Raw genomic sequence first — 144,179 nt, 5'->3', positions numbered from 1 at the left:
TGGTGAAGTTTTAGAATGCATTATACAGTATACAACATTACGGTCATATATTGTTATAACTAGTAAAGATATATTATTATGTTTAATTTTAAGAATTAAATTTTAGGATATTATTACATAAAAATAATGTGTTTCATTATAATATATATTATTGTGGTTTATATATTTATTTTTGTGAAAAGTAGTTATTATATTTATATATACATATATAAATATATAACTCTCAAACTTATTATAAGACAATATCAGGTAATTCACCAAGCATGCTCTCCCCTTTTTTAATTTTTAATTTTTGAAAATGTTGATGTACCTAATTTAAAATGCGAACGAGTAGTTTTTTATTTATTAAAATGTTTATAGGTACTAAGGATAATGAAAATAGTCCTTAAAAAAAGATTTTATAAAAATATTCATCAAACAGTTTACAGTAGATAAAAGACTTGAGACTTCTCATTTTTGCATTGCAATAATATCATTATTTTAAATACCTAAATACCTGTATATACATGTACACAACGAAATGTTCAAAGTATTTTGATTAATTTTTAACTTTTTATACTACGATCTTACTCACAATTCACACTATTTTATAATATTATGCTGTATTTACTGTAAACTAATATCAGAATATCAGATAGTAATATTGTACAAAATTATCTATTCTAATAAAAGGTAATATTTCTCTACGTTTAAGCGATCTACAACTAATTCTGTACTATCCAAATATATTATGTATCTCAAAGTTATTTTTTTTAATTTTGTATTATTATGAGATTTTTCATGCAGAGATTTTTTAAGTTCATGAAAAATAAATTTTTTTTATTTATTGCCGTTGGTTATATAAAATAAAATCGTTATTAAATAACTGTATAATATGTACTGCAGTTTTTAAGCCTGTACTTTAAATTTAGTCAAAACCACTTAAATTAATGTGTTAAAACATTTAAATTTAAGGTTAAACTAAATTAAAGAAGTGAATCCATGGACATTTAATTTATTTTAAGAAACGTTATGTAGGCTAATATAAAACATATTTATGTAATTATTTTGTCAAAAATTAGTCCAACTTATCATATATTACCAATAAAAAATTTAATAAGTGTCTAAAAACAATATAACAATATATTGTAAAATATCTTTTGAAGTATAGAATGATGGAACCAACTGTTTATAATTAAAATTAAATTTAGTGAATATCTATTGATGATCAATTCAATAAACATGTACCTACATTCGAAACCTGTTAACAATATAATACAGAGCGACTTACATGATTTTTATTTTTATTATTATTTATTTTTGAACTATTATTAATTTAACATAAAATTGTATTAGGTACTTTAACTTTTGATTTTTTTGGCTTTTGCTTTGGTTTCTTTTAGATCGCTGATACAATGATTGTTTCGACTGTCGAATAGCATAGCATTTAAATTGTATGACCGGTAGAATTATATTATATTTATTTTAATTTATTCTTACAAACAAATATTATTATCACGATGACGCTTTATGTGTATAAAGAAGTAAAAGAATAATCTGAAACACAATTTAAATAAATTATCACCGTTATATAATTAAAATGTAATAGATAACACAAAAACTTGAAAAATATAATGTGTATTAGATAAAAATTAATAATATGTACTTATAAGTATAACATATTATTTTTTGGTCAAAAATTGTATTGATTATTAGTTATACTTAACAAATAATAATCAATTAAAAAAAAAAAGTTTATTCAAAATTCTATACAGCAAAATGAACTTTATAAACATATTTCTATTACATAATATTTATTTTTATACCTGTGGTTATAATAGGGTACAGAAATATTTTTTGTTGAATATTATACGTTTATACAGTTCTACCTAGTACTTAGGTAAAGCTATTACTAGTATAATGATTTATCTTTTTTTTAAACTATGGGCACTAATCATAATTTCAGTGAACGATTTAGTATGAATTAAGTATTGACTGAAGTCATCGATTATAATAAGTTATAACTTATAATTAATGTAAGTACTTATTAGTATTTACTAATACATAGTATAAAAATATCCACTTCGAGTTAATTATTACCTGTAGTATTTTTCGTTTGGTATTTTTTATTTTTAAAACGTATAACTATTATAATATAACTAACGTATTAATATTTTATTGCGGTTTTAATTGGATACAGTAAAATTGTCTCTAGGGATATAACTATGGACCACATAAAACATTTTAATTTTACAGTGAACACTTTTAAAAAGGTGTTCTAATAAAATATAAATTCTAAATTCTAATTAATTATAGACACACAACAATTAAAATTCTAAGAAGTATCGGGATGTACATTGTTTTTTTTTTTTTTTTTTTTTTATAGAATTAAATGAAATGGTGAATTTAAATTTCAATATTAAATATTTCTTTAATAACTAGAGTGTACTAATTAATAATAGAGAAGTATGTAAATTAATTGTCTAAATACCTTAAGTCTGTAATAAATAAATTTTATTTCACAATCTCCCATTTCGAGGTTTTAATATTTTAATAAGTCATAATTTAATTTGATAGGTACTATTTAATAATATAAAATAATTTAAATTTATAATATATCATTTTAAAAATAGATTTGGAAATAAAATTAAAATAAAGAAATTTTTCTAATAAATTTGTATTGGAAAAATAATATTATAAAATCATAATATATTTGTTTGTTTTTTGTGCTATTCACACTATTATTAAACAATAAATAATGAGATTGTCATTGTATTTTTTAAATAATTTAAAACTACCTATCAAGTACCATAATTTTATAATATTAATACTAATTAATAGTTTAACTTTTATTATTTTTGATAAAAATCAGACTAAATATTTTAATTAACTCAAATAGCATAAAAAGGTAAGTTGATATCTGTTATGAATTTCAAGAGATATTATTAAAGCTTCTATTATATAATTTAACAGTTCAATCTATACAATATTATAAAAAAAGAACAATATCTGATTCCAATCCAAGCTTTTTAATATATTATTTATTTCTGAGATTTATTCTTGTCTCAAAAGAAATAATAATATACGTTTTCAATTACTATGTGATGAATTTTAATGCAGCACATAAAGGATACTGTGTACGTGGTTTAATAATTAAATAACTCGAGGATATAAAAAATGAACGTAATATTTTCAATTTCGTTTTAAATAATTCATGAAATCATACCCACTAATTTTTAAGCTATCAGTTGTAAAAAAATATTATAAAGGCAATTGGTTGGTATTTTAATATGAAAGCATATCCATTGATATACTATTGTAATAATAGATTATCATAATTCATTAGTTTAAAATGTTTAAATAAAGAAATGATGGAAATAATATTAATAAAAATAATAAAAATTAGCAAAATATACTATATTATACTAATTACAAGTTTATATTTATGAATTACTTTTACTACTAATATTTTAAGATAAAAATTCTAAATTTATATTTTTAATAAAATAATTATACTTTAAAACTCCAGCGTAGTGAACTTAATGCAATATATATAATAACAGGCTATGCTGTATTAATAAACATAGTTTTTATTTTCATAATATCCACCAAGGTCAACATTTTGTTTAGTAAAGTAATAAGTATTTACTACATTTTCAGTACCTATTTATTTATAAATCTATTGACTATTGATAATTGATATGGTTCGTAGCATAATTTATACATATAGAACTGATACAGTGCTATAACCTCAACGGGCGTTTATTAACTTTAATGTACTAGAAGTAGAAACTATGTTTACAAAGTTTCCAAAATCATAACTATATATTTCTTTCGTGTTGAATATTTATATATTATACATATAGATATAGATAATCCCCCGTAAAAAAATATTCATTATAGTTTATAATATTACTTATTATGGTGCAGACTTAGCTGGTTAGGTCTTATACACACCATCCGACTCATCTACAAAAATACTGATATTTTATAATATTTTTAACCATTTTTACGAATCATTTTCTCCAGTGAATATTAAATTAAATAATCGAAGTTGTATATTATTAAATTCAGCAGTAAGTATACCCTATTATCTTAATCGTATCGTACCTCACAACAGTCTACAATCTACATATTATAAAACATACGGCTATTCTGTATTGCTGTACTTAAATTACCTATAAAATTATAGACATGAATGCACATTTACTAATAATATAAGTAAGAACGTTAGATTAATTATTTGCGTCTCGTTTGCCTTAAGCTAAAAAGACAAAACAATAGCAATGACTGCCGTAATAGTGGCGTGATAAGGCGTACTTCACGTTGACGAGCGCATCGCCTCTCGAATAATTGTATGGTGTTACAAGGAATTATGTTAACGGGCCTTGTTCCAGGTTTTCATCAAAAAAAAGTTCTGAGAATAATTATATTATATAATAATAAAAATAAGTATAATAATAAGAGTACACTATATAATATACTCGAGATACAACCATACGAATAGTTTAGATCCATAAAGTTTGAAGAAGCATGAGAAGCACTTATTTCCGTTATATGTACTTTTGAATTTTAGTATTTTCAAAATAGTATACAAAAATAAAATTAGTACTCAGCATCCTATATACCTTTGATTATTCATTACAGCATTAAAAACCTACCACTAACTTAACACAATAGTAGCATAGATATCACAAATCACTGCAACACGTCAGTATAATCAATAAGTGTTTCCAGGACATACAAAAATATAAATTAATATTTTCCTAAATCCAATTTATCCCTTCCGCTAATTTTCAACTTAGCGAGAGTATGTGGAAAGCACTAATTCCCACTATACCCATGCAAGATTTTAGTGTTTTCAGATTTTCAGAATGCACTAAAACAAAAAGAGTCTTTCGCTGATATCTGTAGCTGTGACAAAATTAAACTCATTGTATTTAAAAACGAAAATGCATTGTATACCTGTGACTAGTGATTTGAAAACGTCTGCGCCACTCACTGGCGACGAGCCACCATCACAATAAATTCATAACGATAGTAGTGGGAAGGACCTACCCTCTGACCCCTCTTATTACTATATATAGCCTATGGAGCATGTGTAATCTACGACGTATAGAGCGTAATATATTTTCTTCAGATACACGCACTTTCTTTTGAATAACTAAAGCTCTATACATTATACAGGTAATAAAATAATATATATTGGACTATAGCCAACGTGGACGACGAGAAGTATAAATTTCAAGCATATATTATACAGAGTGCGAGTTGAGAAAATCTAAAAACGCATTTTATATTTTTATATGTACTTTATAAACATAATACACGATCAGGAAAAAAAATGTATGTATATATGAGTACGCCCTATATACATTTTCACTCATCTTTAATACTATACTGTTAACATACAGCCATTGTAAAGTATATACCTAAAATATGATTCAAACGCTCTGAAAATATTATAATATTGTATTCCCATTTGAAGTATATTTTAAATAATATTATGCAAGGATCGTTATAAATCTCTGTGATAATGTGATAATGCAACGAGGTGCCGTCGACGAAATTTAAGCGCCAACTCTCGACAAAACATGTAGTTGGTAATAACCTGGTTACATTTTGGACTCCTTAGTCCTTTTCTACGGAGAAGGACGAGAAGGGGCTGAAATCGGTCGTAGGAAAATAGCCGACCATCAATTCCATGAATAGCCAGCGTGTAACAAACCGTAGTTATATGCTTGTGCAGATTAGCGTGTTTGAAGCTGGTTAAGACACCACCCAATAAAAACAATACAACAGTAATGATTATAGTAAATAATGATAATAATAATATTATTATTACTTGTATATTGTACTGTGAAAGAAGATATGAACTGAAGAGGTTTACACTATTATTTTATATTTGTATTACTTATATACAAAACATGATATGATCACACGCATTGTGTATGAGAGTGTCTGTGTATCTATGTATATTTAGTAATTTTTTTCTCTCGTGTCCCGAACAAAACCTACAGAGTTTTTAATTAGATTTCATGAATTGCAATATTCACGTGTTTTATAAAACAACCACATTCGTTGCATCGGAAGTAATGAAAGAAGATTATTTGTCACGGCAAGCTAAAAATAATACTATATTTTATGAAAAAATATTTTTCAATGTCAATCAACTGATATCTGAATATCTCTCTTAAATTCAGTAAAGGTATCAACTCACAATTTTCCAACGGAAGTCTGTATTTTATTAATAATTAGTTATTAATAAAATATCCGATTTTATAAATCTTTCACTAATACAGGTAAATAACAAACTATTTAATTAAAAAAACTTTAAGCTTAAAATATTTTTATTTATTGTTAGGTATATATATGCTTATCATCTCCTTCATTTGAAATTTGATTTTGATTTTTGAAATTTAATTTTGGAACATCAATAGAATTTTTTCAAAGTTTTATCTAGACTATAAAAGCTTCATAATGTCGTGGTGTACAAAATGTTTAGTTTAAACTTTAAATTAAAAAATGAAGACTAAAGAGTGAAAATGAAAGATTTCGCATAAACTTTAAGTTTCCCGACCAATAATTTTCGCATTGAGAGTTATTTTTATTTTAACAAATTCGTATTAAGCCTACTATAATAGCTGAGTTATTACAATTTAATCTAAAATCTAAATAATTAGTGGTATCAAACAACTTGGTTTTACTTATATTCTCTAGAATCTTCTAATCTAGTTGTACAATTGTTGACTTTTAACTTTGAAACATAGTTGTTTGGTGGTTTACTAGTTTTATAAAATAAGTTCTCCCAGTTTAACGATCTAAAAACTAAAAGTGATTCAATAGTACACTGTAATATCATGAATATATTTTAATAATACAAATAAAAATAATACATATGCTTGTAGGTATAAAAATAAAAGATATGATTCAACCGATATACGATTTTACAGATGATGGAACAACAAATCCATACATGTACGACTGTGAAGTAATAACTTTAGCTCCAACGCATACACGTACAAGCATTAAGTTCCACGAAAACTCGTTAGCTAACTTTCTCCATTAATCATATCTATAGATTAATTGTTTGTAATACTGTACTATTTATTAATTGTATTAAATAAATATAGGTAAGTATTTTTAAAAATAAAAAAATGTACAAAAAAAAATAAATATAAGTTGAGCAAACTTATCCATAGTTTCGGAAATTAAATTAATAAAATCGTCTTTAATTTTAACAATAATAATAACCAATGTTGTTAAAAACGTGTATACGCTCACCTATTTAGTAATTGTTATTATATAATCAAAATATGTAGTCAATTCATTTAATTTCATAATTTTGATTTTTCAAAAATCTCAAATTCTAAAATATAATTGGGTACTTAAATAATATTTTAGCATAAAAAAGCAATTTTCTATATTATAAATTAAAATTCGCTCGCAGATAATAAAAATCAAGAACTTAATATTTAAAAGAAAAAAAAAATGATTGTATAAAGTAATCTTTATACAAAAAAAAAGTTTAACGATGCAATTTTAACGTGACCCAGCCAAACTTTTAATGAAATAATGATCAAAACCTATTAAACTAAAATTATATTTGAGTGCGTTTGACTTAGTAATTATTTTAAAATAACTTGTACACAACTTATATTAGTCTACAAACAAAATAATTTATTCGATGTAACAATTGAAAAAATATTTAAAAAGCCAATGTAAGTTTCGTTTAAATTGAAGATGAAAATTTTCTCCAAAGATATATTAGATCACACATTTAAATGAAATATTTATTAAATATTAAAAAAATAAATATCACGAGATTATTTAATTTATTTATAAATAAACATTGAAATTTAGTGAGTGTGGCTATTTATAAATTTTTAAATTAGTATTTAACTATAAAAGTCTATTTTAATCACAATCTCTGTTACAATAATATGTATCAATGATCTTATTTTTTAACTGAGTTTTATTTTAACAAAATAATATATTTGATTAACTAATAATATTATAATACGTGGCATTAAAAAAAATCTTAAATGTTATAATAAGATATAAAACAAACATCAAATTAAGCCAAAAAAAGTGAGTTACCCCTAAAGTATTGTATTTAATATTTATCAATCAGTATAATTCCAACATATAATAAGAAAAAAAAATCTTTCATAATTTATTTTGTATATTATCTAATTTTTTTTTTTATTGATTAATAATTTTTTTATTATTGTTATTTATTGTAAAGTATTATTGTTATTATAATTCCTTTGAAGTAATCTAAGGGTATTTATAACTTTATTAATTACTTCGTATTATACAATTATAATTTTTTTTTTTCGGATATTTAAATAAAATTATAATTATTAAGATATTTAGATATCCTCATTTAAGAAATAAACATTACAATATAGGTTATAGAAAATAAATAGTAATAATAATATATTCTTTTTTAAAATCAAAGTGATGATTATTCCACAATTAAAATTTATTAATATTTAATATTGTGTTTCTTAATTAAACTTGATAGGCAGCTTAAGTTGAATAATAAATAATTTTTATAAAAACTACAAAAATCTATACAAAATGAATAATAGTTTATTTTCAATTGATTTATCACCTAATCCGGTCGGGCTACTGTCTCACGATGTTAGGATTTATGATTGAAGATCTCTTTTAAACAATCACGCTTGTTGCGGTTCAAACACTTCAGATTGTATTTATTTTTTTTTATTTTAACATATTGATGTTAGTTAACGCTGATAGTTTTGACTAGTTAATTTAAACACATTGAAATGAATTAACATACAAATTATTGGTTACCTACACAATTAGTTTTATTATCATAAATTATGTGTTAAAAACAGGAAATTATGATACCTATGTTGTTTTATAACTTTATTATTGTACCTATGTATTTTGTTATTTTTGCTCAAATAATATTTTTTTCTTTTTTAGACTTAATGACTTAATGTGTTCATAAACAGCCCTCACCAGTAATACAACCTTGACGATTTTTATTAGTTACTTATATAAATATTATATTACGATTTGATCTTGATTTAGCGTGCTTTGTTATTACTTGTTAGTTATTACACATTTTTAAACAAGGAAATATTATGTTTATAATTTTACGTATTTCGAATATGCTTATGAATATTTTCGTACTAACAAAAAATTACAATACACTTTAGATATACACATTCCCAAGTAAGTACTTTTATTAAATTTATAACATTTTCATTTTAACTTCGTACATTTTATTGTACAAATAAAATAATTTTATTGTTATAACATGTTTTATAGTTTTAAATGATATGAGTAGAGAATATTATATGTAGATAATGTACGTTTTGTCATTTAATGGGATTAAAGTTTTTCATTCGAAATTTTTTACACATTGATAATATTATTTTAAACAGATTTTTCATCGAATAAAAAGTTGTATAATATTAATAATGTTTTATTTCATTATTTGTCTACTAACTGTCAAAATACTAACAAATTACAATGTAAAATAATATATTGCAAATAAAAAAAAATTATACTTATTTTTAATATTATATTAGATAAGTAAAATTTAAATTGTCGACATTTCTGACAATAACATTTTAAATAAAATTAATTTGAAATGTATATTATATATATATACTATACATATACACCACTTGACGATAAGTTTAAAGAGTAGTAGCAGTTTTTTTTACTATAATTTAATTCTGGTTTAGAGTTATCAAATGATCATGATTCGTGATATATATGCAGAACATAATTTGGTTCCACATTTCATCCTGTCCTGATTATTTTACAATTTACTTTAGTTAACAAGATAACACATCCCAAGAGATTTTTAAAAATCCCCGATGCTTTTGAGCATTATTTTTACTCATATTATATTATCATATGACTGATTTAAAATTAAAGTTTAACTTAAATTTAATGTATAGCTTACTTAAGATATAGTGTAGTAGGTACCTACTATATGAACTAACTATAAATTGTAAATTTCTTAGTTTTATTGCGAATAAATTTGATAACTGTTTTTTTTTATTTTCATTATTTATAATACGCATTTATAAACATACCTATCTCGTATATAGTCGTATATAGTATACTAGAAAACATACATATTATAAATAGTCATTATCATAGGACATAGATAACACTGCATATTTATTGATATGGATCGACCCAGTTTTTCTTTCAGAATAGAATATATACAATTGTGATTAATACAATTAATAGTCAAGGTTCTTTTCACGGTTTTTTGACAAAAAATTATGTAAGGTAATGAAATAAATTTCGTTTTTGGCATTCAGACATTGTTTTGAGTATTTATTGTGCTAGAATACAATAAAGACGCATAATCAACTGAACGCGACCATTATACTCGTATGTTATATTTAGGTAAAATGTGCTAATATAATATATCATTTCAAATGGAAACATATTGTTTTCACTGATGATAAATTGATTAACTTAAACGAAAACTACTGGATCAATTAATTAATTTGGTACACTATAATTTTCAAACAAATATACATAGGTACATATTATTATTTGAATTATTATTGTTAACAAATGCTACACAGAATCTAATCCATAACAATTCTACACTTATCACAACGTCATGATACCTTGGTATGCGATATGATCACCATACCTAACATAAACAAAATAGTTCGATCAAAAATCCACCCGTGTATCAAATTGATGACGTCGAGACAAATTGTAATGGTATAGGGTAACAGACTAAAACTTATATAGCCAAAAATACTGCGTCCAGACGTGTGAAAAACTTCAATGAAAATAATTTAGTTGTAAAATTGTATAGCCTGCAGCAGACAATGCACTTATATGTGTCGGTAGATACGTCTTCGTATTCGGACAAATAACAGCCATGAATTTTATTGTTTGCGTGTACCTAAACCATATCTGCGTTTACGTATAATATGTCATCAAAATGTATACTAAACATTAGCATGAGAAAAAAAATGCTGATATAAACGCATAATTATACTTTTCCAGCCCCCAATGGTACGTTTTTGATTTTGGATAAATCTAAAAGCCTACAAATTACAAAAATAGTCGTGCTAAAAAACTAAACACTTATTCTTACATTAATCACATAAAAAATAATTACAATATTTAGAGGGCCACAGAAATGTACGTTAACTCGGAACAATGTTGTAATAAGAATTTTTTCTATTCCGAACGTCGCGGACACAAACAATTTGTTGTTTACCAACCAAATGTCCAAAACCTTCTGTTGCCAGTGTACATCGACGACTGTTGTACGCATATCATATCATTATTATTGAATACAATATCATAATTGTCTATATTGACTGTTATCGTGTACAATAATGTTATAACGACGGCGACATATAAATGAAGACGCACATAATACGATATTTCGATCAGAAACGGTACCTATACACATAGTTTTTTCGTTCAGACCAATATCATATGGCGACGGACGTTCTACACAATAGTGTCCCGTGGAATAATTAATAGGTAAATACGGTCATTGTCTGTTACCGATTCGGCGGTGTAGGTACGCATATTATTATACAGCAGCTACAACATTATGTAATATTATTATAAAGAGGCAAGACAATGGACGCGAATCGGTCGCGATAGCTTTGACCGAGTCGGGTCACATTTGGAGCAATAATAATCGTAATAATAAAAAAAAAAAAAATCTCTACGACGCCCGTAATACAGAGCGGTGCGCGGTGTCGCGTCTGGCCATTTTTACCGAGTCGACGGTGCGCGTTGACGCGAAGATCGGGACAGTGCGCCCCGTACAACGCGTTTAATGTTATATTAAAATATATTACAATGATTTACAGCGCGTGGCTACTTGTGTCCGTTATATTACGTGAAAAATAACACATTGCAAACGTACCATATTATCGTCGTACAATGATAATACGGCGACAACGGCGTTTTTAATATTAAAACATATCGCCCAAGGCCTGTCACACGTCAGTCGACAACTGTTAGTTACGCCGCCTATGCGATACCTCCGCGCTGCCACGTCTAAATTTATATATTATCATTAAAATTTAATAAAATCGCCGCAATAATAAAATCGCAACAGTATTTCGCATACGCGGTCGTCCGGTGCATCAAAATGCATTCATTATTATTGTTATTGTTATAAAGTTCCGGTGCTGATGATTGTTTTTTTTTTTTTTCAAAATCCATCTTATTGTTGTACGACCGCACCAACTACTCGCCTGCGCACGCCGACGATCCTCGCACATATTATATAGGAAAACGCACGATATACATTAGGTACGTACGTATCCATTGTACTTACGAATATAGTATTTTATATCATCTTGTAATGCAGCAAGTTATATTATTGCATAAATCCGCCAAACAAAATAATATTTACTGTAACTGCTCGATTTGGCAAAGGCCAAATATATACTAATCTATATATACATTATACACACGTATATATATATATATATATATATAATTTAACCGTTCTTATAATGTAATAAAAATAGATAATTACGTGCATGGGTTGTGGACGTTGTGGTTGCACACGTGACGTTAACGGGTGGTTGTGGTGCATCTAAGGGTTTTAAACAATTTTCAATTTCCTAAAGGTATACGAGTATGATTAGTTTATAGTGTGTATTTTATAATTATATTGAAACAATTTACTAATATTTTTAAATTATTTATTCTTACACTACCATAATATTATATTTGAAAATTAGAATCTATTTTGTCATTTTGATCTATTTTTTGAGTTTCTAATATTTGACTCTTGGCCGTCCCGCCGTAACGCGGAAATAAAAACATATTATAATTATTATTATTAAATAATAAATTTATTCTTATCCGATTCAAATTTTAAAGTTAACACAATTTTAATTTTCTGCTGTCTAAATATTTTGTTGTATTATGAAGTATAATATAATGTATTTTTTGTTTATCGCACAATAAGTAATATATTGATAATTGATAAATTTGAATACATTTACAAAAGAATAATTCTATAATTTTATACTTTTAAAGTTAGCATAAAATTAATCAATAAAGTAATTTATGTGATTTAAGTTTTTTCTTTTCTACAACCATTGATATTTAGATTTCTTGTTTATTCGTTTAAACTACCCAGGTTAAGTTCATTCGATTTCATCGATTATCTATTTACTAAAAAATATCGTTTTTTTTTTTTGTTATTCAAAATAACTCCACCCTTACTATTTTTAGCTAGGTTATATATTTTATAAGTGTATCTCTATGTGTATGTATATTATGTTGTACACTAATACCTTTAACTTTAGAAAGTATATGTGTAATTTCATAAAATAAATATAACGAAGAAAATACAATTATTTAAAACATTCTGTATAGTTATACGAATTTATAATCCTATTTAAATTATATAAACTTAAATAAAACTAAATCTCCGCCTTTAGGTACGGCTACTATGAGTTATGACCCCTAGGCCATAAAAACAATTCATACAACGCAAACTGCAAACAATAAGATCATATAGTATAATAATAATATAGTATAACAATTTTCGTTTGGTATTCTTATATACTTACCTAACAATTTACAAAGAGCAAAAAACACAGTAATCGTTGTCAGAAAATTCTGCGTCAAGTTTTAAAATATTTTATAATAAAGAATATTAATTATATTTTAATTTTATATTTCCTCCTTCATAAGACTTGATATAAAATTGAATTTTCAAAACGCAATATTTCAAATAAATTCAATAAAAACATAATTTGTTTTTCTATTAATAATCTGTCAAAAAAATCGTTTTTTCGTCTTCAATAATCTTCTGTTAAAAACGTTTATAATCGTTTACACATTTTAAATAAAATCCACTTAATTATATTTATTATCCATTTATTGTCATTGTAGTCCAATAAAATGTGATTTTAGTTTATATAATAATATAATCACAGAAGCATGAAATTTTCAAATCGGCAAGTGACGTATGACAATCATATTTTTGTTATTTGTTCGAATATTCTGCAAAATTTACATCATATTAATTAATATTTCATCAAAACTAAATATTTGTATGTATAGCCAATTCTATTATTTTATTCTATTATTTCAATTCTTTTACATCATTTTATTATTTATTTTTGGGACATAACCCTTCAATAATTTCATGATCATAATATTATATTATTATTTATTCCATATTTCCATTTGATCAATGCAGCAGTGGTGGTTTTAAGGAAGTGATGAGCGAGAGGAGCCTAGGACTTGACTATCTTGTAATATATAAATATTAAAAAGTAATCATTTTTTACAATTATTAGCAGTACATAAATATTACAAGAATCTTGAAATATAACAAAAATAATGTATAGGTCCTGACAGTCCTCAGCAGAAGGAAACTATTTTTTTTTGTCACTCGACCCCTTGAAAATGTTTGATTAAAATCATAATTCGATTGATACCATAATATAAAATTGTGGACAAAATTCTACTTATCTTCTTAAAAAGTGTACAATCTTCTATATAATTTATTAAATAGACAGGTGATTAATATTAATAACATGCATTTTTCAGTTTTGTTAAAAAACAATCTTTTTTGTTAATTCTTACAAGTTTAAATAATTCTAGACCGATAATTTAGAGCCATGTTTACTATGTTTATTATTCTACGAATATACAGATTACTATTGCGTATTATTACAATTTTAATAATAATAAATTGCAATCAAAGTGTATATCATAATTCTATTAATTATTAATTTGTTTATTTTGATTATGTATTGCAAATATATTTTACAAGACATCAATTTATTTATTTACATAAATAATGAGTAATGATTGGTGGCGTTGGCAAGACTTTACATACATTTAAAATACAGAAATTTTAAATGTACACTTAATGAAGTATCTAAGTTATAAGTATTAAGAATTAGTACAACTTACATCTTAAAATAAGAATATTATATCGGTTTTTATGATAGTTTTGATAAAAACTTCAAATTGTATTAAAAAAATGGACGAGCATGATTAAACCATATTATGACATACGCACTGCGTAGATATTAATTTTTTTCAATACTATACAATAAATAGTACTGTAATGATAGAAGCTCACAGAAAACATTTATAACTTATTAGCTTAATTTTCCGACTTCGCTCAAGAGATATTTGACTATTAAAAAAAAAAAAAATCGTGGATAGAAAAACCAAAAATGCACCATACAGCGTCTGACTATCTATAATATAGCTTCCATTTTAGAAATTTTGAATTTAGTCTTGTGATTCTATGGAAAATATTTGTTAATCAAAACTTTTATTGATGTAACTACAAATATATTGGATAGCTTTTATTTAACTACAGAGAATAAAAACAGATAGATAACGTTTACATGTCAACACTCAACATCATGTATTTTATCGTTAAAAAAAAAATAAATATGTATACAATTTACACGTTTATTTTAATTATTTACTGACTATATTGGACTAAATATATTCCTAAAACCTACTCTATGATGTTCTCTTTAACTTAAAACATTGTATGGCGATTGAATAAGTAGTTTTGAAGCCAGCCCGTAACAAAGATTTCCACTTTGACTTTTATAATGTATAAAAGGATATAATTTTTAAACCAGACTGATCAATAAAATTGAAAATGGATTTTAATATAAAGACATTTTTAGAAGAAAGAGCATTCATTAATGTATTAAATGTTTAAATCTTAAGGTAAAAAAAGGTTCTTTAAATTAAATGTATTTAATAACACGTGATTCTAAATTTAAATAATAATTATTCAATTAGTATAGTTATTTAATTTTAATTCAATACATAATATGTATATTCTTAATTATATTATTATTCATTGATATAACATATTTTTTATAAAAAAAACTAGCATTCTAATTTCTAGTCGTTTTTAAATCTACTCTATTCTTATTTCTATTACAAATGTCAAATAATACCAGTTGTAGTAATACTAAATAAACACTAAAAAGCTACGGATGATACTAGAATACATAAGTAGTTATGTTTAGATATCTCATCTCTTAAAATTAGTTGGTTTGAATTTTTTCGGTTGTCACTTGTCGAGTATACTAGGTAGGTGTTTTCTGGTGACATATATTAGAATTAAAAATAAATATCTAATGTAAAATACACCTCATATTTAAGTATATTTTTGTAAAATTTACAAAGCACGAAATTCTTATTTAACGAATTTATGAAAAATAGTTTAGAAGCACAGTCTAATATTAAATTAATATTATTAATATTTTCAATATTTAATAAACAACGTAATTTCACTTATTATTTAAAAGTAAAAAATTAAACGTAAACAAAATATGCGAAAATGATGCATTAAGTATTTATAGAGCATTCATTTGTTTTCAATATTTAAGAATAATATGACTATTAAAAATATAATATTGTTCAATGAAGAAAGGAAATTCTTAAAATATGTTTAAACTCTGCATTTTAAAGTAATTCATTAGATTACGATTCAATTCATACAAATCCTTTTGTAATTAATAATTCATAATATTTTTAATTTTAATATTTAAAGGTTAAAAATGTAATAAAAGATTTGTCTTTATTGAATAAAAAAAGACTTTTTCTTTTTTTTATAAAAAAATTTTGTCAATTTTTTTTAGTTTTTCTATAAATGTTGATAACATTGTTTTTCAATCTAAAAACTTAAAAGTGTAGTACAACTTTTCTAATTAGTTGTTTGATAGCAAGAATATCATAATGATGTATTAAGTATTCAAGTACAACACAATTTTTTTTATGGAAGAGTTTAAATTATGGAAATAATACAGTTTTTAATTTTTATAACTTAAGCTTCAAAACTGAAAACAAGATTCTTCAACAGATTTTATTCAAGCAATTGAAATATATTAATAATACATAGGTATACATTTAATCTTTTTATAGATATTTGAAGCTAAAATTTTGTGAAAATATATACATACAAAAAATTACAATTACTTATTTAACAATATTAGATATTTTGTAATAACTTGAAAATTGTCAAGCCGAGTTCATATACTCGAAACTTTTCACTATTACGCAAATCATTAATTTTTTTACACGGTAAAATGTTTAGTATAGATACCGTTTAAATTATTTATAATGAAGTTTAATGGACCAGGACTTATAAGTCATAATAACCAATTATTATTAAAACTGAAATTTAAAAAAGAAGTTATATTTTACATTGTATATGTATTTTAATTACAAATTGTTAATTCCAATTATGTAAATTATTAAAAAGAAAAATGTATTTTACTATTTTCAATATGTCATGTTATTATTATTATGTATTATATAGTTGATCTACTATATAATAGGTTCGACACATACCACATACATGTACATTTTCATTGAGTAGGTCACTGCAGATAATTGATGTGTTAAATTTGAATTCAAATATACATAGATTATAAATTATACTATCGGATTAATTCTAAGCTATTCATACAACAAACCTATTCACGCCGTCTTATGGTACGTCAGTATTTACTTACAAGAATGACAATCAGCTAATATTATGCAATACTATAATAATAATGCTAAATATTAAATATAGTACCTAGAACATAATAATTATAACAGAAAAATTAATTTAAGAAGAAGTAGTATATTATAAAATTATTCTATTCTTTAGAAATAAATGTTACTTTCTAACCATCATTTTTCGTAACTACCAAATATGCAATGATTCATAATTGAATTCAAATTTAATACATATTATAACACAATGTATTATCATAATACCTAATCAATAACAAATAATAAAGTACACTCAAAATATATAGGTACTGTAAATAAAGAAGTTTCAAAGAATATGAATTAACTTTCAATATTCTATACAAATCAATAACATATTTTTTAAATTTTAAATTTAAACTTACCTTTTTATACTTGTAGTACCTAATAATATATGTATAGGTGACAGGTGTATAGTTTTATTATTTTAGATAAGTATTTAAATTTATTGACATAGTTTTTTGTGTTTTTTTTTTTTTTTAACTTGGTATGTTTTATAGCTTAAATGTTGGTTCTGTTTTCTGTATGTTCTATACTTTAGTATAAGTTAGTAGGTAGTAATAGTATCTAGGAAGATATTTAAGATATTATCAAAATATGCAGCACTATGTGCTATGAAAGCTTTTCTAAGAAAGGTGTATTTCGTACATAATAAAGACTTAAGAAATATTTATAAACTCAAGCATGTCAGTATAAATCTCACCAAGTACTAAACGGCTTTACACGTCAACATGCGTTCGTTCACGACTTCAAGTAGTTGAAGAACTTAAATGATTTACCTTTGAACACTAACAAATGTATAAGAAATATTTAACTACATTCTGATGTCTGAAGATTATAATTAATTAAATACTATCAAATTAACATCAAATTTTAATTTCATGAAAAAAAATAATAATCATTTGTGGCTACGCCTACTCTACGACCAAGTAATTTCAAAATATTTACGTTTGAAAAGTTTAATAGTACAAAGCGTCAAAGCATAATAGCTTATACAAATAATATATATTATACACACGCAATCATTTTAACAATAAAACATCATTTTTATCAAACCCTTTTCGAACAATACGTTTAACTTTCAGACGAAGTCCCATCAATAAATCTACATTTTATAATAAAACTACAACGATATGTGTAAACATTTTTAATAATTTTTGTGATAAACTGATACCCATTCAATAAAGTTGAAGCGAAATAAAAATTCCAATAATAATAAAACGTATTTATATAACGCTACTTTGAAAGTCAAAAAGCAATATTAGTTATTATTATTATTATTATTTGTTTTATTAATAATAAAAAAAGAATTATATCACCAGACGGCTGTCTGTCTGTACACCAATAAATTTAAAAATAATACTACGTAATTAATTATATAATTTTTGCTAATAGGTACGTTTTAATCAATGCATTTCAAAAAAAACCTTAAACTTAACCAACTAAAAATGTATTATATTTTAATGAACTTTTTGAGTAAAATAGCGATAATATTGTAGCTTGCCCACTAATAGTGCGTGTACGGAGAAGAGCTTAATGGTTTTTAAGTTCAAATCTAACCTCGTCACCGTTGATTTCTTCTCGTGTAAAGATGCTTGTAATGTTTATTAGTTACGTAATAACTTATTAGGTAATTTTGTATATGATACCGTAAAAAAACTTGTATTTATTGTTTTTACCTTCTATTGTTATAATAATATTAGATAGGTATACAATATAGATTAATTCAGGAACATTGACGATTTTGTGTAAGAACTACTGCTACAAGAAGATTACTTGGAAATATTCAATGCAAGTGCACACTACTGCACTAGTAATGAAATTTAGTAATAAATGTTTTTCCAAGTTTCCAACACAAAAATAAAAATGCGGACAGCGATCTCAAATGCCATGCAACATCCCATGTGGTTACCAGTCTCACTTCGATCACCACGGCAGTCGGCGTAGAATATATGTATTATAGTATAGGTAACCTATATTATTTATTTAAATTTGAACGTGACAACATAACCGCATTCCAACCACTTCGATTCTCAATGGATCTCGTTGAAGTATAAGTTATAACTTCGGGTTAAATATAAAAACAAACATTCACAAAATATTTAAGTTTAAAAAAATGATTCATGAATTGCTTATATTTTTACTGTATTAACAATTTATGTTCACGTTTAAAATATCAATATGAAGACTTTTCAAAAACAAATTAATAAGCGAAATACATTTAAATTTATTAAAATGTCAAATAAAAACACATATTAACATTTAGTACAACTTTTTAAAATTAATGAATACATTTTAATTTTAATGTAGTTTATTTGTGTTTTTCGTATACATTGTTTCATAAATTATTTACTGCATTTCTCTTAATTACAAAAATAATTATATTAAATGTGATCTATTGATTTTTTTCAAGTTTAAGTTCTTTTATGCGTATCATATAGTTTTTATCTATATTCAAATTAGCACTCAATGGGTTAGCAGATCCTCAAAATTGTTCATCAAATAACTGTGGTACAATAATAGCCCCAAGACTTTTGATCTTTTACTATATCATATTATCATCTATTGGTAGTGAATCGCAAATATTATTAAAATAACTGCTAATAGATAATTTTTAAAATATTCTAACTACAAAAAAATCGACAAATATCTAAATCTTATTTAAATCGTGTATTCATGGTTTTAACTATTGCATTTTCTAGGCAATTAAAATATACTTATACGAGTTATACCTATTTATTAATATAAATATTATACGATGATCTTCAAACAAAATATCAATCTCATACATGACAAAAACAGTTAAACACGAAATGTTTATAAAATCAGTGTAGGTATAACTACCTCTTTTGTTTATTATTGGAGGTGTTCCTGCATAAACTTCAAACCACAACTTGATATTATAACAACACACTTTGATCTTTATACACTACAGATATTTATACAGGTTATTATATTGTATAATAGGTATTACGAAATAACTATACTAACATTTTACGATTTTACGATTTTAAGTGCTACTGGATATAATAGCCCCAAGAAAGGTTTAGAATTTTGATGAATCCAGATTCTAATTCTCAGTCGTTCACCCTAAGTGTTATTAAGACAAATATTTTAATTATTGAAGCATAACTTAATAACTATACTAACGATTTTATAAACATTACAACTATTCATAAAGTCACGTTGGAGTGATAGCGATGAAATGAGCCGAGTTTAATACACTCGGTATTTGTTATCAAACATTTTTAATTTGTAATATTTTTAACAGTAGGTAATACAATTTTGACTGTTTCTGATTTTACAATAATTATCTACTTTTTTATTATTATTATTACCTATTAATAATATAAATAATTATGTTATATTAAAAAATAATAATAATAATATGTGCTATAAAAAATAGCAAGAATGCAGAAAATCAAAATAAATGTTTAATATTGTTGATTTTAATTAATAAATAATAATATTAAAATATATACAATATGGACATCATGGCACTCATTAATTAAGATTTAAATGTTAAGAACAATAAATAATTTAACTTCGTGAGTTCAAATAATGTATAAAATATACAAATAAAAATTATATATACCAAACTAATTTTAATTTTGTATTCATACACTATGTATAATAATTATCCAATATACAAATATCCAATGCAAAAACTAACCTTCATAATATAATGTTAATGGGAAATGAGTCGAAAAATCATGTCTCACTCCATATAGTTTGTTTGATCAGTTATTTTGATTAATTAATAGGTTGAACTATTACATACGTACATACCAAATGTTCACCAATAATTATTATTACCATGATGTGAGACAAATTGATATTTTCAAATATCCAGGAAACATTAAGCCACTCAACATACAAGTAATTTATTTATTTTTTTATAATTGTACAATTCCCGTAATCAAATTTTATTCTTGTGTTGTGTTTCTGAGTACTGTGATTTTTTTTTTGTTGTTATTTTTTGATTTATTGATTCATTAATTTCAAACTATGAATTAGGTATATAAGAAAAAAACACGAAACATTTTTACAAAAATAATAGTATTTTAGACAGAGATAGAATTTTTAAAATCAAAAAAACTGAAATTTTAAGCTCATAATTGTATAAGAAATGTATTGAACATTTTAAAAGAATATGCTAAAACATTAGAATGTAAAAATATGTTAATAAAATACAGTAAAGTTAAAATAAAATGCATTTTATACTGTTATCGTAAAATTTAACCATAAAAAAATCCCAGGGATTTAAAAATATGTTGACATATAATTATTTAATAAATATTTTTAGAAGATATTTTATGTGTAAAATAAATTATCTAATTATAAAATAAGATCCAATAAGTAATAAGTGAATTTTCTTGTCATAGTTTTATTGTTATTTAAATGTTTTCAAAACTACATTCACTTTATGACTTTTGATAATTTTTTTTCTTTCCATTTGCTATGAATGAAATCATATAAAATAAATTCAAAACATTGGGTTTAATTCCAAATTGTAAATTGTCTAATATATTATTATAGATAACAGATTATATATAGGTTACCTCGATATTTCATAAAATTTTTCACATTAATATTTTACTCGTATTAGTATTTTCACGTGTGTCTTTTTAACATAATTACTGTATATTTATCTGTAGACTCATATATACAAAACCAATTTTTATTCAACTTATAATATATATTATTCCATTTTAAAATATATGTTGATTGACTAAAATAATCATATCTTAATATTCTCAATGTTAAAATAAAATATTTATATTTATATTGTTTTATCTGAAAATAATAATAATCGATCTGTCAGTTATCTAAAATCCAAATCAAATAATAAATTCATATAATTTTAAATATTTGTCGTAGTTACATTCAAACATTTTGTGTATTTGAGTAAAATTATTGATTTAAAAAAAATCTAACATATAAATATATAATATGTTAAACTACTTATATTCAAAGAGTGGTAATAAAAATGATATGGTTCAGAATTCATTGAAGTTAAAAAATGCCTATTTCAGATTTAAAAAAAAAACAAAATGGTAATATTAAATTCCAAAAAAAAAACTAATTTTACAGCTAATTTTTATTAGGTGTTTAAAAATGTATGTATATAATTTTTACAATAAAAATATGTAATGTAGGCCGTTTTTATATAATGTAGGACACTATAGTCTTGATTTTCATTAGAAGTATTGACGGTGACAAGGTCGATTTTAATGACGATAAGACGATACATGGCGAATACGTTGGCGGTCCAAATATACAATAATGAAATATAAATTGAGCGTAACAGAAATAAATATTAAATATCGTTCAAATTTTGTATGTGAATAAAAAAAATAGTATACCATTTATTCAATAAGAGATACATAGAAAACACATTTAACATATCATACTACTTAATCATAGAATAATATAAAAATTTTGTTTTGTTTTGTTTTGTTTTATTCGTGGTTTTTAATTCTTAACTCATAAGATATAGTAAAATATATCTTTAAATCGATCAGAATCGATTTTATTCGTATATGTGTCTGAAACTGTTGAGGAACATCTTTTTTACTTAACATAATATGTTAGTATATTATATTAATTTCTCCGAGTGAATCACAAAAGGAAAATAATTTGTTAATATCAACATTTTTTATATAAATATTTATTTTAATTCAATTTATTCTTGTATGCAAAATAACTCTATAACTGTGTAACTATATATTACGTTGTTACAACTATCTCAAACAAAATAAATCGTATCTGATAAATTAAAACAATAACAATATTTTTGAACATATTTTATTACCAAAATAAATATACTCGTATAATATTTCAATATTGGCATATTGGTTGAAACACTAAAAGCCGTATCGAATTACATCATCTGTATACGTAAATATTTTGTGAAAACTTAAAGGCTAACCGGTGTATTATTAAGTTTTACTGTCTTAATTTCTTACTTTTGAAACGTAATACGTAACCGTGTTTATTTTATGACCAAACTTTGGTTATTATCTGCCTCAATTTCTAAAACAATACGAGTATACTGCTGAACCAAATCTACTTAATCTAAGTTAACAGGTATAGCTTTAATCCAACATATATTCAAATATTATTATGATTATGTTTTTCCTTGTTAATTAAGTTCTTGATTAACCTCCGTGTTAGTTATTGCTTCAGCAGAAATAATAATTTGTCATCTCTAAGTTTCATTAAAATATTATGCGTAAGTACTTGATTGGGATAAAGAAGTTCACAAATCTACCATACACCGCGTGTAAATAAATAGAATTATTAATAAAACCATAATTGGTACAACTATAGTAAATTAAGTGTGAATTTTATATATTTAACAAAATTTTAATAAAATAGTACGTATGTATATTGTATAAGTATTTAATGTTTAGATAAGTAGAGTGATGAACCACATATTTCGAAATGGGACACTTTACACTTATTATCTAACCATACTTGTTATATATTGCCTATTGGTAAAGAACGATTCGTTTGATTCAATATTATTTATCAAAATGTGTACGAAAGTATTTTTCTCAGACGATAAAATTTAATATATAAGAGAAAAAATTTAAAGTGTGTAAATATCGAAAAAAGTTAATACTTTTCAAAGTAGGGTATCATAGAATATACATGCTACTAAAATAATAATTAGATTTAAAATACTAGTAAATTAAGAAAATAAAATAAAACAATTTGATGAATCACAAGCACTAAATTAATATGTTTAAAAAAAAGAAACAAACTGCTACGTGTTGTAGGTATTGCAGTTTTCTGTAAAAATAAGTATTCAAAACCGATGATTGCATTAAAAAATTTGGATCAATTATTCGAAGATAAAGTTCTTTTTTTCAAATTCAACCATATTATTCAGTCGACACAACTTATTTATCTACCTATTGATATAATTGTGGTTGTCGTTCAATTTAATATAATGCTATCTACCGCTAATTTGTTGATGTAGTATGCTTCCTATCATCACCCAACTGGCAACTATGCTATATACAATATATTTTTAAAGTGATAAAAGTTTTAAAAGTCGTATTAGGTAATTGTTGTTATTAATCAACCTCATTTATAAATGAATTGCAATTGTGTAATAAATTATTTGCATTTTGAGTTTTTGTTTCATAAAATTTGCTGCTAATGAGCTCTTTACATAAGAATTATTTTGAATTTATGATTGCCAATGTTGAACCATTTCTCTATTCTTCATAATAGGTACTATACGTCATAATACCCTATAAATTGTCTTAAATATATTTTCTAATATTTTCTAACTTAAATATCAACATTAGGCTATCAGCCCGTATTTTTAATAAATAAATAACATTGATTTGCCGTTTGAAAAAGCCAGATTCTTATAAAAGTTAATGTATGTAAATGGGTTATAGTATGACAAAATATTATTAAGTTATTGCATGGTTTTTTGAGTAATAACTCATTTTTCTATGATGGGGAATCCCTTCTCCACAACCATTAATTTATTAATTTGGTTAGATGCTGTTTTATCGCGTTTAGGTATAAAACAAAATTATTTTTCTAAAATGCAATCAAGGCAATTTCAACATATTACATAATCCAAAAACTCGAGAACCCTGAATTCGTTTTCCATAATTTCCTACAATCATTTCTTTCATCTGCTCTGAAGCTAGAACTGGAGATTTGTGGCTTATCATTTCCATGACAACGAGGCCTTTGTAGTGTTTTTTTATTTTATTGAAATAAGGATTCGTTAATTAGAATAAACTCCCCATCTCTCCTATCATTCTTTTCAATTTATAGAATTCTGGTATATACCTTCATTTTGCATTAATCAATTTTCAACCATTTGAAGACTTTGGCTAGTAAATAATACAGTTTGCGTTACTAGAAAAATAAAAAAGGCCAAAAATACATCGACTCAACTATTTCATAACTTAAGAAAACTTTTATTTTTATTATTTTTATTTGGATACCAAAAAAAAAATCATTTTTTTTTCTCATTCAACCATAAGTTGGGCTTTTTTTTACTTTCAAGATATAGGTATATTTTCTTTCAATTCGCCATTATAGTCACGTTTCCTAGATACTTTTTTTAACTTATTTTCTGAGTTCACAGTTACATATTACTTCTTCGTATCTTATTTTTGCACGACTTATTTGAACCGGAAAAATAGCACAGTATTTTAAAAATTCCACACAAGTATGTTCGTTATAAATAATATTACAATACAGTTCATTATAGTTTACTCATTCTAATAAAATCAATTACCACAATAATAAAATAAATTAAAATCATTAAAACATTGTTCAAGTTACACACTTATTTTAATCACAAGTATATGAATATTCACAGACATTTTGTAGGTATGAGACATAATTTTATAATAGGGCTAAATTTATTATAAAATGTCCATCATTTTAAAACTAATAATATAAAAAGTAGAAAAGACACACCACTCTAAACCAAGGTACGCATTCCCAGCAGATATTACTGCAACAAAAGCGCCTAAAATATCTGGGGTTACCAGCTAATTTCGATTTTTAAAATCTGGGTCGAAAAAAAAATGAACGATATCTAATATATTATAATATATAGACTATATCAAACGTCGAGACGCGAAAAAAAATTTATGAAAGTACCTCGAGTTATATGGCTGTATAAAACGGTCTTTATTTTGTCGCGAGGCGTTGAGTTGTTTTAAACATTAGGTTTCTAAAATATAATCGCAGTCATATACATAAAAGTCCTATAATAAAAAATATCCATACGAGTCGATAGCGCATCAAAGTCTATTTTTACTATGTATACGCCGTATTTAATGGCCGCAAAATTGAGGCTGCAGTAATCGTTGACTCAATCGGGTATTATCGAATAATGTCAAAACAAAAAACGGGACGTTTTTTTTATTTTTATTATTATTTTCTACATCCCGAACCGTATACCGCGATGATAATAACCGTCGATCGATTGTCGATCGATTAGTTCGACATACGGTGACGGCAGATCGATAATAATAATATGATATTGCTCAAGCGCTCGCTCGTTGCGATCGTACGGTATGCAGTCATTGTTATTTACATAATATTGGCCGAAATACAGGCGGCGCGGGCGGACCGGCAGAGGGGATAATCGCAACGACGCCGCCGCCGCCGAGGCGGTCTACCTTGAGAAAATCGGTCGGGCCCGGTGAGACGAGGCCGCCGGTGCGTTGGTCGGCACCGGTGCCGTTCAATCGCGTCGACGTGTTGCGCGCGGCCGGATGGACATGCAGCCGGCGACGCGACGTTCATCGGGCGTGTTGAAACTGGGCCGGTACATCGTCCGGTGCCTGACGGCCCAGCCGGACATCTGGCTGCTGTTCTTGTACAAGTGCGGTCAACTGGTGGCCGTCAACCTGCACGAACCGGTGGCCCGGAGCGTGGGCATCCTGGACGAACTGTTCCAAGCGCAACAGGGACTGTCGCCGGAACCGGTGGGACGCAGTCGCGACCGAGAACGCGCCGGGCGACCGATCGCCGCCATAGGGTCGTCGCCGTCGTCGCCTCCGCGATCCACGGCCGACGGTCGGCTGTCGCACCGGGCGCCGTCGTCCGTCGCGTCGTCGCCCGACTCGGTGTCGTCCGCGTCGTCGCCGGACAACGACCAGTACCGCGGCATGGACGAGGACGACACGGACGACGGGTACACCGACTCGGACGACGAACCGTTCGCTTACATGACCGGCCGCCGGTTCTCGAGCACACCGTCGTGCACCGGAGGTTCGCGGACCCGTCGCAGCAGTTCCGGTTGCGGTAGCAGTTACATCAGCGACACCAACAGCCGCCGGAGCAGCGTGGCCGCCGGCCGCCGGCACAACAGCTGCACCGACATCGCCGAGGTGGCCGACGACACTTCGGTCGGCGGCAGTTGCAGAGGTACGTTATTGCGATCGTATAGTCACCACACCGTATTGTACGCTTAGCTCGTCGCCGTTTTCCGCGATCCGAGCTGCACAGTTTTCTTCCTCCGACACTCCTCCCAACGACTTTCTAACGCGAACGATCGATCGTTTATTTTATTTAAATGACAAAAGTGTTTTGTATATATTTCTAAATTTCAACACTCTGCTTATCTATATACCGTGGTATATATTATTATTTATTACAAGTCGTTACGGATAGATACTTGAGTATCGATTCTTTTGAATTGTCTAATGCATTTCCAACTGCTAAACAGTTTTTAATTAAAATGCATATTAATGCGTTGAGTACGTACCTACATTTTTTTTTCATTTGTATTGAAGAAAAAACAATTACATATTTTATCGTTTCAACGATATTATTATGTCGTTTAAATCAAGTAACACTGATTATTGCGTTAGCTATAGTCATAAATAATCTTGCACAAAAACGATAACACTAAATCGATTATGATGGTGTTTTCGGTTCGATGGTGGGCTAAATGTAGATCGTAAAATAGAAAAATCGTTTTGAAGCGTTCCATAGGATTCAATGGTCATCAGATACTCTTTATAGGTAGGTCGTAGTACCACAGAAATTCTCTTCTTACTTGGGCTGGGAATGTAATGTCTTATAAAAAAAAATCAGAAAATTAAAAAAAAAAATGCACCTTTATAATTATAAAGGTGTTTGTCTTTTATTTTAAACAAGTTTCGAATCTAAAATTATACTGTTAATAAATTTAAAAAAAAACTTTTGCGAAATTGCGCAATTTCAAGCCTTCTATACGTGAATAACAGAAAAAATTCGTTCTTATTTAATTTATCATCTCCACTCGTGAACTTGATTTTTTATGTTGTACTGATTCGTTTGAAAAACTACAATTAAAAAATAATAATATTCATCAGATAAAAACCTTATAATATTAACATGTCATAATAATATAGTTACATTTTTAAAGAAAAAATGCAATGTAATAAAAATCTGGAATTTAGAATTATTTGGCCTAAAAATGAAAAAAAAATGACCTTTGAAACGAAAATTATTGTCAAAACGCAAAATAAAAACTCCATATTTTCCTTCAAAAATATGCGTAACAGACATGTAAAACGAGCTTCGGAAAACAACGCAAAGTGTATCGAAATCTCAAACCTACTTATTAATATTATAATATAGGTAGGTAACAATAATATTTTTGGTGAAAGTCCGATGTCATTGCTATTCTTCCTATCAAGAACTTACTCTAGGTACTAAACTATATAGGCATATAGCTTGACGCTGCAAGTCGGCTATGAATATTATATTATGCATTTGCACATCGTATTTATTCCTCTCGTCGCATAATATATTATTATAGTATTATAGTAGTTGTTGTCGATAAGACATCGCACTGATCACTTTATAAAAACGGAAAAATTCTTTCATATCATCGACCCTATTATTATATAGTTGGTCCGTTAGTATTATTGTTATGTTATTATTCTCGACACACACAATATTCGTATATAACGCGTATGTGACTGTCGATAAACAACAATCGATGAACGACAATTTTCAAAGACCCGAAAACAGACCAGTAGGTCACGCGCGAATACGCGATACATTATATTGTATTAAAACGCGGTAGTTTTATCTGCCTATCTATTGTTAAATATAATATTATATGACGAATTTTAAATCATTGTCCGAATAGACTTCACCATTTAATTGTTCGTTTATGACGCTTAGTGCAAGTGTGCAACGGTAACGGTAATCGTATCGTATGTGTACACTTTCATTGAGCTTGATCAACCACATTTTATCATTTAATAATTTATTTATTCAAATTCTTTTTTTTTTTATTAATTCCTAAATATACTGAATTGAATAGGTATCATCTTTTCAAAATCTTGAGATTATTTTGTATTACTGAAGGAGTGTCACGTGGCGATACAGACTTCTGTTTACCAAATAAAAATCCCTTTTTTTACTGCAAATTACAAAATAGAAAATTATTTATCTCTAAAAATGTACCAAATTAAAAATGCAAACGAGTAAATCTTAATTAATTAAATGTTCACAATAAGAATAATAGTCATTATAAATGTGTTTTATAAAAATATAAAATAGATGCACCTAATATTAGATCTATTATTTATTATATATTTTGTGTCATTTTTAAAAATTATAAATATTGATACATTAATATTTATTACCAAAATCGATAGCTCACCTCTGTCGATAACCCATTCAAATTTTCCAACACTATGCCTCACACACCTCAATACCTCATTAATACCTAACGTAGGAGCGCAACCTTGTATTAATTCAGTTTTAAAAGTATTTTTACGCAATATAAAACTTTATGTTATTAAAGTATATATTATCTCAGAAAATCTTTATTAATTATTAATTTATTCAAAAAATTGAGTATTTTGTTTAATAATATATAATAACCTTTATTATTATGTCATAGTACAAACCGATTTTGGTGACAAACCAACCAATAATAATACCATAATATTTCGTTATAAAAATAAAGGATTAGGATATATTATATTATTAGTATTCATTGACAACTATTTTAATGTTAATAAACTTCGTTACATCTGTACATTAATTTATTTCTTGAAAAATCTTGATCAAGGAGTACAATAATTTAAAAATAATTGTCTTTGAGTGATGACAGTGATGTTTTAAATAGAAAAAAAAATACTTTAACAATTGTGTACAAACATTGTTAAATACATTTTTCCAATGCACTACAAAATAAGCATTTAAATTATTTTATTTAAATCGAATCAAACAATATGTTATTTGACCTGTACAAAATAAAGATTAAATACATTGATTATTATTTAAAAGATTATAAGTGACTGCAATCAATATAAATGAAAAATTTACAAAGTACAGCTTTCTGGGTTTTTTTAATATAATAATATTGTTATCATAAAAAGTGGTTGAGAAAAAATCAGAATACTTTTAAGTCGTATTAATGTATTATAGTATGATGAATAATAGTACTAACGTAGCACAGAATATAAAACAAAAATTATTAGAATAAATATTTTTATTTAGTATACAAAGAAATACTTGAAACATATTTCATATTAATAGTTTTTATACGATAAATTATAAAACAAAATTATTTGCATGATGTAAAAAAAGAGCACAAAATAGTAGAATATTTATAGTTTATTCACATCGAAACCCAATTTTGGTGATGTATTATTATAAATTTGAATATACAAACCATTGAATTAAAAAAATGATTCTAATTTGAGTTTAATTGAAAATGTAAACCACAATCGCTTTAATTTCTTCAACATTTATCACAATTTTCACCTTTTTATAGTTTTCCTATTGTGCTTAAGGAAACTACCAAGAACTTTTAAAATAACTTATTTAAAGGTACAATTCAAGTAAATTGTTTATTTATAATAAAATTGCTACATGAAACCTTTTGGTGCTTAGAATTAAAAAAAAAAAAATGTTAACAAAATCATTTTTTAACTTAAACTTAAAGCGCTGGAATTTTGAAAATTTAAAAAAACCAATAACAGAATAAATAAATATACCTTATACCGTATATTATTTAAACACATAATATGTATAAATTTAGTAAGGATAAAAGTCAATATAACTCATACCATTAAAACTCATATTTAGATATACAATATATTTTATGACTAAAAATCATATTTGCAACCAGTCTATAAAATAAATCATAAATTCATAAACATATTACAAAATGTAATTTAAATTTAATTTTATTTTAATAAAAACAATATTTACAAAAGCAGATACCAAGAATAAATTAATAATTAGAGTTGTCTAACGGTGAACTAAATTTCAAACAGATTAAGCGTACATTTTAAACTAATTTAATAATTAAGCTATCATGTTTATTTTTCAATTTAATATTAATTACAAAAAACAATTCTAAGAAACTAGTAACCTAATTCGAATGTATATTAGATATTTAGTTTATCTCGTTACATTGAGTATGTCACTGTAATATAAACTAGTTAAAATTGAATTCAATAATAAATAATTATATACAAAAATGATTTTACGTAAAAACTGACTATTCGGTGTTTATTAATTTATAAACAATTTATATATTTGTATTTATATTATATCATATCTACCTTCAATTTATATTTTTATTTTTTTTGAGTTTTGATTAAACAATAAAATCAGTTTATACGAAAATTAATGTTCCATTAATAAAAATAAAAAAAAAATAAATAAAAACCGCAAATAAATAGAAATATTTTTCTATTTATTTGCGGTTTTTATTTATTTTCACAATTATGTATTTAGAAAACTAATCTTAATTTTGAACACCACACTGTAACAAAATAATAGATTAAATTTTAAATTCATTTTGAGTTGAATAATTTCAAAATGTGTGTTTTTTACTTCTTAGTATAAATACAACCTGGTGGTTAGAATTAATCATTCTGCTTTTTCATTAGTTTTGAACAGTTATATTAAGTAAAAGACCAATAATTTATTTGTATTAATAATTTTATAATTTTTCATGCAATCCCTAAATATATTTTGAAAAAATTATAAATTCTAATGTTTTGTAAATTTTTGTTATAATATAAAAACCGTTATTTTTTTAAGAGAATATGTTAACCGAATATTTTTAATCAAATAATGAGAAAATGATACTCTCTATACGTAAACAAAATAATAACTAGGTACTTAAACTGAATAATTTTAAAAAATTAAAATACTTTAATTTTATTAATTATTTGTATACATTCATTTCTTCGGCCTGTTTAGTGTCTTTTTTGTTAGACATCTGTTAACTTGCACTCTCTCAGCGCACTCAGTATATATGTCATGTCATAAATGTGATAGTTTGATAATCAAAACTCAAAAGTATTTTAATACACTTACCGTTAAGTCTAAAAACAATTAATTTATTTATTTTTAAAAAAATTTTATTATATAACACTTAATAATTAACTACTAATTAAACTAAACATCTTGAAATTATTTAATAACTGTTAGTAGTACCTATTATTTAGTATCTAATTAATATTAGGTACAAATATCTACCAATAATACGAGTAAGTATATCATAAATGTATAAGTGACGGATCTCAATTTTTCAATAATTCAAAAAAAATCTAAAGTTTTTAAGTGACACAAATTTAATATAAAGTATGATTAAGATGTTTACCTTGTTTAATACACAAAACAAAACTGGAAAATCAATTTGAGTTTTAAATGTCCTTACCCCACAAAATATTACGAAAGTAGGTAACACAATCCATATTGGTAATTAGTTAAGTATGCTAAATTTGAATAAAAACTCACGACATTATTTTACATAAATTAATATTAATCATATAAATCATTATCACCATCGAAAAATCTTTATATATTATTAAAACGTGAGTCGATTTCTTGTAACAGTTATATCTGAAGTTCTAGCGGGCCGATTTTCACAATTTTTTTTTTTAAACGAAAGTACTCGGTGTGTAGATGAGCTATCAGAAGAGAAAAGTCCAAAAAAATAATTATTTAAATACATATTATAAGCATAAAGTTTGCCTGTTACGTAGACTATTATTATTATTTTTTTTTTCGGTAACCATAGTAACAACTTTTTATTATCTTTATCTTTATATATTATATTATTAAAACGTGAGGCGATTTCTCATTATCATAATCATTATCACCATCGAAAAATATATTATAATGTTATGATAATAGTATTCAAAATGATGCACTTTTTTACAAATATATACTTTTATGAGCAATAATTAACTGATTTACAGAGAAGGTATAGCATTTTTTCTAGAGTAAAGAATCCGCTAGAAATCTTGAATTTACACCATTATTCTTACTATTTATTCATTAAATTTAAATATACATAAAAAATAAATACTATGTTATAATTTTTATCCAGAAATAAAATCAAAATGTATTATATTGAAAAATTGAATTTTGGTAACACAAACTCATATCTTTAATTTTTGAATTTCAATTTGTATGCATGGCCTATACGAAGATTATATTTATTTCAGTTTAGTGAACAGCACAAAATCTTTAGTTAAATATAATAGACTTTCTTGCAAAATCCCAGTTGCTTGGATAATGTGCAGGGTTATTCTATATTTAAATATCTCAACATCGTTGAAAATAAATGCTCGATTCGTATTCGGGAGATGTCTCGGCAATCTCGGTTGTCCAAGTACAAATCATATATTTAAATAGATATATTTCGATAACTAGTGAATCCCTTGTTTAATAAGACATAAAAAAAACTCTTTTAATGAATCTAGAGTATTCTGTATTATAGTTTTGCGTGATTGAACAATTCCTAAATATGGATAGAATATTATATTGTAATATCAATCAAGACGCGTATTTACCAAAGGCAAATAATGGATTACCTCGCTAAGTCAAATACTAATCGTCATTCAAATATCAGAGGTAAAATTGTGTTATACGTTAAATTTAAATTGTGTGTATTATTATTATAATATCATCATTGACGTTGAAATCATTCTGTATACCATAAATAACACATAATAATATAGGTAGGTATACTCCTTATATAATTTAGCTCGTCTGTTGGTTGCAATAGAACGAATGACGTATAATTTCAATATACGTACAATAAATTATTATTACCTACATATTGAGTCATTTGTTGATGTGATAATGGAAGTATGTACTTGAAAATAAGTTCAAAAATAAGATCCAACATTTTCGTGTTTGTAGCGTTCGTACTCGTATAGTATAACTATATCCGGTATTTGATCACAGAATTGTTAGGTATTGATAGTATTACAGTTGTTCAATATAAAATCACAAAATTAAATTCTCATTTTTACGCATATTATAATGTATTGTGTGATTATTATTGTAAACTTGGTTGGTTATGAACTTAATATTTTATGATTTATGAATAAAAACACTGAAAATATACACAGATCATATTATATTGCTTTGACTGATACGTGTATTACAGTAGAAACTAAAATATATACAACCACTGACCCACTTGGATATTTGTACAGGTTATTCTCCAATCACTAAGTATAATAATATTCAGTTCATTGTCACCAGGGACACCAGCTATCATATTCCAAGTAAACATCATTAAAGCAACCCACAATCATCTAAGCACCTCTATCGCCTGAACAACTTAACTATAATAAACAAAGAAATAAAGACAACAATAAAAATAGAGCTTTGACAAACTTAAAAACTGAATTAATATTAACTCTTCAAAAGAACGATGCAACTTTAAATTAAGTTTTTACTTATTTTAAATAAGTTTGATTTTTAATAAATAGGTAGCTCTAAAAGAAAAAAATCGCCTTGTTAATCATCCAGTGCTGATTGAAGAAATCCTAGGATCGATAAATTTTCTTCTTCGCTACATGGTTCTGATATTTTAAATAAATTTATAATATTATGACTACTATTACAAACTATATTATATCCCTTTGTGACATAGGGTTTTCAAACATAAATATAGATTGGTTACTTCTTACCTAACGTTTATTTGTTGGTCAATTAGGTATTACATTTTAAATTTTAGCTTTAATTATAGAAGTAAATAAAAATTGAAAAGTAACTTTGAACTTTAAATTAATTTCAGTTAGTTAAAATAAATAGTTTCTCTTTTCAGACTTGAACAACTACAAATCCGCAAATAACACCACTCGCTATAGTGATGAGTAAAACGTCTAAACTATTTTACTATAATAAACATTTAAAAGTAGCTACCTAGGTAATAGGTTTATATAGATATTCTCGCATACATAATGTTATTTATTTTCTTTGAATAGTCCATACATACTCGACATATCAAACTCAATGTGAATAAATATGAATAATCATTTAACATTATAATAAATTAGCGCAATTTTCAAAAATGTATCAAAGTTTAAAAAATAATTATTCTATAGAATCTATAGAATAATTATAGTACTCTACTGTATAGAGTATATGCATTAAATATTTAACTGTCATTTTTAATTATAATTCATTCAATAAATTAGTTATTTAAAAATAAATATGTGGTATCTAATAATTTGAAATTCAACAAAATAAAACTATACAACAAATCATTGTATAGTTAAAGTTGAGATGATGTAAAAGATATGAATTTCGAACTTCATACAATTAATTACACATTACACAACAAATGGAATGCATATGTCTACCTTGAGCCATAATAAATATCTACATTTGGTGTCAATAATCTTTTACGGAGAAATTCAAATTGTTTAAGTAGAGTTAAATTATAAAATTATAAATCAATAAAAATATTTATATTATTTATATAAATTTTGTTTATTACATTTTGTAAATGGGAGATTTTAACTGTAAAATAAGATAAATTGTTTGAGCTAGTATATTTTGATTTTGACATTATATTCATTTTTAGAATTATAAAGGAGTAAAGCCTAATCTATTGGTATTCTTGTTTTTTTTATGGTTTCTTCTGTAGGCACTTTTCTGTTTATAAAATATATTATAGTGCAACTCTTGTCTATAATACACTCTAAGTATTATCTCAAGAATTTTTCAAAATATAGTATTAAAATATATTTAAAAATTCAAAAAATTAGATTTTTAATAAGTACGTGATCGATTAAATAAGAAAAGAGAAGTCTATCTTGCTTGGCGAATCATACTGTAAATTGTAAATGTACTCTGAACTAACCTTTCCTAGTGAACCTATAGAAACTAAGTGAAAATATTAATCAAGAACGTGTCATGTTAATCATAAGCACGCAGTAGGTGTTGGAAAATATATTCATCGATTTTTCGATGACAATTATAGTATAGTATAGAATATGTATAGTAATAAATATACTTAACGCATTAACGTGTTAAGCCGTATTTAGCCAAATTGTTGTTTTTTTATTATTGTTCATAATATAAAGATTGTTATTTATGAATTGAATATCCATATTATTTTATTATAATTTGAGTTGACTAATTAAAACTAATTTGTGATCATTATGACTGATTTTTAAACATTATAGTTTATAATATAATTCTTAATTATAGTGTTTTAACATAATATAAGTATATACGTAAATCATAATACGCATTTTTTTTAACAATCAAATTTGTTTTTTAGTGCAACATTTTTCCCGAATTCACTATGATTTCTTGAAAAGCGAAACTTATATAACCCTAAACACTATATTAGAATATTATATGAATAGGTAGGTACCTACCTACCTAATTATTAAATCAATTATTGTTAAGACAACTATCGTGAACTCACAGAATGAGAGCAAAAGTAGGTGTTACCGCTATTATCATTGATATACGAAGGTCATGCAATGGATGCATTTTGATCAATTCATTCAATAAATCTTGTTTGTTTAATTTTATAGTATAAATTATTAATTAGTTGACAATATTCGCAATACGGTATACAAGTTATACAAATAAATAACATACTTCAATCAATTTATTGATTTCATAATAACCAGTTTTAACTTGTAGACGATGTTTCATATTCATTCATGATTATTATTGTAACATTGCTAACATTATTTTTATTTTTTATTTGTTTAAATTTTACTATATATGAACATGAATAATTATAATCGTAAAAACATTTAAAAATTAAATCAATAAAAAATAATGAATACTTTTCAAAATTAAAATATAAGACATCTATCCACAATCCACAACCATATTATACATATGTTTTAATCATATAAAAACGTATATGTATCAATTTATATATTAGGGAAAAACATATAATTCACATTCAAAATACAAATTCAAGTATACCTAAGTATCAAACAAATACCAATCACCGGTTTTTTAGACTTAAGAAAATACCCGTTTTATCTGTACAATGTAAATATAAGTACAGAATTTATGTTGTGGGCGTTATTAAATTTAAAATAAATTGACTATAATTAAATTTAAAGGTAAGAATATTATCGAAGACATCTCATATGCTTTTATTTATAATTATATTTTAAAGTGAGACTTAACTCGCTTTAAAAATAAAAAGCTATGAAGTGCTCTATAGATAATATTCTTAACTCTAACTCTGATAATAGGTAAATTCACCGAAGACTAAAGTAGGTAAATAAAAGCCAATAGCACAAGGTTAGTTCTCCTGAACTCAAATAGTCTACGCTGTACATTTGTGTAAAACGGATAACCCACTTGTAGGTTCTACATCCACTTAATATAAAATTCCACTAAAAAAATCCACTCGTCGCCATTAGTTTAGGTACCTATTTGCAAGGACAAAGTATAATAAAAATGGACGCCAAGCGTATTGGTCAATAACTGACCGGTGATGAAAACATGAGTTTAATGTATTCACTTAAAAACATCCAAGAGTCTCGTCTGGTATTATATATTATGTGTCTATACCGTCCACAGTCTAGAAATTCGATGATTTCGATTTCATTTTTTTTTTCAACGCGGTATGACGTTATAACACATAAGTACCACAGACACGATAATATACTTATTATACCAATATTATTAGCTCATATATTGCAAACTTTTAGCGCGTATTAACTCTTCAATACGTCATAATAACTGATATTGCCGTGAAATATAAATAAATTCACTGAAAATCGTTGGGAAATTTCGCAATTTTTTCAAACAACAAATGTATAACGTACATGTTTACTAATTTTTTTGTTTAGCTGAAATCGCAGAGACTTCAACCTCTCACACTCCTTGCCTGTTACTTATCGTATAATATTATTATACTGATATTAAATATACCCGCAGACCACGTAAAATACGCGTAGACGTGCAAAACTGACACCATAGAGTCGCGGTTGTCAGAGGAGAAAAACGCTGATCGGTGGCCATACGCTTGTCTAATCGATGCCGTAATTAGGTTATGCCGTTTATCCGTGCACGATACATAATATAATACTATAATATTATTATATATAAAACCTGTTCCTACGTTTTCGTGGTCGAATCGGCCAACGCGCGCGAGCGCATTATACCGTTTTGCAGAGGATAACTCCTTTCTTTCAGAACAAATGTCTAAAAAAAAAAAAAATAATACATTGTAGCTACATTACAAGTGTATATACAGAGATATTAAATGTGAAGCAATAATTTTATGGGTAATATACCAATAATGTATTATGTATACAATATATTATTTATATACATATAATATATGTATTGTACCCAAATTGAATGCTGCAATTGCAAACATTACGTAATTTACGTACTCGTACCTAATACTTACCCACTCATTGCCGGTAAGTAGTAGTAATACGCGTTCGCAAACATCAACCTGGGATTTATGTCTCTATAATAATAAAACAACTGGCAAAAAAAAAAAATATTTAAAAAAATGTAGATGGCGTGTAAATATTAAATAGTATAATTTCTGTGATGCTGACGTCATCTACTACTAAATACTCGATGATAATTATTATGTTATACTATATTATAATATGTCATGTATAAAATAAATTGCAATGCAAACACCAATAACAAATTATCTAATATTAATAATATAACCCATTATAGTTTTGTTTTTTTTTTCTAGCATTGTGTACGCCCCGTTTAAGAATTTAGATTTCCCATATAATTTATCTTAGTTATCGAAGGTTTTACATTATGTACTATGTAGATAGTAAACAAGTGCAGATCTTATTACAAAATAATATAATATTGATAGTAAATTGTAATAATTATCTTAGGCGGACAAAATCATCAAATTTATTCAAATTTATACTACTAAACATAGTTATACTATTGGCTATATCAAACAAGTTTTTTTTAAATTATATTACTTGATTTTAAAGTTATATTAAAATGTATGTTATAATCACACGTCTAAATTCCTTATAATTAGGTATAATATTAATAAATTTTTGTTGGTATGCCTTATTAAGTTAACTCCAAGCTTAAACTGTTTATAATAAACTCATTTTATTTGGCATTTTATCAAATTTTTTCAATTATTTACTTCCATAATAATAATTAATTGAATTCGGAGTTTACAAGAGAGTATGAGTAATGAGTCAAGCATATTACTTAAAGCTTAAAGCTTCTAATATTATTTGAAAGATTTCAATACTGAATAATGAAATTATTAATCCACATTAATGATTATATTTATACAATTTTGAGGATAAATTTATAATAACTATTTTATAATAACTTACATTTTAATAGAAAACAATTATTACTTGTTATCAATTTATGAAAATATATAATCAAAATTCTACTTATCAGAATTTCTAGGTGTTAATATCATAATAATGATAATAATATTAATCATGATTAATTTGTTTATTATTACTGTTTATAACTAACAAGTACTAAATTATTCGTTAAAATTAAGTTAGAAATATAATTTTGGATTCGTATTTATAATTATCTCATTGTATGTATATGTGCCACGACGTTATTAATTTATTGAAAACAATTATTAGTATTAACTTATTAAATATAAAAAAAAAAATTATAGTTAAAGCCTTAATATAGAACGCAATAAACTAATATAATAAATTATAATTCTTTTAAAAACTATTAAAATTAAGCTGTGTTAATTATGTTAAAAATTAAAAACTCTTGTAACACGCAAATAGAAAATATAAATTGTGCTTTTTATTTAACCATGGACATTTTACTCATTAATAAGAAGTATAACTTTCGCATTGATTATTTACAATAACATATTATTTTATTATACTTTACTTGCTATTACTGTTAAATAATATTACTAAAGTAACATTACAGCATAGTATTAATATACTACAATCCTACTTCAGCTACAGAACACATAATGTATATAATAATTTTCAACACTAGTGATTTCTTTTTAGCTTGACAGCAGTGATTGAAAGTCGATATAGGTATTTGAGTATGGTACATAAAAAAATATGAACAAATATTATTTCCAACAACGCGTATTTCGTATGCTATAGTTATACTACGTGCGTACATGCGCCTATGTGAAATTCTGGGATAAATAAACACAGTATGAAGCTGTAGGTCAATGTTTATTTACGCGCGTGCAGATAGGACATTTTTGTGGAGCTCGATATATAAGAGGATATGAGTAGGTACCCGTCGTTGACGGTAAGGTAAAATAATAATATTATGATGTATTAAATATTTGGAAGAAAACGAAATGGGTCCAAATTTTTGATTAATAAAAATGATTTATTTAATACGTATTACCTATATATTATACGTCAATGCAGTATTGCCGTGTATAATGTATATGCTCATATCAAAACGACTCATATTGAAATTTTATTATAAATACATGATGAAATATAGGCACCTAATACGCGTGTGTACCTGAAAATTGGGGTATGTTATTTAATCTGGGATAGCGTTTGCAGATTTGTAAATTAAAACCTGACACATTATACGATATGGTTATTTCAGTAAATCGCAACCCGACTGTTTTTGATAGGAAACTGTATCATTGTTATGCAATTTCGGACACGGAAAACATTCCGCAATCACCATACAGCTATAGATTGATACGCGTCATAATCATTTAAAAATTGTCTTCCGCTCATTGTGTTACAATCCGATACGCTTCCTCCAAAATGCTCGACTCGACCAACGATATTATAATATCCTCATAATAATTGTATAATAACAACGCTCTATAATCAACATATTTCGCAAACAATCGGCCTAACTCGAAATATTGGCACTATGACGAAAAAAATAAGGCGTAATAAAATAATTGTCTCTCAAACCAAGAAACTGATAAATAATAATAATACATAATAACAATAATAATACTACTGCGTTGAAGTATGTTACATAATACAAATCACCTAGGTAAACTATTAAAATAAAAAATTTTTTTATCATAAAACACTCAAAAAAATAAATAAAATTCTCCATCTACAGTTCACTCAATAATTACAGTTATAATATAATATTATAATACTACGTCATATTCACTAGAAAATCAACGTAACACTGCATAAGTAATTATAAATCCAGGAAAATTTACATACAGACCATTTATAAATATTTAATAAACATCACTCTACACTAATAAATCGCAGTAATTAGGTCACAGTAAAACTACATAATATTATACATTTATTATTATTATTATTATTAGCAGTAGTAGTAGTAATAGTAGTAGTAGTAGTATAATGCTAGAAGTAGTTATTGTATTATTAATAATATTCATTATTCATAAGAGGTTAACTAACATTTTAAAAACAAAGTATTTTCCAAAAATTTATACAAATACGATCTAGTACCTACGGAATTACTATGTACTCAATTTATTCCATATATTTTAATCTATAAACCGAAATTTCTAAATTTGAAAAAAAAATTAAATAAATTTAAATCGAATAAAATATACTCAAAATTACACTTGAAAAAAAATGTTGGTTTTAGAAAACAAAATACCTTTAAAAAATGTTCACGTAAAATCATTCCAGAATCCCGAAAAATGTGTACATTTTCAAGTCAACCCATGAGCGATATACCTGATGTATAATTTATTACAACATAATATACCATATCAACTATAGCCGTTGACGTGCGTGTTTGTCTTCGATGACTGTTTATATACGAATATACGTGATGTGAAATTATATAATATTATATATAAGACAAACATTGTGAAGATCGAATTTATTTGTAGTTTCTTTTGATAATATACATTATATATATTATTATATTAGATATTTGCATTGTTAAGTCGCGGCAAAACGAACGTACCACCAAATAATTATTATGGTGACTAGTACCTACGCAATAAATCACAACACGCTTATTCGTCCATAAGCATTATGATAATATTATATTATAATTAAGTTTTCTTTTTAATAATGATCAGTGGTCCTAATGTTCCGAACATGTACATTTTATGCGCATATATTTCATGCTCTATTTGGATAAATAATTAAATAAAATTAGGTACCTACCTATTGCCTAATGTTCTTTATTAATGAAAATTTCAAGAAATTAGTTTATTTTCAGTAAAATTAAATAACTGACATTAACCATAGTCGTTTCACCAGGATGGGTAAAATACAACGATGATAAAAAAAATGTATAAAGTATGATAAAATCAATGATAAAAATACGTATATAGTATGATATATTTATAAATTTTGTTTTATGATTTTTATATACCAATAATCAATACAGTATAGTTACTAGACTTAATAGTTATTGACTATAATACCTACACTAAATTATATCCTCATCTTCTTTGTCGTTTTTATCGATCTTCATCCACAAACTTCGGCTAATAATTTATTAAATGAATAAAAAAAATATAATCAAAATATATTTAATTTAAGCGGGATGAGAAATTGATATAGGTAGGTATACCAATAGTAATTTTATTGAAAATGACTCATCTTCTACGTATATTTGTACTTAATGTGTTATATTGTATAGTTGAATATTGCTATAAATAATGCTTAATGGTATATTATTAATAATTACCGAAGGTAAGTGGTAACACTTATTCGTAATAATTACAATAAAAAATTATAATTATAAATAGGTAGTAGGTATCTACATGTACAATAAATTAATTGACCTTCTGTGAATTGATTGCGAATAAACATTGAGCCTATAAAAAGAAATACCTAGTAAAAAAATTAGTTTTAAATACTTATAATATATAATACAGAAAACCGCATACTGTTAATATATTTTAGCATATTTTAAAAATAAACACGACATATGTAGTAATGAAAATACCTTACCATCTGTCAATATATCGTTTAACTCCGTAGTTATAACTTATGAAGTGTCTGTACTTACAAAAGGTGTCGAGTGTTAATTATTTTAAATATATTATATATACAATCATATTCATATATGTATCTAATATTTATAAATTATTACACCTAGCTCCTCATAATAATAAAATGTCAAACAAATAAAAATTAACTCAATTATCACCCATCGAGAAAAAATATAATGTATAGTGCCCACTGCCCACCTACATGTTGTCACACATAATCTCAGTATCAAATTAACAATGTAATTTTTGACCTACAAAGACCTTAATGACATTTCATAGTTCTCGTCCGGCACCTAAATGTCAAAATCAACCACTTTCGCACTCAACGTATAACAATAGTTTTTATTATATCACTTAAGTTTAGAAAATTTTTACACTGTCATATAAAAATTCTTTTTTCAATACATTTTTTTAATTTTTCTTTAATTTCAAATATATCAATAAAAAAGAACGTTTACATAGTTTATACATTTTCAAGGTATAAATAATTGTACATTTGTAAATGTTTCTAAAAATGTACAACTTAACTAAAAAACAAATTTTAGAGATTTCAACAAATTAAGCGAAAGTTTCAGCATTAAACACGTATGAAAAAATCATGCTTATGTATTATTAACATTTTTAAAATTGTATATGTAGGTAAAAAGAAATTATGGGGGATCTTATATTACATTATAAATCCTTCTTACCTGACTTCAACATTGCTATCAACTCTTTAAAAAAAATTTCAAAAAATTGATAAAGTATAAATGATTATTTTAGTATCAGTGAAAAGTTACAAGTTATTCTATGACAAATAATTTTTTTAATGCAACAAGAAAACTAAAATTGCTTGATGAGAAGTCGTTATTCTACGTCATACGTCATCTTCAACATTTGAAATTCAATCATACAAAAACAAATGTATGTGGAGCACTGGAGCTTTACGATAAACATTTTTGTTCAATGTAGTCCCATCAAAAAGCTTATGAGGAACCAGCTATTGTACTAAATCTTTAAGCCGTAGGTATGGACATTAAAAACTTGATACATTTTTAACTACAAAATAATTTGCTAATTTTCATGGTTGTAACAAATTTCATTTTTTTAGTTTAAAAATTTTATCAGGTATAGAAAATGGTATATAAACATTTATTGAAAAATTTAACTAATTTAAGTATCTAAATTTATTTGTTTTTGAATTAAAACTATAAAAATAACAAAATCGATTTAGGAAAAACTGGTTTTATGTGAAAATTTTACTTTTTCTCTTTTTTATTTTAAAAATGTGAATCCTTAAAGTACAAAATAGATCCACTTTATTACCAAAAAAATACGTTTTTTTTTTTAAACAAATAAATTAATATAATATGAATACATACGTTATTGCACTACAATAAATATTCTTTATTTTTTTAAGTTTAATATTAACACCACAAATGATATATTATTATAATTAAAAATGAAATATGTACCTATAATGTGAATATCATAACTTATACATCATACGGTTAAAAAAAATATACATAAACTCTATCGGAAATATAATACCAAACTCTGAAGTTTTGATTCTAAAAATCAATTTGTTGCGTTACGATGTAAAATGATACCTACCATATGCCAATATAGTATAGTATAATAATATGTTGAATGTTGATACATTACATAATTTACAAGCAATGATGAGGGGCTCTCAGTGATAAAATGTGGGAGTCGTTTTATTATACGCCATCGATTTATTGGGTTAACATATTTAAACTTAGGATATAAAATCAATAATTTTTGATTTCTACATAATATATTAAATAAATAATTTGATTAAATTTGAGGCTTAAAATACTATACTTTTGCTTAACTATATTCAAAGTTTAAACATATATTCAACTTTATTTTCTACTAATTCTACTAATTCTAATATTCTGAAATTTGATAGCTTTAAGTAATAATTTTCAATCAATAATTTATAATATTATAAATAAATATATAAATATTGGTATCTCGTAATATTAATTTAATGTATTACTATATTGAAGTAAAATACCAATAAATATCAATTAATTTATATAATCTATTTTAAAAAATATAATTTGATATTTTTATTGTTTGTTGAAAGTTAATACTAGAAATCGTCACCCAAAACTAATAGCTAATAGTTTCTTTCAAATCAATTTCACTTACCTATTTAAAATTTTAACAGCATTACAGTTTTAACTGTTTATTAAATAATGTTTTAAAATTAATTTCTCATAATTTTAAATGAAACGTTTTACTTTAACTCACAAACAGAAATATTTATAAAAAAAAACATTTAAGTTGATTGAACCATTCATGATTTAAAAAAAATATATTTTTAATTAAATACACACCATACCGTTACTAAATATCTGCATATATAACTACTATACGAATTACGAACAGCATTTAAACTAAAACAGTAGTTCCCAATCTCTTCTATTCTTCGCCCCCTTTGGCGTAAAAGCCAAACTTTTTCAAAAGTCTCGCTCCCCCTCATATAAATTGAAAATATTGAATATATAAAATGAATAATTAAATAAATACAATTTTACTTCGTGATAACAGCTTATGCCTTCCCAGCAATGTGTATACGCCCCCCTGGGAGGGCGCACCTCCCAGGTTGGGAAACACTGAATTAAAAAAACTACCTACGTATCAACAAACATTTATTTAAATCATTTAACCATAGAATATATAATTATGTATTCAAATAGCGTAATTGTTTGCCACACACACAAGTAACACTGTCCAATAAAAATTTGCTTTCTTATTTATTTATTTTGAAAACTGATACATTATTGTTCTTTTTCTATATCCTTCAACCAATTGTGTAATTTAGTCTAACACTTTCAAGTATGCGTATAAAATGTCCTATTCACTATACCTGTATATGTATACTGAAATGTCTTCATCACCGTTCATAAAACTATTCACAACTGTCATTTAACGAACAAACACACACACACGCACACACACACATACATACAATATATATATTATATGTATATTGTTTAAATTCATAATGACGAATTCAGAAACATTGACAGGCAATAAATTACACGAATATAAAAAATGTTTAAATACTCAAAATATTGGACGTATGAAATATCGAAGAGTTATGAGTTATGACTAAAAGCTAAAAACAAATAACTAGTAAAGCGCATTGACACTATAACTATTAACTATATTATATAATATATTATATTAATATACCATACAATATACATACTACTACAATAATATTTGGTATTGAACGTTGTTGTTGCGTTTTTTTAGAAAAATCACATGGAATTATATTGTATGCCGTTTGGAGACGATTATTGTAGTTCAAAAATAAAATTTTTCATTAAAAAAATACTTATGTCACATAATAATAAAGCTGGCATACCTATTACGCAAATATTAAATATAACTACCCTAAAATTATAATACGACTTCGAGTATTATACTTGCATATAGTTAACATAAATTACAAATTTTTTCTATTTGATATATTTATTATGAAAACTAACATTGTCTTATGAATTAAAAATTATAAGACTATAATCAAATTTTAAACTGCAATTAATAAATATTTTATTTACCTACTGATTAACATTATGGATTTATTATTTTGATACGTCCTACACCAATACTTCAAAGTGGCATAGCCGTAACTATAAAGCGTTTAGCGTATGTTTATTATAATATTATATAGTTGCATAATTTATCTATAGCTAGGTTCATTTATACATATTTACAACAATGTTCTTAATAGACAGAACGAATATAGATTTTATTAAATTTTACAATTACAATTTTACATCAGTGTTAATCTTTCCTATAAAATATTATATGTAAAATTAAAATAATCAATTCTATTTATTGTACCAATTATCATCAAAATTATTAATAAAAAGGTAATAGGTAGCTTATGCAATTCACCATTTATATAATTATATATATAAGAAAAATTATACTATATTTCTAGTCAATTATCCATTATTCTTTAGCACATGTATTAATTAATTAACAATATGTATACAGGCTAAAGCACATAATATGTCTCATTTTATATACGTTAAATAATAATAATAGTCAAGCAAAAATCGCAACGTTTTCGTATATCCCGTATAGGTGCCCAAGTCCGAATTTGAATAATTATTATACTAGCCAGTTTAAATTTTTAAGAGTAACTATTATCTATAATATAAAGTGTATTAAATATTGAGAAAAAAATTAATTAAATTATGTTTTGAATCTTTAGAATCATTTTTCTAATAGATAGATAAATATTAGGTCGTTAATAGATTTTTTTCATTACACATACCTATATATATACAAAGTAAATAAACTGAACCTATAGTGTATATCGTACGTGGTATGTATAAATATATTCATAGATTAATAACACTACAAATAACCCTACGACCCTAGCGTTAATAATCTATGATATAGTAAACACGCTGGTAAATAAAAATATTATGATATCTAGGCAGTGGGGACATTATCAATCGTCACATTGTATAATAACCATAAGCCATCATGTTTTAAGATTATACTTTTTTTACTGTCAACTTTTATTTTCATAATAAGTATAAATTAATATATATATATATTGGGTGATTCTTTTATCAAACAACACTTATTATTTCAAAATCTACAAACGTTTTTGAAAATTTTGATACAACATTTCCAGTCAAAATAGAACAATTTTTTGATCGTTATAATTTTTAATTTTTACTTTTTTAAATGATAACATACATTTTTAATTTAATATTCAGAAGCACAATGTTTTTTGGAATAATTCAATACATAAAAATCGAAATGCTGACAAATAATTTATAAGTTATAAGTATTTAAAAGATAGGTAAGCGGAATAGTAGAGTATAAACCAACATTTCACGGAGTATCCGCGTACCTCTCCAATCATTAAAGCTTTAAATACTTAGGTGTAACTTATATATATATACGTATAATTAATAGCTTTATAGTTTATACATAGATATGTGGATAACTTTGTTAAGCTTTCTTATTTAGTTTATATTTTTTTTTACTTAAACATTGACACATTGTAAACGAATTACGAGAACTTACATACAATTATACACAAACTGTTACTTAAATTTATTGTTTAATATAATATATATTTTTTTTGAATTCAGAAAAAAAACTCACCATGGTAAAAACAATATAAACTGTCTAACTGCATGAAAAATAGTTTTACATGCATACGATGAAAATTCAATTGTATATAAAATCATTATTATTCCAATCGGATACTTATTTTTCCATGAAATCAGCTGTTTAAGTTCTGAAGAAATTAGATTTTAACAAAGTTTTTTTAAATTAATGAAACGTTTTATATCTCTCCTGAAAAGTTGTCATTTTGGAATTAGGACAATAGCGAGTTAGGCAGTAACGTATTTAGAGGGGGGCTAGAGGTCCCGATCGGCTCTGGCGGCATTTTTATAGGGACGGCATCAGATTTTTACATAATACGGTATACCCATCTTCTGTTAATGAAAATAAAAAATAACATAAATTGATTAATATTTTTTTTACTTTTGTTTTAAAAAGGATAACTATAACGAATGATCGCCGATAAGTAAGCTCCGACGCGCTCGTTATGTGACAAAAGTCAAATAATTTTTTTTATGTATGTGGGGGGGAAATTAGCACTCGTGCGACAAATTTCTATATACATCTCTGAAGTTAGGTCGACGATTTGCAAAACAAGCTTTTAAATTATTTTAGTGTTTGTATGATTACATAACTTTTAAGCAATAAAAAATACATTTTTGTAACTCACTTGTAATAATTAAGTGCGTAGGAAAATTTTAATCCTTTTCCTTATATGATAAACACTTTTATAGAAGCATTAGAAAAAGCTAAATGCACTATGCAGGCACACAGCTGTCATTGTTTAGCCAATAAAAATTTGTCGTCAAGTATACTTGAGAACGGCCAGTCCAAATTTTTGATATTAAAATATAACTTTTTTAACAATTAATATATGACAATTTTTTAATTAAACGTTTGTAATATAACAATTTTAGGATTTTAATAGATAATATCAAAAATGTGGACTGACCTCCCTCAAGTAGACTTGACGACAAATTCAAATCTGTTTTCAGAATTCTTATCGCTTTACTGTATCAACCGGTACGTTGGACATAAAACATGTCTGAATTCTTATGTTGCACGTGTGCTAGATAAAGACAGGCAATCACCATCACCAATCCCCTTAAATTGAAAAATTGAAAAATATCTATAAATTATTACTCAAAAAAAAGCTTTCATACCTAATATATGTTTTAAATTATACCATGTACAGAAAATAATAATATAATAACATGTACATTTTTGAAAAAAATCATCAAGTGTCAGAGGTTATTCGTTTTTAAGTTAAAACAATAAAAATAATAAAATCGATTTTGACCTTAACTGGTTTTGCGTAAAAATTCCCGTTTTTTTCCAAATTATTAAAAAAAGTAGATACATACTTACATTTTTTTTACTTAAAAATATCTTCTAACTCTACCTTGTGAACAAATAAGAAATTTAAGTTGTATAGATGGAGTATTTTTCTATTAAAAAAAGTATCTTCAAAGTTCATACACAAAAAACACACATTTTATTGTAAAATCAATATATTCATCGCTCCGCTCAGAATCTAAAATTAAAATAGACATAAAATATTTTTACATAATACGAAGTTTCGCACGGTGTGGATATAGAATAAATTTATTCTGTGGTTCGGTTTCTCGTCGAAAAACGAGGACACAGCGCATTGACTGTTTTTTACACGCACGAACACACGTTATATTCTTATTTCATGTAGGTATAAATATTCTAAAGGTATATGATACACTACTATTATAGCCTATAGGTGATCCATTATTAACGCAAATCACTAATTATTTCAAAAGCTATAGATATTTTTTGAAAATATAGTACCCCCTCAAAATTTAAGTCCACTACTCCACTCATTTAAAATTTAAATACTTATAAGTTATAACAGTTCTAGATTAGGTATAAGTAGGTACTGTAGATACCTACTAAAATGAATAAATACTATGAAAAATGATTTGCTTTGCAAAAAGAAGTACAAATTTACAATTGTCATTAAAAAGTAAAGACTTAGAGAATAGTAGTAAAAAAAATATCGGTTTGATATGATTAAAAATTAGGTAGCGACAATATTGGTTTTTAAAAAGTATGAGTTTTGGAAATAACGAGTGATCTTTGATAAAAAAATAAAACCCGATTCGAATCATCATTTAAATTTTCCGATTCGTATATTTGGTATTGCGCTAACAATAATGTTTTTATAAAATAAAATTATAAAATTGAGCGCAACAACACGATGTAGCAATAATTTATAGTATAATTAATGTAATGCACCCGACGACGGGTTTTGAATAGACTGGCGGCGACTGGCGGGATTGGGAAACACTCGGGCGGCGGCTATCAGGCCAGACCAAAAGCGAAAAAACTTATTTCAAAACTGGGCTACGAGGATAACGACACAACGGTGGAAGTGCAACGGGCGAGCGCGCGACCTGTACGGCCAGCCGCGACGACGTCATCTCGTTTCGCGCCGACCGGCTACACCGGCGGGCGGACGATCCGTCGTGACGTCACGCGACCGACACCGTCGTCCGCGCACGTTCGACGACGGTGGTTAGCGTTACCTATTGCCCACTGACCGCCGCCGCTCCCCCGTGGCCTCGTCGGCCGTCGTCCGTCGACCGCCGCCGCCCGACGACCAGTGTTGTTGTTGTATTTGACGCCGTCGTACCTATGTCAATTGCGGACGGTGCGGTCTGTGTTCATTGACTGTCGTAACGATTGACGGACTGACGACCGTCGTCGGTAATAGTATCTTTGGTCACCGGGCCCCGAAAAACACGATTAATTATGTAAAACTCACGAATACCTACGAATCGCGTTTCTCCCCGTTCGAACCGACCGACCAAGCCCGCCCGCCCATCCTCGTCGTTATATTATTATTGTACGTTCCTTGGGGGGATTGTACGATGTCGAATTTTTACAATAAAGTGAGCTTAGCTTACACCAAACCCATGAACAAGCGCATGACCCTGCAAGAGATATCTCAAGCCAACCAGTGGATTAACGGTGAGAATGGTAATAATCGACATTTACGTTTGTGCGTACCTAACTGCCAGTGTAATATTATAATGTTTATACCTACCCAATGAACATGTATTAAATAACCGTGGTGCTGGTCTGGATAGTACTTTCTACGCAACTGACACAAACCGTTTACAATCTCATCCATGGCCGTTCAAAACGACCGCTGTCTGATCAATAGTTGTACGTTATATATTCTGTGTTGCAGATACGCTGAGCGTCAATTCGTATGGAATGCCTCAGTCTGGTTCCACTGTGTCCCAGAGAGAGAGTTCCAGCTTCCTGCCTGTCACTCAGCCGGCCAGTGCGCCCGCATCACCAGTAGGTTCTCCTGTCTCGCAACTGTTATCCGATCTCTCCAACATCACCCTAGATCCGAACTGGCAAGCCATCAAGTCTACTGTACGTGAACGTAATGCTGCCATGTTCAATAACGACCTCATGGCTGATATATACTTTGTCGTCGGCAATCCAGGTTGGTGTCTTGTCGATACAATAGAAGTCCCCACATAACACTTTTATAATATGTCTGTTAATGTTATTATTTCAGGACACACCCAACGTATACCATCACATAAATACATTTTAGCCACTGGAAGTTCTGTTTTCTATGCTATGTTCTATGGTGGCCTAGCAGACACTAAAGAAGAAATCGAGGTGCCAGATGTCGAGCCAACTGCTTTTCTCACTTTACTAAGGTTTTTTATACTTTTCTTGTTTGTTTGCTTATATTATTATTCTAAAATTATTGATCTAGGTATTTATATTGTGATGAAATCCAATTGGAACCTGACACAGTGTTAGCTACATTGTATGTGGCTAAAAAATATATCGTACCTCATTTAGCCAGAGCTTGCGTTAATTACTTGGAGACAAGTTTAACTGCAAAAAATGCATGTCTGCTCCTCAGTCAATCGCGACTGTTCGAGGAGCCAGAACTGATGCAGAGATGTTGGGAAGTGATTGATGCACAAGTAACAAAAAAATTCACTAACCAACTTTTCATTATTATATTATATTCTTTTGATATTTTTGTAATATAGGCAGAGATTGCATTACATTCAGATGGATTTGTTGATATAGATGCTGACACGTTGCAGAGTGTATTAGGACGTGAAACCATTAATTGCAAAGAAACCATACTATGGGAAGCAGCCATGAATTGGGCCTCAGCTGAATGTAGCAGACGTGAAATAGAACCAACCCCATCTAATAAACGACAAGTATTAGATTCTGCTCTGTATTTACTCAGGTTACCTGCAATGTCTTTAGAAGAATTCGCCAATGGACCAGCTCAAATGGGCATGCTAACATTAGAAGAAACGGTTGATTTGTTTCTCCACTATACTGCATCTAACAAACCTCGCTTGACTTATCCAACTAAACCACGAATTGGACTAAAACCTCAGACGTGCCATCGATTTCAGTCCTGTGCTTATCGTAGCAATCAGTGGCGGTATCGAGGTCGTTGTGATAGTATTCAGTTTAGTGTTGATCGCCGTGTGTTTATCGTTGGTTTTGGTTTGTACGGTTCATCAACTGGGGCTTCTGATTACACTGTTAAAATTGAACTCAAACGTCTAGGGCACATTTTAGCTGAAAACAATACAAAATTTTTTTCAGATGGTTCAAGTAATACTTTTCATGTTTATTTTGCACATCCTGTACAAGTAGATCCCGAATTATTTTATACTGCTTCAGCTATATTAGATGGTGCAGAATTAAGTTATTTTGGCCAAGAAGGACTTAGTGAAATAAATGCCGGTTGTGTAACATTTCAATTCCAATGTTCTTCTGAAAGTACTAATGGTACTGGAGTTCAAGGGGGACAGATTCCAGAACTTATATTTTATGGTCCAATTAGTGAGAATCATTAATACATTTTTAAATTATTTCCAATCCGAATTAAATACCTAAATATATAAAATTACTAAACTCAATTGAAAATATTTTGTGAAAAAAATATTGCTCCTGTATGATATTTTGGATCTCTATTATTTCCAACCACTAAACCACATCTCATATTCAACAATTATAATTCAACTAAATTAGTGGTGTATGATTACACATGTTTATCAAGTAAATTATGTTTATTTTTAGATGTATTATTATGTATCTGTTATAATATTTTTCTTTGTTGGTAATTATGAACAGTATTCTGTCAAAATATTCAAACTAAAATATTTTTTTCCCGCATTTTCTTATAATTATAATTATATAACTATGCTATATGTGTGTAATCGTAACTAGTCCAGTGCTCGAAACATTATTCAATTCATATTGATAAGATATAAGTATAATTAAAATCTAGCTTTATATAAATTTCATTTTTTTAGGCAACATTACTAAGCTATTACTAATTTGGTTTTTTGTTTGTATACTGTTTAAATTAAAAGTATAAAGGATTCTTTTAAATATTTTAATCAAGTTATTTTGGTTTGGATATTTTGACTTAGAATCATTATGAACTGATATTATTTATATACATTTTTATGACAAAACAAACAGACATGCTTGACTTATTAGACATTATTTTTATTTTATAACATTGTTAAGACTATTAATTATAATAGGCATATCTTCTAAATTGTTTACCAACTGTATTAATTTACAAGTTTTAAATTTCTTGCAATAGTACTATATTTTTTTTTTATTTTTTTTTATACTAAGTTTTAAAATGTTATGTTAAACATATTATTATGAATTAAGATCAAACTAGTTACTATTTGATCGAATGTCACTTGTATAATGTTGTTGCCTTATCTTGTATTATTTTTAATACATCCTTAATACGCTCAATATCCTTGTGTATATAATTATTTAATAATAAATATATTATGTAATTAACATTGATTAAATTTATTACATATATATTAAATCAGTGGTACTTATGGATATCCCTGTATGGATTGTTTTTCATATTTTTTTTTTTTTTTTTTGTTAGTGCATTGCTAATAGTTTATTCATAATATAGTTAATAATTAATTACAAACAAAAAAAAAAAAACAATTATATTCTTTTTTTGGTTATAAACTACTTAATAATTTATTTATAAATTGATTTTATTTACTTAGAAGTTTATACTAGGTTACCATTAATTGACTGTATTTTGAGCTTTAACAATGATATAAAAATAGTATTATGATTGTTTAAATTATTATGGCATTATGTAACATTTTCATAAAATTTAAACAATTGTTATTCTTGTTTTTGTGTGTGTGTGTGTGCAATATATTTTAGAACAAAATTGTATTTTCTCAATTTATTTTAACATTTTTCATTAAAACAATTTTCTTAAAGAATCACTTGAATAATCAACTTTAATTTTAAGTTACAAATTATAAATGTACTTATATATTTTTCTTAAACACCAATCAATCATTTTGACTAGTGTTTTATTTCCACAGCTAATTAGTTTTTTTTGATTATTACTTGTCTAAGCCATAGACCTTATACTTAGGGTACTTAGAATTTAAGGTCTATAGTCTAGGCGTTTCTTGTGTCTTTTAATAAATATTTATTTTGTAGGCTGTGATAGGGGTTTTTTTATTTTATGTATTTCATATTTTTAAATAAAACAAATTTTATAAACATATTTCTAGTTGTGTATTTATTCATATAATCATTTATATTGTTTAATATGTCCAATATGTTATCCAATTCATAAAATAAAAAATACAACCTAACATATAAAAAAAACTAGGGAATTTGCTTTGCTATAATATATATATTGTATATATATATAGTAGATTTAGAGCATACCTGCTTACTAAATTATCAAGTAAGTTACTGTAATTCTATTCTATTAACCATTATCTCTTTGAAATGGCTTCTTTCGTAAAAGTAAATTTAAACAAGTTTTAACGTTTTTATTTTTGTGTGTTATATCAATCATAATTGTTAATTACCACAATCTCTTTACCTATCAAAATAAACGTTCTTGTATAATGTATACAACAATACTGTAACAAGAATGTTAAATTGTAATTTAATGATCATAATATATTTATATAACCATTAGTAATACCACATATTAAATAATAATAAAAATAGGTAGATAATGGCAAAAATTCTATACTATGATTAATACTTTATAAATTACAACAAAAAACAGGATCATAGATGCACATAAGTAGAAATATTTACTAAGCACCACTAAGTCTCATATTTGTGCAATATATTGATATTAGCACCCCAAGATTTTTCAATTAGTTTAGCATAAAATTTGTTATTTAGTAGGTATTTATTTTTTGCAAACAAACAATTTAATATCACAATATGTATTATATAATGCATTAATTGATAATAATTTGCTCACATTCTGTAAGCTAGTGCTTGTATTGAAGGTGATGAACTCTTAAAATAGTGTATAATAATTATAGATATTTAACACTAACCTAATTATAAGTAGGGTAGATACCTAGAACAGGGAAAAAATGTATATAGCTCCAATATTTCCTTGGAGGAGAGATAAATAAATTAATAATAACATAAACAACTGAAAATAATAGTACCTATATGTTTAAGATATAATATTCTTATATTAATTATACATTGGTAACTTAGAGTAGTTTTAATATGCTATACTTAAAATGATTATAGCTTTTGAAGAGATTAATATTAATTTTTAAATCTTCACAAATAATAATAGCAGTATTTAATGAGCTTTTAAGACCTAAAGATTTATAAGATTTAGATATATTTATATTAAAATTTTTCCTAAATCTAGTATTAATATTATGGTTACATATTGCTACAACACTCCTATGCTTATATTATATAAGTAATAACAAATTTTTTTTTGAATAACTTTTCAAAATCAAATACATTTAAATCCTTTTATATAATACATTTTCATATACACCCAAATATTTTGAACAACTGTATTCAATACATATATTACTAAATGGTTTTTATGTTCCTGTAATTTATTGTTTTTTATTTTCAAAATCAACTGAAACTTATTTACAAATGTGGCACACAGTTATTAATTTATGTTTAATATTCGACATAAATATACAAAATTCATTAAAGTATTCAAATTTTTATTTTTATTTTGAAAAAAGTGCTCACAACGCTGTTAGACATTTTTTCCCAGACTGCAAAATTATGGCCTGCAGATTTCATTTAGGCCAATCTTGGTTCAGGAAAATTCAAAGTGACAGTAGGTAATTTATTAAAAAACTATATTTCAAAATCTGAACTAGGTGTTTGGTTGAAACAATTTTTTGCACTTGGATTTTTACCTTCGGAAGATGTAGAAGATGCTTTTACTTATTTAATTGAAAATAGCCCTACTGATAATTTTGAATTTACTGATTATATACTGAACAATTATATATTATCTGATGCCGCTTTCCCACCGATTTTATGAGCAACTGAACCTTCAAAAGAGGCAAGAACGACCAATGGCCCAGAATCTTTCCATAGCCACTATAATGCTCAGTTTTATACTTCTCGTCCATCTATTCACCATGTTATACATATTTTATTGGATATTCAAAGTGAAACTTATTTAAAAATATATAGTATAAAACAACAAAATATTAACAAGCCTCGTAAAGAGCAAGAAGAGAATATTGCATTTATAATTAACACTTGGGAAAAATATAAAAATAATGAAATATCTTTAAATGATTATTTGCTGGCATTAGGACCACGTTTTTGCGCTAAAAAGTTATAAGAACTCGATTTTTATTATATATATATACTTTTCTTTTTTTTTACTATACGAATTATGTTATTAATTTCTATTTTTTTTTTTGACGTGTAATTACTGTGATATATTCTAAGATTTTTTTTTTACTATGCGTATTATTAATGTTGGTAAATTTATTTAAAAATTTGTGTTTGCTCAATGATAAAATATTTAAAGTCCGCTATCGTGTTATGTTTTTTTCAGGTAAAAAGGTAAAAAGTCCGCAATCGTGTTACGCCCGTACTGCCGACTGCCATCCAAAGAAAAAGCGTCGTAAATCGAAAAAAGTGTCAGTATTATACTATTATTATATATCGATCTAAAACGCTGATTTGTATGTATTTGTATATTTAATCTGGTTGATCGTATGATATTGATATATAGATAATAGATATCATATTTTCATGACATACTGATTTAAAAAATGACTTTTTAAATTCATATTTTTGCATGTTTTGACATTTTTAGATTTTAATTGCATATTTCAATGTTTTTTTGTTGCTTTTGTACACATTTTTTAAATGTGTACTTTTGTCTATTATAATATAAGAAAAAATATGATATATTTATAGTTTCGATTAATAACAAAATGAATCAGTATAGGTATACTTGTAGGAATAAACTGTTTTTTCTTACAAGATTTATAGATCAATAATCGAGGAAATAAAATACGTAAACTAAAATAAAAAAATATCGGTTAAGATTATGATAGAGCACATACCTTATTTCACAGTTGTTCAAAAAATATAGATAATATTTAATATCTACACTCTACATTAATTTATATTTATTAAATTATTATTATTATATTTATATAGGTATAGGCGTATAGCAATACTATCAGTAACGGTGCTACTAGATTATATTATATTATTGATTATAATATTTATCATGGCAGTTATAGTTTAGAGATGTAACAATTACCTACTTATATTAAATAATATGAAGCTATAATTGCTTCAAATTGTCCTATATCCCTCCGCCACTGAATACCACTGTAGGCCAGTGGCGTTTATAGAAATTAATTATTAATTATATTTTGAATTTTTGGACTTTTTATCCAACAAAAAAATGAATCTGGAATTTTTGTTCAACTTTTTTTAATATAGACTTTTCGACCGGGATTCGCTATTTATAGGCATTTAAAATATTCGTTTTTGTTTATTTTTTTTTTATAAATATCGATAAAATTTTTTTGGCTGAATCGAAATTACTTGAAAATTTAATAGGTATAAAGTTCCTCATAAGTTATTCTTATAGTGATTCAAAAATTATAAGAATACATAGGCACAACTTTTTTTTATTATATAGCATTTGAATTGTTTTATTTTTACATTCTTACAATGGCATTCAGCGAGGAATGTGCTAAACTGTCGTTTGAATGCATCATGTGCTCCACACGAATCTATTAATTTTATAAATAAAAACGGCAACGTTGCATCTACGTATTTCTTTATTCAATCGTATTGTATTTTGAAGTATTTTGGATTCCTATTGTTTGATTGAAACTTCGGTCGTGAAAAGGTAAACTGGATCTTATTGAGGAATAATAGTTATAAATTATTAGGTACCTATAAGATACACAAAAGAAACTAAGTAAATAATAGGAACTGTTCAACTGTGTTATAATTACTTAACCATTTGGGTAGAGGGAGTTGAAATGCTTATTAACCTACATAATATATATATTCTGTCTACTATAGGACAGGTAGCTATTTATTCTTTTGATGGCCAGGCTTTATCGCAGCCAGTCTCGATTGTCATTCGTCGTCCATGTTCGTTATAGTCTTCTAACGATTTTCGAGATTTTACTGCTTATTTGACAGTCTATTTGGTCACGTCGCGAAGTCCACTATTTTCCAGTTATAACTACAGCAGTCAATATTATATAATATTATAGTGTAGCAGTTGCATATACGATACTACAATAGTCTCGTCAACCAAACACAGAGCACCTGGAATTACATTAGGTATATACAGTCAAAACCAGCAACATCTGATCGTCGGTAAGTCATTGCACACATTCATATTATGGTAATATAAGTATTATATTTAATTATTTAAATAATAATAACTAATAAATATATGGAAGTGGGACCTTAGAGATTTTGCCTTTGTTAATTTTCATATTAGATACCTGCATAATGTATTATTATTTATTTTATTGTAAACCAACCAAAATCTCACGAAAAATGTGTTAGTATAATATAAAATTTCTTTAAAACATAATGAAAACACTTAAACAAATTATGTTTATTAATTTGTTTTAATTTTATAAGTAAAAACCTGTGTGTTGAGGATTATAACTACCAATTCAATAATTCATGTATGTTCGAGTTACGTATAATATGTTGTATAAAGTATTATGTAGATAGGTACAAGACATAATATATTTTTATTTTCGGGCGGAATTTACATGTACCTTTTTAATTTTTTTATCTGAATTTTTTTTTGGGCGGAATTTACATGTATATACTATAGTTCATTTTGGGAGGAAATTAACAAGCACCCCTTAGAATAAATTCATTTGTGAAACACTCTAAAATATTTCAATAAATAAAACACTTCAAAATTATGTAATGATATGCTCGATTTTACATATCATGATTTTTGTAAAGTCGTTATTTTTATTTAATAAAATAAATAACGGTCGAGTTGTCGCACGCATGTAATATACTCTAAAAAACCCCAATAAATCAAGTCACTGATGATTGGAACGATTCCTATTATCTAATCACGTACAGGACACTGTACGGGATTATAACGGTACGGCGCAACACATGCGATTTCTGTCATGTGCCGCCGGAAACGGGGGATGGTCCGGTCAGGGTCGCTTTCACCAGGGAGAAAGACAATTTTCTTTGGGGACACCGACACCTTTGATCGGGCCGCCGATGACTCTGGCGGGCCTGACCTAAATCGTCTCCTCTCATCAGTGCATGAGCACCCTTCATAGCGACGAGTGCATGAGCACATCCAAAAAAATACAAGTGCACGAGCTCCTCTCAACCAGACAAGTGCAGGAGCACAGCATACTTACACAAGACCACTCAAAAGATATTGCCTACGACAACTTTACTGTTTCCTTTTTCTAAGACGAAATTTGTCGAAGTGTTTAGTTATTTCTTTTTGAGTGTTAAAAAAATTAATAAATTCTATCCTTGTCACGTCGACTGCAATCATAGACAGCTGCGGATAAGGTAAGATGCATGCGCATCTATATTTAAATAATAATAGTATTATAGAGTTTACTTGATCGTTCTCGAAGCACGACCTCGAGAACCCTCCGACCATCAGGAGGAAGGTGATTCCGCAAATTTAAAGTGATAGAACATAGGCTAAAATAATCGACAAATCTCTAATAACTTATAAATATATTTGAGGCGATCATTCAAGGCTTGTGTCCCTTGTGATTGCCAATACAATTTATTTAAACTACTTCACATATACAAAACAATTACTTTTGTAAAATATAAATATTAATTAACATATAAATATTTTTACTTTTACTAATATTGGTATTTTTATATTTTTTCTTTTCCTTTTTATTTATTTTTGCGTTATTACAATTACTTTTCGAAATGTCAAATTTATTTCATCAATCCAATTCATTTCAATAAATCAAACGGTTGCTCACACGTGTGTACTACACTTTTCAGTAGGCAGTAATGAATGTAATAATTAACATATTATTCAGGATTTAATGTGGAAGACAATGATATTAACTACACAAAGATTTTAATGGTACAATAAATGAACAATACTCCGGTAGGCTATTATAACTATCGTCCATTATGGTGATTAGCGGACTAGCACAGGAATAAATTATTATAACGATTTTCGAGAAATAGCATAGATACTTACGTCTTGATGATATACTTCTAGCAATAGGTATATATTTATAATATTATAAGAGTTAATTTATAATGAATATAAAACTCCGCACACGGGCATTGACACTTGTTCGTATTGTACATATTATATTTATATAGGTACCTAGGTACATTAAAATATTTTCTTTTATTGGTATTTGTTTGTAAGTCTTTATAAAATCATTAAATTGTAATCAATGATAAAATATATTATATTATAGTCTTCAAAACGATTGTAAAGAAGTTCTTAACGTCCAATCAAATCTTAAAATGTATTACCATTTACTATCAGTATCTCAGTACCTATGCTACAGTACTACTTACTACTTGTTCTAGTCGAGTAGTTTATAATAATATTATGTTCACATTGCATACACAATCCTTTTTTAAATGGTAACACAATGATTTCTATTTCCTACAGATTCAGGTAGACTATTTGTTTAAAAACAATTTTAGTAAAAAATTTTTTTTTCTAAATAATTTCAAAATTGACGAAGTAAATTTAATATTCACGAAAAATCTGTTTTTGACAAAATTTAAACTATATAGTATATTCAATTTATACTCAACAATTGAAATCATATCTCCATATAAATTTAAACAGATAAGACATAAATAAGTACTTATAGGTACTACTTTGTTTTAGTAGATAATTTTATTTTATTTTCACCATTCTTATTTTCCAAATAAGGTGCTAAATATTTATGAAAGTATTGAAAATAATAAAAATTTTAATACTACAAATTTAAAATTGAGATTTATTTATTTGCAATTATTTAATTAATGGTTCAAAGTTTTCATTTTAAGTATCAAACACATTTTAAACATTTTAAAAATTGTATTGATATGTCAGCGTTTATTATTTATTTAATTTTCTAACAAATTATAAAAATAAATAAGCGTTTATTTAGGTCTTATCTGTCTGCAAAGTATAAATAGTAATAGTTATCAAAGATATTGATATTATTTCAACTGTTTAGTATAAACTATAAATTGAATATGGCTAAAATGTTGTCATTATAACTTTTCATTAAATAGCGCACAATAAGGCTGTTATCTCCTGAGCTGTGATAAATATAATAAAATATATTCATTTTGTAATGTTTACCTATGTTGACAGTTTACGAAGTAAAATGCAGGTGGTAAAAATCAAAAATTTAAATAAATCTCATATGAAAAAAGCGTAAGTAAAAGCTATCTAAAATATTAATTATATTCATACAATTTATTAAAACATAATTATTTTGATTAGTTTCATTGTAAAAGGAAGAGTTAAATATACCACAGTAGAAGATAATAAAAAGTCGGATGGAAAACATCTCAATTCTTTACTTTTTGATGACAGTTCAGAGATTGAAGTTGTAGCTTTCAAAGACTGTGATGAAGTATCCAAGCTGCTAAATGTAAATATATTTGTTAATATTTATTCCAGATTTATGTCGATATTTTAAAAACAATTTAATTAAAGGCTTTTTTTTTGCAATCACAGTAAATTTTTATTGAAATTTCGACAAAAATTTAAATTAGAATTAAATACATATTATAATATTACTATTATTATATTATGTACCTATTATACAACTATTATAATTTATAATATGTTTGTATGTATTAGTTAATGAAGGAGAGGGGTATACCTAAAATATTCATAAGATATAATTAGATATTATTGCATTACAATATTTTCTATACTTTTATGATACCTATTTAAATATTTAAGTTAAAACTATTAAACAATTAAAATATATAATAGTTTTAAAATGAATTACCTAGTTATGTATTTAAATTTTTAATGAGCTAAATATGATCCAATATTTTACAAGGTGCCCCTGTACAAGTTGTTTCACTCATCTAAAATTAAAAAGCCTACTTTTCACTAATTAACTATAAGTACTCGTTTAAAAGTTGATGTATAAAAAATTAACGTGTATTCCAAAAAATATTCTACTTTAAAATAGCATAGTAGTAGTAGTAATAATATATTTTAAACATCACAAATAAAAATAATTAACCCAATAATATTTTCTGTCCTAATCTTTAAGTAAACGCATGTTATAGTTTGGTCAAGTAATCTTAAATATAATTAAATAAAACTGAAATAAATTGTATTCTAAATCAACAAGTTATAATTGCTAAAAATAGAAATAAAACAACATAATATCAACAGTGTAGGTACCATACTAAAAATAATAAAAATATACCAACAGATTTGTTGAACATGAATTAACATATTTACATATTATATAATGAAAAAATGATTATTAAATACTACAGTATCAGATATTATATTATAATATAGAACATGAAATTAATAATATAAATTGTAATTCAATTAAGTAAAAACATTCTTACTCTATATTCTAGAATAATTCATTTTTCAAAAACTTTAAATTCTTTTAATGGAATCAAATTACCAAAGTGGCTAAGTAGGTACCCTTTTTAAAAATAATATTTTCATAAAAATCAAAATTCTGGAATAATGACTAATAATACTTACACATAACTACATTTCTATGTCTTTAAATAATATATCGATATTATTTATACAATCTTTTTGACTTTTATCATTATTTCTTATAATCCTCTTTAATTACATATTTATTACATATTATATACGTCAGAATACTTTTATGTTCTTGCTTTCTCTCACACACATTCAAATTACACAAAATGGTTTTTTAGTTTTTTAGTACTTAAAAATAAATCGTCTGTTAACAAATATAATAAGAAATAATATTTTAAGGGCTGGGATTATCAATTTGTCTATTACAATGTATAAAAAAGTGTTCATTTTTAAAATAAAATAAAAAATTGATATGTCAAACCTTTAAAATATTGTTGTTGTTATATTATAGTGAAATAATTTTATTTCATAATAATAATATGTTCCTTTAGACTGGTGATGTTGTAAAAATTGAAAATGGCATGTTAAAAGAAGTTAATAAAGATTATAAAAAAACCAAGCACAAGTATAAAATAATATTACTGTCTAATTCAAGAATTACAACCATAAATAAAGATGAGGTATGTAATGATGACTTTCCAATTCACAAATACACTTCAGGCGCAGCTTTAAAAACTCTAATACCAGGAATAATAATTGGTAAGTAAATAATAATTGGTAAATATCAAAAATAGTAAATAATAGATAATATTGTAGCTTAGTAATCTCCTCCTTGAGTATTTTACCATGGTTTAAGCTAATAAATTTTTCAAAAATTATCAATGTACCTACTTTTTTATTACAGTTTTTAAAAATCAATTTTAAAATGTAATAAACATAATATTATGTAAAATTAATACAATTGTTTGTCTTGATCATAAAATAACTAAATTTTCCATGTAAAAAAATATCTTTTAGCGCTAAATATTACGGTGCGTTGTATTAATTAAATTAAAAGTATTAACCAGTTATACCAATATTGTAATAATTTACTATGCAAAATCATTTTTACAAAGATAGAATTTTAAAGTTAACTAAAATAGTTAAAATTTATTTTTATAAGTTCGTTCAATTTGAATTTAGATGTCTATGGTGTCTTAGTCCAAATCAATAGTGAGACAGCGATCAATCCTCATTCTCAGATATTTAGAAAGGGAATTATTAAGATTGATTCCACAAAAGTAAGGAAATAATACTGCAATATACAAAACAGAAATAAAAATAATTTAATAAATGTTTGGATTATTTTTCTATTTTAGATTGAAGTTTGGTTTTATGGGGAAAAAGCTGAGGAACTCTACAACGTAGGTGACAAATTGTCCTTGTTTTGTGTTAAATACAACAATTTCAAAGGACATGAATATTTATCTGTTGGGCATTTAAGTTCTGTCAAATGTATTTTACATCAGTTACCACATGTACCTGCAGCTGACTTGGAAAGTAAGCAACTATAAGCATGTGCAAGGTGCAGCTGCATACCTACACTGCAAAAATGTGTGCTACCTTAAATTGTTGATTGAAAAATTGTGATCTATATTTAACTAATTACTTTATTATTCTGTGGTATAATCATTAATCTATTTTATCATGTACACAACTATGTAAGTAATAGTTGTCTAAGTCATAAATTATAACTATTGGTGATCATCATGAAAAATTATTTTATTATATTACAGTAAACATTAAATAGGTACTAATATTTAGTTTTACAAGTATGAAAGATTTGTAATACTATGCTCTTTGGTGGCTTTAGTTGAAACAGACAACCAACAGGCCACATCATGTTGAAAAGTCCGTTAGGAAATGCAATCAGTATGGCATATACTTTTAAAACTAATGTGATTTGTAATTAATACATTTTAACCAAAATTCTAAGTATAGAACTTATAAGTTATTAATTCTATAACATTAAACTTCAATAGACAGTAGAATAGGTTAAAATGTATTGGAAATTTACAATTTGTATTTTTATTTAGTATTACTAATTAAAATAAATGCAATTATACAATAACCACAAAAAATTATAGTTATGACTAATTTTTTGAGTAAATATTGAAATATTTATTTAGCATTATTTCTGAATATTGTATTTCTATTGTAAAATTTACAAATAAAATAATTTTGGGGTGTTTGTTCAATAGGCAACAAAGTTTTATAATACCTAGCAGGCGCGTATATAAGGAGGGGTTCTAGGGGTTCAACCCCCCCCCCCCCCGAAATTTCAGGAAATAAGTTTTATTATTTATTAGTTTAGTTTTATATAAAAATTTGCAATCAAACTCCCCCCCCCCAAATATTTTTTTGTGTACGTACCTGATACCTAGTATATTACATTACAATATACATAACTATTATACTTATTTCTACTTTTATTCAAAATAATGAATATTCATTAAAAAAAAACGTTGAATTTTCCTATTCTTAGTAAAAATAATCAGTAGGTGTATTAATTTCTTGATTACTAATTATGCTTTTAAATAAAAACTAGGTATACTACAGTCTACATTAATTAATGTTTATTCAATTTCAGATTCAACAATTGAATCATCAGTTAACAGAGTTTCGATTTCAAGTCCATCTTCATCTAACAAAAGTAAGAATAGGGAAAAAATGAAATAAATTTTAAACTTAGTTATTCAAACTAGTTTGCTAAATAGTTCAATTAAGTTTAACCAACACTTGGTTAAAAAATAAAATGTACAATGCCTACTAATAATTTATAGCAGATAATAAGTTGCCAGGAATTAAGATTTTAATTATACTACTTTATGAAAAATTAGATTTATTAAATTTATTATTATATTTTAAATTTCAGATATCACAATTGGATCACCTGACCAAAAACAGTCAACTTCTGGTTCAACTCCCTGTAAAAAAAGTAAAGGCATAATCATAATAATTGTAAACAGTATTTTTAAGCCAGGGTTCATAAAAAAATATTAATTGAATAATTAACCAATCGTGAGCCACCAATGCATGTCGATAGAACCATTATTGTTTCGTTAAATATTTAGTGATTGTCTATATCACTGTCAATAATTAATTAAAAATTGTCATCAAGTTATTAGTACTCATTAGTCATTACTCAATATCTTAAAAATTATTGACTATTTTTAAACAGTGTATACATGAAAAGTTCAAGTTTCTTACTATTTTATTGTTTTTGCCATTTTTCAATTTTTTTTTAAAGAACAAAATTATTATTTTTTCTGATAATTTCATCAATTTGTTGAGATTGAAATAATTATTAGCTACTATTTAAAAAGTTTAATTAGAAATATTTGAGAAAGATAACCTTAAAAAAAGGGTGGTCAAGTGAGTAACTCTCTGCTGTATAGTAGGTCACTATAATAGATGTGTATTAAATTTGAATTCAATGATAGATATCATTGTATACAAAAGAATTTGAATAACAATTATATTAAATTAAATTAATTAAATTAATATAAAATGTTACTTATTTTTATTAAATTTTTTTCATATCCAACATTTAGTACCTATTTAGTAAATTAAAAAAGATATAAATAATATTAAATACATAAGTAGGTACTTAAATACTGATTTTATAGGAATTTTATATTGATTTTTTTTTTTATGAACCTCAACAATTTAAATGTAATAGAAATAATTATTGTATTATTGTTAACAGGAAAAACTCAAGATTTTAATGTCGAAGAAGGTACCTCAGAAATCCTAAAAATAGACGAGCCCAAAGAGTCATTTTCTGACGAGAAATTCACCAAAGTTGTGCTGAATCTTTTAAAAAATATTAAAAATAACAAAGAAGTAGTAAAATTACGTATTATAGAATTCATCTCGGAAATACTTCCTGAAAAGGATACATATAATAGTGTTGCTAAAGAATTCTAAAAAGATTATCATATCTAAATTGCAAATAATAATGTTTTACTAATTATGACAATCATATTTTTTTTTTTTTTTTTAATACATATTTACCAATTAGAATGTTTCGACTGGCAATAATTAATTATCTCATTATTACCGTGAAAAATATAATCATCATTTTATAACAATGAAAATGTATTAAACATTTTATTAAATAAAAGACATATAAAAAATGGGACTAAAATCAAATGTATTTTTATTTAAAAATCATGGGAAGAAATTAGCAAAAATCTATTAAGAGTCAAGAGAACGCTGTAGTGAAAAAACATGTCATAAAAACATGGTTTCATGTTTTAAGTAGTACGGCTTATAGATGCGAGTGTAGTGATTTGAAAAAAGAGGATTACTTAGTTAATCGGGGGAGATTGTATATTTCTAAATTCATTATTTATTAAATAACCATAACTTATATTACCTCTCTGATTTCCGTGTCGAGTTGTTTGTTGAAATCGTGGCTTTCGTCTGATAAGTGGAATTAGGTAACCGATTTATATTCCAGAATAAAAAACTTTTCTCTTTTAATCACTATTTATTAATTTTATTTAACACCTTTGTCCAGACGGTCTGCGAAGTCTCTTGCCGTTCGTACTATGAGACACAGATCACGCAATAGATTAAGCGGTGTGTAAAAGTATCCAGCCTTGTTTAAATTTTAAAGCTATATAATATAAGAAAAACTTGTAATTCCCCCTCTGACCAAAAAGACCTTTTTTTACACTTGTATAATATTTTTGTCCACAATAACACAACCAACAATCATTGACGGCATGTTCCTCGAAATCAAAATGTACACCTACCAAAACATATTACTCGAAAACTATGTTCACTGCTCTTCCTGTTCGCCTCCAGGGCAGAAACAACCACATGGTACGGCGGTCGCTCAAAACCAGCCGGCCACTCCACGGCAATACTCAGTTGTACAGTGCCAACTAATAAATATACATAATAAAGAAAAACAAAAATAAGAAGAAGAAAAACAACAAAACAAACACAACATACCATAAAACTCGTATTATATCGCCACAGTTATAATTTCCGAGCGATTTGAAAGATCGCAAAACAGCTACTGAAGTAAAATATTACACAAGAAATAACACAAAAAAACACATCATCAAATTCAAAACACCAAAAACACAGATCAAGCATATTCTACTACAACATATTTCAGACATTACAACTTCATAGTTCCATAGGAAGAAATGTATAAAACAAATTAAAATTTGTCAAAACATCAGTAGTCATCAATAATAAAATAAATATATTTATGTAAAGCAATCATCTATATACACGGTTTGGCCAACAGACACAAATGCGACCATTCACTTATTACAATCAAATTACATTATTTTTGCACGGAGCAGAGGAGTAAAATATGAGGTCATATTTTTTGTAATTTCGGGGACTGTTGTATTAGGATTTAACGAACTTCAATAATTATTAAGCAATAATAAAACAAAACATTTAAATAGGTTAAGATAACAATTGTGAAATATGGTGTTGATAAACTCTTATATTTTAGCTAGCATAAGTAATCTAGTAATCAAAACATAGTAGTAAGAAATGTAAATAAAAATTGTTATTAATCGGGTTAAAATAATAATTACGTAAGCTAAGGTGTATGAATTGTAAATTTAGTATATAAGAGATATGGTTAAGGCAGCTAAGGGGTCAGAGGTGGTGATCGTGTGACTCGATCACCACCGGACGTCGTGTTCGAATAAAGTATTTTGCGTTATTTTGTGTTTAACTTTATTTTGGTATACATCCGAGTAATCGGAGTATACGACAGTATGTATAATATATATTATCCTATCTACGACAGTCATTATTACTTATTACTTATTAGTATGGGTGCGATAAGACTCTCGGCCTGTAATTGTTGTTACTTGTTACCACTTACTTATATCTATTATAGATATGTATTAATATATAATACCTATACATAACTATAGTCCGGCTCACGAAAAGTGAACGTTCAAGGTCGATGGGTGGGACGCATATAATTTTCCAGAAAAAAAACTGATATAATGTAGATTAGTTGAATGTTTAATTACAGAATATAATATTACAGAATTAAAAACAAACAGAATATAAAATTCCCAGAAAATATTTAAACAGAAAATGTAATGAATAGAAAAAAATATTGCAGAATATAAAATGATAAGAATGTTTATCAATGGAATGTAAAAATCCAGAAAATAATATTACGGAATTATCAGAAATTTAACTGAGTGTATAATTTCAGAATGGAATATAATATAACAGAATTTTAAAGAACGTTATGATGCATAAAATATTTTACCTGAAAATTATATGCTAGAAAACATTTTTCCAGAAGTACCTATTTTGACATTTATTTATTGTTTTTACGTATTACTGATTTTAACTTTTAAACTAATGACACAGTTGACTACAGGGCCTGATTAAAGAGTTGGACGCCAGTAGGCTAGGGTTGATTTGGCACCCCCAAATTAACCATTGGCTCTTGTCGCCCTAGGCTGTAGCCTATTGGTTAATCAGGCCCTGCTAATAGTAAGTACCTATCTAGTATACATACGACATACATTAATAAATAATGTCAATTTAAAAAAACAAAAAGCGGGCAAGTGAGTACCGCTCTGCTGTACATTAGATGCCGTATGGATCATTATTATGTATTATAGGAGTGTTAAATTTGAATCCAATGATAGTTATCATTGTATACGAAAAACGATTCTCAACGAAGATGATTTGTCAGCCTAGGATATAATTTCTAGTGGTTGGTGAAAAAGGTGGTTTATGTTTTAATGGCCTGAATACAACAAAATTTAAGTTCTTTTATAATAATTGTAAGTTAAACTTATGAAAAACCTTGTATTAAATTTTCAACTCTTAGCTACTTATACAAAAATTTTTATGAAATATACCTACAAAATAATTTGCTAATATTCATGGTTTTGACGAGTTTTTGTCAATATTTGAACTTCAAATGCTAATAAAAAAAAATTGTGCCTATGTATTCTTATAATTTTTTAATCACTATAATAATAACTTATGAGGAACTTTGCATTAAATTTTCAAGTATTTTGATAGGGCCAAAAAGATTTTATCGACACATAAAAAAACAATTTTCAGAAAAATTGAAAATTTCAGTTGTCTATAAATAGCTCAAAAAACTCAAAATATTTTGAAAATTAAATCATGTAAAGAAACTGCCAATCTAAATAACTGGTGAAATTTTCAAGTATCTATGACTTATATTTTTCGAATAATAACAAATGTTTAAAATCGTTTGAGGATAAATCGTTATCGTTACGATATTTCGTAAAAATTTTAAATTCAAACGCACTTAAAATTTTTCCTATAATGATGCTTGGAGTTTGCTCTATATAGATACTTGGAGGAAAACTTATGAAAAACTTAGTGTTGTATTTTTAATCCTTAGTTATAAACACAAAACATTTTATGATTTTTCAACTTCAAAATTACCTGCAAATTTTCGCGTTTTCGACAGATTTCGTACAAATTTGAACTAAAACGCTTATAAAAAAAATTGTAACAAACGATTTTTAATTTTTTTTAGCTACAATAAGAAAAACTTATAAGAAACCTTGTATTAAATTTTCAAGTTTTTTTGGTCATCCAAAATTTTTTTACCCACACTTCAAAAAAAATTCGCATAAAAATCGAAAATTTTAGTGGTCTATAAATAACTCAAAAATTTTTGAAACTTAACTGTATATCGATAACACTAACATAAACATTTGGTGAAAATTTCAAGTATTTACAGTGATTAGTTTTTGAATTACAACCATATAAAAAAATCGATTCGGTCGAAAACTGGATTTGCGAAAAAATTCCCGTTTTTCCGTCATTTTTTGTTTGTTTTTCTTAATTTTTTTGAAAACTGTTAGAAAATGTTTACTTTTTACCTCTATAATGCGCCAAGGATATTCACTTTTACATCGGAAACCACCCCCGAAGTTTAAAAAAAACATACATCATTGTAAAATCAATACATTCATCACTCCGTTCAGAATCTAAAAGTACATGTACGAATTATTATTAAGTACAACCAAAACAGTCATGGAAGAGCACTGTGTTCGATAGCTAGTTTCTACCAGCAAGCCAAATTTTTAGAAGGATAAAAAAGAACTTACAACTTTAGAACTTGCGAAGGCTATAACATAATTTTATTCGTATATGGAAACTAGCCAAGTCAGACCTTAGGCTTCAAAACATTATCCTAAGTGATAAGAAGAAATTATATTTTATGTTGTTATAAATAAATTTCAGGACTGACCATTGAACTTGGCATCCATTTAGATCTCACTTCTTTTGTCGTTGAAGTCAACAACCAAAGCATATTATTTAATTGAACTTGGCTATCATTTTACATATATGTTTTGTTGGGATATCATTACTTTTTTGTAAGTAAATTATTAATAGCTATTAAATCATATTAAAATAATTTCCAAATGGTTTTTAATAAACTATTGTATTTTCCTACATGTACGGGTTATAATTTTTTTTTTTTTTGTGTTTTATTTATATTTTCCTACGTTTATGGGTTATAATTTTTTGTTTGTGTGTTTTTATTTATATTTTCCTACGTTTACGGGTTTTTTTTTGTGTGTCATTATTTATTTTTTCGATGAGAACATTATCTATGTTTTGAAATATAAACAATATTTATATTATGTATATTTTACCTAACAATATTATTGGTTTTTATTTTTGTCTATTCTTAGTACTGATTTTTCCCCCGAAACGACTTCATTTCGATCGTCGATAACAATAATTTACCATGACGTATTCTATAGATAAAGTTTATTACTATATACTATAATTCAGTTACTATTACGTCTAACATTAAAAAAAAAAAATAATAATATTTATTATAAAATATTTTCTGTTGTATAATATACAGAGTATAAAATATATGTAAAATTAATATACAATTACTTTATCTCTTTTTGAGTATATTTTTAATTATCATAATTTTATTGACTATAATTTCTACTGGTGGGTGGGTAATTCATTATTTGTAAGAATAATTATTTAATTATTTTAATTGTAATATTTAAAAAAAAATAATATTAATTACATACAAAGATAGAAAAAAAAAAGTATGTTGCTGCGCGCCGGTCGACAATATCGACATTCGACACATATTCGGCTGTACGTAAGGTTAGCGGAACAATTTAAGTCAATACTACATTAAATTAGAGGCAATTAATTAATTAATTGAAAAATAAAACATAATAGATAATTAATTGCAAAATTATAATAAAATCAATTGATAAAAAATTAAAAATTAAAAAATTAAAAAATTTTAAATTAAAAATCTTCAAGTTTCTGATTTTTTCCTTTGTATTAACCTAACTACCTATCTGTATGCCAAATTTCAACTTTCTAGGTCATCTGGAACTGGGTTAGAATTTTGATCTATAGGTAAGTCAGTCAGTCATAAAAATGACGATTTTGGGACGTTAATATCTAAATAACGGTTTGAGGTATGTTTATGAAATTTGGAAAACATATGTATCTCGTAAGTCTCAATATATGAGCCAAATTTGACATGTTTATGTAGAATAGTTTTTGAGTTATGAGGGGGTCAAAAGTGGCTCCAAATGGTTCGTGTAATATTACACACGGTGCTGCTCGCTAGTTCTGTAGCTAGAACTTGGCTTGACACGCTACCGCGTGTCTAGATAAAAGTCTTGTCATTACTTAATCTTTAAAAGACGTGATAAAAAATGAAAACTGAATTAACATTTAAAATGTAGGTACTAAGTATATATACCTAGTACCGATGCACATAATTATAAATTTCAATATCTAAATCAACAAAATAAACATGATTTGTAAAATTAAACAGTAGTTAATACTTAACAAGAAGTTTAGACAAATTAAAATTATTTATTTATTATTATTAATATAAAAGACAAGTCCAGTTTCTCCAAAGGGTTGGGCGGGGTGTCGGTAATTACTGGTCGGCTTGCTCCAGAGTCCTGACGCCACCACGCGTCCAGATGCACACAGGACTCATGTAATAATTAATAATTTCTTAATTAGCTACCTACTTGTTAGTTGTTCCATACACATGCAAGAATTTTTTTTTAAACACATTATTTGTTAAATATTCATTTAATTAATTGTGAATTAAAATTAAAAACTAAAAATAGTAAATTAAATAATTAAAATACATTTTATTCAACTTCTATTAATTTTTTCCTTGATTTCAAAATTGTATTTAAGTACAAATACAAATAAATCTATTCAGAAAGTATTTAAGAACAATTAATATAAATAATTAGCATGTATATAAATACTTTTGAAATACTTTTTCATTTTATATAATAAACGTCGGGTTTTTGTATTTAACGTAAAAAAATCAATCGTTCATAACTTGTAAACTATTATTATTAGATCATACAGCTCTTTTTTGTGATCGGGCCACAAACTAAATAATAAAAGTTATAAACAACACAGTCACACTGCACACAGCTGTAATACATTTAGGTAGTTATTCTTGAATTGTTGGTGATTATATTATAATAAATATAATATGGCATATTAATAATATTATACATATTATAATAATTATAATAATAATTAGGGCTAGGATTTATATGCATTGCATGTTTTTTTCCTTAAGTCCAAATTTAATGGTTGTCAGATTTATCCACGATTTGGCTTATTCTCGTTTAAATAGAACCAATTTATTTTTGCATATTTATAGATTTTTGGAATTTTGACTTTTTTTAACTTAAATTTTCAAATTTTTATAATTTATTGTTAATTTTAAATGGTGTTTTTTTCATAAAACCGATAATTTTTGGTTTATCCATCGAATTATTGTAAATATAAAGTATAAATATTATCTATCTAAGAAATCGATATTGATTAACTCCAGGATAAATCGCATTATTTAAAATATGCACCAATAACCTCGTGTGATGTGGAAAGGAGTTTTAGTCAGTATAAATCTATTTTACGTTCAAATCGCTGGATGTTTGTATTTGAAAATTATTGAAACAACATATTATAGTAGCATGTAAAATGATATAATATAAACTAATATTCAATATTTTAATGTAATAATAATAAAATTTTGAATTATGATAAATAATAATACTCTAGAAATAATAAAAATTTGTTTTTGCATATTTTTGTAAATAAAATGCATATTTTACAATTTTTTATTGCATATAAATCCTAGCCCTAATAATAATTAATTAATTATTGTGTAATTTAATTCCAGAATTGAAACTTTTTGGGATTTAATTATCTATCTGGAATTTGGAAAATTAGGGTCTACGGTATCACTTTCTATAAAACTACGTTCTGTGATTATAATTTCAGGCTTTAAACTGTATGGAATTTAATTTTCTGGAAAATTATGGTCTACGTTATCAATTTCTGTAAAACTATGTTCTGTGATTGTAGTTTCAGGTTTTCAACTTTCTGGGATTATATTTCTGGGACATATTTTATGTTCATTTTATTTTCAATATGAAATCAATTCTGGAACATTAATTTTCAGTTATTTATTTTTCTGTAATTTTACTTTCTATAATTTTTATTTTCTGTCATGTTATTTTTCTGTTAAATTTAATTTCTGGATTACTAACGTTCTGTTCATTTATTTTCTGGGAAATTATGCGTGCCCGATGGGTGGTGTCCAAATGTTGTTGAATCCAGGGTTTCTCCGTTTTGTACTATGTACCTATCGCTGGCCGTCTCATGATCCATGATTCGTTTAACACGAACGGGTTTAATAATCACTTGTTGAAAACGGCCACGGGGATCGCTGATATCAACGTTCACTTTTCGTGAGCTGGACTGTAAATGTTTAGTTTATCGACAACCGTAATTCGGACAAAATCCGTGAGGCAGCGTGATCAACGTCTAATAGTACCAGGCGCCAGCGCTAAGGCGGGGTGAAATATGTGACGGTGTACCACCACAATGAATACCAAAAACACAATGTCCATGTTTTTGAGATACTGACGACTGACCTATTGGCTATTGTTCTATTCTGTGCTATTAGTCAATAGTCACCCATCGACGTTGTACATGGTACAATAGTCTCGTCGACTAAACACAAAGCTCCAGGAATTACACTTATATATTAGGTGTATAGGTATATTGTTATATACAATCAAAACCAGCAACATTTGATCGTCGGTAAGTCATTGTAAACATTTATATTATTTTAATAAAAGTATTATGTTTAAATAATAATAACTAGAGCAAAGACTTTCATGCATTCGCATATTTTTTCTGGTTAACTTTTGCGTATGCTGAATAATTACACATTTCACAATATTTGTGATCAAAAACTCGAATTTTAGATTCTGAACGGAGTGAAGAATGTATTGATTTTACAATGATGTATGTTTTTTTGATGTGTAAACATCTATGCTATCGGTTTGTAGTACGACCTTCTTGGGGAATCGAGCGTCAGGCGTAAGTCATGTAGATGTGACTGCTTGAGTGTGTGTGTGTGTGTGAGGCTATTGCGCACGGTCTTCGCGCAGGCTACCCAACATACGCGACGGCGGTTCATTATTATCATTTATTATTCTCGTTTACGTATACGCGCGAAACCGTGTTTGTATCGTATAATAATATTATAATACACTATTCGTTTTGTGCGTCGTCGTCGTGTCTGGACGAGATATTACTATATTACGAGGTATTGAGTAACTCAAACTTTACTGTGGTTCATCAATTGAAAAGATAATTACTTTAAATTTAATTTAATTAATAATTTCAATTTTTAAAACAACGTTAATGCTAAAAAAATCAAAATGTTATTATTTCTTTTATCCATAAAATTGCAGCTGTATAATACACAGGGACTGAGACCGGACCGAAAAAAACCGGTTACAGAACCTAAAACCTTGTATAAATTAAAGAACCGAAAATAACCGTAATTTTTATTTTACATTTTTAAAAGACCCTAATCAAAACCGAAACCCTTATATAAAATCGAAAAAAAAAAACCATGTGAGTGCCTTTGTACTTACGAATGATGTGTAAACATCTTAGCTGTAGTACGACTTTGATTGGGTAATATAATGTCATGGTTTGAGTGGGAATTTGTATAATAAGGTAACAATAATCATACAAGATCGCGCTCTTTTTAAAATTTATATTTCTTCGATATCTCTTATACATGTAATTATTGGTTTATGGTAGCTGAAATAAGATACATAAATTTCTGGTTTTCTAACATTTAAAAATCACGAGAATACACCGTCTAGTGTAGTTTTGTAGTTGGTACTCGGAATATTTCGAGCGGTATTCATCTTTAAATTTAATTTATTTTCTAAAAACGAAATCAGCGTTTGTGCCTCATCTGATGAAAAGTTAATGTTGAAGTCGCCTCCCAGTATCATTGGCATTTTGTCATAATCTTCTCCAAGTTCTGCAGCTCCTCCCGGAGTGTATGGAAGTAGAACTAAGTGTAAGTATTTTACGATATCGTTTATATGTTGGTTGGGCGATATATAGACGACGACAGAAAGAACTTTCTGCCCGTTCGGTAATATACATTCGGCTACACACAAGTCTCCAATCGGTCTTGAAGTCACTGTTACACCTGTTGTTTGACGATATTCAATGTCCATGTTTGGTGTCGTTATATGAGAAGTATTTTGCTTCTGATAAATTGCGACACCACCAGCTCGTTCGCCTTCACGTTTGAATTGAACACGACAATCAAAATTTGGAATTGAAATATGTTCGTCGTCAACTACAAAACTACACTAGACGGTGTATTCTCGCGATTTTTAAATGTTAGAAAACCAGAAATTTATGTATCTTATTTCAGCTACCATAAACCAATAATTACATGTATAAGAGATATTGAAGAAATATAAATTTTAAAGAGAACGCGATCTTGTATGATTATTGTTACCTTATTATACAAATTCCCACTTAAACCATGACATTATATTACCCAATCAAAGTCGTACTACAGCTAAGATGTTTACACATCATTCGTGAGTACAAAGGCACTCACATGGTTATTTTTTTTTTTGTGTCTGTACTACATAACTAGTCGAAATAATGCTCCAATTTCAAACTATGGGGGTGGTTTCCGATGTAAAAGTGAATATCCTTGGTGCATTATAGAGGTAAAAAGTTAACATTTTCCAACAGTTTTCAAAAAAATCGAGAATAACAAAAAAAAAATTGACGGAAAAACGGGAATTTTTACGCAAATCCAGTTTTCGACCGAATCGATTTTTTTATATGGTTGTAATTCAAAAACTAATCACTGTAAATACTTGAAATTTTTGCCTAATATTATGTTAGTATTATCTATATACAGTTAAATTTTCAAAAAATTTTGACTTTTTTCAAGTTATTTATAGACCATTAAAATTTTTGATTTTTATGCGAATTTTTTTTTGATGTGTCGGTAAAAAAATTTTGGATGACCAAAAAAACTTGAAAATTTAATACAAGGTTCCTTATAAGTTGTTCTTATTGTAGCTAAAAAAATTTAAAAATCGTTAGTCACAATTTTTTTTTATAAGCGTTTATAGTTCAAATTTTTACGAAATCTGTCGAAAACGCGAAAATTTGCAAGTAATTTTGAAGTTGAAAAATCATAAAATTGTTTGTGTTCATAACTAAGGATTAAAATTATAACACTAAGTTTTTCTTCAAGTAGCTATAGAGAAAACTCATAACATCATTATAGGAAAAATTTTATGTGCGTTTGAATTTTAAATTTTTATGAAATTGCGTAACGATAACGATTTATCCTCAAACGATTTTAAATATTTGTTATTATTCAAAAAGTATAAGTCGTAGATACTTGAAAATTTTACCAGTTATTAAGATTCGCGTTTTCTTTACGTGATATAAATTTCAAAATATTTTGACTTTTTTTGAGCTATTTATAGACAACTAAAATTTTCAATTTTTCTGAAAAAATATTTTTGAAGTGTCGATAAAATTTTTTTGGCCAAATCAAAATACTTGAAAATTTAATACAAAGTTCCTCATAAGTTATTCTTATAGTGATTAAAACATTATAAGAATACATAGGCACAATTTTTTTTTATTACCATTTGAAGGGCAAATTTTGACAAAAATTCGTCAAAATCATGAATATTTGCAAATTATTTTGTAGTTCAAAATTCATAAAATTGTTTGTATTTATATCTAACGTTAAAAAATTCAACACTAAGTTTTCCATACGTTTTGCTTCAAAAAGCTAGGTATTAAGAAAAGTTTTAAATTTTTATGAAATCGGAATATTTGTTTCAAAATAGAATATATGGCAATATTTAATTATAATATATTCTAGACTGACAAATCATCTCCGTTCAGAATCGTTTTTCGTATACAATGATACCTATCATTGCATTCAAATTTAATCTACCCTAGTCCGAGGTCCACCCCACCCCCTAATGTACAGCAGAGCGGTACCCACTTGCCGACTTTTTTTTTTATTTAATTAGTTGACACTAATCCCAAATTCCGTGTTAGAACAAACTCAATATATTATGTACAAACGATTTTCGTAAGTACAAGAACAATTTCTGCGCGAACATTAGACACCTACTAATTACTATACAATAGAGCTATACTACATTTGAGTAGAATTTAAAAAATGTTATTTACCTAATCAGCTATAATATATGACTGTATGGACTTTTCCAATAATTTGAGGATGTCCAATCTCCAAGTCCGTTGCCATTGTTCCGCTACATTTCAATGAATATTCTTTTGAACATCTCCACGTTAATCGTTTATACGTCCTTGATGTTTCATTATTTATGTATATCCTCTCCAACAATTTTTTTCCCATCTTTATTCGACTTGTATCACGTTTCCACGTCGAAATGTAACTGACGCTTATAGGAATTAGGATCGACACAAAATGTATGAAGTTACAGTTTATATATAATGCTGTCATATTGATATTCAAAGTCATAAATTGTTAACCTTTATTATACCATTTATACCCAATACACAATAAGCTATAGAATTTTACGTATATTTTTGTTTAGGTGTATATATTTTGGTAAAAAAAAAGTTTTTTTCTAATCACAAAATTGAGAAATGCAATTTAATATTTACGAATAATCTGTTATTACTTATTAACAATTTTTTAACTGAATTCAATTTTTACTCGAAAATTAAAATCATCTAAAATATAACTGAAAACAGATAAAACATAAATAAATACTTTTTTGTTTAGTAATTTAATCTTATATTCAGTATTCTTACTTTTGAAATGAGATAGCTAAATATTTATGAAGACATTGAAAATAATAAAAATTTTAACACTACGAATTTAAAATTAAGATTAATTTATTTGCAATTATTAGTCTTAATTTTTAATTAATTGTTTCAAACATGATTCCAAACTTTTTTTAAATTATTTTGATAAATCAGCGTTTATTAGATCTTCTTAGTATTTATGAAAATAAATAAGCGTTTATTTATGTCTTACCGGTCTACAAAATACAAATAGTGAGTTATTAACAGTATCAGAGATATTATTTAAATTGTCGAATATAATTTGAACATATAATAAAATAATTTAATTTTGTTACGTTTATGTTGACAGTTTACAAAGTAAAATGGAGGAGGTAAAAATCAAAAATTTAAATAAATCTTATATGCGTAAGGTGTAAGTAAAAACTATCTAAAATATTAATTATATTCATAAAATCTATTGAGACATAATTATTTTGATTAGTTTCATTGTAAAAGGAAGAGTTAAGTATATCAAAGTAGAAGATAAAACTTCGGAAGGTAAACTTCTCAATTGTATACTTTCTGATAACAGTTCAGAGATAGAAGTTGTAGCTTTCAAAGACTGTGATAAAGTATCCAAGCTGCTAAAAGTAAATATATTTATTATTATTTATTAGTTATTACTGATTTATTTCGATATTTTAATAGAAATTAAAAACTACTAATTTTTAATGCAATTAAAGGCTTTTTTTCGCAAGCACAGTAAATTTTTGTTGAAATTTCGACAAAAATTAAAATTAGAATTAAACACATATTATACATAATACTATAATACTAGCTGACCCTGTGTACTTCGTTGCCGGTTAAAAATGCCAATTCTATAATATGATTTACTAAGTTTTTTTGCAGTGACCATTTTGATTCTCCAAAAAGTTGTTCAATCACCACTTTAAAATGCGAATTTTGTAAAATGCTTTCTTATTGCACACTAAATTTGTGGTACGATTTTACGAATGTACCGTGTTAATTACAAGCATCAATCTATCATTATTCAGACTCTACGTTTATCAATCAGTGAGTTAGTCGCAAGTAATAATATTATAATCATTCTGCTTCGCGTTGCTCGTAAGACTTATGATTATGCAAGCAGTATATTATCATGTATTACCCCGCGAGATGTATACGTAAGTTTATAATATCTAACTCTAAGTTTCAAAATTATATCAATTTTTCTTTCACTACAGTGGATTAAATACTATAATGTACCATCTCGTGGTTTTTATATTATGTTAGTCTATTGTTGTGATTTTAAAATTTTCTGTGGACATATTGATTTATTTTGCTAATTCTTATTTTTGTTGTTATGGTTTTGACAAAATATAACAACAGGTCTACAAACTATTATATTCAATCGTAACCAATAACGACCTTAATATAGTTTATTTTTTTGCTTGACAGTGACGTCATTACATTACATATCATTACATTCATTACATTTACATATTAAGCATCTTCTCCTGCGACCAATAGGAGCGAAAAAATTGTTAAAAAAATGGAGAAAATAAATAATAATATTAATAGTCTACGTAATGGGCCATTATTTATAATAATTGATAATCCCTTTGTTTTTAAAGTTAGAGAATCGATCAAATGCTATAAACCTTCTCCGCAATGAGCTCTTCAATTAAAAAAAAAAAATCATAACGATCGGTTCAGTAGTTTCCGAGAACATATCACTCAAAGGTTTTCATTTTCATATTTATATATTAGATTACTATTATTATATTATGTATTATGCAACTATTATAATATTTTTGTATGTATTAAAATAACAGTTAATGAAGGGAAGGGATATACCTAAAATATTTATAAGATATAGGTAATTTGATATTACTGCAATACAATATTTTCTATACTTTTATGTAACTATTTAAATATTAAAGTTAAAACAATTAAACAATTAAAATATAATATAATAGTTTTAAAATTAATTACCTAGTTATGTATTCAAATTTTTAATGAGCTAAATATGATCCAATATTTTCCAAGGTGCCCCTGTGCAAATTGTTTCACTCATCTATAATTAAAAAGCTTACAATTCACTAATTAACCATACTCGTTTAAAAGTTGATGTATAAAAATGAACGTGTATTCCAAAAAATATTCTATTTTAAAATATCATAGTAGTAATAATAATATATTTATTTAAGAACATTTAAAACACCACAAGTAAAAATTATCGACACAATATTTATTATTTCCTTATTATTGTCCCAATCTTTAACTTTTAAGGTAGGTAACGCATGTTATAGTTTGGCCAAATCATCTTAATATAATAATTAATTAAGATTGAAATAAATTATACTCCTAAAAAAACAGCTTATAATGGCTAAAAACTAAAAATAAATTTTATAAACAACATAATGTTTACACTTAACAATGTACCATACTAAAAGTATACCAACAGATTTATTAAACATGAATTAATATACATATTATATTATTTAATATGAATATTAAGCACTACAATATCAGACATTCTAATATAATATGGAATATGAAATTAATAATGCAAATTGTAGTTCAAAATGTTATATTCTTTTAATGGAATCAAATTACCTAAGACTATCCTAAATAATATTTTCATACCTAATTGTCAAAATTCTGAAATAATGACTGAAATGAATTAACTTGCAAAAATATTTTTTTCAGTAATTACATTTTTATATCATTTAAATAATATAGGTATACCTATAATAATATAATATAATATGTAATTTATTAATAAATAATATAATAGGTATACTTTATACCTACACATTATTTATACAATATTTTTGGATTTTATCATTATTCCTTATTTATTTAATTACATAAATATTACATATTATATATTTAATATTTATATATGTAGGTATACTATTATGCAGTATATATGTATACTATTTATGTTTTAGCTCTCTCACACACACATTCAACATTTACAAAATGGTTTTTAAGTACCAACTTTTTAAAAAAAATCGCCAGTTAACAAACAGAATAGGAAATGGTATTTTGAGGGTTGGATAATAAAATAATAAATAAAATACAAAACTGATATGTTAAATCTTTAAAATAATTTTGTCATTATATTATTGAAAAATTATTTTATTTCATAATATTAATACCTATGTTACTTTAGATTGGCAAAGTTGTACAAATTGTTGTAAATAAAGGCGATTTCGAGGATAATACATATTATAAAAAAACCAATCACAAGTATAATATAATATTACATCCTGAATATTCAAAAATTACAACCATAAATGAAAATGAAGTAAAGAAAGCTGACTTTCCTACTCACAAATTCATTTCAGGTGAAGTTTTAAAAACTCTAACATCAGGAAAAATAATTGGTAAGTAAATAATAATAGCTTAGTTGTCTCCTTCTTGAGCATATTTTAACATGGTTTAAGCTAATACATTTTTCAAAAATTATGAATGTACCTACTTACCTACTATTTTATTATAGTTTTTAAAAATTAATTTCTAGACATTTAAAATCTAATTAACATAATATTATGTAAAATTAATATTATTGTTTGTCTTTATCATTAAATAACTACATTTAGTGCTAAAATGTTGAAATATCGTAGTGCATTGTATTAATTAAATTAAAAGTGTTAATTAGTTATACTAATATTGTAATTATTTACTATGCAAAATCATTTTTACAAAGATAGAATTTTAAAGTTAACTAAAATAGTTAAAATTTATTTTTATAAGTTCGTTCAATTTGAATTTAGATGTCTATGGTGTCTTATTCCAAATCGATGGTTATATCAGTGCTATTAGTCAACCACGTCTATATAGAAAGGGAACTATTAAGGTTGATTCCACAGAAGTAAGGAAATAATACTGCAATATACAAAACAGAAATAAAAATAATTTAATAAATGTTTGGATTATTTTTTCATTTTTTTAGATTCAAGTTAGGTTTTTTGGTGAAAATGCTATGAAACTCTATAACGACTATAACGTAGGTAAGAAATGGTCCTTGTTTGGAGTTCAATACATCAAATTTGAAGGACATGAATATTTATCTGTTGACCACTCAAGTAAAGTCAGATTAACAAGACCTGCTGACCTGAAAGGTAAGCAATTATAAGCATTAAGCATGTGCAAGATGTAGTTGCATTGCATACCTACCTACACTTCAAAAATTTATATTACCTAACCTAGTTGAAACAGACAACCAACAGGCCGCATCATGTTGCAAAGTCCGTTAGGAAATAATTCAATTGATAGACCCACCAGAATGCATAGTGTACAAGGGCGCCCATATGGGGGGAGGCTAGGGAGGGGCATGTCCCCCCCTGGAAAATGTTGAAAATCAGAAAAAACATTCTTTAGATAGAATTTAAAAATTTAATTTAATATAATACAATCAATAATTTTTTTATGAAAAACCAGGTTATCAATTAACTATAAATAACAACATGCTTTTTCTTTTGTATTCTATGGATAATTGTAAATTCTTAAAATCAAGGTGGATACGTGGATATATATATATCCACCTTACTTAAAATATTGTGTATTGCCATAGATACGACATGTATATTTATGTATGTTTACACCTCCAATCACCATAATATTTTATTTATGATTTATACGTAAATACATATTTCTACTGTGACTTAATAAATAAATTTAGGTAAGAGATAAATTCGTATTAAGGTATTTCCAATTAATTGAACTATATTTTATTTTTCATATTTTTACATATTTCTCAATAGTTCTATTTTTTCCTTCATATTTCGACAATTTATTCATTTGCGATTTATAAGATTTATTAATAATTGTGAATTATATAGGTAGGTATACGACTGTATTTTTCAATACTGACAATTTTATTTCCCATGTTTCCAAAAGTACAAAATATTGGGTAATACTAAAACCCGGGACGGGACGGGAGTGATTCCATTCCAATTGTGATAACAAAAACAGTGTTGCCTGAACATTCCCAGCGAACGAAAAACTTTCTATATACCCATAATATTACATTTAATATATTTAATCTGTGGTTAAGTCCAAAATTAATAATAAAACTTATAAAACGTAAATCAAAAAGTTAATTAGATTATACCCTACCTATTAATAAAAAAATTATTATAAAATATTCATTATTGCGTAAACGGGACTACATTCCAACGCCACAGGTATTATGAGGTGTAATACAAATTGTAGACGGGACTGGCTGTAATTAAGTCCCTAATTAAGTAATACTTATAAATCGTATATCAAAAAATCAAGTAAATTACACCCTACCTTTTAATTAAAAAATTAGCGTAAAATATTCATTATTAAAGAAACGGGACGCGATTCCAATGCAACAGGTACTGAGATGTAGTCCAAATTATAAACGGGACGGGCTGTAATTAAGTCCCGCAATAAGTAATACTTATAAAATCTATATCAAAAATTCAAGTATATTATACCCTATCGTTTGGTGAAAAAAATAGCGTAAAATATTCATTATTAAAGAAACGGGACGCGATTCCAATTTCACAGGTACTGAGATGTAGTCCAAATTATAAACGGGACGGGCTGTAATTAAGTCCCGCAATAAGTAATACTTATAAAATCTATATAAAAACTTCAAGTAAACTACACCCTACCTTTTAGTTAAGAAATTAGCATAAAATATTCATTTTTAAAGAAACGGGACGCGATTCCAATGCAACAGGTACTGAAGTGTAGTCCAAATTGTAAACGGGACGGGCTGTAATTAAGTCCCGCAATAAGTAATACTTATAAAATCTATATCAAAAATTCAAGTAAATTATACTCTACCTTTTGGTGAAAAAAATAGCGTAAAATATTCATTATTAAAGAAACGGGACGCGATTCCAATTTCACAGGTACTGAGATGTAGTCCAAATTGTAAACGGGACGGCCTGTAATTAAGTCCCGCAATAAGTAATACTTATGAAACGTATATCAAAAATTCAAGTAAATTATACTCTACCTTTTGGTGAAAAAATTAGCATAAAATATTCATTATTTGATAAATAGTTAGAACAATTATTTTTTTAAATTTTAAATTTCTTGAGAAGTCAAAATATTTTATAATGTAGGTGCAGACAATTATAATATTTAATTATAACCAATGAAAAAATGTTCATGTGTATCAATTTTGTCCCTTAAGAAAAGTGCTCATATTAATAATTATATAAACATTTTATTAAAATTTAAAGTTTCTATGGTTATTCATTTTTGAGTTACAACAGAAAAAATAATCAATTTTGTCGATAGGTACCTAACGGGTTTTGTGTAAAAATTAAAAATTTTCTAGCCGCTTTTTAAAACTACTGGAAATTTTTCACTTTTGAGTTTTGACCCAACAATTGCCAACTACATTTTCTTTCTTATCGGAAAAGATGTTGAAGTAGAAAATTGAACCATTTTAACTGTCCTAATAGGCGATGGTAGACACAAAATAAAAATAAAATATAAAAGCACAAATCGTTTTGAAATCAATACATTCATGGGCGCCGCACGGCCACCACCCCCGCTATTTCAGTCAATATTAATTGTTTTATCAGTTAAAAAAATAATAGTATATGTCTGCGGTTCTTTACCTTTTGTAGAACCACCAACCAATACCCCTACCATTTTGTTTTCGAATATCTTTTTTTTACAAAACATCTCATGTTATCATGACCAAAATTATAATAACTATTTTGTATTAAAAATTATAGAAGTATACATAACAAAACATATATATTAATAATGCACTCATGTCATGTGTGGCTTATGTAAGGCGTGTTAAGGATGTCGCAGACCCTCGACTTGAGTATTGCGGACGCCCAGGGGGCCGTGGACCACAGGTTAAGAACTACTGTGTATAATTATTGTGATATATTATCAGAAATTTTTTACTTTTTACACAGTAGTATTATACAGACGTACAGTACCATAGATTACAAATGCTATTAGTAATTACTAATTAGTATTCATAATCAATGACAGTACCTACCTTTTATTAGTAATTATTGGTTATTTATCGTAAAACAATTAATAATTATAATTATAATAATTTATTCAACTCGACATAGGTAAGATAGAAAAATACAAATTAATTTACCTAATGATTAATGTTTGGTTAAATATAAAAACGTAATCACGCAGTGCACACTGCTCGCTACACACTATAGAGAATAGAGAGCATAATACAAGGATATATATTAAAATGTACATGTTTTTAATATTTTTACTAATGAAAAACAATGATAAGTACTTATTTAAAGTAATTTATTTAAAGCACACCTATTAATTAACAGTATAATATAATTTATAATATTTATAACAAAAATAAGTCTAATTAATAATTATTTTAGGCTGCAATTTTTACATATATAATGGCCTTTAAGTTTTACGGCACATAAATCTTCACTATCACATGATTTGTGAAACCATTTCCAACAATCCACACAATGAATTAATTTTTCCGTGAAATCAGAATTGCAATTATTTTCATATGCACATTGTCCACCAGCCAAATCTTTCCAATAGGTTTTTAATATATCTGCTAACATAATCTCAATGTTTTCAATATCTGTGAATGTAACTAACTCAATTAAATTGTTTTCAACGTAATCATTAATAACTATGTTATTTATTTTTTTGGGGTTATGAAGAGGTCTTTTGTTATATTTTCGCATATGATCTATTATCTCTTCTCTTAAATCGTGTTTGATGAATGGTAATTTTTTTAAATAATTTTCAATAATTGTATGGTCTTGCTTGAATATGATTTTTGCATACATCAAAGTGCATATTAGTGAATTGCCCCAGTCATATGCACTATATACGTCTTTCGGAATATAGCATATCCATTCTTTTGCATTGAAAGGAATCCCATCCATAAAACAAGCTGTAGAATAAGCTTTAAGAAATGTAATAACGCAATCCTTATTGATTTCATGTCCTACTGAACCATCTGTACTTAAACAGATTATAGTTTTATGATTTCGCAAAACTATTATCATTCTTATTATCATTGCGCATCGATAGGGAATTATTATAATGTCTCTTTCAGAAAACTTCCATCTTATACAGTATTCGACGAGTGTCTTAAATTCCGTTGTGTTCATTAAATCTACGAGATCGCTGGTGAATACGTCAATTTCAAATTTTTTTAGAGTTTCGCGCTCGTTGAAATGTAATATTCGTAGATATAGAACAAAATTCTGTGGGTCAATTTCTAATTCATCACCTTTCGACTGTATCACTTGATTCCAAGAAATCGGTACACCATGAACAACAAACTCTTCGTTTTTCCTACAATTGTACTCAAATGTATCGTAAATGTCCGAACCTAACGTCAAAGAATCCTGCGATATCAACGATATTATTTCTGTTAAGAAATGTACTGTTCTCTTATTATTTTTCAATGGTAACAATGTTGAAATAGGTAGATATTCAAAGCTGTCCATTTTTAAATCAAGTATTTGCTGTTTTACAGATTTTTTATCAACGTTTAAGTATGACACGTACGAATTCAAATGTTCATCGCTACTAAACGTTTTACTGTCATATTCCATTAATTTCTTTTTTATGAGCTCTCTTGATGTTTTTACATCTGCATTAATAATGCCTGTAAAGCGTTGAAATATAGCACTTGTGTATTTTAGTATATACACACCACAATCTATATTATTATTTTGTTGTGGAAAATCTGATGGAAAAAATGTTGTCCACTCTGTTATATCAAATTGTTGTGCCAACACCTTACTGGAAGCAGATAGCAAACAATAAAAGTTTTTTATCGCAATTGGAATTGTTTTTGTTTTCTGTTCTTGAAATTTGCTGTCCAAGTACAAAACATACTTCAGTTTTCGAATACATACAATTAACGTAAAATGATATTCCAGACAGCACGGAAAAAGCACCAGATCTCTATTGGGGATGTCTTGAAGCACAAAGTATAACGCTTGAGTATTGAAATTTGCTTTACACAATTCGGGAATGCTTAACACGTAACATTCACCAGTGAAAGCTATGACACCAGATGTGTCTTGACAGTCAGATTCATACCACATAATTCTTAGATACGCGTCAACAATTGAATCAGTCAGCCATGATTTTGAACCATCTTTGGTTGAGAACATGTCTAAACAGCTAAGCGATGTCCTATCGACGAGTATACCAAAAATTTTATATTCTCGCGAAAAATTGTCAGAAATATCAATATCATCGTGTATTTCAAGTTTATCATCGGTTTTTTTTTATTTTTACGGGCGTTGACGTATAACACGATTCGTTTTCAAATAATATTAAGCTTTCGTTATTTTTGATTATGCGACTATTATTTTGTTGGTAAGATGTAACACTGTGGAAAATATTTTTAATTTCACCCTCGTGATTTTTCATCGGCACTATGTAAGACTCAGATTCTTCGTTTTTATGGTACGCCAACGAATCTTCTGCCGAAAGGACTTTTGTAACGTGAGTAGGATTTTTACGGCCCGAACGTCCTTTTTTTCGCTTCAAAATTTTAACCAGTTTTGTGACATTTGATTTTCTTTCTTCTTTCCTCAACGACACACGAACCGCAGTTATATGATGACAGTTTATTTGTAGTTTGCATGTGCACGTTTCTTTAGGATACATTGTTACCAAATGGTTGTTGTTATCGTCACCTATGCCCCCCACCACAAAATTTCCAAACTGTGGAACGAATTGAATTTTGTTTTGAGTAATTAGAGTTTTCGCTACAGCTAAATGTGTGAATTCAGTGTTTTCGTCTGGTTTTATTTCTGACATTTTTGATAGGTATCCTGCGTTTTGTAATGCGAATGGTAAGTGATCCGGGGTGAAATGTACTCTTGAAAAATCAACATTACACGGATCTCGTTTTAAATTCAAATACTTCAGCTTATAATTTCCAAGTCCACAATATCCTCTTAATAATTCCGTCGAGAAAAATATATCCAAATGATATAAGCACATAATAAATGTCTGAGTTGGCATTTCTGTATTGTGTGTGATTCGCCCCAATACCGCATTTAAGCTTTCAGCGGCATTAATTGTGATTCCACTTCCTTCATTGTACAGTCCAGATTCTCGTAACTTCCATTTTACCGTAGATTCGATCGATTCATTTAAATCCTTATTGAAATAAGACAAAAATTCAGCGCTCCAATGCTGTGTCATTTGATTTTTGATACCAATGAAATCCTCCTGACTACTGGCGTCCAGCAATTCTTTAACGTGACTCTTATAAACCTCGATATTACCCTTTTTAACATGATATTTTTTTAACCAAAACTCAACGTCTCGCAAAATGTGGTTCCAACAAAAGAAATATTTGTTTGACGGCAGTTCAGTTTTAATGGCATAAATTATGGCCTTCTCTCTATCGGTAACAATAGGCACTCTTTGAATTTCCGGACATATTTTTTTGGCGACATTAAAAAATGAAGAATGTACTTCCTTTTTTTTTTCATGGTGAATCATGTACATAACAGGTAACACTGGATTTCCACCACACACATTTTCAAAAATTGGGTCAACGAAAGATAAGACAGATAAATAAAAATCACCTCGGCTAAAAGTAGTATCATACGTTAAATAACACCCGTGATAACCAATTGCATCTTTGAATTGTGCAATGCACCTATTTGAAGACATAATTACATGAAAATCTGGAAAAAGCTTTATGTCATCGATGAACCCATCTACTTCAGATGCTAACGTGCACACCCCAATTATATCATCTTTGGACAACAACCGTTTTTGCAGTTCGTTACGTTTTGTATTCTGCACTTGTTTTTGGTCCCTAGGGTGTAATACTTTTTCAAGACAAGGATTAACGTCAGTACAAACAAGTTTTTTGTATGAATCGTTGGACGGATACGATATCATTTCACGCTGTGCTTTTAATTGAGACTTGGCCGTTGGAACATGGGTAATATGTAAATGAGATGTTCGATTTCCGTGTGGTAATGGCCTAACATTCTCTAAAGAACCAATGTAATGTATGATGACCGTACCGTTAATTTTCGTTCGGTTTTCGCCCAATAAAAACCACGCTCGTCTTTTAAATTCTGGCCCATGTAAACACTTACTCGAAATAGTGTATACAACTGGATTTTTTTTCGGTAAATAATCGCCCGAAATCCATTCCCAAGCGTATTGATCGGCCTTCCAGTCATCGGGGTTTTTTTAATTTTTATAAAAGTAGATATCACCAGGTTTTGGATTAACAGGTGGCCCCGAAGAAAATGGTTCATTTTTAGAATTATTAATCATAATATTGTAATAAACATTCCAATGGTGATAAGTTGGTGAACGTGAATGAACGATTGCAGGTTCTACTCTATCATTGTCGTAATGAAGAAAAGATTTTTCCGATTCCGCTTTAGTATTTTCAATAAACATTTCCGAATCCTCATTAAAGCTATTTAAGTCGACAATGTTTAATTCCGAATTTGGTACGATTGAAGCTTCAGTAATACAATTGTCTATTTTACTCTCATTCAAGTTTAAAACACGTGTTTTATTTTCAGGTTTTAACGAATAGTACACTAATATATTATTTGAATCCTTCTTCTCGGGTAAAAGAGTAATAAGTCTTTTACATAATGACTCAGTAGAGAAATATCTACACACAATTAGAGGAGGAATATTACGGTCATTTGGTAGCATTTTCTTTCCATTACTACTCCAATGTAGTCCATCTACAATTGATAGTCTCGTTCCCGCACCCAACAAACAAATATAAGTACTGTTTGGTAAAGGTTCAAGTCGATCTCGTTTCATACTATCATCCACGACCGGATGTTTAAGTATATTCAATGCATCCTGGCAAGACATGCTTACAAAATCATTCAAACGGTAAATATTAACTGGCAGTGAAATTTTAGTTTTTGTTGAACTCTGAGGTTCTTCCATTTATAATTTCTTTTAACCAAACTAAAAAAAAAAAAAATATTAAATAGTTTAAAAGTATAACCATAAAAAATATTTTGATTCACTGTGGGTAATTATACATCCTTTTGGAGACATTTTGATCCGTTTTTTGATAAAAAATTTATGATATTATATTGTATCAAATTAATATATTTTACTGTTATAGGCATTAATACTATAGTAGGTTAAATCAATTTTTGTTGAAAGTTTTTAAGTGCGTGTATATGACGTTATAATAATATGACTACACCAACAGTTTCAAATACCCACAAACAATATTTTTACAACACAAGTAAAAATAACTGAAATCGTTATTCTTTGTTATGCAATTGGTAATCTAGTCAAAATTTGAACTTAAAATAAATATAAAAAAAAACTGTACCAACATTTTTAAGATTTTCAGTCTATAGAATAGCAAACAAAATATTATATTATACATTAATACAATATTATACAATAATTATGTTACTATAATTTATGATATAATAACTTAAATAAATGTGTAAAAAAAAACTTCACAATAAAAGTTATTGACTCAAGTACAATTGAATAGATTGTGAACCAGAAGTAAATATATTATATACTATAAATTATAATGTGATGTAAAGCATGATTGACAATTATAAAAAAAAACTCAAAAGATTGGAAATTGAAAATGTCTGTAAACAACTAAAAATAAATCAAAATATTTTGAAAACGGTATGGTGTATAGAAACTGCTTATATAAACATTCATTAAAATTTTCATGTATTTACCGTCATTTTTTTTTTGAGTTACACCAAAAACCAAAATCGATTTTGTCGAAAATCTATATGTTGCGTAAAAATTCCCGTTTTTTCCTTAATTTTCCATTTGTTTTTCACGGTATTTTTGAAAACTACTGGAAAATGTTTACTTTTGACCCCCCAAAGTATCAACTAGATTCACTTTCCTATCAGAAAAGGTACTATTGAAGAAAATCTAAGCACTTTTACTGTCCTAAAACGTGATGACAAACACAAAAATAAAAAATGAAAAATAAAAAACACACATCATTGTAAAATCAATGCATTCATCTCTTCACTCAGAATCCCAAAACACAAAGTAATGATATTACAATTTTTTTTTTTAGATTTTAAGCCAAGCATTGGCAGGATAATACATTTAAAATTTCCAGTAATTTGCAAAAGCAAAATTTGCTTGATAAACGAGAAAAAAAATTGAAGAAAAACTTGAATTTTTATGCAAAATCGGTTTTCGACAAAATCGATTTTGGTTCTTGATGTAACTTAAAAACAAACGACCATGACATTTAATGAATGTTTATATAACCAAAAATATTTTGAATTGTTTGACTTGTTTTGAGCTGTTTACGGACATTTTCGGTTCCAGATTATTTTATAATTATTTGTTATGAATGTCAATAAAAATAAAGACGGTCAAGTGGGTGTCGCTCTGCAGTACAGTAGGTTACAAGTGAGTCACTGTACCAGATGGTGTTAAATTTGAATCCAATGATAAAATATCATTGTATGAGAGAAACGATTCTGAGCTAAGACGGTCAGTTAGTCCATAATACTTTACTAAGTGTATGTTTGGTGATATTATATAATATTATTGTGAATGAAGTATAATTAGTTTTGGTATTAGGCATTAGTATTTACTGTAATTGGTTAAATTCATTTTTACCAAAAAAATTAAATTTTACAATGCCAATGCGTGTGTATAAAATATAACAACATAGCCTACAAGTGACCAACAAATAATATTTTTTTTTAATTGTAACTGAAAAAACTAAAATCGTTATTCTTGGTGTAAATATGTAATTTTGTCCAAATTTGAACTTAAAATGTCTGCAGGCACGGCACTAGAATTTTTTTCCAGGGGAGGCAGAGTGGGGCAAATATTTTTTTTACGTGGGCTAAAATTTTTCAACAAATACTGAGGTTATTTTAATGAAATATAACTATTTTCGTATCATATAACATAATATAGCTATTATCTATATAGTACATACGTTTTATATTGTATGCTCTAAGAGTCTAAACAGATAATATATACAAACTTTTGAATAGTTAAAAATGTTTTAAGAATAATGTCAAATATTTTTTTTTGTACCTTATGTAATAAAATGTCTAATCACAGACCTTCAACAACTATATTCATAATGATGACATGATACACAAAAATGATAAGTTCTTTATGACTTTAATATTACATACCTTTGTGAATGAATAATTATGTTTCTTTTACTTACCTACATTTCATAAATATAAATTAAAGTAATTGTGTTTAGTAATGAACAATTTGTTTCAATCATCTTTAATGCAATGATTTGGGATACGTTTATTTGTTCATTTTCATCTAGTAATTAGTACTCAATAAAGGTAATAAAAAATAAATAAAAGATTTTTTCTTATTTTACAAATTTCAAAACACATTTTATTGAAATTGTAGTAAATTTTTTCCTTATTAGGCAAATAATAAATTTAATTTATTCCTCAATTTGTTTAGTTGTGACAAATATATTATATAAGCTAAATATTGATATTTTACACAATATCTATCGTACATATTATTTAGTGGGGGGGCTGGCGAAGGGGCTGATCTGTTTTCTGGGGGGGCTAGAGCCCCACCTTGCCCCCCCTTGGCGCCGTGCCTGAATGTCTGTAAAAAATTATTGTGATTACCTACATATTTTTTAGATTTTTTGGTTACAGTATGAACTATTTATGAGAATCTTTGTTTTAAATTTTCATTCCTTAGTTATAAAAACTGAATATTTTGTCATTTTTTAATTGCAATCATTTTCAAGATTTTGATAAATTTTATCAAAATTTGAACTTTAAATGTTTATAAAAAAAAATTGTGCGTAAGTATTTTTAATATTTTTACTGCTTTTGTAACAATAAATCAGGAGCCTTGTATTAGATTTTCGCACATTTTGACCCACCAACTAAAAGTTTATTGTCATAAAAAAAAAAAAAAAATGACATTTGAAATTGTCTGTAAACAGGTAAAAATGAGTCAAAGTATTTTCAAAATTTGATGGTGTATAGAAAATGAGAACATTCAGTGAAGTATTCATGCACCTCAAATTATTCGTTTTTGAATTACAACCAAATAAGAAAGTCGTTATATGAGAAATCATATGTTGTAAAATTATGAACTTCAAACGCTCATAAAAATGTATTTTGACTTTCTGTTAGATATTTTATTATTGATAAAAGTAGAAAACTTTTTACGGTTAAAACATATATTATAATTATTAATTTCATATTCACAATTAGTGCTAATAATTTTGAGTTAGAAATTATTAAATGTTTTATTTTTAGTTTTAAGAATTGATAATTTAATACACGATTCCTCCTTATAAGCTTGTCTACCATTATTTAAAAGAACGTAAACCTAAAAGACAAATTAAATTTGTATAAACGTTTGAAGTTCAAGTATTACATAATTTAATCTACGCTATATATTACTAATAGGTAATATAAATTGGTTAAATCAAAATTTATATAATAATACAATATACTTCTTAATATTATATAGGCTGAGAGACCATCTTCTCTCAGAATTTTTTTTCGTACACCTACAATGATTTTATATCCCCGAATTCAAATGTAATACATTCATTATTTTTTATTTAATTATATTGATTGAAGAACGAATAAATTTAACTATAATTCTATAATACACTTAAATGTGGAAAAATATGAATTTGACGCTTCCAAAAATCTAACAAATTGTCGTCGATAACATCAAACTTTTCCTTTTTATAAGCTTCCAATTCTTTTTCAAATTTACTATGTACTATGTAATATGAATAACATGAATGTCATGAACATTGTAAAGAATAAAGAATTGTAATCTTATATTATGTATATAGTATAATGTATATAATATAAACAACGCAATAGATACTATTTTATTTAATACAACTTACCAAATATTGGAGACAACAATAGGTTCTATTAAAATCTGCTGGTAGGTACTAGGTAGTGAGTACTTACTACTTAGTAGGTACTTAAACTTGGTACAGACTACAGACTACAGACGTACAGAGTTACAGACTACAGACTTGTGTCACTTCACAGTTCACCTTCACACAGTCAATGTAGAAATGATTGAAAAATAGAAACAATAATTTAAAATAATTCTTCTATTAACAATTGCTTATTATTTTGTTTACTACTATTCCAATTCAAAATTAAATATTTTAAGTAGGGACTATGGAGTAGACTAGACGACTAGGTGATTTTATTATATTATAATTTATGACTATCGCCCATATTAAATTTATAATAAAATATGTTATTACGATTTACGTATAATGACAGTAAACCCAAAATTAATTAATATCAACAGTCATCGTGCGACTTTCGGTTTATTACTATTTATTACTATAGAATTTATAATCAATTACCTAGCTAATAGATATTGCATATAGGTATTACTGTATTAGCCATTAGGTAATAGGTAGCACTACTCACTAGTCAGTAGTATAATTAAAATAATAATAATAATAGTAAAATACAAATATTGCTAATTGCTACACAGTATACAGTATGCAATATACACACAGTACCTATTAACAATGATAATTAATAACATAGGGTCCGTAATTCCGAGAAAAATGAAAATAACAATAATAATAACAAATCATAGTATTTCTATTTCCTAGTACTTCCGACGTTTAATTTTAGATACGAGTATAGACTATAGGACCATAACTGAACTGGTGTAGTTTTCAAAACTAAAGGACCGACGAAGACTGGACCGTGTGTTCTTTTAAAATAAAAAGACTGGAAAAGACTGGACCATGTATTCTTTTAAATAAACAGACCAAAAAAGACTGGACTATTCATTATTTTTAAATAAAAAGACCGACTAAAATATTTTGTATTTCATTTAATTGACATTTATACATAATCAACAATTTTAAATGTCTTAAGTTCAAATTGTAAGTAAAATTGATATTATTATACATATTATACGATATCATATGTTTTAAAATAACAAAAAATATAATTATTCAATTATACAATATAGATATGTGGTATTAATTAACTTTTTAACTTAAACAATTATGAAAGTGTTACTAATGGGTGGCTGCTTTCCTCAAAACTGTCTCATATATATAAATTGTTTTTTTTGTTTTCTTTTTTTTTTAATAATTTATATATAAAAATCTGTATTTCACATTTGCTTATTGTGCCAACTGGTACAGATTGTAGATTCCTTTAAAAAAAAAAAAAAAAAAAACATCATATCATAAAATTATTCAATATAGAACAGCTACTGATTATGCTAAATTCACGATTTTATAAATAAACTATAATTACTTATACAATTTACAATAATAATAAAAAAAAAAAATGAAAAATTACAATAATATTATACACTATTTTCTTTTAAAATAAAAATACATTTTATATAATTATCATTGAACACTCATTATTTCAAAAACTATGAACGCTTAAGAAAATATTTTTTTATGTAGTTTCAAGTTGTTTAAAACCTCGTTAATTTGAATTTAGGCAAGTAGTTTATGAGTTATAAGTATTTCAAAGTTTAGATGAGCGGAGAAGAGTGTTACGGGGTTACTCCGCAAAATGTTTGTCCACTACTCCGCTCATCTAAACTTTGAAATACTTATAACTCATAAACTACTTGCCCTAAATTCAATTTTTATGTATCGAAATGCTCAGAAAGATATTCTGTTTTTGAATATCAAATTAAAATTACATGTTGTCATTCAAAAAAGTAAAAACTTAAAAAATTATAAGGATAAAATTATAGAATCACTATCATACATTTTATAATGATATTTATACAATAAATTTAAATAAATGTCATTCATATTAAGATATTTAACCGGATGTGTTCTACATTAATTTACCAATAAAATAATTAAACTAAATAAATATGATAAACTAACAAAAGGGCGGGTAAGTGGATGTCACTCTGCTGTACAGTAGGTTACAAATGAGTCATTTTAATGGATTGTGATAAATTTGAATCCAATGACATAATATCATTGTATAAACTATAAGAAAAACGATTCTGAGCGAAGACGGTCAGTCAGTCTATAATATCTTACTAAATGTATTTGATGATATAATTGAGAATAAATAGTATTTATTTTAAGTATTAGGCATTATAGTATTTACTGTAATAGGTTAAATTCATTTTTCCCCAAAAAAAATAAATTTTAAAATGCCATTGCGTGTGTATAAAATATATCAATATACTCTAAAAGTTTCATATACCAAAAAATATTATTTCTTAAGTACAACAAAATAACTAAAATCGTTATTCTTGGTTTTAATATGTAATTTCGTCCGAATTTGAAATTAAATTGTCTGTAAAAAAATAAATGTGTCAAAAATATATTTTTTAGATTTTTTGGTTACAGTATGAATTATTTAAGAGAATCTTTCATCTATGACATTGGAATGGTGTCCTGTCTCAACAATATTGTATACTTTAAGCAAATTTTTTTACCAAAATATAGGAAATGAATAAATTGATATTTGGATATACGTTATATAAGTTTTATTTATTTTGGAACTTAATTACAGCTCTTCCCGTCCAAATATTGACCTATATAGTCACAAGCGTGGCGTTGGAATGCCATCCCGTTTTTTCAATAACGAATATTTTACGCTAATTTCTTAACCAAAAGCTAGTGTATAATTAAATTAAAATTGTTATGTACGATTTATAAGTATTATTTAATGTGGGACTTAACCGCAGATCGTACAGTCTACAATTTGGAATTTATTTAAGTACCTGTGGCGTTGGAATCGCGTCCCGTTTCTTTAATAATGAATATTTTATGCTAATATTTTTACTAAAATATAGAGTATAATATACTTGAAATTTTGATGTACGTTTCATAAGTATTGCTTAAGCTGGGACTTAATTACAGCCCGTCCCGTCTACAATTTGGACTACAACTCAGTACCTGTGAAATTGGAATCGCGTCCCGTTTCTTTAATAATGAATATTTTACGCTAATTTTTTTACTAAAATATAGAGTACAATCTACTTGAAGTTTTGATATAGGTTTAAAAAGTTGTATTTAATTCGGGACTTAACTTGAATTTTTGATATACGATTTATAAGTATTATTTAATTTGGGACTTAACCGCAGATCGTCCCGTTTACAAGTTTGATCATTATATGTGTTCTTATAAAAAAATCTTATTGACAATCTTTTATAAATAAATGTCATTCATATTAGGAGATTAAACTGGATGTACTCTAAATGTGATCAGTAAAATTATTAGACAAAATAAATATGATAAACTAAAAAGCATAAAATATAATCAAAGCATAATGAGGTACACAATCACTATTCTAATTATTATAAAATATTAGGACAATAAATATAATAAATGTCATTCATATTAAAATAATTAACCAGATGGGTTCTACATTAATTGATGAATAAAGTAATTACACTAAATAAATATGATAAACTGAAAAGCATAAAATATAATCACTATTGCAATTATTATAATGACAGTATGACACCAATGTAATTAATAAAAATAAGGTATAATCTACATAAACTTTTGATACACATATTATAAGTTTTATTTAATTTGTAACTTAACTACAGCCCGTCCCGTCCAAATATTAACGTATAATATACTCTTATGTATGACATTGGAATGCTGTCCCGTTTCTACAATAATGATTATTATACACTAATTTTTTTACCAAAATATAGGGTGTAATATACTCGAATTTTTGATGTACGTTTTATAAGTATTACTTAATTCGGGACTTAATTACAGCCAGTCCCGTCCAAATTATAAACTTCATACTCACAACCATGGCGTTGGAATGCTGTCCTGTTTCCGCAATAATGTATATTTTATGCTAATTTCTTTAGTATAAGATAGGGTATAATCTAACTGAAATATTTATATACGTTTTATAATTTTTATTTAAATAGGGGCTTATCTGCTTTAATTTTATCCATTCCACCAGATGCATGGTCCATAAGGCAACTATGAATTGGTTTACAAAACCATTTATTTTTTCTTAATTTCGGTACACATTATTAGGGGAATAGTCTCTATGTAAGTTAAAATATTTTATAATATATTTAATAAAAAAACATTCGTTGTTATATTCTGTAGTTTTATGTAATTATATAGGTGTTTAAAATATAATGTATTAAATACGTTATGGGTACACGTATAACATTATTTTAGTGTTGTTCGTTCGGGCCACACTGTTTTCCATATCACCGTTTGGAATGGAATCGGTCCCGTCCCGTCCCGTCCCGTCCCGGGTTTTAGTATTACCCCAAAATATTCGTAGTAACAATTAATGTTCGATATTTATGACCTCGATAAACGATAGATAACGATTGAAAATTTAAAAATGCATGTTATCATAAATTGTAGGTAATAGAGATAATAATTATTTTTTTTAACTTTTTTTTTTATTTATATTTTATAATTTTTAAAACCCTTTTTAAATAATTTTACTATTTAAAATATAATTTGTTACATTAGGAACTCATATGAATACATTATATAATTAAATATTAATAAACAAATCATATTAGTAAGATACTGCATATTTTGAGTTTTTTAACACATCTTTTGGTTTCATAAATACATATAAATCCGAGCCCTAGTAATTATATATACATACATATTATATAGTGTATACAATTTACATAAGGCCATTCCTATTTATAAATGAATTGATAAATTAAAATTTTGCCCCCCCCCCCCCTTGAAAATTTTCCTATGAGCGTCCTTGATAATGTAGCATAATATACATTTAAAACTAATGTGATTTTTCATTAATAAATTTTAATCAAAATTCAAAGTATGGATCTTATAAATTAATAATTCATAAACATTAAATATCATTATAATGTATAGGTAGTAAATAAATTAGTAGGTACCAACTCATTGATAAATATACTATTTATAGACAGTAGAGTAGGTTAAAATGTATTGGAAATTTACAATTTGTTTTTTTATTTAGTATTACTAATTAAAATAAATGCAATTATACAATAACCACAAAAAATTATAGTTATGACTAATTTTTATGAGTAAATATTGAAGTATTTATTTAGCATTCTTTATGAATATTGTATTTTTATTGTTAAACGTACAAATAAAATAACGTTGGGATGTTTGTTCAAAAGGCAATAAAGTCTTATAGAAGTGTATACTACAATATAAATAACTATTATATTTATTAATACAGTTATTAAAAATTATGAATATTTATTTAAAGATCATTTATTTTTCCTATTCTTAGTAAAAATAATCAGTAGGTGTATTAATTTCTTGATTACTAATTATGCTTTTAAATAAAAACTAGGTATACTACATTAATTAATGTTTATTCAATTTCAGATTCAACAATTGAATCATCAGTTAACAGAGCTTCGATTTCAAGTCCATCTTCATCTAACAAAAGTAAGAATGTAGAAACAATGAATAAATTTTAAACTTAGTTATTCAAACTAGTTTGCTAAATAGTTCAATTAAGTTTAACCAACACTATAATAATTTATAGCAGCAAATAAGTTTTCAGGAATTAAGATTTTAATTATACTACTTTATGAAAAATTGAATGTATTAAATTTATTGTATTGGAAATTTACAATTTGTTTATTTATTTAGTATTACTAATTAAAATAAATGCAATTATACAATAACCACAAAAAATTATAGTTAGGTATGACTAATTTTTATGAGTTAATATTGAAGTATTTATTTAGCATTCTTTATGAATATTGTATTTTTATTGTTAAATGTACAAATAAAATAACGTTGGGATGTTTGTTCAAAAGGCAATAAAGTCTTATAGAAGTGTATACTACAATATAAATAACTATTATATTTATTAATACAGTTATTAAAAATTATGAATATTTATTTAAAGATCATTTATTTTTCCTATTCTTAGTAAAAATAATCAGTAGGTGTATTAATTTCTTGATTACTAATTATGCTTTTAAATAAAAACTAGGTATACTACTGTAATAACGCAAAAATAAATAAAAAGGAAAATAAAATTTAAAATAAAAATATTAGTAAAAGTAAAAATATTAATATGTTGATTAATATTTTTATTTTTATGAAAGTAATTGTTTTGTTTTATGTGAAGTAGTTTAAATAAATTGTATCGGCAATCACAAGGGACACAAGCCTTGAATGATCGCCTCAAATATATTTATAAGTTATTAGAGATTTGTCGATTATTTTAGCCTATGTTCTATCACTTTAAATTTGCGGAATCACCTTCCTCCTGATGGTCGGAGGGTTCTCGAGGTCGTGCTTCGAGAACGATCAAGTAAACTCTATAATACTATTATTATTTAAATATAGATGCGCATGCATCTTACCTTATCCGCAGCTGTCTATGATTGCAGTCGACGTGACAAGGATAGAATTTATTAATTTTTTAACACTCAAAAAGAAATAACTAAACACTTCAACAAATTTCGTCTTAGAAAAAGGAAACAGTAAAGTTGTCGTAGGCAATATCTTTTGAGTGGTCTTGTATAAGTATGCTGTGCTCCTGCACTTGTCTGGTTGAGAGGAGCTCGTGCACTTGTATTTTTTTGGATGTGCTCATGCACTCGTCGCTATGAAGGGTGCTCATGCACTGATGAGAGGAGACGATTTAGGTCAGGCCCGCCAGAGTCATCGGCGGCCCGATCAAAGGTGTCAGTGTCCCCAAAGAAAATTGTCTTTCTCCCTGGTGAAAGCGACCCTGACCGGACCATCCCCCGTCTCCGGCGGCACATGAAAGAAATCGCATGTGTTGCGCCGTACCGTTATAATCCCGTACAGTGTCCTGTACGTGATTAGATAATAGGAATCGTTCCAATCATCAGTGACTTGATTTATTGGGGTTTTTTAGAGTATATTACATGCGTGCGACAACTCGACCGTTATTTATTTTATTAAATAAAAATAACGACTTCACAAAAATCATGATATGTAAAATCGAGCTTATCATTACACTACATTAATTAATGTTTATTCAATTTCAGATTCAACAATTGAATCATCAATTTACAGTTTTTTTACTTCAAGTCCATTTTCATCTAACGAAAGTAAGAATGTAGAAACAATGAAATAAATTTTAAACTTAGTTATTCAAACTAGTTTGCTAAATAGTTCAATTAAGTTTAACCAACACTATAATAATTTATAGCAGCAAATAAGTTTTCAGGAATTAAGATTTTAATTATACTACTTTATGAAAAATTGAATGTATTAAATTTATTGTATTGGAAATTTACAATTTGTTTATTTATTTAGTATTACTAATTAAAATAAATGCAATTATACAATAACCACAAAAAATTATAGTTAGGTATGACTAATTTTTATGAGTTAATATTGAAGTATTTATTTAGCATTCTTTATGAATATTGTATTTTTATTGTTAAATGTACAAATAAAATAACGTTGGGATGTTTGTTCAAAAGGCAATAAAGTCTTATAGAAGTGTATACTACAATATAAATAACTATTATATTTATTAATACAGTTATTAAAAATTATGAATATTTATTTAAAGATCATTTATTTTTCCTATTCTTAGTAAAAATAATCAGTAGGTGTATTAATTTCTTGATTACTAATTATGCTTTTAAATAAAAACTAGGTATACTACTGTAATAACGCAAAAATAAATAACAAGGAAAATAAAATTTAAAATAAGAATAATAGTAAGGGTAAAAATATTTATATGTTGATTAATATTTTTATTTTTAAAAGTAATTGTTTTGATTTATGTGAAGTAGTTTAAATAAATTATATCGGCAATCACAAGGGACACAAGCCTTGAATGATCGCCTCAAATATATTTATAAGTTATTAGAGATTTGTCGATTATTTTAGCCTATGTTCTATCACTTTAAATTTGCGGAATCACCTTCCTCCTGATGGTCGGAGGGTTCTCGAGGTCGTGCTTCGAGAACGATCAAGTAAACTCTATAATACTATTATTATTTAAATATAGATGCGCATGCATCTTACCTTATCCGCAGCTGTCTATGATTGCAGTCGACGTGACAAGGATAGAATTTATTAATTTTTTTAACACTCAAAAAGAAATAACTAAACACTTCAACAAATTTCGTCTTAGAAAAAGGAAACAGTAAAGTTGTCGTAGGCAATATCTTTTGAGTGGTCTTGTATAAGTATGCTGTGCTCCTGCACTTGTCTGGTTGAGAGGAGCTCGTGCACTTGTATTTTTTTGGATGTGCTCATGCACTCGTCGCTATGAAGGGTGCTCATGCACTGATGAGAGGAGACGATTTAGGTCAGGCCCGCCAGAGTCATCGGCGGCCCGATCAAAGGTGTCAGTGTCCCCAAAGAAAATTGTCTTTCTCCCTGGTGAAAGCGACCCTGACCGGACCATCCCCCGTCTCCGGCGGCACATGAAAGAAATCGCATGTGTTGCGCCGTACCGTTATAATCCCGTACAGTGTCCTGTACGTGATTAGATAATAGGAATCGTTCCAATCATCAGTGACTTGATTTATTGGGGTTTTTTAGAGTATATTACATGCGTGCGACAACTCGACCGTTATTTATTTTATTAAATAAAAATAACGACTTCACAAAAATCATGATATGTAAAATCGAGCTTATCATTACACTACATTAATTAATGTTTATTCAATTTCAGATTCAACAATTGAATCATCAATTTACAGTTTTTTTACTTCAAGTCCATTTTCATCTAACGAAAGTAAGAATGTAGAAACAATGAAATAAATTTTAAACTTAGTTATTCAAACTAGTTTGCTAAATAGTTCAATTAAGTTTAACCAACACTTGGTTAAAAAATAAAATGTACAATGCCTACTAATAATTTATAGCAGATAATAAGTTGCCAGGAATTAAGATTTTAATTATACTACTTTATGAAAAATTAGATTTATTAAATTTATTATTATATTTTAAATTTCAGATATCACAATTGGATCACCTGACCAAAAACCGTCAACTTCTGGTTCAACTCCCTGTATAAAAAGTAAAGGCATAATCATAATAATTGTAAACAGTATTTTTAAGCCAGGGTTCATAAAAAAATATTAATTGAATAATTAACCAATCGTGAGCCACCAATGCATGTCGATAGAACCATTATTGTTTCGTTAAATATTTAGTGATTGTCTATATCACTGTCAATAATTAATTAAAAATTGTCATCAAGTTATTAGTACTCATTAGTCATTACTTAATATCTTAAAAATTATTGACTATTTTTAAACAGTGTATACATGAAAAGTTCAACTTTCTTACTATTTTATTGTTTTTGCCATTTTTCAATTTTTTTTTAAAGAACAAAATTATTATTTTTTCTGATAATTTCATCAATTTGTTGAGATTGAAATAATTATTAGCTACTATTTAAAAAGTTTAATTAGAAGTATTTGAGTATGATAATCTTAAAAAATGGGTGGTCAAATGAGTAGTGCTCTGCCGTATAGTAGGTCACTATAATATGTATTAAATTTGAATTCAATGATAGATATCATTGTATACAAAAGAATTTGGATAACAAATATATTAAATTAATCATACCTAACATTTATTACCTATCCAGTAAATTAAAAAAAATATAAATAATATTAAATACATAAGTAGGTACTTAAATACTGATTTTATAGGAATTTTATATTGATTTTTTTTTTATGAACCTCAACAATTTAAATGTAATAGAAATAATTATTGTATTATTGTTAACAGGAAAAACTCAAGATTTTAATGTCGAAGAAGGTACCTCAAAAATCCTAAAAATAGACGAGCCCAAAGAGTCATTTTCTGACGAGAAATTCACCAAAGTTGTGCTGAATCTTTTAAAAAATATTAAAAACAACAAAGAAGTAGTAAAATTACGTATTATAGAATTCATCTCAGAAATACTTCCTGAAAAGGATACATAGTGTTGCTAAAGAATTCTAAAAAGAAAAAATGTTTACAAAATGTTTAGTAAATTATGTTATAAAAATATAAATACTTTTAGAAAATATAATTTATACTAAAAAACAAAAAATGTTGTTTGATAAAAATATACATTATGTTTAAACTTCATTGGTTTTAACAAAATCTTCTTGATAATTATTTTGAGGGATATTTCAAGATCACAATAGGTTTTATTTATCTTCAAATATTATACATTAATAAACCCATCAATGTGCGATATATACAAAATATTTGGTGATTATGTTTTTTAACTTATTGTTTTTAGAAGAATCTGAAATAAATAATCTTAAAAAAAAGAGTCAAGTGAGTAACGCTCTGCTGTAGAATAGGTCACTGTAATGGATGTATTTCATTTGAATCCAATTAGGATTTATTTGGATTAATTATCCAATCAAAAGGTATCATTTTATACAAAAGAATTCGGATAACAATTATATTAAATTAATCATACCTAAAATATCATTAAAATATTTGCATAGTAAATGATTTAATTTTATACCTATTATATGATTACTAGGTATAATACTATACTAACCTAATTTTGACTATCTGCAACTCATTATAATACTACTAAAATACAAAATTATTAACATTTTGATTTAATTATATGTATACTTATCAAAATGTCACTTATTTTCATTACCTAAATGTTGTCCATAGTCTACATTTAGTACCCACCCAGTAAATAAAAAAAGATATAAATAATATTGAATATATAAGTATAGGTAGGTACTTATATAATGAATTCATAGACATTTTATATTTATTTATTATTTTTTTTATGAACCTCAACAATTTAAATGCAATAGAAATAGTTATTATATAACTGTTAACAGGAAAAACTCAAGATATTAATGTTGAAGAAGTTACCTCAAAAATTCTAAAAATAGACAAGCCCAAAGAGTCATATACTGACGAGGAATTCACTAAAATTGTGCTGAACTTTTTAAAAATTATTAAAAACAAAAACAACAAACAAGCAGTAAAATTACGTATTATAAAATTTATTTCAGAAATACTTCCAGAAAACGTTACATAGTGTTGCACTGTTGCTAAAGAATTCTAAAGAGAATATAATATCTAAATTGCATTGCATTTGTTTTACTGATTATAACAATTGTAATTTTTTTATTTATAAGTTATAAAGTATAACCATGAAAATGTATTAAAAATTTTATTTAAAAAAGTTTGACACTTAAAAAAAATAAAAATACGTCTAGTTAATATGATTTTTTTTTAAATCTGCCATTGTCGAAATATCACGGAAGTTCCGAAGTAAGCACCCAAGTCACATTTGAAAATTCTGTTAACAAAATCTTTATACTTAGCTGTGAATTTGTAGGTTCTGATATTTGTACACAAGCAAAAATCTTAAAAGATTGTTTTAATTTGACTTCTTCTGAACAGCAACAATTTTGTGGTCCAGATTTTTTTCAAGTTAGTCGATTCTTGCCTTTTGTATAACAAATTCCATCAATTTGATTGCATTAAAGATGAAAACCAACTAAAAGATTTGACTTAGGTGTCACTTAAAGTTTTTTATGTTTTACTTTCATTTTTATCTGACTCAAATAAAAATTTATTTGATATAAAAAGTCAATTATTATTATTTTTAATAAAAATTAAATCGGGTATAACATTTTCTGCATTAAGTGTATTTTTTAAAATAAGTCATAAATTATTAGTACGTATACTAAATCGAAACTGCAATGTTTAAATTGTAAAATTTTAATTTTGTGATTACTATCTTGTTTTAAGTAGTCTTATAAAATATAAACAATTGAAAAATCAAACACAGATTTTTATCTTATAAAATACGATACAATTCTATGTTTTAAAGCTTTATATACATGTAGGTAAACTAGTACAATTTTTAGAATTTACTCATTCATAATAAGCATACACTAAATAACATATTACTAATGTGTAACTATGTGAATTAAAGTATAGTTAATATAAATTGGTTTGGTATTGTATTAAAATAGACTTTTGTTAAGTTTAAAAATTATATTTTATACATACACAAATCACTAAAACAGTTTATAATGATCCTTGGTCTTCAGAATTTTATTGAAATCTAAAAATGTATAACAGATAAATAGTGGAAAATTTAATAAGAACTAAAAAAAAAGGAATGATTAAATATTAACAAATAACTTATGATTAATTTTTCATTTTTCATCATTATTCATATTACTGTATTAGATTTCCCTGAAAAAGAAAAAAATATGGATTACAACAAATTATAATCGTTATTTAAAAATAAACAAGATATCATACCCATTCACGAGCCATTATTAGTATAGTATGTTGATTCAATTTTGGCCCAACAAGTGGATTCATTTGAGCCATATAACAACACAACCAACTAAAAAATAATGTATTATTAGTATTATATAACTGAAAAAACTGATTTTTTGCTACTACTAATTTAACTGTTTTTATATTGCCTATTCCATAAATCAGTGGTTTTTAACTGGTGTGCCACGATAAATCTAATAATAATTTTATAAATATGTATTTACCGATATTATTATCGATATTCAGTAATAATATAGAGATTGGTGTGCCGCGAAAATTTTGTAGGAGATGAAGTGTGCAGCATTGTCAAAAAAGTTGAAAACCACTGTCATAGATGATTGTATTTGTTATATTTAATGAATGTTTCAGTTATTTGTTGATTCATTTTACTTAGTCTTGACTAAGCATAATAAACATAAATTTATGTATATTTTTATTTTTAAAGTATCATAAAAATTAATTTTTGTTATTTACTATAATACTATATTCTGCATCTATGTCATAGGCTTCAATATAATCTAAAACTTTTTCAACTTTTAACAATCAGATAACATCCAGAAAAGCGGTAATTTTCAGTTTATCAAAAAAATAATTATTCAACTACTTAGAATATTAAGGTAAGAGTTCCTGAAGTAGTGACTTTTTTCCAATGCTCTATATCATATTCATTGCCGACATACTTATAACAAACCAAACTTTCATAGGCTCATATGCTGATGGCATAGCAGCAATACTTCTTTTAAATAATAGTACTGAAATTACATTTTAACATTTACAATTACAGGTAATTAAAAAAAATTTTGACCAAAAACTGGAAAATTAAAATTAATGATAAAAAAAATGCTTAGTCGACCTTTTCCCTTAAATTTTCACTCATATTTAAAAGCAAACCAATTCCATTTTACTAGTCAACTAATTATCTTGGTCCTGGAATGGTCAACTCTTCGTGAATTTTATATTCTGTACTCTTTTTTACAATCATTCATGTTAATTATCGTTTAATTAAATTAAAAAAGAAATTATTACTGTATTAGTAAAAAATTAAAACTGAAACTAAGAAACATCAAAAGCAAAGTGTAAGTAGAGATATAATAAAATAAATGATAAAAATAAAATTTAAAATATTTGAGTAGTCGAAATAAACAAAATATATTAATATAGCTTTATAAAATAAATATAAGAAATTAAGATTGATTTTTTGTGGTAAACAGATAGATAGATACATTGCTCTTTATTTGTACTCTATTTTTTAATCATTACATATAACTAGAAGGAATTCCTTTTATTAGCAGATAACAAACTAATGGTAGTTTTATTGTTGATTTGAACTGTGCTTAATGATCCAAAACCATTTAAATATCTATAACTATTTTGTAGGCTAACCGATAATAAATGAAAGTTACAGAATCTAAGTTTGTATAGTATATAATAACTTGTAAGTTACTTTCTTATTATGATATTTTGAATGTCCATACATTTTGTACAACAACTAAGTCCTACCATCAGCCAATAAAGTTGAATATCTCAAGTTAATATTTCACAAACAACTTAAGAGTGCAAAGAAGAAAACAAAACACAAATTGGGACTTCTTTTGAATGATAATTGTTTGTAACTAACAAACTTAATATACACAAATCAACAGTGCTGGCGCTAGGTTTTTCACTGCCCTGTGTCAATTACCTATAATATGCCGCCCTTATATAATTTATATATTTTTATTAATAAACAACCCCGCCCTTAAAATTTCAAAAAAAAAAACTTGCTGGCTGTGCAGTCGCATAGGTCATATATGCCTTCTGCCGGCACTGCAAATCAATAATCTACCTACCTATGTCTAATAACATCTGCTCTTTGATAAGTGACAAATAAAAAAATTCACAAACCTAAAACTACCTACAGCACATAACAGACCGGCCTACACTAAATTTCATGATAAACTAAACACATAGCCCAATTCTGTAATCAAACTACTACCTTACATAGGTATATAGTTTTTTGAATAAACCTATACTTGAATACGTCGTATTAAAATAGATAGTGTTGCAACAAAATGTTTCATAAATATATTATTCATTAATAATTACTTTAAAACACAAGTTATATTAAGTTTATTATACTCACAACAAATAACAGGTTGCTGCTGTCATCATCAACACAAGTTGTTGAACGCTAAAAAATTAAAATCAATAATTGATTCAACTAATTTTGTTAATCAAAAAGCATGGCCAAAATAAATTTACCCTCGATCTGGTCCTTTGGGAAGGATGAATGGTAACACAATGCCGACCACACCCCAGAAACCAGTGAAAATTAAAATTGGTAAAGCGGCAGCTCCCATGATTACAATATTTGCCTATATGCTAAAAAGTAAAAATGTATACAAATTATAAACAAAATAACTTAAAATAGGTAATATTTAATGACCAGAAAACAACGTCTATTCATAAAATAAAATATGATGGATAACACAATTTACACTTTAGAGATAACAATCGTTGGTAAAACATTGAATCCATTAATGCAATGTATATCTTACCTTTGATAATAATTCGTCTGAAAACGAGTGATGTTTAGAAATCGTTAAGCAAAGTTATTCGTATAAAACGCACAAAGATACTTTCAAGTACAAGATTTGTCAGATTCGAGGTCTCCGATTTGGGATTGGGAAATAGACAGTACTACAACAGTAAAGTAGACTGCACAGTGTTTTGCACTACCTACTCGTTTAACGCCTTAATATCATGTTTTCAATATCAACATACATTCACAATTCAGCTGCTGATAAGAAATATGTTTTAGAACGTCTTTGACGCAAGTCTAATCAATTGTGTTCTCCTTGAATGAAATTTGTTCACCGCAAGATGTCACTATATATTACGATTATATCTTTAATCGTGTTATACATTTTATGGATGGCCAACCCAAATGATCTTGCGGGCTACTTTAAAAATATATTACAATCCTGAGGGCCACATATAAAATTAAATTATTATACAGATACCGCGTTGTCAGGCATTCCAGAATATTCTATTGGCGCAAATATAATTTTTTTTGTAAATATTTGATAAACCCGCGGGCCGCAAAACTTTCCATGGTGGGCCGCGGGTTGGCCATCACTGCTTTAGATCGTTAGATCATAATATATTATGGATGGAGCCATGCCCCGATATTGGAAGCGACTTGTCTTTCGTTAAGATTCGTTATCTGCGTATGAGAGAATGTGTGGTATTAATAAAAATGAACAATAATATTACAAGTATTTTTAAATTTTGTTATTTTTTGTGTATCGTTGGAATAGGTACTTGGGTATTTAATTTTTTTATATTATAAGTCTTAATTCTGTATAAATAATATTTTTCTTCCTTTCTCTCTATTTTTATTTAGAATATTAAATATTGATTTTAACTATTCGAACTATATTTTAAATTGGAGATTGTCATTTTGAATTACAAATAAATAAAAAGACTATATTATTATTAATTGTAGGTAGGTACTTTGAATATTAATACTGCGTTTTTATTAATAAAATGAATATATGCGACGAATAGACGAATATACTGACGCATGCGTAGCGATGACGAATTTAAACGAGACTTGTCACTAATATGTGCTTCAAATTGTTTACATAGGCAAGATGGCTTCGTCCATGTATATGATCTATGATTTATACTATTGCTATTTGCTATATAAATATATAATCATAAACACAACAGTCAACAATACTATAAGTATTAATATTGTCTACACAGGTCAAACATCGAATTTTCATCTTATGTGACTAAGTAAGTAAATATTTATATTAGTTTGTATATTTAGTAGGTAGTTATACATTTTCAAGTATTTATTTCATTCTGATAAATATGGATATAAAAATGGACAATGGTCGATCATTAAAGTGTCCATATTTTTTATGTTTATTGCTAGGATCTATTTTACTTATTATATTTATTTGTTTATTGTTTTTGGTTGGGAAGGAATATGTAGAGTTAAAATTGGATTAAAGACTAAAGTCATTGGCCATAGGTACTTCCATTATCGATTGTTAATAAATCGAAAACTGAAGAAGATTTAGAAATGTCTATAATATTATGCATATTGCATATAGATACTAAAAATAATTTTGAAATCGACGAAGAAAATGCATTAATTGAAGAAAAATGAAGAAGAAATAGTAAGTCCTAAGAAAAAAAAATAATTACTGTAAAAACAGAATCAGTCACGAATTTAACCCAAGCGAGTAGAATGAAAAAAGTATGAGAAAAAATATTTTGTGAGGGAAAAGTTGGATAAACCGTTAAAATCAAAATATTTGATGTAGACAGAGCTTTTGAAGTTATACTATCAGGAAATACTTGAATTCTATTGTAAAATGAAGATTAATACATATTTATTTAACAAAGTAAGTCAAGGCGACTCAAAGTACAATTTATAGTTACTATCTATATATCAGTGGCTAATTATTTGATAAAATAATTTTCGAATATAATACATAAAAAGCTATAAAAAGATAGAAGTGAAGGAATTCTTATTGGCTATTCTCATATGATATTGTACTTATTTTAATAAAAGTATTCAACCATTCCAACCACACCAATACTTGTTTATCGTTTACCTATAATATAAATTATCTGTCCGAGTATGTGGCCTGCAGTGGGATATGTGTTTAATAAATTTTGATGATTCAATTTCTTATCATAAGGGTAATACCTATGTTATAATTTTGGACATTTTTGGAATACAATAACACTTAAGTGCTTGCAGTGTCCAACGCCCTATAAAAATGTGTTTTTGAAAAGATAAATAAAGCACATCATTATATTATACAAACTATACAGATATGGCAATATTATTGATTTTTCCAGGAATTATATTAAGTTGTTGGTATTTAAGTAATTAAGTCGTAAGTGCGTTTGTGTTAAAGAATGATACTAGGTTAATTTAAGTTCAAATAATATTCTATGACTTAAAAATTATGTAAAAATAAAAAATAAATATTGATACTACTATCAAGGTGTATACTAATTGTGCGTATATAGACAGTAGGTAACTTCGTTAGCTTATAAAGATGGATGATGGTCGATGGATGAGAGAGATTCCTGTTTTTCAGTTAACTATTACGAGTAGGTTCATATTAGACATAGGTACCTATAAACATTATGGAGTGTTGATGTATAAGTATCAGTGTATCACTGCAGAAGTGTTTTTCATATTACATACAACAATATTATCCGTATGTAGATTAAGGGATCACATTATCATGCTATCGTCACAGATTTTATTTTGTTTTAAAATTTTAGAAAGCTTTGTATAATAATATAACATATATGTGAAAATGGGAAGCTGGAGTGGGACTAAACCTTATATATATATATATATTGTATAAGTTATAGTAGATATACAGTAAAAATAAATTTATTTTATTTTCACTCATTACTGAAATAGACGTCTTACAAGTACAACCTACTGTAAATTTCAAAACCCCCATGGGCATTATTCTAAATTAAAAGTTCCTTATGTGTTATTTAATTTATGTAATCACACTATTACAGTTTTAGTGCCATTCTATATATAATATTTAGATAATATGCGTAGTAAACATAAAAACACAATTTAAAAACATGCCACTTATTATTAGGTACCTAATCTTTTTAACAGAATGACCGACTCAAAATAATATAAAAAATTGTATACTATAAAACCAAATATGGTTGACATTTACTTAAAATGTGTAGGTAGGTACTTACTTATATGTAGGTACCTATAACTCACATAACAGAAAGGCACCACTTTTGCTATATCAGCTGCGTGTAACGTTAATAAAATGTACCAAACACATTTGAAAGGGGTTTAAAATGTATGTTCATGATATAAATACTGACTGAGGACAATGTGACATATATTATAATATGTAACATGTACCTATATAGGATATGCGTACAGCGTACTTTATATGTTTATAGGGAATCTTGACTGAAAAATATTTTCAATCATCGTCAAATAATTATAATATGTATATTTTTTTTATTAAAAATGGTATTGGTAACTGTAATATATTATGGAAATTATGGTAACATTATTATCTTGAATTTTTGACGGTCGTACAGGAAAAAGACGAATATGACAATTGACGAGCCTATATTACTATATAAGTTGTAATATACAACTCGTATTACTCTTAAACTGTAACTGTTTTTTTTTTTTAATTTAACCAAGTTGTATTCAACTATTCAAGTAGGTATTGTGTAAAATGGAAAAAAAAAACTAAAACGTAATGGCGTTTATATTATAATATATAAAGCAATTAAGAACCTATATTTATATTAATATAATAGGCACCAGACTAATCAAAGACGTTTCTAATTTGGTTTTTACTGTAATTATTGTTATAATAGTAGATTTTATTTATCTAAATTAATTTTTGGTAAATAAATTTACAAATTCATGATAAAAAATATACGCTAATAGAGTCATATTATTATTATATTAATAAATAATAGGTATATACTATATAGGACATAGGTATTAGGTACTATTTATTAATGAACTATGATATTATGTATTAAAATATTATAACAAAATATTACATTTTTATAGATATAATAATAATGTAAAGTTTAAAAAAAAAATTATGATAGGTACCTAATGTCGTTTGTTTTATATGAATACCATTTTCATAGTGTTTTTGCTATTAATAATGTTTAATTGAAATACTGCTGTTTTCAAGTAAAGGTATGAACATTGAACATAGTTATTCATTTTTCAAACAAAAAGATGAATCAATATTTATAAATTATAATAGTCAATAGATAAATAGATTTATTACAGAGAGAGAATAGGCGGTACCTAATCTATTGACATAAATTAATAACTGGTTTCTTTATATTAAAATTGATAGAAGACGTTATATATTTTACTTGATGTATAAAATATATTTGTAAAGCTTTTGAAACGTAAAATTGACGTAATCATAAATATTTTTTTAATAATTTTAAATTATTATACTTTTTATAATATGTTAGGTATATAAAATGTATGATACTTATGCTAGTATAAAATTTATATTACATTTTTTGTAAAAATATTTATTACCTAATTAATGATTATAATTTATAAGTACACGACGTCAACGTGATACTTTTAATTAAGTGTGGGATAAGTTTGGCTATTGATTAAATTTTGTTCATGTAAGATGTAACCAAGGTAAGTTTATAAAACATTAAGTATCATAAACTAAATTTCAAAAATTATTCTGCTATATTTCAATGTAGTTAATTCATAGTTCATAGATTAACTTTAACATATAAAAGCTTAAAATAACAATAGGTAGGTAAGTTTAAGCGTATAACTACAGAGCCGGCCTTAGGCAGGGGCTAGCGGGGCCCCTGCCCCGGGCCTCGCGCTTTTGTATGATATTTTGGGCCTCGCGTTAATGAAATTATTCATTATTTTATACTATAATTTTTAAATTGAAAAAAAAATACGATATAAATTTTGTGGACAGATTACATTTAAAATAAACAAAGAAACAGTTGTCGTTATAAGTTTTATTATTATTTATTACCATTAGTTATACCACAGACTATATATTATTGTCTATTGATTATATAATAATATGTACTTGTGTAGGAGATTCCGATTCTACGTAATACGTATATTGTAATGAAATCGTTATGTCAACGATAACGATTTCAAACAATATTAATTTATTATATTGTTATCGTGTTATTGTGACGACAATATCACGAAAACCGGCTTATTTCTGTTCCAAAGTTCACATATTGAGCGATATGCCGCTCGGAAAAAGTTTAATTTGGCATTTAGGAAGTAGTTCATTTTGCATGGCACATTCGTTCGAATCTTAATTTCGTAATTTTGTAAGTACTTTTTCTTATTGATATTTGTTATATTATGTGTAATATTATATAAATGTAATAATTATTAAATTATACTAAATAATAGTACTAAAATCTTAAAACTCTTACCAAATACAGGGAAAACTTTATAAATTACAACGAAACTCTTTACAACGAAAACCTCTATAGGTATAACGTTAACCTTAAAATTACCTAATAAATAATAATGGTTGGTTTGCTTTATAACTCATTAGTGGATTCATTCTCTATAGCGTATAATCCCAATAACGAAATAATATTTTATGTTTCATATTATAATTTACGTGTTAATCCTAATTCCTAATATAAATTATAGAAGTATTTTTTTTTTTTCGTTTGGGATCGACGACGCCGTGGGAACCGCTTGCGCATTACTTCCACGGCGCCTCCAATTATAAAAGTATCTAAATCGACATAAATGCCGAAATTTACAATTACGATTATATTCTTTCATTATCAATTTGTGTCATCGTAATAATACGGTTTATAAAAAAATATTGACAGACTAAATAAGTTTAAACAAAAATTTAAATTATTATATAAATTATAATACGTATCTTATAATAATTTAATGTAATATTACGATAAAATAATAAATAATATTATGTGTAATGTGTATATATTATACACATGAGTAGGTACATAAATTTAATTTAATTGTAACACACAATTTTGTATATTTATTAGTTTTTTTTATCAAATTTGAAATAAAACGAGCATGTTTGAGGGGTAAACCTGTATTATTATATATTTTACGTTTCTGTTTCAACAGTTAATTTCGCCATAATGGGTCGTGATCGAGATCAATTCAGAAAATTTGAATCTGGTAGTCAAAAATTAAAAAAAAAAAAAATTAAAAGAAAAGTTTATGAAACGTCAAACTGGTGCGTTACAAAAATTTTTAGTACCTTCAAAAGAAAATAATCCAAATACAGTAGAATTGCAATGTAACATTGATGCCCCATTGCTTCCTACTAGTACTTCCTTTTTGAATGAAAATGAAAATTATTCCGTTTTAAGTCTTAATAACGAACAAGACATGTCTAAAAATATTAATGAAAATTTAAATGATGAACAAGGTATTATTAATAACTCAAATTTTAATAAAATGACTAGTAAACCAAATGATGAAGTTTTTCAAAATTTAGAAGATCCCGGTGAATGGCCTAGTAAATTAAGCGTTAGAGAAAGAGATATAATTATCAAAAAAGGCCCAATTGAAATAACCAATCACGATTTTCCAATAAAATCTAGTGATAATGTAGTAAAGAGAAAATTCACAGTTGAACATTATAATAGAATTTTATCTAATGGCGAAAAAGTTAAACGTAGATGGTTAATTTATTCAAAGAAAAAAGATGTTGTCTATTGTTTTTGCTGTAAACTTTTTGGAAATTCATGTGGTAGTAGTTTGGCAGATTATGGGCTGGACGATTGGAAACACATTTCAGAGAGAATAAAAAGTCATGAAAATTCTCAGAATCATTTACTAAATACTGAAAAATGGATTAGTTGTGAAATAAGAATGAAGAAAAACATAACAATTGATAAACAAAATTTAGTATTAATTAGAAAGGAAACTGAACATTGAAGGGCAGTTTTAACTCGTATTCTTCATATTGTACATTATTTATCAGAACGAAATCTTGCTTTTCGTGGTAAAAGTGACACATTATTTACTTCAAATAATGGCAATTTTCTTGGACTTATAGAAATGTTAGGAAAATTCGACCCCATAATTATAGAACATATTCGTAGAATCCAATCAAAAGAAATACATGACCATTATTTAGGAAAATCCATACAAAATGAATTTATTAATATGTTGGCGTCTTTTGTATCTAATACAATTTACAAAAAAATAAGTTCTGAAAAATATTATTCAATTATACTTGATTGCACACCAGATTTAAGCCATAGAGAACAGCTATCCATTGTATTACGTTGTGTTAATATGCATTCTGAAAAAATTAAAATTGAAGAACATTTTATCAAATTCTTAGAAATCCATTCATCGACTGGAGAAAATATTAGTTTGACTATTCTTTCAGAATTAGATAAAATTGGCATAGATATAAAAGATTGTAGAGGGCAGGGATACGATAACGGTGCTAACATGAAGGGCAAGTATAAAGGAGTACAAGCCAAAATTCTTCAAAAAAATCCAAAAGCATTTTTCACTCCATGTGCTTGTCACAGTCTAAATCTGTTATTAGGAGATATGGCAAAATGTAATTCAAAAGCGATGACATTTTTTGGTATAATGAATAGAATATATACTATATTTTCAGGTTCTCCTATTAGGTGGTCTATTTTAATAAAAAATATTCCTAATTGCACAGTAAAACGATTATCAGAAACTAGATGGGAAAGCAGAATTGAGAGCGTAAAACCTATAAGATATCATACTGCCTTAATTAGAGATTCTCTTTTAGAAATAGCTGAAACTACAAATGATTCTACTATAAAAAGTGAAGCTGAATCACTTGCGTTAAATGAATTGGAAAATTTTGAATTTATTGTGAGCGTAGTGATATGGTATGACCTTCTTCTTTCAGTTAATAGTGTTAGCAAAATATTACAGTCAAGTGATATGAACTTGGATGTCGCAGTTAACGGTTTAAAAGGTCTACTAAAGTTTTTGAAAAATTATAGAGATACTGGATTTACTTCCGCAATAGTTGATGCAAAAGAGATTGCAACTATTTTAAAAATTAATCCTGTGTTTAAAGAGACAAGGATTCGAAAAATAAAACGATTATTTACCTATGAACAAGATGATGAACCAATCAACTTGAATAAGACACCAGAAGAAAAATTTAAAATTGAATATTTTTATCAAATTGTAGATACTGCTATACAATCTATGGAGTTACGTTTTCAACAATTTGAGGAGTATTCTAATATGTTTGGGTTCTTATATTCTCCTGAAAAATTACGTAATATAAGTGAAAATGACTTAATGAAATGCTGTTTTGATTTGGATATTTCTCTGAGGGATGGTGAAAAACACGATATTGATGGCGCAGAACTTTTTTCTGAATTAAAAATTCTCAGACAAATGATACCTGAAGAAATTAATAAGTCTATCGAAGTATTACAGTTTATAAAAGATCTTCAGAATCCATTTCCTAATGCTACTGTATCATATAGAATATTACTAACTATACCAATAACTGTAGCCAGTGCAGAAAGATCTTTTTCTAAGTTAAAACTCATAAAATCATATTTAAGGACATCAATGACTCAAGAAAGGCTAACTTCACTTGCAATATTATCTATTGAAGAAGACATAGCTTCAAACTTGGACTACAATGAAATAATAAATGAATTTGCGAGAAATAAAGCAAGGAAAGTAAACTTTGTATAACCTAACTATAAGCGTCAGTGTTTAGTGTATTTTTACTTTTTAATGTGTATAATATTATAATATTTTTAAAAAACTAATATCTATAAAGTATTTATTAAAATTGTAATTTTTAATGATATATTATATTAATTATTATTAAGATTCTGATGCTAAGAGCACCATATTATTATTGAGTGGATACGGTCTCAAAAATTTACCAACTAAAAAATTAGAATTACCGTTTACGGAATTACAAATAAGAAAAAAAAAGTCTTTACACTAAAAAAATTTGCCCTAGGCCTCGCTCCCCCCTAAGGCCGGCTCTGTATAACTATTTGAAATCGTGTAAATCATTTTAAATAATCCTGTATATTAAAATATATATATGCTGTCAACAGATAAAATATTTAATGTTTTTTTATTAATATTTCCGGATCAATTAATAAAGATTTTTAATAAAGCTATTAATAAAAACAACGAATCAACTTTTGTAACACTTTGGAATTGGTGTCTAAAAATCACACAATGCTACATTATATATAGGAAGGATTATACTCCTGTTCAAAATCAAAAATTTAAGATATAAAAACATACATTTTCTTTTTATTATTAGCTACATGAAAATAAGATAGTACAAACTAAAAATTGTACTATAAAATAATTTTTATTGTTTTGTATTTATAACTTCAGTAAGAACAATTATATGGGTATAAAAGTAATATGTTGAAAATATTTATTACTTATATTAAAGTATGATGTGTGAGTAATATTGTTTATTATCCGGGGATTTTTTTTCTCATGGATTTTTATTCTGTTATTTTTCCACAGTTAATCATCAGTTTTAACGTCTTTTCTTTTTGTAACTGGAATACCTATCACACAAAATGATCAATACTCTTACGACATAAGTTTAAAAGGTAAAACCAATAACAATCAAGTTGATAATTGTATCACTTATCAACACAATATTGTTTTTATATTAGAAATGTTTAATAAAAAAAACAAAATACATTGTTAAAGTTTAATTTCAAGAAAATTGAACGTCCCGAAACTTAAAATCGATACACTTGGACGCCATATTTAGTGCGATCCCCTTTTCGGCCAGTACAGTTTTCTTTAAAATTTTCGATTATAATATAATTGTTATATTATAACAACTTAAATTGACAATTTATATATTTAATTAAATATAATTATATCCTAATAATATGTGACTTTTAATTATCAAAATTTTAGTTAGCTGTCCTTATTAATTAAGTTCAAACAAATAGAAATTATACTAATTATAGAAGCATCAATATTTTAAAAACACCATGTAATACAAATAATGTTAAACGACAAAATTAAGTTTACATTAAAGAGAACAAAAATTATAAAATATTTCGTTATAAATTTGTCAAACAAATATCGTATAATGTTATAAAAAATAAAGCTTAATCTAAATTTTTACATATTTATTGAGACATATTTTAGTATTAAAATTATTATTATATAAGTATATTTTATTATAATATCTGACTATATTCATTTTTATTCGTCTAACGTAGGTAATCGAAAAGCTTAATTGTTGACATGTTCGTGAAAACATATTTTTTTACAGTTTTATTTAACAGCTTTGATAATTAAAAGTTATATTTATAGATATAATTATATTTAATTAAATATAAAAGCTTAGTTGTGATAATTGTAAATTTTAAAGAAAACTGTACTAGCCTAAAAGGAAACGGTGAGTTTTTACCGAAAAGGGAAGGGTAAATTTTGGTTGAAAAAAGTAATGCCATCATATTCAAAACCAGTACCTACAGACCCGATTCCCGACCATACCGCTGGGCGGCTGGACCGGTACGAGTCATTAATTGGTCGACGGTTTAGTGATCGATAAAATATGACCGAAATATTACATAAACCAATCGTTTTAAAGACGAAAAACGAGTGGTCGAATATTTTATTAATATAGTCGAAATGTTTTGTGGCCGAATGGGTTTTTTGGTCGAAGAAAAGTTAATCATTAGATACCAAATTACTTTATCTAATATTTTTATAGATGTGGCCAGATGTGCAATTAAAGTACTGAAGTATCATTCATTAGATAAATGTTCATTATAATGTAGTAAGTGATTACTTGTTATGCATACGGTTACGACAACAATCTCATGCCACAAGCATGTAACCAAATAACGAGCAAATGGTCAATGAAATGGCCTTGTTTTTTGATATATTAGAATAGTAATTATTATTTATTTTACGTAGGTATACAACTTTGGTCATTTTTATGTAAAATTAGAAAATATAAATAATAAACACCTTTAATAATCATCGCATATGAGTATATGTAATATAAAAATAAATAAAATAACAATAATACATAAATATATTTATTTTGTAGAATAATATTATGTTGTGCTTTTCAACTAGTCATTCCTCGTAATCATTAAATAACGCATATGACAACATATTATGACATAGTCAGTAGCCACACGAGTAATTTTAATGGTTCAGCTCTCATATTGCTGCAGTACCATTTCGCTGAATTTATTTTTCAAGTATAACTTAAAATAACTTATAGATTGATAATTGCGTACTAATTAATTATATTTATGTACAATTGCATAGCATACGCCATTATTATAGATACCGTTTATAGTAATAAATAAAAAAAAATCGATAATTTCGTGATAAAAAAAAAAAAATGAAAAAAGAGTGGTCAAGTGAGTAATGCTCTGCTGTATGGTAGGTCAGTAGGTCACCATAATTTATGATTAAATTTGAATCCAATGATAGGTAATAGGTATCATTGTAAATGAAAAACGATTCTGAACGGAGATGATTTGTCAGCCTAGGATATAATTTTCAGTGGTTGGTGAAAAAGGTGGTTAATGTTTTAATGGTCTGAATACACCAAAATTGAAGTTCTTTTATAATTATTGTAAGCTACATTTATGGAAAATCTTGTATTAAATTTTCAGCTCTTATAGCTACTTATACATAATTTTTTTATGAACCATACCCACAAAATAATTTGCAAATATTCATGAATTTAACAAATTTTTGTCAATATATTTGAACTTCAATAGCTAATAAAAAAAATGTGCCTATGTACTCTTACAATTTTTGAATCACTACAAGACTTAAAGATTTTATGGTATTTATTAACAAAAAATTAAACAAAAACGAACATTTTAAGTGCTTATAAATGGCATTAAAATAAGCAAAATATTTTTAAAATTAAATCATGCAAAGAAAATGCCAATCTAAGTAACTGGTGAAATTTTCAAGTATCTACGACGTACTTTTTGAGTAATAACAAATATTTAAAATCGTTTGTAGATAAATCGTTATCGTTACGGAATTTCGTAAAAATTTAAAATTCAAATGCTCATAACATTTTTCCTATAATAACGTTTCAAGTTTTCTCTATAGCTATTTGAAAGAAAATTTATGGAAAACTTAGTATTGAATTTTTCAATCTTAGAAATAAACAAAAAAATTTTATGATTTTCCAACTACACAATTACTTGCAAATTTTAGTGATTTTGACATATTTCGTAAACATTTGAACTATAAACGCTTGTGAAAAAAAATTGTGAATAGTGATTTTATATTTTTTCTAATTGCAATAATAATAACATTGTATTAAATTTTGAAGTTTTTTTGGGCACCCAAAATTTTTAAAAGGACATTTCAAAAAAAAGTTCTTAGAAAAATCGAAAATGTCAGTTGTCTATAAATAGTTTAAAAAAAGTCAAAATATTTTGAACATTTATCCATGTATAAACGCTAATATATAAACATGTGGTGAAAATTTCAAGTATTTCAAGTGATTAGTTTTTGAGTTACAATCATATAAAAACGTTATATTCCATCGCTTTTTTTTGTTATTCTCAATTTTTTTTAAACTGTCGGAAAAATGAACATGTTTACTTTTGACCTCTATAATGCACCAAGGATATTCACTTTGCCATCGGAAACCACAACCGAAGTTTGAAATTGAAGCATTATTTCGACAAGTTATGCTGTACACAGACACAAAAATAAAAAAAAAGAAACACACATCATTGTAAAATCAATGAATCCATCACTTCGTCCAGAATCTAAAATAATATTAAAAAAGTTTTTTAAATTAGTTAAAATCATTTGTTGTGTTTAATTAAATAACTAATATTGTCTAAATAATCAATTTAATTGATAAATATTTTTCTGTGTCTATTTATCACTTTTCAAATCATAAATCCATAACCGTGTTTTGAAATAAAAATAATTTAAGAATTATGCGGCGAAATGGCACAGCTGCGAAATGAAACTGTGGCGTAACGAAATACGAACTTTTGATGTAATATTATAAAAATAAAATAATTTATTATAATAAAGATATTGACATATTTTATAACTGTATAGGTAGTATAATAGTATGTATGGTATATGAAATATAACTAGGCGTTGGTAAAATTTTTTACGGTTGTAAAGATCATGTTTGTATACGAAGGGAAACTAAAACGTTGTAATGATTATAATAAGGCTTCGAACTTCGACGTTGATATTAAATTATATATTTCATAATTCTATAAATAATTATAATACCTATTTGTAATTGAATACGAATCATCATAATATAATATATTATATAATTTATTTTACCTATTAGAGATCACTTTTTGTATTTCAATATAGTTACGTACTGCTTGCAATGTATCTGTGGCGCAGATGGGAATAATTTTTCTATTTAGATGTCGTAGATACAATATATAAAATACTTAAGATTAGTACCTATAATTTTAATATTATATACTATTAGTGACGAGTTGTGCTTATGAATCCAAATTTTCCTATCTCACTAATTTACAGTCGTAAAAATAAAACTACTGAATACTATCAAGAAGGACATAATGCTTTTACCTATATTTTTATTTATTGAACAACATTTACTTATTCTTATGAATGTGTATTAGAAGAATTTAAAATGGTGACACCGTCAAATAACCGCCATTTAGAATTATAAGATAAGGAATAGTTTACTCGATGTTCTGTAATAAATTTAAAATGCACAAGTGTAATAAAATATAAAGGTATACCTAAATAAAATATATTATAATATTTTTAAATTTAAGTTTTCTATACTATTATAGTATTATGTGATGGGTAACAAAAGGTGCATTATCTGCGACGATTTCCTGGGCATGCCTATGATGGGTACATGCGAATATTATGTTGATTTACTACTCTTAGTTTATCGAAAATTTAAATTCTTATAAATAGTTAACTAGGTATACTCATTCAAAATATAATTTTTATGTTTCGATATTCGTTTTAAAATTAGTAAAACGATAATTTGAATTCATTTAATGTTTGTACTTTGTGGTATAAATAGGCAATAACAAAACATTAATCTAAATGTTTACATTTTTCTATTTTAAAGCGTTTACTTAAATACATATTATACAAAAAAATAACAAATATCACTATAAAATCAACACATATATTACTCCGGTTAGAGTCTAAAATAATACGTTTCTATTCTAAAATGCAAATAACTTGACAACGATAATAATATAGGTATTGTAAAAAATAAAATTGTTTAAATTATTATAAAATAAAATTATATAGGTAAACATGATATTTTTTTTAAAAGTTCAAACTTTTCGAAATAATGAGGGTAGAGCATTGAACCGTCTATGAGTCACATCACATATCATGTGTAATAATTGAACATTTGAAGATATTAATAATTATTGCAATCATATTCGAAGAAAAAGTGATAAAATTTAAACAAATATCAGCACAATTTTTCTCCTCGCACATTATAGAATAAGCTACTGCAGCTATGAATTACTACTGAATTACTTATTATAATAAACTATGTTGTATACTCAAAGTCGAATGTCGTTATTTCGGTTTTGACACATATATGATTAATACTATATATATTTTATTATTGATGCGCCAATAAATAATTTATACACATGGTATTTACTTCACTATACATACTCACACCAATACACCATCATTATAATGGTTTAGTGTTCAGGGTTTTTATTGGTATATATCGATGTGTATATATATTATAATGTATAGTACATATTATATGCCTCACGCAATATCAACGATAGTATGTATAATATGTTGTTTTTTAGTATATGTTTTATTTTTTCTTTCGATTTTTTCATATTGCGTACACCGACGGGGTGGCCCGCAGTATGTTACCTTATGACGACTATTTTCTTAACGTCGTTAACTCCACTAGAAACTTTTTTTCCATAAATAATATACCATTACTTGTGTGAAGCAATATCTAACGTGAAAGTCGAAACGACACACATAAATAAGTTAACAGTTGATCAGAGCAAAAAATCCTATCGCTATCAAAACAACAAATCGTTTTTTATACCAACACGATTTTTTGAGAACAAAATATTCCATAAAAAAATTTAAAACAACATAATATAAAGCTAATCATACCAAGTTTGGCGAAATTATATCACCTATAATAAATAATAATTATTGAACAAGTAGGAACTAAAATATTTTATATACGTAGTGTTTTACATTTATATCACTATAACATAATATACTTTATTTTCTTATACCTATAACTAATAATGTATTTCGACCTATATGTTATTATTTACCACGTCATGTCATACAAAATGATTATTTCGATAACATATTAACGTGGAACACTCATTGTCAAATTCAACAATTGAGGACATACCATACCATCTATTTTATTCAATGATAATTTATTTTATATTTTTTATTTCATAATGTGATGCAATATTTTTTTTTTTTTTTAAATAATTCAACGTGTTTAAACATGAATCAAAATCAAAGTTTTTATTTAAAATGTTAATTTTTAAGAATTTTTTTCTTGTTTGAGTACTTGATTTTTTGAAGAATACACTAGGTACTTTAGAATATGTAAATTAAATGATTATTAATATTTGTTAAGAAGCCTAACAAATTGCATATATAATATGTGTGCAGCGTGAATTGCGTGTATACTGTATAGGTAATAGATATGTATTTATGCAACAATCCGAATGTTCGATGTATATAATGTATTATTATTATGTACAACAGCAGCAATGATGATGCGTCCTCGCATTTTTAATTTATCATGAATATAATGTGACTAAATCGAACTTAGCATATAATTATCATTATTTTGTACAATATACAGGGTCATTCACCAAGTGTGATCAACTCTATTTCTTTTTATAATACATAAATTCAAATTGTTATCTTTGAATTTTGTAAGTATACTTAAAGATTGAGTACCATACTTTCAATTAATGAAACGCATTTAGATTTTTCACACCATTTAAAGTATCCTGTGATAACTCAAACTTTTTTTTTTTTACTTTTATGAACCAACTTTTTTATTGTAATAAAAATACCAAATTAATTGATTCTGCACAGCATTACCTTTGAGTTATGACAAATAAAATGGTCGTGGATGTCAGATGTCCCTTCTTAAAGTCTGTTAAGAGTGAACTGCATAGTTATTACTTATTAGGTTGTTTTTACCAAATATAAAACACAGTTGTACAATTATATCCAATCATAATAACTATTTTGTTATAAGAAAATAAAATACCTGTGGAGACACAACCTGTCAAAGATGGTTCATCCGTTTCGAAGCCTTTCCGAGACATATACCTACAAAAGCCAAATATGTCTATGAGTGTTTCATGCAATATTAAATCTAATTTGTACGTTTATAAATTGCTGCGTATATAAAATTTGAAGAATTTTAATTAGTCGTACGAGGGATAAATAAAAGGAAAATAAACAACAAAATGGTAGGCAAGTGACTAAGTAAGTACACTGTACTGTACATTAGGTATCGAGTGGATCACATTTATCGGTGTGTTAAATTTGAATTTAATGATAAATCATTGCATGCGAAAAATTATTCTGATAGGAGACGATCTGTCAGCCTACATAATATCATTAAATATATTTCTTGAATCTAGATATGTTTTTTTTTTTATATATATATTTATCTATTTTATTTTTAGTATTACGATTGATGATAGAATTTTTTTTATTGTAAATCTTAACAAAATAATTAACATCGTTATTTATCGTTTAAATAAGTGATTTCGTTGAAATTTGAACTTAAAAAATCTATACAAAATAATTTCCTTTATACAATTTTTTTAAATTTTATGATTTCAGTATGAACTACTTATGGGTTATGAGGAATCTTGTATTCAATTCTCAAAACTTATAAAAAAAAAGTTCATATGATGGATTTCTATCTACAAAATAATATGTATTTTTACACATATATAAAATGATGATATAAAAACTAGTTGATTTCAAGTTTCTGCAATTATTCGTCTTTGAATTAAACAATATAAAGAAACCAAAATAGTGAAATCTGGCTTAGTATGAAAATTCCTGTTTTTTCCTTGTTTATATATACCTATATTATAACCTATCTCTTTAAATATTACTATTTTTATAATTTTGATCCACCCAAATCAAAATTCAAATAAATAACTGTTACAGTTTTAGAATTACTACAACTAGTTTTTGAGTTATTAAAATGTATATTCTGAGAATAATAGGATAAAAGATAATAATTTTTTTAAAACTATAAAGTTTATGCAATACCTACTTAATCTAGCATGTAAGTACTCATTGGGTAAACTCGAACAATTAAGTATATAAACTACGATATTTTCAAATCATCATAGTCCCTATATACTCGTGTTTATATATATTTAATTGAATTATATTATAATAGAACTATTATTCTTAATCATAAGTACATAAATATGTTAAATAATTGGAATAATTATTTGGAATTCAGATGCATCAATATATAAAAAATAAATCGGATTAACCTAACCTAACCGGAAATAAGATTGATTTGCTCATTCAAAAATATATGTTGGTATCGTCACAGGACAATCTTTAAATTGTATATTATACAATGCAAAATCGATGAACTAAAAAATAATTATTAAGCAATTTATTAAGTATACTTAAAAATTTTAAAAATCAACATTTAAATTAATACATCATAAAATAAAAAAATGGGAGTGATTGTATCTGGTGAATCACCCTGTATATAAGCCATGAATCATGTGTATTATGAATTATAATTAATACATGCGATACGTCGACATACGTGGTGGTAATCGAGAAGCTGCAGTAATGTCAAAATTTGTACATAATATATGGGATTATTGGTGATATAGTTACAATGTTACATACTTGATTATTATGTACTTATATTTGAGTAAATATCAGTTTCGCTTATGAGAAATTGTACACAGGTTAGGTTCGTCACTGGGTGGATACATTTGACATACCTTAACAGTCATAATAGTAGGTGCGCTTTAAAACAACACTGAACACGTCCGTTGCAAATAAAATATATATTGGTATTTCATATACGTTTACATCGGTATTTATTATATACTTATACCACTGTAATATTTATCGTATATATATATTATACCTATATATCTTCGTTCGGAGCTACTAGTTATTTTATAGGAACCTATTTATATTATATTGTGATACATTCCCCATAAGACTCGACATGATGCGCGAAATATTAAAACTAACGCACGAGTCGTTGTTGACGACTACCAAATACCAATTGTCAAGATTAAAATATTATATACCTACTTATTTAATCGTTTGTATGATATTATACACTATCATATAATTAAAAGTTAAATACAGAATACAATTAATACAATATCAAATACCTTAAAAATGCGATCAACTGATCTTATGTAAACAGATCATTTTTTATTTTATGGGATACAAATATAAGGAAGTTTTAATTAAGATGAGACTTGCGGTCACTAATGATTGTTCTGTGTTGTTTATGGTATTGATCTCGATTCTTCTCCACTGTACGGTAGGCCGCTTCTGGTAATTTGGTTATTATATAGGTGATCTGATCTACTTGACTTGACTTGAAGTTTTTTTTACTGGGTAACTGGTATTGGAGTGATCAAAGTATGTATACCTGGTCGCGGTTTACACTTGCGGGAATATACTTGACAGAATTTTATTAAATGCACGTTTGAAATTATTCGTAAGGCATGTTTGCACCCAGGGCCGGTCTTAGGAGTGGGCTAGCTGGGCGACCGCCTAGGGCGCATAGTTGCCCAAGACACTGTCCCTGTTAACAGAGGCCCTGTTTGCACTACTTTCGTTATTAATATTCTTTGACTTGTGAAGGGAGTGGAGTTACATAAAGTGATGTGCCGTGAATATTTTACGGCTTCTGTGTATTCGGGCAAGGGGTATGGACGAATATAGGTATAAAGAGCAGTTGTCCACCCTTATATAAGTGTCGGAACGGGGAAAGTGCAATAACTAAACAAATAATTTTATAAGGCAATTCATTTAAAAAAAATTTTATGAAAAATTTAACAAAGCATCTTTTAATTTAGTCAAATTTTTATTTAAGTATTTATTTATTTATTTTTATGGTATTATATATTTATATATATATATACAAGTTATTAGTCAAAATAATAGAGATAGTATGGTACCGCTATATCCTTACAGTGTGTTTATTAGTGTTAATTTAATTGATTGGCATTAAATTATGTTTTCAACTATGTTGGTGTATCTATTGTTTGTATCTTTATGAGACTATAATATTTTTGATTCTATCTCTAGGAATAGAGACAAATTTTGGGCAATAGGTCACCACCTATTCTTATTCCAAGTAAATAAAATAAAATAATGACTAGTCGATTTGTAATAATAAGGCTGAGGTTCCGATCTCTAGTCTTCAATCTTAAATATATTCAAATGAAAGATTCTCTTCATAAGAAAAAAGTACCGTATCATCCTTACGTTAATTGGCAGAGTATCAGTAGCCGCCATTTTCTACCAATTACCGACTAAATGCCGGATATATTGTAAAATTGCAAGACATTTAATCGATAAGTTTTTCCATGACCTTTTAAAAAAGGGGTTTTACTATTATGCCGAAAAACAAATAACGAAAATACAATGATTGAAATTGTTTCGATGCATAATTATTATTATTATTTACATTATTGTTATTTTTTTGGCATCCAATTAATTTTTCCAAATAAATTGTACACTAAAACTTTCCCTGAGTCTAGACCTATTTATTAGTGAAAACTGTACTAAACATTTACGATTTGTATATAGTACAACATTTCTTGTCTAAGTACGTGAGATTCACAATTATCCCTATAAATCCTGAGTCATAGTTTCTAAATTATCTCACTCTCGTAACTCTTAATAATAAGTAAAAATAATAAATATCTTTTTCATTTTTACGTCCACTGCTGACTTAACTGAAAACAGAAGTATTATTTTGACTGTTCCAACTTTTTATAATAGCAATGGTAACTCTAGTACAGGAAAATAGAAATGAGTTGGCTATCCAAAGAGAAATGGTCTAAATTAAATATTAGCTGTATTACATGCGGGATTTGTCTATGTAGCTTTGAAAGAAATTATATCATATCTATTTAATTTACCTAATATTTCTTAGTTAAAAATTTAAATTTAATTTTTTATCTTTTTAATTTTATATAATATATTTTACAAATTGTGTTAATAAAACATAATACTTTAAATCAGAAAAAAATAATGTAATGTTGTATCAAATTTAATACACACATAATTATTAAAAAATATTAATATTGTTTAATTATTATTATTATTATTTATTATCATTAAAGTATGTAGGTATTTATATAAAATTATTTTTTCGTTTTTCACTCGTTTTTATACAAACGCGATACTAGCCGACGGGCAACGAAAGTACTGTGTTAATAGTGTTCGATAAAATAGTAATACAATATAATACTATTAATTGCTAGTCAGTCAATATTATTAAAATTATTAATGTAGTTATTTTTACTTTTTATTTATATTAGTTAGACGAAACTCGTGTAATCTGAAAAAGCCGAAGAACACAATATTTGTGTAACTCGAAAAAACAAAGGGACACAATTCGCGTGTAACCTGAAAAAAGTTTACCTGCAACACGGTACCACGATATTCAATCGCCACACCTTTATTTGATGATATATTACATCGCGTCCAAATTTCATCGCAATAATAATATAATGTTACGATTTGTTTTTACAGGGTTTGGTCAAACACAAATTTAAATAGAACTGTCTATTACGGCCCCGCACTCAGAGAATATAATTTGTTTCGCGATATAATATGTGTGTGTGTGACGTATGTTGGTTAAATTTATTGTTCGTCTACAGAGATCAGATTTGGTGTCTACGATGGTCTAAAATATGCCAATAATATGAGTTATTAATGATATAGTAAATATGACGTTTTCGGCAAAAATTAATTGATTAAACCTATACCGTAGTACCGTACCTATAAACTTATAATAAAATATAACTATAATAATAGTAGTATCATAAAATGTATTCATAGGTAGTGGTTTAAGCTAACAAACTATCTTCACTCGGTATTATGGCACAATGCACAATTATATTTTATATGAATTCAAAGTTAAAATATTTAATAAATCTTACAAAATGTATAAACCACAAGTATTTTATAGTAAAAGATTTATACAATTTTCAAATTTTATAAATTTGTGTTTTTTAAGTTTGGAAATTTAGTAAAATATCTCTAATAAGTTGATCATACTAGCAGTAAAAATATAAAAATATACAATCACGATTATTTTTTAGACATATAAATAAGTATTTTAATGACAGATAACGATGCTATTGATGCTAATTATTTTGTTATAACTTATTATATATCAAAAACACTATTTATGGGGACTTAAACTTTTGCATATACTTTATGAATATTACTATATGAATTTTCAAACTATGTTGATTAGTTTTAAAATATTATTTATTTATACCATGCATCTATTCACACTATTTTACGGTATTTATTAATTATTATCACTTACGGATTATCAGTTATGTCGTAATAATTAAACATAATTATATATATTTTTACAAAATCCCATTACTTATTATTTATTTCAATGCTTACCAAATAAGATAGAACATGTGTTTAATTGTGTTAATTACTGAGAAAAGATAAAAATAAACAATATTTATCAATTCTACTGACACAATCAAATAGGTAATAAATATATTTTTTTATTCAATTCGTCATTTTATGATTAACAAAAAAAATGAAAAATGAAAATTTAAAGGGTACCTACTTGACTTGCAATTTTTTTCACGGACGACACCATGTGGGTAAAGCTATTTTCTTATTTAATAAATATTATTATAATACTATTTAATATTTTAATATAATATTATTAATTACTTATAATTCAATAATAAAGTGACGATAAAACCTCATCAATGACAATCTTAGAATGGTATTAATATAGCAAGTACCTAATCACACTTATAACTATATATTATTATACAAAAACCTAAAGTAAATTGTAATACCAATGTCCAATACTATCATAAATTCATAATGAAATGCGTTTGTATTAGAACTGCAAAATAAATAGTAAAGTATATATTATTATAAAATATATAATCATTATAATCTAACATAATATATCCTGTTTGTACTGTGGCAAATGACTAATCCCGTTCGATTGCATGATAAGGAACGTAAATTGCATGACGATGCATTCGTTTGAACATTGCTATTTGTTTCATTAGCAAGGTCTTATGATTTAAATAAAATTACTGACGTTTTCTAATTTTATTATTTGATGAGTACAACGTACATGGACACTGCCGTAGATGTTTTGAATACTTCGTGATTATATTTTTCATCCCACAAATTAAAAACGAACTATAATATAATAATTCACGTTAAGGTGAATCTATGCTGCTTATTTACTTTTTATAATACTATTCGTCTACTCTAATTTCTAACTAAATAAATTCACCATGTTGTCTGATCAGCTTTGAGATACCAAAATCATTACATAACTTGCAATGCCATGTATTTTTATAAAATAATATACACATAATATCTATTAATATATTTATATAGGTACCCGTGCGTAAATTAATATATCAATAATGAATTTCTGTTTCAGAAGCACAGGTTTTGATGAATGACGTTGACTTAACATAGGTTATTACTTATGAAATTATTATACTGTGTATATAGTTATAGCCGTTATAGGGTTGGGTAGAGTGAATACTTTATACATCTCGATTATCTAAATTCCACTATCTCCATATTATTATGATGATATGTGCGCGAAAAAAAATCTTTAGGTACATTATAGGTATATGAAACAATATTTTTACAGTTATTTTATACAGAATTATTGAAACCAAAATATTTTGAAACACAGTTATTGTACTGCAACGAGAGTCGAATGTTAAACATGAAACATGTCATATTTATAAGCGTATTGTAGTGTAAATGTGTAATATTATGAACACCCACAAGGTCACAACTCACAAATAACAATAACAGTCACATTTTATCTCAGTTAAAAATTATCTCCAAAATATCTTTAAAAAATAAAAACCATTATAATATATATATACTTAATTCTTTTTAGATTCAGGCCAAAATCGTTTGACCGTTTTTTTATGTAATACATATGGTGTAAATAAGGAGTGATACCTTCTAGTATCTACTTGTATGACGAACAATATTCAATAGACAGCATGATAACTTGGTGTCCAGTTCATATTAATAAGTATTATACATTGTATCTATAGCGACGTGACTTGTTACAAATACTGCAGTAATAGAGCTGTGGCGTCGTATCTATTTAGGATTTTTTCATCGATCATAAATTCAAAAATATATTAGTTTATTGAAAATTTACTGGTCGAAAATATTATACCCGACGCATGTATGTTACCCATGTACAAAGAAATTATTTAATGATAGATATATACTTCAAAGGCACTGCCGCGGGACCCGATCGCTATCCGGTGTATTATATTATAATATATTGTGTAATATGTATTTGTCTCTATATAAATACGCCGCAGGACAATAATATATATTATGAGGATCGATTTGATATAGACTATATAAATAAATAAATATATACACAGTAAACGTCCCACACTCCCACGGCTCGGACGAGTGTGTATTGTACGTCATATTATGATGATGTATACATTGCGTGGCAAGTATTGTGTAAACTTGGGGATGAGTAAACATGTATATTAAACAAACCGGCCATGTACAAGAGTGTGCTGGTTGCATGTTGCGAGCACTATTAGGAGTAATTGATTTCGTATATCAATATACATTTAACATGATATAATACAATAATATAGTTTCTTCATTAACCCGGTCACACTTCAACATGCACTTAACGAAGAAAACACGTGAAAAATAAGTCATTTTTTCCTATAAACTGACTTCAGTAAAAAAAAAAAGTAGGTCAGCGCATTTCGGTGGTGGATGTTTGTCCATCGTCCCTTCGGTCCTCGGACAGGATAGTGTAATTTTACTGTAGGTATTCGATTTGAATGCAATATGATTGTATTTGATAAAAAACGATTCTGAGCGGACGAGGGGATCTTTTTTATTTAATTTTATTCGTTTCTATGGTGATAAACAAAGTCGTAATTATTTTATATCACATAATCGTGAAGTTGTACATTTTTCTCTTTTAACCGCTTTTATTTCGAGTATCATTTTGAAAATCGAAAAATGACCTCTTTAAAATACTAGCTCAAGAACATTACCTTTCAGAAAATATGCTACACTTGTACTTTTGAGTTAGTTTAGGTGGAGAAAAAGTGTTTATAGAATAAAAAAGAAATAAACATCATTGTAAAACCAATACATTCCGCACTCCTCTCAGAATCTAAAAAGTAAATTATTATTATTATTATTATTACTATTAAATTATTATATATATATTTTTTTTTAATTAAGTATAGCGTGTATCTTTTTACAAGTAGGCTAATTACCATATTATATTAGTTTTAACAGAATAACCGATAATAATTTCAAACAAAATTTTAATTTATGTGAGCCACACTCCCGTACTTATTAAATAATATACATCTACAAGTTACAACCTCGATGTTATGACGACTAAGACGTTCACAATGCGCAATAATAATAATATACCTATAATACAAGTAAAATAAGTTATCATAAGTACTCAACATTTTTCATTAAGGGTTTGTGGCGAAGAGTGCTTAAGTTGTATAGTTAACTCACAGAGGTTGTATCTGTATGCGTATTGTGTACATAATAGCGTAAAGTAAACCATAAACGCACATACATCATGCGTAGTACGCCTATTGTATTATTTATATTTTAATACTCTAATGATAATTGATAATGTTGAATTATTGATTAAGTCTATACCTACTGCAGCAACTACGTAAATATTTTGATAGGTACCTACTACAGAAAGTAGAACGACAGACGTAGTTTATTTTTTTTTAAAGTCGCTGTCACTATATCTATAGGTGGGTGTCATATTTGTGTCTTAGAGTAAATTTTATCTAATAGGTATCAAATTTAAAAGCAAAATTTTATAAAAAAAAAACTATTTAAAAGCCAAACAAGAATATAATTATTGATTGGTGATCGGGTGGTTAGTATCACGGCAGCTAGTAAAACGGGATTTCGGAACAGCGAGTTACCCGTATAGGTATATCCCCGAGATAATAAACATTGTTGATATTTAATTATGAATCATAATAAATACAGATATAACTGTACCTAACTGAAATATATGATATTTTTGTTATGCACTATTATTGTTTTAAAATAGGTAGGTAAGTAATATATTATACTGTATTGATGATGAAAGAATAATTTTGTATTTACTATTTATGTTTTATGTTTTTATTCTTGAGCTTGTAACGTGCATGCTTAGCGTTCATAGAGAATTTGCCACTGTTGATTTCAAAAAATATTTAACATTTTAAAATCTAATTAACGTTTTAATTGCAATTTTTAAACTTTCTTTTTCTTATGTTATTTTGATGAGAAATTATAAATTTTTGTCATTTATAACTTGAATATATGATTTAAAGTTTAAAACTTTTTGTTCATGTAGTTGTAATTTTTACAGTCTATAATAATGCTATGATTGTAAAAAATATACTTTTTTATTATTTTTATAAATGTATGATACATATAATCATAGACCTTATAAGGTCTATGCATACCTATAATAAATAAATAATATAATAATGTATTACTGTTGTCTTTTATACATTTTCTGCTGATAGCATGTTAATTTTTGGACTATGGTAAAAATATAAATTTTAAAAATAAAATAATACTTAATTCAAAATATAAAATACTATACCTATCAATATCAGATTTAAAAACACACATTGGTGCTTTCGTTTACCTAGTTTTTGACAGGCCAAAGAAATCGTTTTTAAAAATAAAAAGTTGTAAACACATATCCTATTCCATCACCTAAAAAATTGATGCACCAGATGTGTTTTTTATAAGACGAACAAAATTTAGCATACATAAGAAAATAAATTGTGAATTCACCATTTATCAGTTATCACATAGGAAACCATTATCAGGTAATAAACTTCAAATTTAAAAATGTGCACTACGGAAAATCAGAATAAATAACCACTGATCAGTTAATTACCCTGTAGTTAAAATTTATATTGTACTAATCTAAAAATATAATATAATATTGAATACTTCTTGAACTACATTGGGTAAGTATTTAATAATTATATTCTATTGTTAAGTGAAGGTTTATGTGCATGTTAGTGTCCGGTGTGCGGAGATGATATAAGTTCTATAGACGTTCTATTTCTAAAGACAACAAAATAAACAATGATGGATTGATCGATAATGTGTTTTCGTTTTCGTTTTCTTCTAAGTATTTTTCGGAACGCAAGTATAAAATATACAGAATGATTCCCAAAGAATAATCACCCCCATATTTCCCTTTACCAATGAATCATCAAGTTCTGATTTTTGGGATTTTTAAGTAATATACTTTGAAATACTAAGATTTTTTTAAATTCTATTTAAATACTGAAAAGTTTCCTATGACTACACCAACTAATTTTTTCAAATAAAAATCGCCCTTTTTTCCTGTAAATGGTCAAACAGATAAAATTTTAGCAAATGGTCATGTGTCTAAAATGTAAATCAAAATTTAAACGTACCTACCTATTTTTAAATTTTTAAGATTTGTGTACTAATGATAAGTTGTGGAAGATATGATATAGTTTATGCTGATTTGAAAATTATAGTAATTAAATATTAATCAATTCAAATTATAACAAAGTAAGTATATAGGTAAATTGTATAATATACATTATTTTATTACATGGAGTAATTTTATGTTTTTATAGAATAATTTTTAAGATACAAGGACTACACGAGTACCTATAGTAGTACAAAAATAATATTAGTCTTTAATTTAATACATTTTAATAACTCAGAAATTATTTGTTTAAATTTTGATTTAAACACATTAAAATATTCAACAAAATTATGTTTTTAAAAATATACTGTAAAACAGTTAGGTTTCATTTAAAAAATTTAAGTAAATTTAATTGCTAACAAGTAACAGGATATAAATGGTAATTAATACTAATTTAAGAATTTGAAAATATAGTCCTAACAAATGATTATAACTTGTTACAAAATTCAACTATCAAAAATACTGTCACGGATTAAATTCTTACTATTAAATTTAGTTATAGTTTTATTCCTTAATTCACTAAAATTTAGAAAGTGTAAAATTTGTTTTAATAAGTATGGTTTCCATTAGTACCTAAGTAGGAATCAACACATGGTGCAAATATAAATTCCTTTTGTATATACATGGTTAAAAAATTTCAAAAATTATATTTTCAATAAATAAATTGTTAAGGGAAGGATAGGAGTAAGCAATGATTAGCTTGGTGAATCATTATATTTACATTTTATTATAAACTTTACAATTGTTACTGTGAAATAGAAATTTAAATCGTCGTTGCAGTGTATGAGGACAATATTATAAAATTGTATTTTGCTAATTTCTTATAATTTAATTTTGAAACTCGTTTAATCGGGCAAAGTTTATAGTATAAAAACTGTAAAACTTTAATAACGATAATCCCATTATTGATTTTATTCAAAGGTTGCTTCAAGTAGAATTAAGCGGAAAATTAAAAATACCAGCATTATTTGATTTTTTTTTTTTATTATTAAAAGTGAAGTATCTAATCAAATTATTAGCACAATGTTTACCGCCAATTTTTTTTTTTTAATATGTTAATTTTACGGAAGCCTTATTATATTATTTACTCGTTCAAAACCTATTTGAAAATTAATCAGCTAAAATATAATTTCCCGAGTATAGGTAAGTGGTATACGCTATACTGAATCACTTTATACGCACGAATGGGCGATAAATCGTTTACTCAATTTTCATCCATTGACAAGAATGTTTATTTTATTATTTTCCAACACGAGTCACTTTCACACGTTGAAACATTATCGTGATTTCATACGAATTCAAAAATTTTAATTTAATTTTGTAATTATAGAATTGATTAAATGAAAACAAAACTAAATAGGTACATGCATTTTTTAGTTACCATTTTTAAGATTTATTTTTCGATATTTATAGAAAAAAAATGAAAATGTCAATAATATAAATAGCTTAAAAATAGTCAAACTATATTAAAAATTATACCATGTATATAGAAAATCACATACAATTTTAGTAAGAATTTCAATAACTTACAGTTATTCATTTTTGAATTATATATTAAAACACAAAATCGATTTTGTTAAAAACTGGTTTTGCCTGAAAATTCTTATTTATTCTGTTTTTCCTAAGTAATTTTGACAAATACTGGGTATTTTTTTTACTTTTTACAAATGTACCATTTATATTCAATTTACCAGAAACCACTCTCAATCGAAAATCAAAGCATTTTTACTACCACTAAAGATGATAACATACAAAAATTAAAAAATTAAAAAGCAAACTTCATTAATACTACATTTATCACTCCGATCTGAATCTAAAAATTAGTTAAAAAAAATTAATCCTCGTAAGATATTAGATACGTATAATGAACGTAGGTACATATAGAATTGTAGAATTTCCATTTTATATATCTATAGACTATACATACGTGTTTGAAACTATTTAATTTCAAAATAGTATTAAGTAGGTTATACATATTCATTAAGTGATTATTAACACTAATTAAACTCAGATAATGTAACTTTTAACATTTTTTAGTGGGTATCTATAACTCAGGTTTACGTACGTCATGTTATAACTATATAGAAATCGAAGCAGTAATATTATATATAACTATATAAGTATACAGTATAGGTATAAAATCCTTAAATGAACCATACCTTCATTTTTCTCAAATTAATTATAGTCATTTTAATAAAGTTTATTTAAAAGCTGATGAAATATTATTTTTAATAAAATATTATCAAGGCCTCACTAAAAAAATTTCCTATATACTAAATGTAATAAAAATTTGAGAAAACATTAAAGGACAAAAACACATAGTATTATTGTCACAATGCACAAATGGTAAGGTCTTGTAATTTTCAAGTAAACTAGGATTGATTTATTTCTAATAATACTGGGCGTAAAAGATAATTTGTCTATAAAATATATTTACTAAGACCGCTTTCATCATCGTATATTTATTATATCCTCATATCTGTATTAAATAATTTATTTATAATTTTATTATCTACATACTACAGAAATTAATTAAAATATACTTAGTTGAATTCGGTATACCATACCAATACGTTTTAGTGTGTGCTACAACTTATTCAGTGCATGATGTACAGTGTATACGTTTAAACATAATACCTACTATACATTGTACACGCGTTGAAAATAATAAAATGCGTAATGTCCAATACTGCCTGACGCCAGTTATAATTAATACCTACCTACTCACACTCCTTGAGACTAATAAAATTATTAATATAAATAAAAAAAAATATATCTTGTGCGATATTCCTTTGAAGTTATATGTGTTTTAAATTATAGTTCAATAAATTGTTAAATACCTACGTATTAATTGCACTAAAAATAAACTTTTTTAAAAGTAACTTTTATTTTTTTTTTTAAATAATTTTCAACATAATACCTATTCAACTGAAAAGTGTGTTAATCTTAAAATACATTTACTTTACGATTACCTACATATAACGATAAAATAAATTGTTACTAGTTCTTGTGTAAAACGGTTTGTATAATATTATATATGAAAGAATTATGTCGGTGGACAAAGTAAAAAAAGCAAAAAAAAAAAAAATGTAAATTGTTCTGTTAGTTTATATTATGTTGTACATAGGAACGGGTGTCGTGGTTGCAGTATATCACTATGGCAACCAATAGTACCTATAATATACCAACGATTTTCTCAGATATAGTCTAAAAACACAAAATTGTATTTACTCTCGGTACGGTTTAAATCAATTACAGATTTAATTGTATTGTATTATTGTAAGTAAACAATGAGAAGTGCTTCGTTTTTACCGTATACTATATAGTAAAAAGGTACCCGTAATATATTTATGTTCATATATACAGCTACTCGGTCTGACGTATAATTAAACGTCTACGTAAATATTATGTAGTATATATTCGGTGTGTATACCTATACCTATTTTACCTCTTTACATTTCCAACGAATCTCTTGAAATGTCATCATGTTATAATATATAATAATATGAGATTTTAAATTCAAATGGACCATCTGCTGCAGGTGTAACGCGAAATCTACAGGTGTTATACATAAAATAGGTCACTTTTCGTACGGCTGTCCCAACATGTTGGCACCGATCTGGTAAAATAATATTAATAACAATTATATAAAAACATTTTTAGTTAAAAGTTTTTTTTTCACATTTGATAGACATTTATATTTACATACAACGTGATAGTTAAATAAAATTATAAATAATGTAAGTATAGGCGTGAACATATTATTTTATATTACAAAAGACGTTCACGAAATTATAACTCAATGATCGCGATTGTTTTATTGATAAAGTGGTAAAAATACTAAATAGCTGTAACTTGTGCCTCTTACACATTTTTTTTTTGATTATTATAAAATAATCACAAATAACTGTTAGTAGTTATGCTTAAAACCATATAGACATATTCAGTGCTTGAATTGCAGGGATAAAATTATTAGAAAGGAATTCAAAAGTGGAAAAATAATGTCCACACCCGAATATTTAAATGTCTTATTGATTAGGACATTACATTGGAAGAAGTATGCACAAATATATTTTAAAAAGAAGACGAGGGACTCTGTCATATCACCCCAATTTTCAATTTACAGTTGGACATCGGTATTATAAATAGATACTATAAAAGAAATGCAAATAGTCGACTGCACGATATTACATTGAAGTCGATAGCCATACGCCAAAAGGGCAATGTTTACAATAATATTATATTGTACATCATCATATTCGTATATTTGACGTATTTTACAATATTTTTATCAGTATATGTATCTATTATCAGCTATCGTTGAGGTATATTTTGTGAACATTGCATAATGTTGGCATAGTGACTTCAACCGTTCCCGTATTATGATGGGAAAGTAATAAGCAGTCGGATATATTTTATATAGTTGTTTTACATAATATATGTCTATGTGTATAAGATTAGTCGATAAAATGTATCTATATATAATATAGCTGTTTGGTAAATTCAATTAACAACCGGGTGTAGGTTAGTAGTCGATCATAATATACAAAGTAGTGACCAAAAACTGATAAAATTGTTCACAGGTAAATCAATAAAAATCATAGTCAATCAGGTAGGTACAATTAATTTAAGGGGGATCACGTCAATACGTCATGACACTTGGAGCGGTAGAGACTGGAGAGAGATTAACCGACCGGTATAAGTCGATAAATTTTCTCTCCGTTAACATTTTACCGCATGTAAATTATTTACCGCGCGCTCGCATCTTCAACTAAAATAATAATTATAAAAGACGACCTCGTGCCGTAGGTAAATTGTTGCGTTCTCGTTGTACATTAATATAATAATAATATAGTAATAAAATTAAATTGGTCCGTAATTATAACGTACACACTCGCACTCCGCACCAACGCCACTATATACCTATACGTAATAATAATGTATATACCTACGACACGCGAACAGAACAGACGACAGGAGCCGTTCGCCGAATTACAACAATAACGTAATAAATAATAATAACCGCTGTGGCTATTCCGTTTTGTGTTCAAATATCGCGACCTAATCGATAAAAATAATATGATAATATAGCACGTCATAATTCTATATACGTCTTCCGGTCTGCATAGAATTGCGCTGCTGTATAGTGTAGGTTTGGTAAACATTTTTTTTTCCATCAAAGTCCATCTATATGCTGTTTACATAATGTCATACGAGTGTATCCATAATATAATATTTCGTATGAATCGTGTGATTTATAATATATTTACGTTGACCGGGATAGTACCTATATGTGTGTATATGCATGGCGTGACGACACGTTATTTCGGAATTTACTCGAAATTGCTTAGGAATAATACGCCCCCGTTCCTGTGCATATGTATAATATAGGGGTAATAAGGACTGAAAGGGTCGTGTGTTTTACGTACGGAAAATCTAATACATCGATAGCGATATATTATTATTATTATTAATAATATTAATATCATATTATTTTATCGGTTATACTGTAATACGCGTAGCAATTGTGTACGCACGTTTTACGTTTGTCAATGAAATCGGCACAATATTATTATATTATATTGTGTATAAAGGAATTTAACCGGACCCGACGCGCCGGCTTTATTGTATATATACCGTGCACGGCAGTCGGCAGCGCGCAGCAAATGAGCTCTATCCGCGGAAACGGTTCTATAAAAATAATAATAATAAAAAAAAAAATATCTGAACAGCACCTGTACTAAAATTAGAGTGTACGTCTACACGAAATTGAATTTCACTGTTGTATACTGTGGGCGCGGACCTACACAGTACACAATTAAAATACATAATACATGACGTATATCTATATTTTAAATTAATTGACGAATTGTAACATACCTATATGTATATTATGTTATAATACGTAAATTGTTTATAAACGTTGTAGTAGATGGTAATGCCCCATTGCCCTATATATATATACATATACATATTACATATGCATTCACTGTAGTAAACGAATAATCAATTGTTCTAAATTGACATATTATAATATTAATAGACTTATATTGTCTATTAAGTTAGTAGAGATATATTATACAGAGTGATTCTCTTAACGTAGGTATAGTCCGCAGTATCATTTTTTTTTGAAAACTATTTACGTTTGATGAAATAAGACTGCAAATACCTATACCTGCAGATGGCTGATTCGTCGGTTTAAAGTTTAAATAACGAAAAGTTATAATTTTTAAACAATACCTGAAATTTGTTTGAAATGCAATTTTTGTGCATTGAATACATTTGGCTTCGAAATTCAAAAAGGTGGGCAAGTGTGTACCACTCTGTTGTAAATTACACGTTGAGTAATCTGTTATGGATAAACGAAATTTGAATTCAATGATAATATAACATTGTACGCGATAAATGATTCTCGGCAAAATGGGATATTTAAGATATTTTATATTATATAATATTAATGAAAAACTTTTTCTATACATTTTATTTCATAAAACAGAATAAAAGATATTATTTATATTACCTAAAGAGTTAAGTATTATAATATGATATCATATATTTTTGTTATTAATTATTATAACTTAAAATTGAATGTGAGAAGTTTCAAGTCCCTGTATGAATAATAATTACAACAAAATAACCAAGATTGTTAAAATTCATTTAGATTTCTAATTTCGTCCAAGTTTTAATTTAAAATGTTTTTTTTAAAAAATTACGTGAATGTATTTTTAATAGTTTGAATAGGTATAACAACTTACAAGGAACCCTATATTCAAGTGTTTGATCTAGCAAAAAACTTTAACGACATTTATAGAAAATTATAGCACGTTAGGTTATAAATAATAATAATTATTTGATAATATTAACATTAATTGGTGAAAATGTCAAGTGGGTATTACACTTATTCGTTTTTGAATCATGAAAAAATAAGAAAATCATTATTTTATATTTAAATCTTTACATTTCTTAAAATTTAAATTTCAGATGCACATGGAAAATTTTGCGGAATTACAATCTATTTTTTTTTAAATAATAATCAAAACAAAATATGAGGAATCTTTCATTACATTTTCAAGGCTTTAAACAAATAGATCAGAAAATAATTTCAAAATATA

At 26.4% G+C, this 144,179-nt stretch overlaps 6 protein-coding genes and 3 long non-coding RNA genes across 15 annotated transcripts; 5 read left to right on the top strand and 4 right to left on the bottom strand.

Annotated features, from left to right (window-relative positions):
* Positions 1–26,729: 26,729 nt before the first annotated feature.
* On the top strand, positions 26,730–54,935 carry LOC114120288 (BTB/POZ domain-containing protein 6-B). The gene is made up of 5 exons (XM_050199256.1): positions 26,730–27,444; positions 51,549–51,815; positions 51,891–52,038; positions 52,098–52,314; positions 52,384–54,935. Exons 1-5 carry the CDS (start codon positions 26,790–26,792, stop codon positions 53,215–53,217), a joined length of 2,121 nt encoding a protein of 706 aa, XP_050055213.1. The 5' UTR covers positions 26,730–26,789; the 3' UTR covers positions 53,218–54,935.
* LOC126549615 (uncharacterized) lies at positions 33,638–34,205 on the bottom strand. The gene is made up of 3 exons (XR_007603713.1): positions 34,108–34,205; positions 33,867–34,044; positions 33,638–33,793 (listed from the first exon to the last, which is right to left on the bottom strand). It is a non-coding gene; the product is annotated as an uncharacterized LOC126549615 (long non-coding RNA).
* On the bottom strand, positions 34,271–35,075 carry LOC126549614 (uncharacterized). Its single transcript, XR_007603712.1, has 3 exons — positions 34,977–35,075; positions 34,477–34,628; positions 34,271–34,393 (listed from the first exon to the last, which is right to left on the bottom strand). It is a non-coding gene; the product is annotated as an uncharacterized LOC126549614 (long non-coding RNA).
* A 3,740-nt stretch (positions 54,936–58,675) lies between the features above and the next one.
* LOC114120282 (uncharacterized) lies at positions 58,676–67,280 on the top strand. The gene is made up of 9 exons (XM_027982145.2): positions 58,676–59,044; positions 62,031–62,093; positions 62,163–62,313; positions 63,806–64,013; positions 64,437–64,534; positions 64,613–64,793; positions 65,884–65,946; positions 66,169–66,231; positions 67,003–67,280. The coding sequence occupies exons 2-9, from the start codon at positions 62,044–62,046 to the stop codon at positions 67,221–67,223; spliced, it is 1,035 nt and encodes a 344-aa protein (XP_027837946.2). The 5' UTR covers positions 58,676–59,044; positions 62,031–62,043; the 3' UTR covers positions 67,224–67,280.
* On the bottom strand, positions 58,911–85,699 carry LOC126549616 (uncharacterized). Its single transcript, XR_007603714.1, has 3 exons — positions 85,480–85,699; positions 85,305–85,408; positions 58,911–58,993 (listed from the first exon to the last, which is right to left on the bottom strand). It is a non-coding gene; the product is annotated as an uncharacterized LOC126549616 (long non-coding RNA).
* On the top strand, positions 75,095–105,517 carry LOC114120285 (uncharacterized). Of its 7 annotated transcripts, XM_050199257.1 has the most exons (11): positions 75,096–75,431; positions 79,843–79,905; positions 79,975–80,122; positions 82,654–82,867; positions 83,258–83,355; positions 83,437–83,605; positions 100,808–100,870; positions 102,457–102,519; positions 104,106–104,168; positions 104,391–104,453; positions 105,173–105,517. In XM_050199257.1, exons 2-11 carry the CDS (start codon positions 79,856–79,858, stop codon positions 105,367–105,369), a joined length of 1,128 nt encoding a protein of 375 aa, XP_050055214.1. In that variant the 5' UTR covers positions 75,096–75,431; positions 79,843–79,855; the 3' UTR covers positions 105,370–105,517. The 7 variants fall into 7 exon arrangements, with proteins under 7 accessions (XP_050055217.1, XP_050055218.1, XP_050055219.1 ...); XM_050199260.1 differs by lacking the exon at positions 100,808–100,870 and having other exon boundaries at positions 75,095–75,431; XM_050199259.1 differs by lacking the exon at positions 102,457–102,519.
* Positions 105,518–107,448: 1,931 nt separating this feature from the next.
* LOC114120284 (V-type proton ATPase subunit e 2-like) lies at positions 107,449–110,445 on the bottom strand. The gene is made up of 5 exons (XM_050199266.1): positions 110,248–110,445; positions 109,952–110,071; positions 109,833–109,880; positions 107,690–107,777; positions 107,449–107,620 (listed from the first exon to the last, which is right to left on the bottom strand). Exons 2-5 carry the CDS (start codon positions 110,047–110,049, stop codon positions 107,603–107,605), a joined length of 252 nt encoding a protein of 83 aa, XP_050055223.1. The 5' UTR covers positions 110,050–110,071; positions 110,248–110,445; the 3' UTR covers positions 107,449–107,602.
* A 6,266-nt stretch (positions 110,446–116,711) lies between these two features.
* Positions 116,712–117,194, top strand: LOC126549838 (zinc finger MYM-type protein 5-like). The gene has a single exon (XM_050200226.1). It carries the CDS (start codon positions 116,712–116,714, stop codon positions 117,192–117,194), a length of 483 nt encoding a protein of 160 aa, XP_050056183.1.
* Positions 117,195–117,557: 363 nt separating this feature from the next.
* Positions 117,558–118,973, top strand: LOC126549837 (zinc finger MYM-type protein 1-like). The gene has a single exon (XM_050200225.1). It carries the CDS (start codon positions 117,558–117,560, stop codon positions 118,971–118,973), a length of 1,416 nt encoding a protein of 471 aa, XP_050056182.1.
* The last annotated feature ends 25,206 nt before the right edge of the window (positions 118,974–144,179 follow it).

The sequence above is a fragment of the Aphis gossypii genome, chromosome 2, assembly GCF_020184175.1.
Source record: "Aphis gossypii isolate Hap1 chromosome 2, ASM2018417v2, whole genome shotgun sequence".
NCBI classification, from domain to species: Eukaryota; Metazoa; Arthropoda; class Insecta; order Hemiptera; family Aphididae; genus Aphis; species Aphis gossypii.
The sequence above is the reverse complement of the archived record's forward strand: the minus strand, read 5'-3'. Positions and strand labels throughout refer to the sequence as shown.

Coding starts and splice junctions, on each gene's coding strand:
- LOC126549838 (XM_050200226.1), top strand. CDS start 116,712: ATGACTAGTAAACCAAATGATGAAGTTTTTCAAAATTTAGAAGATCCC.
- LOC114120285 (XM_050199257.1), top strand. CDS start 79,856: ATGGAGGAGGTAAAAATCAAAAATTTAAATAAATCTTATATGCGTAAG. Junction 82,868..83,257: donor AACATCAGGAAAAATAATTG/GTAAGTAAATAA, acceptor ATTTGAATTTAG/ATGTCTATGGTGTCTTATTC. Junction 83,356..83,436: donor TTAAGGTTGATTCCACAGAA/GTAAGGAAATAA, acceptor TCATTTTTTTAG/ATTCAAGTTAGGTTTTTTGG.
- LOC114120288 (XM_050199256.1), top strand. CDS start 26,790: ATGGACATGCAGCCGGCGACGCGACGTTCATCGGGCGTGTTGAAACTG. Junction 51,816..51,890: donor CTTTGTCGTCGGCAATCCAG/GTTGGTGTCTTG, acceptor TTATTATTTCAG/GACACACCCAACGTATACCA. Junction 52,315..52,383: donor GGGAAGTGATTGATGCACAA/GTAACAAAAAAA, acceptor TTTGTAATATAG/GCAGAGATTGCATTACATTC.
- LOC114120284 (XM_050199266.1), bottom strand. CDS start 110,049: ATGGGAGCTGCCGCTTTACCAATTTTAATTTTCACTGGTTTCTGGGGT. Junction 109,881..109,951: donor CCCAAAGGACCAGATCGAGG/GTAAATTTATTT, acceptor TTAATTTTTTAG/CGTTCAACAACTTGTGTTGA. Junction 107,778..109,832: donor GCAGCAACCTGTTATTTGTT/GTGAGTATAATA, acceptor ATTATTTTTTAG/TTGGTTGTGTTGTTATATGG.
- LOC126549837 (XM_050200225.1), top strand. CDS start 117,558: ATGCATTCTGAAAAAATTAAAATTGAAGAACATTTTATCAAATTCTTA.
- LOC114120282 (XM_027982145.2), top strand. CDS start 62,044: ATGCAGGTGGTAAAAATCAAAAATTTAAATAAATCTCATATGAAAAAA. Junction 62,314..63,805: donor AAGTATCCAAGCTGCTAAAT/GTAAATATATTT, acceptor ATGTTCCTTTAG/ACTGGTGATGTTGTAAAAAT. Junction 64,535..64,612: donor TTAAGATTGATTCCACAAAA/GTAAGGAAATAA, acceptor TTTCTATTTTAG/ATTGAAGTTTGGTTTTATGG.